Genomic DNA, 121,896 nt, shown 5'->3' with positions numbered 1-121,896 from the left:
TGAGAAAGTAAAGGTACATTTATAATGGGAATAGTAACTGTTTTGGCAAATAGATAGAGCACACAGTGGGCCATAATGATGTTCAAGATATTTTCTATATTATAAATGAACTTTGTTTCGATTAATAAATTATATATTGGGATTTGATAAATCACAGCACTCGTTTATGTTTCTTTTTGCTCTTTTTTTTTATGTGTGAATAATTTGGAAAGCACCTTCCAGACAAATCAAGGAAAGGCCAGAAAATGCAAATGTATTTATATCACGCCATACAGACACAAGGCAATTCACAGTGCTTTACAAGGACAATAAGAAAACCCATTAAAACAAGGTAATTATGAAAGGTACAAAAAGCAGACCAAATAAAGTAAAAAGTTAATTTGGATACAGGTAATAAAATGGTAAATGGGTTTCACTTATATAGTGTTTTTCCATCACTTTAGCATTCTTCAAAGCACTTTACACTCTTAATCACATTTTCACATTCCCATACTGATGGAGCTGCTTCACCTTGTTTGCTCCTACCTATAAAACAGTAAACCTCTTCCTGATAGACCGGTTTTGGAGGTTTCTTTTTTTATGAGCAAATCAAAGGTATATTTATGACCAAGACCATTCATATTTTTTGGCAAGAAGCAATATTTTTTAAGTGAAACCATTGACACACAGGCACCTAGAACAAAGATTTTAGCTTGGGTGTGATGTGCTCCAGCCTAGTTGTGTTGGTAAGGGACTCTGGCTGCAGTGCTCTGGATGAGCTGCAGCTGTCTGATGGATTTTTTTCACTAGCACCTGTGAGCACACTGTTACAATATCCAGCCAGCTAAAAATAAATGCAAATCTCTCTGAATCTTATTCTGTCAGACATCTTTAATTAGTTACATTTTTCAGATGGTAGTAAGCTTATTTTGTTATTGTCACAATGTGGTTTTTGAAATTCACGTTTAAGTCCATAATTTTGCTCAGTTTTCTGGCTTGAGTTGTTATCTTGAGTGACATGGGCTCAAGATAGGTCCTGACCTTTAACCTTCCCTCTTTGCAGCAAAAACAATTGCCTGCGTTTTTTTTTTCTGAGTTAAGGTGTAAAAAGTTCCGACATATCCACTAATTTATTTCATTTTATGCATTTACTCAGTAGGTATCAGGGGCTTTGGCCATTCACTAACACTGTTTTATAAAGACGTGTGTCATCTGTATGATGATAGATAGAAGATGTTGTAGTCAGCAAGATTTAAACTAAAATAACACCGAAATATATATAGATAGAAGAAGGGATGTCAGCTGGACCCCAAATGATTGCATTAGTCGATTTAGCCGGTGCGAAATAAAATAAAATAAAATAAAATAATATAAAACAAAATAAATACAGGCCTATGAGGAAGATGAATGCTTTAGTTTTCAAAATAAGAGTTACAAGTCAAATATAGTATTACTTGTGATTAAATTACCATATGAACGCAATTACACTTGCATTATTTTTTTCCAAAATGATAATTAGAAGCATACATGGTGCTTTAATAACAATTCACCTCTCGTCAGTGAGTAAAAAGTGTGTCGAAGTGAAAACTTAGCTTCTCGTACTTTTAAGGTGAAATTCAGCTGTAGACCTTGTTTTTTTACTTCCGGTTCGGAGTCGGTTTCTGTTGCTGTCGTCTTTCTGCTGTCCACTCCCCGCAGCTGCTCAATTATATTTGTACAAAGTTCGTGTTTCTCCCCGGCGCCCTGGCAGCCGACATGGCGTTTAAAGTGAGTGTCAGCGGCGCGTGGAGGGTGACGCGGACCGTGTGGCTGCTGCTGCTGGTCAGCCTGTCCGTGAGCATCAGCGTGTGCCGAGCCGAGTATCCCCTGGAGGAGCAGGACAGTGCCATGGAGAACATCGTCACGGAGAAGAAGGCTGAGGAGAGCCACCGGCAGGACAGCGCCGACCTGCTCATCTTCATCATGCTCCTCACCCTCACCATCCTCACCATCTGGCTCTTCAAACACCGGCGCTTCAGGTTCCTGCACGAGACCGGGCTGGCCATGATTTATGGTGAGAGGAGGCGTCATCACAGCCATCACTGTCATTTTCCTCTGTTCATCAAACGTGACACGGCTGCACGGCTGCACCGGGCCTCGCATCTGACACCCGGTAGCAACACCCGGCAGCCCCACTGTTGCACAGGAGGTCGATTATACTCAGCAGGTTGTTCCTCTGCCTGACCGTGCAAGGCAGAAGTCAGCTTAATGTTTAACTTCTCTGCTCTTTAGTGTCTGTTAAATTGATGTAATTCTGCACGCTGAATGACTATTTCTTCTTTCACTTAAACAGCACACATGCAGATTCAAAGCCTCTAAACCCAGTGGGATCCGATAGTGCAAGTCATATAAAATCTACTTGAGGAAAAGGGCTCTGTTGCACCAAAACTGATTCATTTTTACCAGCAGTTTGATTCTGCTTTTGCTATTTGTGTAGTAAACTTTAACTGTATGCAGTTTATTTGTTGCACTAACTCATTGAAAAGTAAGAAAGCATGCAAAGACTGTCATCAGCTTCAGGATGCAGCTATTAGAAAAACAAAAGGCTTCCACATGACTCATCCATCCATCCTGTATACAGTTGTTCCCTGTTGCGGGTCACAGGGTGCTGGAGCCAGTCCCAGCCGTCTGTGGGTGAGGGTATGATGCACCCTGGTACAGATTGCCAGTCCATCACAGGAGGCAGACAACCACACACACTTACAGCTTACACTTGAGGCAATTTAGGGTCACCAGTCAAACTGATATGCATGTTTTTGGGCAGTCGAAGGAAACCCCCACACACACATAGGGCGAACATGCAAACTTCACACAGAAAGGCTGGTATTTGAACTGAGTCCTTTCTGCTGCGAGGCGGGAGTGCTAACCACGGTTACGCCATGTGGCCTCCAGTCACATAAAAGCTGTCTTAAGAGAAGAGCTCTGTTGCACCAGTGTGGATTAATTTCACCACCAGTTAGACTGGTTTAGCTATTAATTGTATTGTAAACTTGAAAGTAGTAGTATGCAGGTTATTTATTGCACTAAATCATAGCATTCCCATTATCTGTCACTGAGAAGTAAGAAAGCATGCTAAGACAAAACCGTGGCTTTGAGGACTGATGAAAACAGAAGGGTTCCACATGACTGATTCATACAATATTTTCCAAACCTAGACAGTGGTAGATAACTGACCAAAGTTTTAAAACGCCAAGTCTTCACAGAAAGAAGATCCGGGTTTGAATCCAGGCCAGCCTTTCTGTGTGAATCTTGCATGTTCTTGGTTTTCCTCCAGGTCCCCTGGCTTCATTCTGCACTTGAAAGAGGTGCACGCTAAATTTATTTAGTGATTCTACATCAGCTGCAAGAGTGAGTGTGCGACTGTATGAGTCTGCATTAGCTTTGTGAAGGACATGCAACCTGTTCAGGGTCTATATCCGTCATTTCACCTCATGTATGATATATCTTCTCACCACACTGCAACTCATTCCTCAATAAAACAGGTAAAGAAGGTAGATTCCTCACAGTGTGTTCTGTATCAGACTGGAATAACAAAGTGAAGTCGTCTGACTTCAGCTTGTTGGTTCGTTCACTGTGGTAATTTTGTCCATGTTGGCGTCAGTTAAGGGATCAGCTGATGCCGCTTATTTTCTTATTTAGGGCGTCAGGGTGATTATAATGTAAGAGAAAAAGAAAAGAGCTGCTTCTGCTGACAAGAGGAAGCGTCATATGCTAAAGGAGGAATTTGATACTAGCAGCAGATGCTCTCGCATTACAGAGCTGAAGTGGAGGAGCTTTGCTTCATTGTGAGCTGCAGTGATATGTGTATCGAAAAAACTAATCTATGAAAACACAAATGAACAGTTTCCGTTTGTCTTTGATATCATATGCAGTGTTTGTTTGCATCTGTGGGCATTCACAATACATTAAATTCAGCATCTAGTATAAAGTTCAAAGTCAAAAACGTTTCTAAAGGGGCCAGATGTTATTGAGTTACCCTGATCAGTTATATTTCTTTTATTGGTTCATTTATCTTCTACCCTTCAGCTATGTTTGCTTGAAGGTCTTTTGCTTTTATCTGGTAGCTTTTTTTGTGCTTGTTGTGTTAAAGCCTTGTCAGATGGTCCTCTCGTGGAGGACAAAGCAAAGAAAGCATTTTGAGTGCTGTGCCTACACTGAGCCTACTGGTTTTCTCCGGATGTCTATAAAGTGCACAAACCAGCAGACCAGCGTTCCTGCTTGATAATTGAGACGGTCTGAGATGGAAGCGTAATTCCACCAGCTTTCATGTGGTCCGTTCATATGTTGGGTGATGTTAATGTAACCTCAGGCATATTGGCAGGAGTCTTCATCATCTCAGCAGAGTCAGTAAAAACATCTGTGCTTCTGAACAAGACACTAAACTTGTATTTAATACAATTCTGGCAGAATAATTCCTGCTCAAGTTAGGGGGTTTTTCCCAGACTTCTCATGATGGAAGATAAGCTTATGTGAGACTTTATGGATGAATAGTACTTTTCACCAAAAGGCCCCAGAATCCAGTTCTCTCCTCCTCCTCTTCTTTAGTGACGTCTCCTCTTATAATTTTTCTTCTTTCTGCCCCACCTTTGTTTTTGTTTTTTTTTTCCCTCTGATTTCAGGTTTGATTGTTGGCGTTATCCTGCGGTACGGCATTCACGTCCCTCGGGACATTAGCAACGTCACGATGAGCTGCCGGGTCAACGCCAGCCCCGCTACTCTGCTGGTTAACGTCAGCGGCAAATTCTACGAGTACACTCTGAAAGGGGAGATCCGGGGAGACGACGTGCAAGATAATGAGATGCTGCGCAAAGTAGAGTCAACTTCATTTACCTGTCTGAAAACCCGCAGTTGTTTTTTTTATACATATAATAAATCTCACTATATACTTTGATGTTCCTTTGGTGTGACTAAATAATTTGTTGATAAACTTGAAAGTGATTTGCAATACTTGGCACATTCTGATCTCAGGAAATGTCTTAGTTGATGTTTCTTTTAAAATGTTAAGATCTGCAGCTGGAAGCAAAGTAGGAAGTCCATTGCGGGAGTTCAGACTCCTCCCTTCTTATAACCTTGAAATGTATGATTATTGGCTCCTAGCTGACTGTGTGTTTTAAGATCGTAAACGCAATGAAATGTCACGGAGTAAACATGTTTTACTTCCTCATAGAAGTGCTCCAAGTAACTTGTCGGGCTGTTTTTTGCCTGAATGTTCTCCTGTCTTTTTAAAGACGCTGCATCTCCTCCATCCTGTCACTGACTTTAATAGTAACCTCTTGTTGATCATCTCAGAGGCAAATTTAGAATATCCAGGATGTGTCACTGCAGCTGTATTATTTTGGGAAGTGTTCATTATAGCAGCTTTGTGATTTCTAGTTTTCTAGTTTGATTTCTGAATCCTGTGTTGTTGTTGTTTTTTTTAATGTGAGCTCAGGTGACCTTTGACCCTGAAGTGTTCTTCAATATCCTCCTTCCACCCATCATCTTTCATGCTGGATACAGCTTGAAAAGGGTAAGCTGGAGTTTTGAGCATTTTTTTTAACTCATCAGTCCTTCAGTCTGAAAGCTAGTGGTTATTAGTTGATGCTGTGGCTCCTGAAAGTCCCGGCTGTTCAGGATTGTGTCAGGAAGGGCATCCGGCGTACGTTTGTGTCATATGAAACTCTGCCAAATAATCTAAAGTTCAATTTACTGCATCATTGTAAGATGTTCATTTGCCGGAACCGTGTTAGCCGATGCATGTGATAAAGACCAATGTCTTTGATTCTGTGAGGAACGAAGATGGTTATTCAGTTTGTGATTGGTTTTGATTTTTCAGAGACATTTCTTCCGTAACATGGGATCCATCCTGGCGTATGCCTTTCTGGGAACGGTCATCTCCTGTTTTGTCATTGGGTAAAAAAAAAAAAAAAACACCTTTTCACAGAAAATCCCACAGCAGGCCTGATTATGCTTTCGCATGCTCAAAAGTAGTTGGACGTCAGAGTGTTATTTATATGTTCCTCATGCCTTTAACGTGTCTCGTCTGTGACAACTGATGAAAGCGCCGGCCGTTCCTCCTCAGGTTGCTGATGTACGGATGTGTGACGCTCATGAAGCAGGTGGAGCAGCTGGACGGAGACTTCTTCTTCACCGACTGTCTGTTCTTCGGAGCCATCGTTTCTGCCACAGACCCTGGTACGCATGTCCAGATGAAACCAGAGATTTACTTGGGTTGAAAATTGGCTTTATCTTCTCACTTTTATTTCTTGACCAGACAAATGACAATCTGTGGTCATTTTTCGGGGGTTTTTAACCAAAAAAGGCAAACTGAATGAAATATTACAATATTTGGGAAAGGGTTGTGTTGAAAACTGCAATAGGTGTGAAATTTGTTGTAATAATTAGTGCATCAATCGAATGCTCTAGTTAGTGCATTTGATTGGTGCATTTGTCTTCAAAATGTGGAAGAAGTGACAAACCACTTTGTAACGAAGGATACTAGTATTCAGTTATTCCTAGAACATCTTTCAGGAAAGCTAAAGCCCTTTTAGCAAAGCATTTAACAAAAACGTGGTTTAAATATGTGGTTTTAGTCGGTTTTACACCATTTTGCTTGAGATTTGACTGTATTAACTGACATTGCATCCTTGCATTTCTAAAGTATACTTACATGCATATTACAATTTTTATGCAATGAAAAAAAAAACATTAAATTGAGGTGAAAAACTTTTTTTTTTTTGCAAATTTCAATACATATGTAATAATCAGATTTGAACTTAAAATGTTATGTATTTTTTAATTTCATTTTCACCTTATATACACACTAATCAGTGACGGTAAGAGAAACAGTCCCATAGATTTACATCTATCAACGTGGATCTTCTGTGATTTTTATCTTCATAGTGAAAAATTCAAAGTGGTAAATTCTTGTTAAACAGATGAATCACTGATTTTTCATGATAATAGTTACTAAGCTCTTTTCATGCATATTTTTTTCTGTCACATGCATGTAGTCCTGGTTTCAATATATTGATTCATCTGGGAATGTGATTGTGTTTTTGTTTGACAGTGACGGTTTTGGCCATCTTCAATGAGCTGCAGGTGGACGTGGATCTGTACGCCTTGCTGTTCGGAGAGAGCGTCCTGAACGACGCCGTGGCCGTGGTTCTGTCCTCGTGAGTCGCCCGTGATCTCACCCGCTCTGTCCCCCGCTGCACATTAAAGTTTGCACGTGTGAATCAGTTGACCGGTGACCTTTATCTAACCTAATACCGGCTTCTCATTAGCGGCTTGCAGAAGGGGAAGTGGCCTCTAAGCTAACGCTCGGCTGCAATTTCCACAGAATTATAAATGATGGTAGAAGGCGGAGCGGAGGGGCCGGGCCCTGCGGAGAGCCCCTGACCAGCCCGCTGAACGGGTCTACGAAGTAGAGCATGGCTTTGTGTGCCTCTGCGGTGCCTTGGGACAAACATGACAAATCACCGGCCTCTCGTTTTTAGACGCTGGCTTATTCGACCAGAAATGCAGAACATTGCATTATTTATTCATTTATTTTTTCGGAGGGGGCAAGCCTCCTTTTTTTTTTTTTTTTTTACCCCCTTGTCTTATGAGTCAGCTAAGAACACATTCCTATTATCTTTGAAGGCAGTGTGGGAGCCGACGGGGAGAAGGACGCATGCCAGGAATACTTATAGACAGAACGCCCGGTGATTTGTTCTTTGACTGCCGAGACCAGGTTTGTTCACCGTCTTCATTGACGGTGGACAAACCTGATTTGAAGGTCAAATAGCTTTACGGTTTACAACAATTTACTTCACTAAAATATTTCTAACATTTGTATGATTGCTTCTGTGACAGTTTTCATTGTGACTGTTCAGTAATCCGACTTAAAATGTCGAAGCTAAACTATTTTCACATGCTATTTGGTCTTCTTAAATGTTGGGATTGTGCAGTGTTGACACTTGATCTTTCAGCTTTCTTTTTGAATTTGCTTTTATTTTATTTGCATGTAATCTTTAACTCTGGATGGAAACAGGATCACTTTTTTTTTTTTATTGTCGTGTTGTTGTATGTCAGACTACATAAGCTGTATAGTTTTGGTTCCTGCGGTTAAACATTCATCGGCCCTGTGCAGAGTTCACAGGCAGCATGTGACAGCGTAACCTCAGTAAAAACCTGCCTGTAAATCCAGCCACAACATTAAAACCACTGACAGGTGCAGCAAGCAACACTGGCTCTGGCTTTTCATGGCACCTGAGAGTAGTTGGTATGAATGAAACGGCAAATGAATATTTTGTCCTCAGAGTGGACATCTTTAAGGCTTTGAACATGTCTGAAAAGGACCAAAATGTGATGTTTATTTGACTGAATCAGAACATTTTTGAATCTGCCGCTCTTGTGGGCATTACTGCAGTGGTCTGTACTGATCGCAAGAGTTCCAGGAAGTGAAAAGCTATAAAAAATCTATAAAAAAATATCCAGCAGTTGGTGGTCATAATGTTGTGGCCTATAAGACTACAAAAAACGTTGATGTCTAATATTCGTACTGAACTTTATAAATAATCTCAGTTTTTGTTGTGAGCCTATCAATCAGCAGATTTACTGGCTGTTCATTCATGATCTGAACCTACCGCTGGTTGGAGGTATCCATCTTTCGTAGCACTACTTATTGGGACTCGTCAGTCCGGGAACAGGATTTTTATTTCTGCTTTGAGCTTCATTTGTTTTGAGTCCAGAGGAAGTGTCTCTCTTCTTCTTAGCTGTAGCTTCAGCAGCGTAGCTCCGTCCAGAGAACTCGGTGTTCGGCAGTTTTCACTGGAAATAATGCAGATGGCTGTTTTTGGATCAGATAGGCTGTTTAGTGAATTCTCTCTTAACTCTGCGTTCCATGTTGGGTCAGGTCCATCGTGGCGTACCAGCCAGAGGGGGACAACAGCCACACCTTTGAGGTCATGGCCATGCTGAAGTCTTTCGGGATTTTCCTGGGAGTTTTCAGCGGCTCCTTCGCTCTCGGGGTGGCCACCGGAGTCGTCACAGCTCTCATATCTTTCCCGCTGTTCTGCTTATCTGTTTTGGCATGAAAATTAATTTCTTAAAGCCCGTTAATTAGATTTTTCCACAGACTGTAGCATGTCTGCAAGGCAGAAACGTGTTGCATGAATTATTTACTCCGGTATTAATAATATCCCAGTTTTAAGGCTTGACAAAAAGGGGAGTTTGTGTGAAGTATCTGGGTGCAAAATATTAAATGGTGTTAAGTACCTATCCAGTTTAATTAAAATTTACTGGCACAATTTTTTCGGTTTGTAAAACATTATGACAAAATGAAAACAAAATTGAATTGACAACTAGATTGAATTATCTAATTATTTACTTATGAAGCAGCTGTCACTCCAGACTTCACTTTGGGGATGGTTGTGGTTACATTTCATTCGTTTATTGTAGCAGTTGTTTTCTTCTTGTGTATTACGACTGAATCATTTGTAAAGTGTGTCGCAGTGTTTTGTTGAGTTCTTTGACTGTTCGTCTGTACGTGACCAAGTTCACCAAGCTGAGGGATTTCCAGCTGCTGGAGACGGCTTTGTTCTTCCTCATGTCGTGGAGCACCTTCCTGCTGGCTGAAGCTTGTGGTTTTACAGGTAACACACACTTTTTTTGGTGTAACATAACAGTAGGATTACTATTTTCCTATAATTGTGAATTCCTTGTGACATCCACCACCTGCTGTCGAAATCTTCCTCAGAAGGTTTTTTTGAATGGATCAGATGACGAGTGCGGCTGCTTCGCTGTTTGGAGTGAACATGATTTATTGACCTGTCCTGAGTCCCGTCTCTCCTCGCTGTGCTGCAGGTGTGGTGGCCGTGCTCTTCTGTGGAATCACTCAGGCTCACTACACCTTCAACAACCTGTCCCCTGAATCCCAGGACAGGACCAAGCAGGTCAGACCAGGACTAAAGTCACACTTCTGCACCTATTTTTTTTTTTATTGTCACAGCAGATTTTGTTCTGTCTGTACTTTTATTTTTAGAAAATGAAAACGAAATGTGTTTATTCAACTGAATATCAGGGGCCACTGGAGCTCTTCCTAGACAGTCCATCCTGCATTTGTGAAAGAAAACCTTTCACTTGAACAGTTAAAATTTCCCTCATCACACATGAAGTTTTTAGGGCACAATTTTTTTTTTCATCACTTCCTCCAAACTGAATGAGATTTCTGTAGGCAAGAAATAAAAAAAGAGAATAATGTGGGGGGGAATCAAACACAACTCATTTGAATGAAAAGACACTCCAGAAGTTACCAAGAGCATTTTCTCCTTCCTGATAAAACAACCGAAGGAAATTAATTCATATCCCTGGTTTGATTGCTGCCATTGTTTTTGCAGTGGAATACATCAAAGTAATAATGCTCATTTCCCTTTCTGCGCAATCACTGCAGTCGCTGAGGCTGATCGAAGAGGATGTAAAACATTTTATGTTGTTTCTTGTGTTTTGCAGCTGTTTGAACTCCTGAATTTCCTGGCAGAAAACTTCATTTTCTCCTACATGGGTCTCACACTGTTCACCTTCCAGAGCCACGTCTTCAACCCCATGTTCATTGTTGGAGCTTTCGTATCTTTTCTGCATAAGGCTTTTTTTTTTAACCAGCTGTTATATAATATAAATGTCTGGTAGTTTCCTTCTCTGGCTTTTAGTTGTTGTTGTTCTCCTTAACCTCCTTCACCTCCAGATCGCCGTGTTCCTGGGAAGAGCTGCAAACATCTACCCTCTGTCATTCCTTCTCAATCTGGGACGACGAAACAAAATCGGATCCAACTTCCAGCACATGATGATGTTTGCGGGTCAGTGGTGCAGAGGCGGCGTTTATCCTTCCCTGCATGTTGAAGCAGCGAACACAGCGTTTTCATTTTGGAGCATTTTCCTTATTTATTTATTTATTTATTTTCCTAGCTTATAAGGAGATGAAAACACTTCCACACAGAGGTGTTCCTGTTCGTCTTCTGTCGGGTTTTGCCTGCTTGTTGAACTTCCCCGTGTGTTTGTCAGGCCTGCGAGGCGCGATGACGTTCGCCCTGTCCATCAGAGACACGGCCACGTACGCCCGGCAGATGATGTTCTCCACCACGCTGCTCATCGTCTTCTTCACCGTGTGGGTCTGCGGCGGCGGCACCACTCAGATGCTGTCCTGCCAGCGCATTCGGTACGCCCCTCTCTTCCTAGCCGCATCCTTTTCCTCATGTCTGAATTTCACTTTGGCATTTGGCCTTTACTGAATTACTAAGTGCATTTTAAGGTAAGAAATATCAGATGGATGCACGTTGATTTATTGAACCTGATTATGAGCCATAAAGTTAATTATCTTCATCCTGGTTTAATCTTTTGGTACAAATGCTCGGTCGTAATTTTTGCCCCACAGTCATGAGGATAACTTTTTTTTGTGACTGTCACAATGATCTAATTTCCCCTTTTCTAGTCTAGACTTACGGTCGAATTAACTTATTTTGTGAAGTAAATGTACAATAAATTTTCAATATTAATGTTTGCCCATGCTCTGGTTTATGCCTGAAACTTTTTATTCAGTTTGTGAAACTTTTCTGCAGAGGAACTTTCAAACCTCTGACAGGTTATAACTGATTTACATTTCCTCTTTTTTTTTTTTTTTTTTTTTTTTTTTTAATTGTATCATAGGGTGGGAGTGGACTCTGACCAGGATAACTCTGTAAGTAAAAGACGTCAGAAGCGTCCGTCCTGCAGTAGGCGGGCAGATTTCACTGACGTCCTGCGTCTTTGCTCAGATAAGCATCACCGACGGCTCGGAGAGAAGAAGCACCAAACAGGAAAGTGCCTGGCTTTTCAGAATCTGGTACAACTTCGATCACAAGTATCCTTTCCTAACAGACTGTTTTAAGCACTGGAGTGGAACACAGTTCAGTGCAGCGATCACTTTAGTTTATTTTCGCAGGCAGCAGAGGGAGCCCCACTGAAAGGAAAGTTCATGGAGCTGAGCAGAGGAGGTCACACACACACTCACATTCACTGTCACCAGTTCCCTTCAGTTGCAGATTTTCTGACTATGAGAGCAAAACGGAGCACAGGGAGACTGTGCAACACACTTAATGCAATAGGTTTTATTTTGCATCATTTTCCATTTACAGGAACGTTGCATTCCTGTCATTGAGCGCGCTGTGTCGAATGAGCCTCATGCTATTATTTTCCGTGCAGTGTATCCTTGACTGGAGTTTGCTCTTCAGCTACCTGAAGCCCATCCTGACTCACAGCGGCCCGCCGCTCACGGCCACGCTGCCGCCCTGCTGCGGCCCCCTCGCCCGCTTCCTCACCAGCCCTCAGGCCTACGAGGTCCGACACTGACACGCAAGAGCTATTTTCATTGCTCGCTTTTAATAAAAAATGGGGGTTGAAATGATATTTTGAAAAAGTATGACGTATTGGAGCTCAATTCAAAGTTAAAATATGGTTCTGCTGAGGAGAAAATGAAATAATTATACCAACAAACCATATTTACAGTTTTCAAATGGATCTCTGTGGTGATTATGGGATATTATTGTCTGCAGAATGAGTGCCAGCTGAAGGACGACGACTCCGACCTCATCCTAACGGACGGCGACATCAACCTGACCTACGGCGACATCACGGTCAGCACGGACGCCACGGGCGCCCACACCAGCGGCGGCCCCGCGGCCCCCGACGACCTGGACAGGGAGCTGGCGTACGGGGACCACGAGCTGGTGATGAGGGGGACGCGCCTGGTGCTGCCCATGGACGACTCGGAGCCGCCGTTCACAGACCGCCGCATGAGGATGTGATGATCGCTCCGAGCCAGAACCGCCGTCCGACTCCAACTGACCCGAGCCAACGAGCAGAAGGCCCCACTCTTCTCCTCTCCCTCTCCATCCACTCTTCTTCCGCTCTTTTTCTTTTGCTCCTGCCGTCCTCTGTCCCCCCCCCCCCCCTCCACACACACACACCCACATCTTCCCGCTTCCTCTACAGACAAATCACTTTCTCTACCTCATTGTCTTTCTGCTCATTTCCACACCTTTCTGCCATCACTGTAAAATAGACATATTTATTTGCAGGGTTCTTTGGTACTAAACTGAAGGTCAGTTTTACTTCGTTATGCTTAAATTTGTGCGTCAGTCACCTTACTGTAGCATTGCACAGAGGCCTAGCAGCATGTGTTAGTGTGTAAATGCAAGTACCAACCAATAGATAATTCGTTGATGTACAGTATATCCCAAGAGTACTATAACTTTGATATGCATGCTGAGGATGCTTGTCGTTTTCTTCGTGTTGGAGATGAGAGGAGTTTGTGTTTCTTTTTTTGTTTTTGTTTTTTGGGGGGGTCTGACCTTGAATGTTGCTGCCTTCTCTCTGTGCACCAGAGGCAAGCTGACCCAGTGGACAACTTCACTGTACATTCGGTTACAATCAAGTGCCTGGGAATTGTAGTTTTAAGCATGGCGGCCCAATACTGGTTCACCTCTGGCAAGCAGAGCCATCGCAGTTTGGGCAGTCATTCCGTTTTTTTCCTTTGTAAAAAAGAAAAAAAAAAAATCTCCTAAAAACAAAGCAGACACCTCTGTCCGTACAGTAGCAATATACTCGGTGGGTGTTTGAGCTGTCAGTTTGTGCTCTCTGCTTGTAAATAGTGTGTAACGACGTGACGCCACTGATGCGGTGCAGCCTGGCAGTGAAAGTCGTGGATCTCTCCCCAATGACCTTTTTGACTGTGACACAGAGAGAGAGACTTCACACCCTATTCTAGAAGCTGGTGTCGCTCACAGCAGAACGAAGGGCTGTTGTTTCCAAAACGAGATCCTAACCAGTCAAACTTACAGTGCCATTTCTCTCCTGCATTTTTGCCATTTTCTGAAAGCGGAATGCAGACGACCTTAAAGTGTTTTGTATTGTTTTTGCAACAGAGCTGAGATACTTTTAGCCGAGTCACGTATTTCATATCCATTTAGTTTTGTGTACACATTTTCTATTGACGACTGTGGCGTTGACTACGAATCATATTTTTTTCCATTTCATTAACTTTTTAAAAAGTAGAGATACCCAGATTTGAAAGTAAAAGATCCTTCCTGTCACGTCAGCAGTAAGTACACATGATTTTATTCAAATATTTTGGGGAATTAGAGACTGATTGTGGGCATAACAGTTTTTTTTTTAGGGCTTTTTGCTAATTAATCTGTTTTTTAAAATGTAGAAATTCTGACTGTAAGCTAAGACAATTTTTCTTGTCTTGCTTTGTCAGATTGACAGATGAAAGTCAAGAAGTCCAGTTAGCCACATAGCATGAAGTCATATTTTAAAAAAGAAAAAAAAAACACTCAAGAGTTGAGCAGATATCACATCTGGCTAAAATATGACTAAAGCTTATATGCTGTGAGACTATATTACCTTTACATTTACACAAAAATACAACAAATTATTAATCATCGTCAGAATTGTTATTAAGTGAATACCTGCTGCAGCCCGGCCTTTCTATTTAAAGACTTGTGACTTTTCTAGCGAGTAGAAGCCCCACTTGATTATTGCTCTGATGACTACATCCCTGACCTGAGCAGATTCTTACGGTTTAAATGTGAAATAAGAACAAGAGTCATCTTAATGCTGGAGGTGTGTCTCTGCTGTGAATGAGACGTAGTCGCCGGTCAGCGGTTGGACGGTGAAGCTGGGCCGTAACGGCGTAAATCCACCGAAAGCCGTGGAGAGAAACTATTTTAAGGGCACTCGTGGTGAGACGCGTCACATTTGACTTGCAGTCATATCTCCGTGCATCTCTGCCGAAGTTATTTCGGTACGAGAACGGAAGGCTTTGTGCCGGGTGCAGCGCAGCAGCTGTTAACGCGGGTTTAACAGGAAGTGTTGATAGGACGTCGCCGTGGCAACACTGTGTTAATGTAGACCGAAGCCAGAAAATGTTTGGTGATTTAGCTGAACACAACAGCTTTGTTTAGTTTTAGTTTTTTGTTTTTTTTTGGCCTTTCGGTGAGCCAAAGAAAGGGGGGAAAAAACTAGAGGTGTGCTAAATGGATGCAAGACAACAATATGGATGATGATGATGATGATGATGAAGCTCTGGTAACGTGAGGGAGGTGAGCCCTGTGTGTGTATGTGTGTGTGTTTTAGGGATAATATAAAGGTGGAAGGAGGAGCCGGCGTTTGGACATCCGCTTTGCCTTCCACAGTTATCTTCTGCTGTGCAGGAACATTTATTTTAAACTTTTTTTCTCTCTCTCTTTTTTTTTTTTTTTTTTAATATTCAGGCATTCCTCCTGTCACCACATGATCCACCACATGACATGCTTTGTGTAGCTGAATATTTTTTGAAAGAAGGGAAACAGTTCAGTAAAAAAAGAAGAGAAATGCTGAGAACATTGCACTCCAATAGTAAGAATGTTGTGACGTTTTATTGTTTTATGTTTCATTAACAGCTGCTTTGTTATTATTCTGTTTGAGTTTTGCGGGGTTGCTGGAAAATTAGCACATGTATGTAAGTTACTGTCATGGGAAAGTGTTGAGTAAAAAAAAAAAAAAAAAAAGATCTATTGTGTTACTTCAAAAGAGAGCCTCACGGTGCGGCGGCGACGGTCCGGATGGTTCCGGCCGCCGGCTCAGAGCGTCACCATTCAGGTACTTTATGTTTGTGACGAGCTGCTGTTTGAATGCTGGCTGCGACGACTTCTGCAGAGCCTCAATCATTCGTCCTCCACCGATCCTGGACTCTCTGGTGGGGGTGTTTAAACTGACACATGAAATAATCTGACATCAGCAAGAAGAACAAATCGCCGTTGGTGTTTTGGCGTCTGCTCTGCCGGCCCGTGTTCCGTCTCTGTTCTCTGAATGGTGACTCGTGATAAGCTTTGATCGTTGGAAATCTCGTCTGAAGTAGCTGACCAAAGAGGCCTGCTGTGCTTTTGTGTTTTTCAGACAGTCCCTTCAATCTTTATACTGCAAATTCTCCGTGTGGATGGACGTGTGAGTTTAATGCCTGCAGAGTGCACGTGGTTGCACATACGTGTGTTTTTGCGCGAGTGAGAAAAGAGACGCCGTGTCCTCTCTTCTGTATTGCAGGACTGTTTACATCTGTGTAAATATACTATCACCTGTTTGTGTGCGTGCAACAGTCAATAAACAGAAGCCTGTGCTTTTGATTAAAGCCGCTCACTGTAATGCTCTCCTCATTTCTTCTTTTTTATTGGCTGCCCGAGTTTCGTAGGAATGATGATTCCATCCCAAGAAACACAACACAAGCTTAGTGCCAGAGGTGATTTCATTCGAGTTGCATGAATCTGAGAAGGGATTTTCTTATAATGCTAAGAATAGGATTATATTCCTAATACCCCTGCAAGTAAATCAGGTAGCCTCAAGCTGACAAGCGATAAATTTTACGTTTTAGTGCGTAGCTGCCTGACCCAGCTGGAAAGTGGGAGACGACTCTCAAAATAAAAGCTGAGGTGGTTTCCATTTCCTCCCATACAGCCAGTGGATTCATCAAAGGGTCGCAGGCCGGTAAACACAAAAGGAATTAAAAATAATCTACAGCCCCTCCGCTTCATAGGAAAGGTTTTCCCACACCTCGTTTCTTTATTGATCTTTCTAGTGCTGTGCTGGATAGTTTCATTTTCTCACACCTTTCAAAGGCTCCAGTGCTCAGAGAGACAAAAAGATCATGTTATCTGAATAAAATCCAATAATATAAGAGTATATAAAAACAATTGTTTTCACCCTGTAAAGAACAAACTTGTTTGGCATCAGAGTGCTTTGGTTCCCTTCTCACTTCTCTTCCTCTGCTCAGTGACTGTCATGAAATCCTCGAGGTAAACTCTGTCTCCAGTTTCTGTACGTCAGAAAAAAAAAAAGGGTGTTGTGAATGAGAAATCTGGATCCCACCCTGTTTGAGACTGATGGCATTCAAGTCTCCCGGCCCCGATTTGTGTCAGATATCAGGTAACGTGCTCCTAATATGGACACAAACTGCACAAGAATGTCTGCAGAGTGGAGTCACAGTACGGGGAGGAAATGGTAATTTCACAAGACCATTTAGCTCCGGCTTGAGTAGAGCTCGCTCTCTGTCTCTGTCTCTGTCTCTCTCTCTGTCTCTCTCTCTCTCTCTCTCTCTCTCTCTCTCTCTCTCTGGCAACTAAACATGTTTTTCATTCCTCTGATATTCTTCTGAAAAATCAAAATTCTAATAATTCAACCTTTTGATAACATAAAATTGAAGCGTACATGTAGAGCAGTGATATGAAGCATGTGTTCAGGCCTGATTTATTTGTTAAAATCAGATTCTATTACCTCGATAACTTTCCAGGACATTAACCAGCACACGGAACTGAACCGTGCCGCTGCTACCAGCACTGATCTCTACAGACAAAACATTTTTGCTGGTGTCTATTAATCACAGTAATAATGCAGCTGACTGTGTACACTCCGGTGATGAGTTTGACATTAACGTTTTACTCATGAGTAGAAGAGGAAGGATGAGTTGTGCGGCTGGGGTTGTACTACAGAGAAACAAGGCACCATGAATGAAGGTATACAGTGAAACCCTGAATGCCACACATCACCTCCTGAGTCTGAAATCCTCCCCTCCTGTCTTCAGAGCCAGCTGGACACAGAAATAGATCATCACTCACACCTGAATGATGCACTTAGTTCAAGCTCTGATGGAAATAGCTCCGATATCTCAAGGTTACTGCAACACCTGGCATCTGTGTTTTGTGCCAGAGCACCTTTTTCTGCGGTTGATCAAGGATTTGTAAATGTAGTGGATTAACTTTGAGAGTGAGGCTCCACTTTGGGTGAAGAATGACTCATCTTGGGGTAATTCTCTTATTCATTACCAAAGAAGGAGACGAGTGAGTCCAGCTGAGGAGGACAGAAACGTGTCAAGTTAACATCGTCTGTCAAACTTTAGTAAACAGCTGGAACGCTCAACAGGAGAAGAGATTTCATAACGTGAGGTTCCTGCAGAGCAGACACAAGCTGTGCGCGTCCATGCAGAGAAAAATGACTTCTTTTTTGTTTTTTTGTTTTTTTTCTTTTTACAATTTTATAAAGAGAGCTTTTAAATTCCAGTCTGAGGTCATTGTTTATGAGAGTTTACAGAGGTTTGGCTCACGTCCTGCATATTCCCCCCTCCTTGATGCTCCCTCCTCTCTTTTAAAGCTGCGGCGCTCCCGCACATTTCACCTCTCAGCCACATCCAGAGTTGAAGGACGCTCATCTGTCCGCTTCCCAGAGGTGAGTCCAAACCACAGCTGTGTCTCTCTCTGGAGACCAGCAGGCTCCTCGGGACGCTCTCCTCCACCAGGACACATAGGAAATGCTTCTTTTCCAATTACGCTCTCAGGATCATTTAAGCGCAACTTTGCAAATTGCGGAATTACTTTGATGACCTTATCAGATGGGCATGCACTGCATAGTTTTGGGCCAATTAAAAGGACTTAAGAGGTTATTTCCGACATTACATCAGAATGTCTTGGTTTTCTCTGATCAGGCTTGGCTGCAGTGGTTTAAGTGCGCAACAGGTGATGCGCCTCCATTGCGCGCCTGTGCGCAGCTCAACATTTCAGTCCGATATGTTTTAATGTTCAGGTGTTTCTGGGAGTAAGAGTTTCCAGTTTCAGCAATTTTTAAATTCAAAACTAACTGACAAACTAACTAACTTAAGAATCAAGAATCATCATCAAAAATAAAACAACAAAGTTCCACAATGAGTTTATTTCTATATTCTGACATGAAATTGTGAATGTTTTGAATTTTTTTATTTTTTATTCACTACAGATTTTTGTGATACAAGTTTAACTTTTTTTTTTTTTTTTTTTTTTACCACAGTGAATTTATTTTTCTTTTAAAATATATACACACCATGCACCTAGTAGCCCTTCTTATAGGATGTGCATTGCAGCCACCTTCATTGGTGTGAAAACCCTGATCCACATATTGGTTTTCCTCTGTGTGATGATCAAATGATTTCTGACCACTTGGTTGTGGTGGTGTTTTAAGAACTTTTTTTTCTCACAGGGAGGCAATTTTTGGAACAAATTCTTAAAGAAACTAATCTTGAAAATTGATACATTACAGTGCAAAAGTTGAAAAAACCTGATGGATTTTCAATAATTTCACTCTTCTGTTGATTTTTTTCCCCAAAACTTTATTTAACTTTATAAATATTGATTTACTTTTTAAGAACAGATTTTTGCAGTTTACATCAAACACATGCCTGGAAGAAACAGTCTGAGAACCAGGAAACTAGGAACTCTCCAGATTACTGCTGCTGCTGCATCTTAACACCAGTCTTGTCAAAACTTGGTGATCTGATGTAAAGTGTCATGTTCTGATGTAAAGTGTCTTTACATGTTCTGTGACTTGAAACAACTGAAGAGGGCAGAGATTTTTGTCGATTGTTTTTATATCAAATTATTACTGCGTTTTTAGAGGGTAGACAAAAATGTTCAAAAGAAATGATATTTTGTTCATTTCTTATTCTTTTAGATGACTTAAACTCTACACAGAAAGCCCCCCATCACTTGAACAGAGTGCCTTCAAGATCAGCAGAGATGCACAGAGTGTGACTTTGGCCGCATTTGTTTTCTTGAAAAAAAAAAAAAAAGACTTAGGTCACTATTTTATCTAGGTGACTCGTGGATTGTTTCCATATTTTTCCATCTCCTCATTCACATGTTGTGCTCTAATGTGCTGCAGAGATGCTTTTGTCTGGTTCATAACCTGCTCAGCCCAAATGTTCCCTTGTGTGGCGTGTAGCTCACGCCTCCTCTCTGCTCGTCTGGACTCCTGCCAAAGCAAATGCATGACGCCATTAAAGAGAGCCGGAGATTACGGCCTTCTCTCCGGCACACTGGGTCTTTTTTTGTGGCTCCGGCATGACTTCACCATCCTTCAGAAAACATCTAAATGTTCTATTTCCCACAGTGATAAACCAACCGACTTTCTACCTGGAAGGTTTTTCTTTTATATAGAAGCCATTTGTAGTAATTCATACAAAAGAAGGATGAACGCAGTGCACAAATCCAAAGCATGTTGTAGAATTTATCCCCCTCTGCGAGTGTGAGGTCTCCGTGGGGTCATCAGCAGGAAAAAGGTTTGGGTCATGATTTGTTTTGTTCGAGCAAACCGGGCAGGGCGAGGAGAGAATCTGTGGCTGAATGGGAGATGACCGAGCTGAGGAAAAGCTCTCAGCACACCCGGCCGGCGAGACTCCTAAATAGGCAATGCTCCTTGTTTGTCTGTGTGGGCTAGGCGCAGGCGGTATCCTCTCTGTGGATGTCCTCAGAAAAACCGAATCTCCACGCAAAATAAGTGAATGACGGAGGAAGAAAGCACGGGAGAGCAACAGCGAGGGTTTTATTCTGTGGCTCGCTCCACTTGTGTAATCTTTAACTTAAAGGAAATGATGGAATGTAATAAGGTAACAGCCCCGCGTCACTCGCCATGAAAGAAGGCCCCGTTTAGAGTCATTACCAATGCAATAATGTGCAGTCAGCGTTTTACTGCTCTGACTGGTCGAGGCGGAGCTCATTGAGACTGTTTTATATACTCCTAGAAGATGACAATTAAAACCATTTAGTCAGATAAATGCAGCTGAGTTTAAAATACGCCCCATCAGCTGTGGAGTATGATTCATCTTTTATTTCCAAACTGTGCAATAAATTGCATGGAATGATTCTAAAGACTGAAGGTCACACAACAAAAGCTTTTTGTGGAGGAAGGCCATCTGACATAAAGAAACCAGCAGTGAATCGTCTGCGATTCACTGAGGTTAAGAATAACGTCACATAAAGAAATTAACAAGCACTTTTTTTTTTTATGATGGTTTAGTAGGTTACTCATGTATTTTTATTTTATTTTTTTCATATCCATGGTCAAACATTTAACTGGGTTCCTTCTCCTCCGCGAACACGTCAGCAGACATTTTCTGAGTTTGGAGGACTGACTCATACGAGACCAATGCGCGGCGGAGAACGCTCTGCCCTCCAGTGAAGGGCTTTATCCGAGAGTTCCTGAGTGCGTGTGTTAGCGACGCTCGCACCGGAGCCAGGGCGGCCTCGTGTCTGTGTTGATGGAGCTTCCCCCGTGGCCTGTTGTTCACACGTATTTGACCTCGCCGCGTCTGGCTCTGGCGGCGTTGACTCGACCTCATGTCCGGGGTTTGGAACGCAGCGCCGTGTGCATAAACGAGCGGCGTACCTTGTCACCGTTTCTGTGTGTGCACGGTGAGTCACTGCTCCCCTCCTGGCAGAGAGAGCGAGCGACCGTCTGTCACCGCTCCGTCTGCCCACTGACCAGATTTGGAGGGTGACTGAGACGCGAGAGAGGTCAGGGTGATAAACGAGCTCTCAGACACCACTTTAGTCGCTGCTGGTTGCAGCAGAACCAGGGCGGCTGTTGTTTCCAATCACGTTGAGGGATTCATTCAGGAAGCCGCCATGGGCTCGATTTCCTGTTTTTCCACTGCTGCCAAGCCTCAAACCCACGACTCACAGAGGTGAAAGGCGATGGGCACACGGCCAAGTGGCAAACAGTTCCAAAAAATGATTGATGGAAAGTATAATACCTCATGATAGCGTGACTTTCTAAAGAATTTATCTCATTGGCGAGTGCAAAGGATTTTGAGTGTCATTGGCCTTCTTTTCTTTTTTTTTTTACTTCAGTCATTTGTACTTGTTATGTTCTCCAAGTATGAAAAGTTTGAATCAGTTTCAGTCGCATCACAAGTTGTGTGTTTATCAGGGCTGTCTCGCGTGGAGGGATGTATTTATAGTTCTGTTTGTTGTTCCAGATGAGCGGGAGTTATGCTCCGTGGAAAGTGGGGCTTTGCAGACAGCAGGTGGGGCGGAGGGCTCGGTATTCCCGCTTTATTGTCTTCCAGGACAGCGGTCCCTGGGCAGAGGCAACACGATCGGTGCAGATGAGCCTGTTAACATGCTGCACACAGCGAGGAACCAGATGTACTCCGCGCTGGCGCCGCCACGGAAGTCGAAGCAGGGAGATCAACAGTAAACAAACATGGCGTGTCTCTTGAGAAGCCGGGGCGTCATGTTTTATTTAAATTGACTCTTAGCTTCGGCTCATCATCCAGCAAGCGTGACTAATCTTGTGCGAAATGTGATTTGATGAATGAAGAGTGGGAAAAAGCCGTGATTTGTGTCATTTGCTCCCATCAGAGAATGCTTGGTAGATTAATAAACTTTACTTCTTGATGAATTCTACAACAAGATGCTTGCAAAATCAAAATGGTCTTTTTTGTGATCAACTTTTGTCTTTAAACGTCAATATTTATCCTCAACATAAACAACAGTTTAAGCTATTATTGAGAAAAGTAAAATGATAATTTGAGTTTTGGTTTTGCTTAGATTCTGAATGGAAAAAGATCCATCATTACTGTTTGTATTTTGCATCTTAAAAAAAATCGTCAATCACGTGGAATTTTGCTAATGAAACTGAATAAAGGTGAAATGTATCACGGTGAGGATGAAGAGTTGTGAAATTACAGGAGACATGATATGAGATTGAAATTTATAAATTCCATCAAGAAATAAATTGAAGTCATTGTAAGGAAAGCTGAGAGGAGAGAAGATTTCATGATCTGATGTGGAGCCGATCCTCTGCTCAGGAGGTTTTTGAAGGCTGGGAGTCAGGATGGCGCCTCGCTCTACATTAATTAGCCTTTGTGGGTTTAGAATAATTGGCTGAGAGATGATAGAAGGGGACATATGTAATCTAATGTACCGTGGTGATGGACCAAATCAGATCTGTAATTACAACCAGATGCACTTTAAACAACCGAGTGCACACACACATGCATGCACACATGCATGCAAAACCTGCTGTTTGATTGTTTTTTTGTGTCTAATACATAAAGAAGGTTGTCTAATATAGGAAAGAAGTAGGGTTTTTCCTGGTTGAATGTAAAGCGATGTGCCCCCTGTGAAGACCACTGGGTTTGTAACGAGTCTAAATTTGCTGAGTCTGTTTGTTTCTTTAAGCAACGACTCGCCTCTCGTTTTCATTACCTTCCTGTATTTATTTATCTGATCGTGTTTGGGTGTAAAAGCCTGATCCAGTGGAGTATCAGAAGCTCTTTGTGACGCTGCGGCACTGAAGATAATGAACATAATTGTCGTAGTCGTGCAGATTATCATCAGAGTAGCTTCGTAATACTAAATCGTCCGTAACTGTTATTTTTGACCGTGACAACAGAGGAAATGACGGCCTGACACTTCCTCGATCTCTGTAGCTTCTTTGCACTAGTTGTTCACTCTATAGCATTATTATAGGCCGCAACAAGTGTTTGTGACAAACTATCTCGCACAAAACATGGAATTGATGAACGAAATATCTATTACAGGGGATAAAGAGTCAGCGATTAAACTCAGGATCCATTCTAGACAAAACCAGAGCTCAAAATTCATCATTAGGGACCAAGCGGCTCATTCTGTAACTCTGCATGAGGGATAATGCAGCTCAGTGTCAAAGGTCATGATGTGCTCACGGCACAAAAAAAGCACAAAAAGCAGGTTCTCATCATCACTTATTATAAGACCATTTAAACCTACCGTAATACTGTACCTGAAGAAAAATTCTAATCCCAGCTGATAGCTTGATTCAATGTACATACTGAACGAGGGTTTTTTTTTTTCCACATTTGGAGAATTTTCTCCCTCTTCACTGACTCACTTGTTGTCAGCATGAACCAGTTTTGAGCTGGAAAGTCTTACGTACGCTTGCGGACATACCATGTCTGTGAGGATATAGGAGGGGATCCTTACATAACCCTCCACCACACGTTGCTTTACATCTTTCCTCAGCTCGCAGTATCAACTTTCTCCTTCTCTGAGTCATCATTTTGACTTATGATGTTTGTTAATCCAACATGTTCTCCATACATGTTCTGAACGGTGAAACAGAACGTTGCTGCGGGTGCTGGGGGAGTGTCTGTTGTCCCCCCGTGGCCATCACTCGCAACCTCCAGACGGCCTTTTCTTTTTTTTTTTTTTTTTTAAACTTGGTGATGTTACAGCAGTGGAATCCAATCTGGATCACTTTAATCTATCCTCCCCGCATCAAACTCCCCTCATCCGCCCTTTTCTTTAATCCATACCCTAAAAAGGCCTGGCGGGGGTTGAAGGGTGGATTTGGATGGGGGGTGCCGGGGGTGTGTTGGGGGTCACAGAGGGGTATATACAGTCGTCCATATCCTAACCAGGTGCACGGTCTCTGGGTCTGACCCTCTGTGGATGCTACCGTCCTCCTGTTGTTTCCTCCTTCCTCTTTTCTGCCTGACTAGACGCTAACATGGCTTTCTACAAGCACTCAGGTAAAATCGGAAAAGCTGTTCACAGCACTGGACCTTTAAAGAACTTTTAAGTGTTTTCAATTTTGTGATGAGGCACAAAACGTTAACCTATTGGGGGGGCTGGCTTCCCACGTCAGAGCTGGAAAATACAGGCCTGGTTTCAGTTTTGCATCAGGGTTATGTGTCCTGATAATCTGGCATATTTAAGATCTTTGTCAATTAAATAATCTTGAGTCTTTCAGATTTAAACATCACCAGCAAGGATTCACTTTGTCCAGACAAGCTTGACTGGAAAGTACATTTGAACTTTTTTTTGTAATGTGGCTTTTTTCACGTCTAAAATCTTATTTTGTAGAAAGACAAAAATATATTTTTATTTCAATACTTCAGAATTTCTTCAAATTTGTACTTTTTGTACTAAATGGACACTATTTTTTTTTGTTTAATGCTTTTTTGGTCAGACAAAATTCTCTGTCGTGAGATTTCAAGGATATTTTTGTCCTTTTTGCTGATCAACACCTCAGTAACAATGCCACCTTCTCACAAACTGAGAGAGTTTGATTAAATTTACTGTTTACTTTTGCAAACTTTTTTTTTTTCAAAGTGATATCGCTGTAAATCTTAAATCTTTCTCCGCTCTGCTCGGGAATAACTGTCATAGTAAATTTTATTGTTATTGCTGCTTTACTCGGTGGACTTTCCTCATTAAAAAAAATGAAAAGAATGATTCCTATTGTTTCAGGAAAGTAACTTCTGGCACAGGTAAAATGTATTGAATTTCAGGTACATTTTTCTGGTATTTCACCTACTTTCATTGTTATATAGCAAAGAAATAGGAAAACTAATTCACCAGCTCTAAATTTTTTTATTGGTTTTAATTATTTCTACCATCTGCCTTGGCAATCTGCGCCTCCGAACAGAGCTCTGGGACAAATTTACTAAACCAAAACAAGCAAAATATCACATTTTAAAGTTTTAGTTTCTTGCATGATGAAAATCTTAATACAAGGAGCCTAATAGCTCAGTAAAGCTTCATTTAAAATATGTGATGCAGAAAGAAATCACCATTTAACTGAACACAGATCAATTTTCCACAAGGAATCATCATGAAAAGAGCATCCTGATGCAAAACTCTGAGGGTTACTATATGAACTTCCCTTTTTTAATTTAAATCTTTAACACTTGTTGTGATATTCCAGATCAGCGTGTTCCATATTTATCACTGCAGAAGTGATGTGATGATATGAAAAAGAGGATTCAGATCTCCCAGTGGCGTCTTTATCTCTGGGAGGCGGCGCTGAGGAAGATTTGGAAAAGCCGCTGTTGATTTGGCTGCGATGTCTCTGATCCACTGTTTTCAGCCTTTGACTCACCTCTCAATCTGGTGTGTGTGACCTTTATCAGTGGAGAGACCCCTCCCCAGACGGACCGCAGTGGCATCCTCCTGAGCGCCGGCGCATACCGCGCCTGTTTGACAGGAGGCAGCTGCCACTCTGTTTGCGACAAAAGATTAAAGTGCTGGCCGGTGCCACAATAGCTGCATAGTCCCGGGAGTCGTCACTCCTCATCCCACTACATTTGTTCCCTTCTGGAAGGTCAATGCACTTTAAATAGAGAGTCTGAAATAGACCTGCAGGCCCAATGGGGACATTATTAAGTCCTGCATGTGTGATTTTGTAGTATTGACTACGCTGAGGGACACTCGGGGTCGTGACTTTTAATGTGTGGAGAAAATTACACCCATACTACTAAAGCCCGGTTCCTTCAGCTCTAATCTGGACCGAGGATCAATAACGGCTTTGTCTCAGCACTTACAAATGTCATAAATGATGCGAGAAACGCCTGCATTATTATCTTTTAACCATAAGTAGTGATTCCCAGCATTTTTAGATACTTCCCAACAGAGACATGTTTACTCCTAATATGAGGATTTCTCTTTGATAATTCTTGCCAGACGTGGTTCAACACAGTAGCTTTCAGATAAAATAGGTATTAAGTTTCCTGTATTAAATACGTTTTCTGCTATTTCCAATCAATTTCAAATCACAGTTTGAGATATGGATCAATGATCTTCATCATCTCTGACTCTCAGGGAGGAATCAGTGGTGAAAGTGAAAACCATTAGCGCTACTCTAATCACCGAGCTGGGGCCGTTTGAGTATGACCCCTGAACCCTGAATGTTTCTGCTCACCTCTCCTCCGGGACAACTTATTAACAAGTTTCTTCTTCCTCTTATTTGCTCACGTTATACTGTTTCTCTCTAAACTTCTGAATTGTTTCCTTCACTTTCTAAAGCTAAACTTTTTTCCTTTGTTTTTACATCCTAACACCTTCCAAAACTTTTATTGATTGTGTTTTATCTCGGTCTTTCTCCTGTGTTTTTATCGCCGGCTCAGTTGTCACATCGTTGACTTTATTCCCGCCTTGAGCTTTGGGACTGGCTGGAAACTTAATTTACAGAGCAGCGACCCGGCCTAACCTGTCCTGACAGCACTGGCTGGATCGTGGGGGTGTGTGCCAGTGGAGGCGGGGCTCTCGATCCTCAGTTATGTCTTCATCACAGCTGCTGATAGCTCCCAGTCCTGTCCCGTCCATCCATCCGCTCACACCACTCATCTCCCTCACATGGTTGTTTACCACAGCTCACTCAAACAGCCAGAGTCTCCTTTCGTAAATATTTCCTCGTTCCTATGGCTACTGGGTCAATCGCCGTTCCTCCCATTGTTTCTTCAATTGCTCCAGCTCCACCGGCCGGATTAGAATGATATCAGTCAATGTTACGCTGAAGTTCAGAGTGCGCCCGGCTGCCCTGAGGGGCATCCATGTACCTGGGAGAGAAGCTTTAAAGCGACGCAGGTATTCCAGGAAACTGATCCCACTGCGATGGGAAAGCAGGAATGCTGATGAATGGAAAAGCAAATCAGCTTTCACAGTTCACACTTCAACGTCTAATAAAATGACTGCAGCAAAAAAATGCAGATAAAACGAGGAGCGAGCGGCGTGTGGGCCGGGCTCAGGAGGGAGATTTAAGGTGGGGTGTAAAGGGAGTGAGTCAAGCGGTCTAAAAATATGAGCTAAGCTTTCCTGGGAGAGCTTGATAAAAAGTAGGCAGGACAGAAAGCACGCCGACAACAAGCAGACATCTCTCACCTCTCTGGTATGCTACTACTGAGAGCCGTATCTCTGCTTATTAATGGCATCAGAGGAAACACATGAATCTCTCTCAATTTTTGTATATATTTTTAGTCTTTAGAGGTCAGACAAACATTAACTCTTGAACATTATTATTTCTGAGGATTTATTGCCACTTATAAAACATCAAATTTCATTCCCATCTTTGGTACTTAACTTTCCCCTCTGAGGCACAGAATATAGTGTTTAAAGTTTTATCAGTAAAATGTATCTGTTATGGCTGAACGGGGCCTTCAGCTTCGGCCTGCACTGCTGACGGAATCTGAGCCGCAGTAGAAAAAGCAACACTGTCCCCATCTGGCGTTCAGAGGAAACGTCTCAGAGTGTGTGTGGATAACAAACACTGTGTGTGTGTGTGTGTGTGTGTGTGTGTGTGTGTCATCACAGGTCCCAGGAGTTATCTGACCTCCACCATGACCGACCGCTTCGACTGCTACTACTGCCGTGACAACCTGCACGGGAAGAAGTACGTGAAGAAGGACGACAAGCACGTCTGCACCAAGTGCTTCAATAAGCTCTGCGCCAACACCTGCGCCGAGTGCAAACGCCCCATCGGCGCCGACTCCAAGGTGAACACACAGAGTGTGTGTGAGAGAGAGAGTGTGACAGAGGAAGAGGAGGATCTCAAAAATATCCATAGAGTTAATGTCCATCATTTAGGTTGTCATAGATATTTTTCTAATATCTGCTCTTGTCCAGAGTGAACCCCGAGTCAAACCAAGATGAATAAGTTTTCCACACACACAACTATGCTGTGAAGCACTGGTTTCCACACTGTTTGTTCAGAAACAACAGTTTATTGTTTAAAGCTGATTTCAGCATTTTTTTTTTAATATGGAGGTATACATTTCTTTTGGAAAAAGAAAAAAAAAGACATTTCACTTTGCAGGTTGAGTAAAAATGCTCGAACACCTCAGCTTCACAAATTCAACAAAGCAAAAGGTAGGATTTCAGCGGCACACTTTAAGGTTTTAATCAACATTTAATAAATTCAGTTCTAAAAATGTGGCTGTGAAACAGTGATTTATAGCTTCTAATAATTTTCAGAAATCATTGTTGTGATCAGTGTCAGACAGCTCTCAGGATTTTATATCAGACTTCTACTGTAGGGTCAAAACTACAGACATATTCCCCCTCTAGAGATCACAGCAGCATCACTGTTCTCTCTGTTCTCACAGGACCATGAATGGAATAGAGCTATAGTTAGCTTTATTATCTGCACCTTTGTTTTTATGTCTTCCAATGAAAAGGCCAAGCTGTCATGAATCATAAGACTGTGATGTAACTGTGATAATGCAAAAACAGAAATAATGAGGGTCACTACAGGAGAGCCTGCTCTCCGGTTCAGCTGGAGGTCTGTCCGTCAGACGGCGCTGAACTCCGGAATGCTCTCAGCGCTCAGTCACAGACTGTTAAACGTGTGAGGAGAAGTGTCACCGCTGATGACGATCAGATAGCGGCGTTGTCTCATCTCCGCTCGGCTCTGTATCCCGGCCCGAACGCCACGGGGATGAGTAAACAAACGCCACTTTGACGGGGCCTTCGACTCTGCGAGGCCCTCTCCGCTCACGCCTCCTCTTTCCGCTCAGGAGCTGCACCACAAGAACCGCTACTGGCATGAGGACTGTTTCCGCTGTGCCAAGTGCTACAAGCCGCTGGCCAGCGAGCCGTTCAGCGCCCGAGATGACGGCAAGATAATGTGCGGAAAGTGTGGCTCCCGGGAGGACGGAAACCGCTGCCAGGGCTGCTACAAGGTGGTGATGCCAGGTGGGGTTGATATTATCTGTCTGAGACCCTGATGACCTCTATTCTTCGCAGACACTGCACTATAAAAGTAATCCATCTCCGGAACAGCTTTATTTAACTCAGATCAACAACTAGAAGCGAACAAATTTGATAGAAATCCTAAAGCTACCTCTAAACTCAATAAGGTCGCTTTGGGAGTCTTTTCAATCATAAATGTTTGTTTTGTCTGGGTTCAGGAACCCAGAATGTGGAGTACAAAAACAAAGTGTGGCACGAGGAATGCTTCACCTGCTTCGACTGCAAGCAGCCGATCCGTACGCAGAGCTTCATGACCAAGGGCGACGACATCTACTGCACCGCCTGCCACGACAAGAAGTTCGCCAAGAAATGCTTCCACTGCAAGCAGGTACGGGCCGTCCGCGCCATCCTCAGAAACATAAGATCGGGCTCACGGTGTTTCGCGTAGTAATCAGCGTGTCCCTCTGCCTCTCCCAAGGCCATCACCTCCGGAGGGATCAGCTACCAGGACAACCCCTGGCACTCCGAGTGCTTCGTGTGCAAAACCTGCCGCAAGTCTCTGGCAGGAACTCGCTTCACTTCTCACGAGCAGGACGTCTACTGCGTCGACTGTTACAAGACCGACGTGGCCAAGAAGTGCAACGGCTGCAAGAATCCCATCACAGGTCGGGACGGAACCTCGTTTCTTTTATGAACTGAGACCGTGTGGCGTGTTGGGATCAGCGGAAAACAGTAAAAGAAGGAGAGATAACAAGTTTCCATCCCCTCGCGGATGAATCGGTGGATTATATTGCAATGAGGTCACAAAACAGTGTGTGGTGGGGAAAGGGTATAAACACAGCTTCAGATATAAAGAGGCACTTTTAGTGCCTGAAGGCAAAAAAAAAAAGTGGATCATATGGCAGTGTGCTCTTGTAAAGTTCTGAATTACTGTCAAGGAACATCGAATAAAGACTGCACAGCACCAAGACAGACTTCAGTAAAGATGATCTCAAAAATGTAATCATGAGAAGATATGCATATTATCACAGAACTGCATGCACATTTAGAGAGCATGTTGTGTTGAGGTGCTGATCAAGTAGTTTCACTGACAGAAATAATCTTCCGCCTGTTCAATCTGACCTTTTTGGAAACATCTGAAGAGAGAAAATACAGTATATATGTGGTGTCTTGGAAGAGGATCAGTGGTTTATATAGTAACCAGAACCAAAGATCTCAGAGGGATAATAATTTTTGGAAAGATATCTTTGATGCTCTTTCAGCTGCTTTCTGGTCTCGATCATGAAGAATATTTCAACATGTGTTTGATGCAAAAAAAAAAAAAACTTCAATAAGTACAGATACGATTCAGTTTTATTCATCCCATGATTAAGTTCAAGCTGTGAAACTTCTGCAAGATTAAAATTAGTTTTTTGTTATTTTTAATTTTCCTCAAACTCATACATTTCAAAACATAAGAATATTTTATAGAATCAGATGTTTTTCCTATTTCTTAATCAGATGCCAAAATTATCCCAATATGCAATTTAAAAATGTTTAGAACTTTTGATTACATGTTTTAAGAATAAGCTATGCACAAAAAAACAAAAAAACAAAAACTTTTTACAGATATTAAAAGTGCTTGGGATATTCCTATATTTAGGATCATGACAAAAGGGCACCAATACATTTGATTCTTGAAAATTTATAGAAACAAGACATTTACCATTTATACTCCATTAAGAATGTACAATCTGGAACCTAAAACTTTAATTCACGAGTAATAAGTATATGAATGTGTTCAATCTGATAATTTCTTCTAAAAATCATGTTACAATACATGCAAGATCCTGAGGAATTAAGATGTCAGAAAAGAAAAAAAGTGAAGACATTGTGTTGGTCATAAAAAGATGTCTCCTCTCTTGCAGGGTTTGGTCACGGCACCAACGTGGTGAACTACGAGGGCTACGCCTGGCACGAGTACTGCTTCAACTGCAAGAGGTGCTCCCTCTCTCTGGCCAACAAGCGCTTCGTGATCAACATAGATCACATTTACTGCCCCGACTGCGCCAAGAAGCTGTAATGGGCATGATCACATGTGCACAGGAGTCTCACCAAAACTGATGAAACGATCATCTTTTAAGGATTTTTGGTAGTAAAAAAAGTTCTAATTTGAAACCAGTCTGTTTCAAAGAGACTCCTTGATTTCCTTCAGTAGGAGTGTGATGATGTGCACCATTAGTCTAATCTAATCCAGGATTCTGGACTGCTTTACTGGAATCTTTTTGAGAATGAAATGCTTTCTACAAGCCTGCTGCTGCTCACACATACCAGCTTTTATCAATAATCTGTTAGATCTCCGAATGTTTGAACGGATTAGGAGGGTTTCTGAAATGCTGAAATATACACTGCTCATGTATTCTGAGTTTTGAGTGGATTTCAATGCAGATCAAGAATAAAAGGAAGTGATGCGGAGAAAAGAAAAGAATGAATCTTGGTTTTGTTTTTTTCTCAAGACTTTATTGTTTTGAACAGTCTGTATCAACTCAGTACACTTTAGATATATTTACAGTACAAATCGTATTTGTGAACAGGGCGGTGTTAGTAAATCTTCCAGAGAATTCTTCATATTCACAGAGTCGCCCTGGTTGAGCGGGCTGATTGTCGAGGCCGAGGCAAGTATGAGCGTTCTTAGTCGACCGATGCAGCAAACGCACTAAATCCTCAATCTAAGGCACCGTTCTAGCCTATTGTTATAGACGACGCTGAGGACCGGGCGGCCCTCGAAGACGCAGCGGGACCGGGAATACACACGTCATCGGTTCAAGCAGCAACTACAAACAGCCGCCCCAAAACACACACTACCTCGGCGTGGAAAGAGGAGTCGCAAAAGATCTGGGGGAACGCCACGAAACTACAAAGGATGTAAATATCACAGCGACTCTCCCGCCAGTCTGTACAGTAAAGCTTCTCCCTCAGCAACCGTTCCTCAAACACAGCAATTAGTTTGTGACCGTGCAAAGAGTCTCATGTTTCCTACATGAATAATGTATGAAAGCTAAAAGCCAGCAGCTCGGAGGGACATGGTAAATAATGCAGGACGGTTCATGGAGTCTGTTACATTCTTTGAGCTTATTAATCAAAGTTAGGATCTAAAAAGCTCAGAGTCTTTATGTACAGAGATTTTAGTTAGCCAGCAGAGAACAAGGCAAAAAAAAAAAAGAAAAAAAAAAGACAAAACAAGGTCCCAAAACCTCCTGCTTTGAAGATTCAAGCAAAGGAATTTTCTCGATTTCACACACAAAACACTTGTTCAGTTGGGTGAATGTGTTCTCCTCGGGCTACATGAACAGTGGAAACCTGAGCCGATACGCCACCCATCAAAGATAACGTGTTTCTGATGACAGTAAAAACAAAGTGAGGCACCGCCATGATCCCCGATGTGGGTCAGGCACGTCGACGCCGCCGTCCCAGTGTCAACGTTTGATTTGGGGCTTTTCGATGGGGCTGAAATCAACAAACGCTGTTGTAAGAAGAACATGTATTCGTGGTTCCCCGGTTGGCCCCTTCATTTATTTAAATATTGTATTTCCAGGACACCAGCCCAACTGCATCCTAACCAACAGTCACAAACAGAGACTTCGAGCCGGAGCCACTTCACCCTAAAACATGGCTCCCTTGGCCTAATACTGATCATATACATAATATATAGTAACGCTTAAATATATTTATGTAGAAATGTATTTTCAGATATAAACAAACAGCCCAATTCCAAACCATACAAAATATTTGAAATGCTTTTTTTCTCTGTCAGAAGTAGCAGCTAGTGTGAAGTGTGTCAGAGGAATTAAAGAGGAAGTCACACCAGCAAACCAACGGTTGGATATTCACGCTAAAACCAGATCACACAACATTTCCACAGCTAGACAGCCTAACATTCAAGTTCAGTAACAAACGCCTGTCCCCTTAAGAAGCAGCGATGAGAGTGTTAGAGTTCAGCTTTAAGTGTGTGTGTTACCTGAACAGCTGAGCGGAGCAGACGCTCTCAGTGAAGTTATGGGAATGAAACTCAGTCCAACTCAAGACTCATGGAAATCACAACCATGTTAGTAAACACAAGCCCTATGTACAGACGTCGAGACCTAACTTGACCAGAGTCACACCACTGAATGAGCGAATTCACAACAGATTCAGCCTCCGAGTATTGTGAGCCCTCTTGTGGCCAAAGAAGGAAACACAAGCTGAGGCGCAGTGAGTGAGAGGAGCAGAGAACTCCCAGAGAAAGCACGTGGCTGGAAGTTAAAACTGTGCGTTTATGAGCCTCAGCACGACCAATTTAGAAGATTTGCACTTGATGTTTAGAAGCTGGGAGAGAGAAAAATGGTAAGGCCATATTACTGGATGCTGCAAAAAGCAGCTAGTCAAGTAATTTTCCATGAATCATGCAAACGACGCTCTGCCCACTGGGGGGAAAAAAAAAATCCTGACAAAGCAGAATGTTTCCTCCATTAGTTCACAAGATGTATAATTCACACATTCTAATGTGCACCTGTCCTGGAATATTCTCGTACAGGAGAAGGAAAAATACTAAACGTATGATAATAATTACATTAACAAAGAAGCCACAATTAATAAATTACAACAATGCACTCCGGACAACGAAAAAACTCTTAAAAAACATCATCAAAACTCGACACGAAATTGGAAGAAGGAAGTTAACAGAAGAGAAAGAGGAAAGAGGCCGAGAGTGAGCAAACGCACGGAAGGAACACGCTGAATTTCCCTGAAGTATAACATTGTTTCATTTTATAGCTTTAATATAGTCGTTTCCTCGCGGCGTGGCGTGCACTCAGGGTTGTCTTTCCACTTCACCTCATGAGGAAGAGGAGGAGGAGGAGGAGGAGGAGGAGGAGGAGGAGGAGGAAGCTGTCTGGAACTGACAGAGGATTTAAGGAGCTCAGCTGGACAGGAACTTCAGGAGTGCAACAGTAGAAGGCTACTCAGCGGCGGCCACGGCATCAAATCTCTGCGATGGCAAAAACAGAAAGCTGTTAGTGTTTAACGTACATGATCTCAGCTGGGAGGCCGTGCGGCTCCCGCCTCACCTGACATGGCTTCTAAAGGTTGATTGGAGGGATGCAGTGCGTTGATGGGGGATTCCTTGTCTTCGAAGGCTACTTTGGTCCCGTCGGAGTTTCCGTCACAGTTGATCAAGACTTGATTACAGTCCTCGGCCTCGATGAGGGGCCGGGTCTTCGGGTGGGCGTTGACGTCGATGAGCTCCTCGAAGCTCCACTGGGTGGATTTCCCGTTGAGGCTCGAGACCAAACCCACCTTGGAGGAATCGTGCTCGTTCACGAACTCGGAACCCTCCACGAGACGCTCTTTGGGAGTTGGACTAGAGACAGAGAAGAGAAACACTGAAAATGTTATTAAAGTGTTTTTTTTAAATTGGTAAAATAATTCTTCTAACGGCACAAAAAAAAGTGATGGAAAAAAATTCTCAAGGTGGATTTGAATCACACGTCAATGAACAATCAAAAGGTCAAAACTAAAAGTAATTTGCTTCTATTCCATAATCCGAGACAAAGTAACTCAAAGAAAACATAGAAAATCACAACACAAATATATCATTTCATTTCTTGAAGACTTCTGATCCTCGGGGCATTGTTTTCTACACAAACACATTTGCCTTTGAGAAAAAGACAAAGTTGTGTTAATCTTCTATTTGTGTTGTCAGTGGAATTTTAAACACGACCCAACAGAAGTGGGTTATCCGAGGTTAATGGTTTCACTCCTGATTTATATTCTGAGCTAGCTTCCTGTCAGCAGTGATCAGCAGGCTGTGTGTGGGTTTCATTTGTCTTCATACTCGTACCTTCCTGCCTGACTGTCGTCTGGACTCGTGCCGTTGTTATTCTCCTTGTCGTCCGTCTCTGATTTGCCGTTCACGCTGCCCAAAGACTCCTCCTGTGCCACCGCGGGGTCGCCGGAGGACAGATCACATTCCTCTCTGTATGCCACCATGTCTGCTTCGTCACAATTGTCTATGGAAAAACAGCCCAAGGTCACAGGTCACGGAGAGACTTATTCAAATTTACACAAACCAACCACTCATGTAAAGCGGATGTAAACAGTGAAAAGCTGGACAACACTGACCTGCAGCTTCACAGTTTATCGGGTCCTCTCCATCATCCTCAATGTCCTGCTTATCGTCGTCTCTCTGCATGGAGAGAAAGACCAGCATGACGACAACAACAAAACAAAAACAAAAACAAAAACAAGCATCATCACGCATGAATGCTAATTCTCACCTTTAAGTCGCCTTGATCCCCTTTTCTGGTTCTCTTCATTATCTCTTCAATTCTCTGAAGAAGAGGGAAAATAATTTCAATACTCATTTGTAACGCTAAAATTCAATCACATAAAAATTGTGAACTTGGATTTCTGTGACTAAATCTTGATGCAGCCACTCTGCAAAAAAACAAAGTTCAACTTCTTTCCTCCAGTCTGACAAACCTATTTAGCCCACAGGTCACATACAGCACTGTTTTATCTCACTGGGCCACGATCATAAAATGACACCAGAGAGGAGAGAAACAACATCCTGAATGTTCTTAATAAAACCTCCTGGGAAGAACCTGAAACTTCTGAATCACTGTGATCTGAAACCCTCTCTTTTAAAGTATCTTCAGACTAATGTTCTGCCAAATTTCTCATGGACTTCTAAAGTCTTTTCATCAACTCTAAGGACTGAATGTTAAAGTAGTTAATTTTCAATGTAACATCTGAATTCAGACACTGGATGGGGGGCTCTGTCTAGAGAGAGAAGGGGAAGTGGCAGTGCTTACAGGTGGATCTCAGATTTCCTGAATATTTAATCTTAAAAACCTGCAAACTACAGAGAGTGAGAGAAAACAGAAGAAGAAAAGGAGCCATCTGGCCGTCATACCTTCTTTCTCTGCATTCGCTCCTCCTGGTTCTGCTGCATTATGCGATCTCTCTCCTGGCGGACTCTCTCCGCCTCCTCCTGGGCCTTGGCCTCAGCCTCCTCCCGCTCCTTCTGGAGTTCGGCTTGTTTCAGCGCTTCCACTTCTGCCAGCCTCACCTTCTCCTCCTCTGCCAAACGAGCGTCTTCCTCTTCTTTCATTTTCCTTTCCTCCGCGAGCTTCTTCTCTTCCTCCAGACGTTTCAGTCGGGCCTCCTCGGCTAAACGCTTCTCTTCTTCTTTCCTCAACCTGAAATAAAGACAAATTAGAAACTAAGAAAACATGATGTGCAATCAATTACATGAAGAAGTTTAGCGATCACATCAAACATTCCCATTTAGAATAGAATAAAATATCCTTATCAGTGGAAAAAGTACAATAGAGACAAATGCAATCTTAAATGTGTACTGATGGCACATAAATCTAAGAACCTATTATAAAAGCATGGCCAAGTGTCTCCACACTGACAAACATAGTATCACAATGTCAATAATTTTTTACTTTGTGTGCGTCTTTATATAGGTGCGTATGGCCATTGCCAATAACATCTGAAAGGTTTAGGATTCCATCAATAATGCATCATAACAATAAACATTCCTTTTATCTTTGTACATTTCAGAACTGGAACTTTCACTGCCTGTAAAAGTACTTCAACCAAAGAAGCACAACTGTGCTTCCATCAAATAAACAATGTGAGTGCTTTTTTTGCTAACTGTGACTCAACCAACAAGGAAAAAGAAACGGTGCTCATTTTTCAGTGCCAGTGATCGTACTTCTCCTCCTCCTCCTTCTGCACCCTCAGCTGCTCCTCTTTCTCCTTCTGCTCTCGCATCAGTCTTCGGTTTTCCGCCAGGATCTTGGCAGCCTCGGCAGCTGAGTTAGTGCCCGCCGTGGCCTTTGCGTCTGACAGGCAGAAAGACAAATAGAGGAGATAAGTTTAGCACTCTCGGCTCGGTGTCACACATTTATCAAAGCGGCGCTGACCCGAGGGCTCGGCATCAGGCCCTTCATGGGAAACTCGAGCATGAGTAAACTCAGGGGAGAGAGGTCGCGATTGGTGGAGGAGGATAGCCGTGACGGAGGAAGACAAAAGCATAATAGAAAAGAAAATGGTCTGATACAGTGTTGTGTAACTTTCACATGATCTCGCCTTTGAAAAGTCATTGACACCATTCTCCTGGAGAATCCACATGGAGCCCAGTACATTACTCCCTGCACTCTAAAGTCTCATTACACTTCAATAAAAATTGCTAATATTTGTTGTCAGAACAATCATAATATCATAATAAAAGTCTAATCTGTATGTTCAAACACTGACACAATTTTATGGCAGCTCTAAAGCCACCAATTTGCCATGCAGACAAGATAACGGCCTTGTGTGTTCTATATGTGTTCTTGCAGAACACTAGTTTCTCCAGCAGGTGGCAGAAGCAGCAAAACTCCAGATCCGTGACAGGATGCGAGGCCAGCTGGGACTTCTTAATAGGTCTGCTGCTCTACTGAGATTTATAGCAACCAAAGCCGCTGCCATGCCAGTTTACAACGTTCAGACGAGCACCGTTCTGTTTGCTGTTGGGCTGTAAAAACTGATATTACGTGTTATCTTCAAATCAAACTGACTGCTTGCAAAAGTAGAGCTAAACCATGAACACAAGGGATGTATTTTAATCTCACTCGAGGTAAATTGATGCAAAAAAGTCATGGGATTCATAAGGCACAGGTATTACAGGGAATATGATTTGCTGAAAGTGGCTGCATGTCTACACGCTGCGGTAAAAACAAATCAGTTCTGAAAAACATTGATACTTTGATCATCTGCGTTTGTTTGCACTGTGATTTCTGCTCACCCTCTTTCTCTTTGGTCTTGGTGGGCTCGGAGGACTGTGGAGTGGTAGCTTGGACAGGAAACATGTCCTTAGACTTGGAGTCTCTTTTCCGTAACATGGGCGGCCCAGTCGGAGTGAGAGACGGTTTCTGGATGGGCGGGGGCTTGTTAGATGTGGACTGTGGAGATGGGGGGCGCTGTTTCATTCCACCTGGTGATGGTGGGCGCATCTTGGAACTGGACCTGTCAAGAGGGAAGTGTGAGCTTATTTCTGATTATGGTAAATTGAAATACGCCTTTTTGTATTGAATGAAGCAGTGCGGTGTTTTACTTGGCTGCTCCAGGCGAAGGGGTCCTCTTTGGAGATGGATTGGGGGCCGGGGACGGAGAGCGGTTGCGCACCAGCGTAGAGGAAGGGGAGGCGGGACGTTGCCCACCCGGTGATGATAACCGTTTCTCTTTCTGCAGGACCACACAGACAGGGAAGTAATGCAGAACCACTGACTTAAAACAGTTGGCAAATCACTAAAATAAGTCTTTGTCATGAATATGACCATGTCATAAACTTGCATAGCTGATGCATTCAATTAGAAAATCGAGGAAAAAGAAAAACTAAGCCTAAAATCAAATGTAATCCAAATCTACAGTATCTAGTAGGAGAAAAAAATGTACTCACTCAAAATTATTTTGTATATAAAATACTGTCTCGTCTTGCACATGTGATCACGCCCTCTAATGCTCTCTTTTGTAACAACAAAAGAGCAGGTATTCTTCAAAAGCTCCGCGAGTAGAAACATATATTTTATCTGGATGTTTTCAATTTGCTTCATCTCTTTTTGCACACATAAGCTTGCCGTCCCAATTCTACAAGGACTCTTATCAAAACAAGTACAACTCCGATCACATCTGTCTTTCTCTGCATCTTTTAGTTTGAATGGCACATGACGGTGATAAAAGGTTTCGATTGATCTCTCTCTAAGGTTGATGAGCTAAGTTTAGTACGGTAAACAGGACAGATCACACCAAGGTCAACGGCTCAGACACAAATATCCACTGTACTGCACACCTGAAACTATGTGAACGGATTACTGAGGGAAACAAAAAGAAGGGAAAACTATTTCCTATCAATGAAAGAAACTGTTCTTGTTTTTGGTGCTGGTTCTGTGAAGAGTAAATAAAAATAGCAATTTTCTGTTTATAGGAGTATATGATTTTAACAAGAAAAGAATATTGAGAGTCAGTGTTTGGACTGGAGTTTTGCAAAGACACACAAGCAGACTTAAGATGCCTCAATACGAAGCAGGAATAGGTAAAAAACTGAAAAAACAGTTCCTATGACATTAAATCTATACAAAATGACATGGACTGATAAAGCTGCCCGACTCATTGAGCATTGCAGATGAATTTAACCTACAGGCCACAAAACCTCTGATTCAGGATCATGAAGTCTTGAATTTCAATCATCTCTAAACCAGAGTGCGCTTTAGATATCGGGCGTATGAGTCTGGGTGGGGTCTGCTTTACATGGCCTGATCTGGGCAGAGTCGGCCCACTATGGATTTCTTTGTTTCATGCAATGACAATAAAGCCTTTCATAGTCAGAGAGGAGGACAGTCAGGTTATGAGAGAGAGCTCAGCTCTATACGCCACCGAGCGAGAGCAGAGATGTGACTGATAATCAGGTGCACAATAAAAGATTAAATTAAGTTATATTCAACTTACAAAGGTCAGAGAACAGCTGCAGGAACTATATTTCCCTATGGTTACCATCCTGCAGAGATACTTTGACAGGCAAATGCAGCAGGATACTTGGGTGTAAATCAGTCTTAGTTGGCCTCTGAGCCATTTGAAACACTTTCAACGTTTTCAAGTCGACCTTTTTTATCCAGGACCCTCTCAAAAAGTCTCGCCCACCAACTATGTTTATGTTTTCAAAAGATGTAGCAAGTTCCCATTTAAAATGGAATAAAACGATACCACTGCGAGCTCATAAAAGTGGTTTTAAAAACTCTGCCTTGTAGTGTCTGCATGATTAAATTTTGTCATCTTAAAATGTGCATTTTCAAGAATTATTGATAAATTTAAATCATTTATGCTCACAGATCAGCACACAACAGCTCCATGGTCTCACGCCCGCTCTGTCATCTCTTTGTATTTTGAATACAGACACAATCAGATGTACCATCACATCCAGGCTGCTCTTATCAGCTGGGCCGACCTAACTCACAGCAATGTAAACTAATCCTGCATGATCTTATTACATTCAGACTGAGATCAACAGTTCAAGTTACTCAAACATACTTTATTAATTTTATTGAAGTCCATTTCGAACAGTTTCCTTTTGTGGGCCGCAGGAGTTAGTCGCAACAACGCGAAGAGGGTTTTCTCACCAGTGAAGGGTCGAGGGCTCCGTCGGCCGACACGGACGTGGTCATGCCGCTCTTTTGTCGGTCGATGCTGCGGCTGCGCACCGGACCACGCGGTGGGTGCAGGGGGCTGGCCGAGGCTGAGCGAGGACACAGGTGACACTCTGGTAAAGGACACAGTCATCGCAGGAGCAGGGGGGCACAACCAATGGGAGGAGTGAGAAGCAACCGAGTTGGGCAGCAAAGCAGCGAAGAGCCAGAAGAGAGAATAACAAGGGGGGGGGGGGGGGGGGAAGAGATCGGGGAGGGTAGTGGAGGGGATGGTGGCAGATGATTGTTGAAAGAGAGGAGAGTGGTTATGTAAGGGGACAAGAGCACAAAAAAAGCCAGTTGTTAGACATAGCACTTTATGTCAGCAATAGCTTGACTTCATAAGCTTTGGCTTGGCTGCAATCACTGCGGATATGACAAGCAAAGAAAATAAACAAACAATATCACACCCCAAAAAAGTAAAAACACTCCACAAGTACCAAGCTTCTGCAGGCAACACACCCAAACACTTAGCACCACATTACATAAAAACTACCACCAACAACAGAAACACAGCACACACACACACACGTCACACAGACTTATTAGTACAATCAACACAGTGAATGCTCATATTGTGATCTCTTGCACTCTGTACTGATTAGTCATTAAATCCGTCGTACTGCAGCATCCAGATTAAACAGGAAACCTGGTGTCATTTAAAGATTATCAGAGTATATAAACAGGAGCAACTTCTCTGAAATGCTGTCTTAAAGTAACTGTAATGTATGATGGCCTGAAAGCACTGTCTTTAGCAGCGAGTTTAAATTTAGCCTGAAGAGGAAATAGTGCCCTTCCCCTGGCTTGCTGTGTCAGATTGAGAGATTAACCGTCGTAATCCCAAGACGTGGACAACTCTCCCTGCAACAGCCTGGCCGCAGAAGTCTTCTGTAATTCATTCTGACTGCGTGCCGAGCAGCGGCCGCCACAATGAAATTCAACCAGTCATGAGCCGTCACTGCTTCCACTAATGGGGATGAGTCATGTTTCTACTGGGGCTATACTGAGCAGGAGATCTATAGCCGCTAATGGCTTTGTAATGGCTGTTCAATAAACAACATAACCCAAAACTGATGCCGGGTGTACGGTGTCAGCTTTGAGATGTGCTTCCATTTGGTTATATGTACTGTAGGTCATTAATGTCACAGAGGGTCCAATAAAGAAACTGTTCATATAACATGCGAAGCACTGAAGTGAGCCAATGAGAGCAAAGGAAAAAAAAAAAAGAACCAGTTTCAGAAGAGAATTTCACAAAAAGCCATCACAAAATTTGACTTGTGTGACTTTGAGAGCCTATAGAGTCCCCGGCACTCGCTGCCAGAACACACGGGACAGCACAACAGTCTCATTCTGACGTAACCAGAACCAATAGGTAAGCAGCTTAAGCGTAAATCTCCCAGCATGGACTCTGAGGCTCCTCAGATGCTGAAAAAAATGCTCCTGGCCAGGACTGCCCTGCTCAGCTCGGCTCAGCGCACAACAGCCAATTGTGTTTAGATGCGAGGGCGCATGTGAACCGAAACCCGTGTGTGTGTGCATCAATATTCCACTGAGTAACTGTGTTCTCTCACATGAGTGTACTTTGCAGCAAAATCATTACAGCACATACATAAACAGCTGATCGCGACAACAGAGGCTTTTAAAACGAGAGGAGCCGAGAACAGGCTTCTGCAAATCCACCACCAAGACGCCACCGCTCCTTTCCACAAGCAAAGCAGTCTGCAGCACGGCACTGGGATTAACTCATCTAATGAAGTGACACTGAGGGTAACTGGATGGACTTTCTAGCGGTGAAATCAGGGCTGCAGAATGGAGGACCGGGGTCCGTGTTGAGCCATCCCTCCTCCCTTGTCAGGGTCTCCTAAGTGGAGGTTACCTGGAGCAATTGTTCCTTCAGCGGACAGGGCGGCGGCGCTCTTGCTCCTAGCTAGTGAGGCCTGGGTGGGGGTGAGCAGGCGACTAAGGATCTCTCCTTCCACAGTACTGACCGGTGGCCTGCGAGCTACACGGCCGAAAAATCACCGGAGAACAGCAGAGGAGGACAAAAAGGCCAAGAAGGAAAGAGGAGTGGATGAAAATGGGAAATGGAGGCAAAAGAAAGGTCACCATGTGATTTTACAGGACAGAATTAACATACAGAACCAAAGGTCATGTCTCCATAATCTTACATGGGTCCTTTTTAACAGTGATTACCCTTTTAATTTCAAACAGTATTCAATATGAGGAATACAATAAAAAAAAACAGCAAGTCAAGGGCACCATGGAAAACTACTGAGACAGATAAAAGACCCGATTGTCTGGGAATTGAAGATCAGGTAAAACAGATATCCAAGTAGACAATAAGGTCTAATCAATGGTTCCTTGAGGAAGGTGCGCTGACGGGGAAATAAGCCATTAATGAATTTCAAGGACAGCAAAGAAATACTATTGGGGGTGAAGATGACAAGTGAAACAGACGGGATTAAAATGATGGGTCAAGTGATGGTGAGGCAGAAGCCGTCTTCAGCTTCCGCTGTGAAATGCTGCCAACTGACAAGATATAAAACTGATCAAATTTCACATCTTATAAAAGACGAGGCTGACAGAGGCTCCTCGTGTAATTTGGTAGTCAGTGCTGACCAAATGCATTTTCCACAGCAGAAACAAACACGGCTTACCCCCAGGAAATGAAGAATTCAAAATTCCCCATTCAGACTACAAAGGAGATATTGTACCACAGGAGGAGTTTAAGAGCTCATTGACTGATTCGGCCACATGTCCCTCAACACTCGCTCCTCATAAGGACATGTCGACTCATTCCCTTTAAAACCCCTCACTGAGATGACATCTGCTGCCGACAGACTTGGTTTCAGTTCACTGTTGAGTGCCAGCCTACGGTGAATGGCAGAGCGGCTTGCTGCTATGCATCTAGAAAGGAAAAGTACGTTTCTCAGATCTGTGGTTACGGAGTTAACTTTGCGTATATTAACTGAGGTTAAATAATGGTTTAATTTTGTAGGCATGAAATGCTTCTTTGTGAATGTGTTACATTATTACAGGGGTTAACGACACACAACATACAAGTTTACATGACAGGAACAGGGTTACAGTTGCTGCTGCACGATGTAGCTAAAAGACAAACAAAAGCATTTGTGGTTAATGGCACAAGAGTGAGGTGCTGGGGTCACGCCTGCGCTCTGGGGCCGCGGTGGCAGGATGGCACTGACACACACCACACTGAAGCACGAGTGACTGAAATCCAACAGAGACGTCATCTTCCAGGGAATAAACAATCAACGCTTTGTGACAGGAAAACAATACACTGTGTTAATGCTGTCAGGCCACAGAACAAAACCTGTGTTGACATATAAAAAGAAAACAAATAAGGTTAATACAGAATCAGCAGTCAGTGAGAAACATGGCACGGTTCAGGGTGTAGTGGGATCTGCAAGATTCAGACAGCACAAAGGTTAAAGCGCTCATTGAAGGAGCTGCGTTCCAATAAATCACAAAGAAGAAATTTGCAGCTGAAGGGCGAATGGAACAAATGGAGAACGTGCTTGTTGGAGAGCATTAATGAATAGAGAATAAATGCAGTAAGATTAGATGGCCAGCTAGTGAACATCCTTAAGCTCCCCGACACTGAATCGAGATGAATGAAGATTTTAGGCCAGATAATTCTCAGCAAAAAGACAGTGAAACAAGTGCATTGAGAATGAGGAAGCCTTTTCAACATCAGAGCCACATGCTTGTTATTCACAGAGGAAGGCCTCGGCAACGCATGCTGATTGTTCATGCTAGCCACCTTGATCATCCGTTGTCCCCTTATCAGGCTTGGCAGGGGTTTGTCCTCTGCCCACACTTACTCGCGTGAGGGAGGAACTTCTCGTCTTGACGGAGCTGCCTACAAATACGAAAGTGCAGTTATAGATCAGGAGGCAGGCACAGGGGGGAGTGGGAGTCATGTGCGCTCCATTTGGCTTGATGCGAGTCACCAGGTTAGCGCTGAATGGGCTCACCCCACTTCCAAAGATGATTTTTGCAGAACAGGAGAAGCGTTTTAATTGCAAGCTACCCGATTTCCTCTAAAACAGAGTCGATTTAACAAGCAGCAGCAGTAGCTTGTCGTGTGAAAGCCTTGAGAGGGACAGCAGCGAATGTATAACGTGACAGATCACATACTGCACACCATCTTTGTTATGAAAGCGTCATGTGGGATGGAGAGGGGATCTTTTGCACCTGTCGGTTGCTTTTTGCCGTCTTCCTTACTGGCCTGAGCAGCGTTGCCATTGCTAGGCAACCGGTTACAAGAGGAACTCCTCGGCTTAACACCTGAGAGACAATGATGAAACACTCATTGATAATATTACATCACACTCTCGCACAAGGATATGAGGATAAATCTGTAATTATATTAAAAATGACAACGTGCTCATGCTGTCAGAGGGGAAAATTGATATGACAGTGCATAAAATCTGTAAAAAAACTCATTCAGCCCACTGAATTTGATTTTATATTTTTTGAACAATGCTCAAAATATTGTTTAAAGAATAGAACTCATTATTTATAAGAGTAGAAAAGAAACAGGATATATACATGTGGCAATTAAAGGACCATGACATTTTGAAACTTCGTTATGCACTGAACGCATTTAAGTGTGTCCTCTTGAACCAGAGACATGCTTTTACCAACACCACAGTGGTCCTGTGAACTTGTGTTACAATCTAAACAGAGGTTAGTTTTCAGTTTATGTTAAAAGATTTTAATTGGGAAAGGCTCGTTTCAGCTCATCTGGAAAGCTTACATATACCCACATTATCACATAAACACAGTCACGTGGTTAATGACATAATATCATCTTAAACATTCGGTTGGGAAACACAGCAGGGAAGTGCAGGAGGGGTAGGAGGAGGAGGAGGAGGAGGAGGAGGAGGAGGAGGAGGAGGAGGAGGGTGGGGACTGAGGGAAGCGAGGAGGGAGGGGAGGGGAGGAGACTTACGTTTGTCAGGTGATTTGATGAGGGTGGCAGAGGAGGAGGAAAGGCGTTTGCTGATACCAGCCTCAGACGGCTGTTTCAGGTTCATGGTGGATGTGGAACGCTTGTCCACTAGGAGGGAGGAGGAGAGACAGACAAGGGAGGCGGGATTTACACAGGAGGCTAAGCAGCGAAGGAGGGAAACTGGGTGCACACCAGGGAGTACAAAGTCCTGCTAAAATGATCCAATTTATTCATTATGTGCTTTGTTGTTTCCAAAAATTAACAACTGAGTGATAACTGAATACCTAACCTGACATAGTCAGTGTACTTTTAAAGCCAGAAAATGTGGTTAGTAAACAGATGCTGATGATGTGCCTCTCCGAAGAGGAGAGCATCAACAACATCACACTGTCCGTGCCAGATAAATATGAGCTCTCTATTCAATACCATTCAAGTCAGCTTCCATGCAGAGTAACCCATGTGACTTGAAAGTGCATGACAATAGGGCTGGGCAATATCCACTCGAAACCTGGATTGTGTTCAAAACGCTCTTGCTTTTGCTATTAAAACAAGATAAACGAAACCTATAACAGTTTTAAATCATTCATCGAATTGCGAATTCATTTTTCAATATCATCGCTTTACAGAAAGGGGGGGGAAAAAAAAAAAAACGTACAGGCTTCAACATTTCAATAAATGTTTCCAAAAATTGTACAGGGAGTCATGTTTGCTAACAAAATGAGATCACTTGACTGAAACTAATTCCATGTCCCTTCACGCTTTCACAAACGTTGCTGCTTTTCTGTTAGGTTGTGTATTTGCTGAGCCTTCAACAGCTTCATTTCGGTACACCAGCGCTTCCTAGAGTGCATCTCTGTCTACTTGTTTTTCCCAACACAGGGATGTTTTCCACTGTCCTCGTGGTCTCGAGCAGATCATGTGCTGTTGGTGCACATGTGAACATTAACAAAGGCTGCAAGCTCACACTGACAATTCCTGGTTGTTCAGGATAGTGAGTTCTGATTATTTGCTCAATTTGAAAGGCAAAATGAAGGCATCACTAAGGTAGTCTAAATAAAACAACTTTTTGGCAGAACATATCCACGTGTACAGAGGTAATGTTAAATCCATTCATTGGATTCTGGTGCCCAGCCCCATGAAACTGTGCGGTGAAAAAGCCCAATTCTAGATAATGGCCCAAAGCACTTCAGAACAAAGGCTCCCGTGCAACAATGGTTAGTGAAACGCTGCCAGTTAGAGTGGTAGAGGGGAAGGTGGGAGATGCTGGGAGTGCCGATGGAGGGAAAGAAGGTAACCAGCTATCTGTAGTGCCAGTGCCAGTCCATGCTGGGTTGCTGTATTGGTGAGCAAAATATCAACAGATGAAAAAAACCTTGTCGATTCCTTGGTGGCTTTTCTGGCGAGGCAGGAGAGATAACTATAGTTACTGGAGATGAAGCCCTGGCATCAGAATCTCCTGTGGGAAAAGACAGCTCTCAGGGAGGAGCACTAAAACACAAGCAGGTGAGGGAGGTTTCGTCTCCATGCAAGGAAAGACGACACGAAGCGGTGAAACCTGGCGGGAAGCCATCATCCTCTGCCTGACACCGTCTGCCTCGAGTCACAACACACAGGCGAGCAAGAGTCTGTGGTGACCAGCGAAATGACAGACTGCTCTTTGTATTTCTGTCTCGATAACCATGATCTGGGTGTAAAGCATGTATCGCAGTTTCAGAGAGAAGAGGAAAAACAAATTAACTCCTCAGTAGATTCTGAGTGAGACTAGCCTTTAACTCCCAACCATGGTAAGATAAGTTAATGTTGTGAACTTATCTGCATGTCGTCTTGACGAAAAGCAATATACTTATGAAATAACCATAAAACAGATCTGCTTTTTTCTCCCTGCTACAGCAAGCACACTATCAAAAGATGAGGACGAGCCTTTTTACCTCGCTGAGTGTCTGAATCTGGGGACTGTCCTCCCCAAGACCATCTTTTCTGCCTTTGCTCCACTCGCTGGCTCCGTTCCAAAGTTCTCCTCATCACTGCCTCATAGTGCTCCTGGAGCAAATAACAGAGAAATGCAAGTCATTTAGGGAACTCGCATTTACCACAGTCTCAATTGCACTACATACTCAATTAAACATTGAAAATTAGCATTTCAAAACATGTGGTTTAATGCAAATGACATTTCTTTCAGAAAAATTGTGCCTCCCTCAGAGTTGCAGCTACCTTTTCCTCTTCCTGCTTCTGCTTCCTCTTTTCCTCCACAGCCAGTCGTTTCTGCTCCTCCTTCTTTCGCTGTTCTTCGACCTTTTTCTGACGCTCCTCCATCTGACGCTCCACCTGAAGCTTGGCTTTGCGCTCCCGCTCCATGATCTGAGATTCTCGCAACGCTAAATCAACAGGAACGCCGTGCAGAGATAAAAGGAGGAAAAGTTAGTTCAACTTCTTTCTACATGTGGAATTATGTCTTCAAGTGAAGCCTATAAATAGTGGGAAATAAGAACTTCAATTAATAATAAATCTATATTACTCATCAATTAGTCATGTTTTTTTCTTAAATTTTGAAAAAAGAGCAAAAATACAATAACAATTTTGAAAATTTAATTTATGATGTGACAAACTGACATCACATGTCATTTCTAAACAGATAAACATTTATCTTTATGACAAAAATCAAGAAATGTTTGAGCAATTATTCAGCAGACAATTATTCAACAATCAGAATTCCCTTCAACTTATCACATCTCTTCATTGGCCAAAGTAGTTTGATGGACTTTAGGATCACCATCTCACCCTGCTGTTTCTCTGCTTCCTCTCGCCTCTCCTTCGCCACTCTCAGTCGGTCGTCTATTCGAAGCGAAGCTCCGTCAATGACTGCAAGCATCAGTGTGTATAATATAAACATGTGCAGCATAAACAGAGAACACGAAGGGCATTATAGAGAGAGCACTGACACAAAGGCTTTGCAGGAGGCAGGCAGATGTGTGCATGTGACTGCCATTAATGAGCTTTGTCATCTGTTACAGTGATAAGATGATGACCGGGGCTAGGCCGCAGTAAGCCACACTGAGCGGGTGGAAGTGTATCGCATTGCATCTAATAGCTCAGATTATGCGACACAATGACGGGGTTGACAGGGCAATATCTGTGAGAACCAAGTGGTTTCTGTGTCAAGGTGTGGTGTCATTTACCTGGCCTACACCCCTGAGGTTTAGCTGCTGTGTTGGCTGTAGGTCCTGGGCTGTTCCCTGACAAGCTGCGCCGCTCCTCTGCTTGTGCCTGTGCAGCAGCAGCTGTATGGAAGAGAAAATTCAAGACACCGCTTACACACAGTATCAAACACTGACTGCGTCATGTTTGCCACAGCAGGAATGTCAAATAATATTAGGGGAAACTTAAAGTTGGTTAAGTTTTTTTTTTTCCCCTCTGTGCTTTGCTCACTCCCCATCGAAATGCCAGCTCCAGAGAGATCCAACGGTTTTGAAGCTACTCAACAATCCAGCTATTCAGCTATCAGACATGACCGCCCGCTCATGGTCAGTCCTACAGCCAGTCATACACTGCTCTTTGTGACAGGCTAGGAAGGCGCTGACTGCTGCCAGAGACACTAGATTCCGACCACTGCAAGCCTCCTAGTACGCAGCCAGAATGAACATGGTGTGTTATATTTCAGGCTTTCAAAATTCAATCAAACGCACAGGACAATTTTCCACTCAGACACAATCACTGCTACACTGTCAGGAGTGCATGAAGTTCATACACACACACTACTGCAGTGACACAAATAATCTGTAATGGCAGCAAGCAAATCATCGTTTTCCATTGTACAAAACACTACAGACATTTTCTTCAAACACAGGCGCGTCAAAATTGTGGTCGAGAGATACAAGGTCAGGAAGGAAGGAAGCATTGAGGAAATGATCAAGCTTTATTTGCCTTGAAACCAGTCCTTTCTCCGGTTTCTTTCCTTCTCGTTAGTGTCTATTCAGCATTACAGATCTGCTGACAAGGAGCAAAACGATCGGCAGTCCTGTGATAGTCACACTATTGATTAATTCTTCTAAATGTGCTCTGGAAGTCTCTCACCCACTCCACTACTGCCATTTGGAATCAAACATTCAATTTTATTTAGAAGAATATTTTGAGCACATTTATACAACATTTATGAGGAGGATGAGTCACATGTGACAGTACGTATCGAATCCTGAACCATCATAGCAGATGATGCATAACTGTGCTGAGACGTTTTGGTCCTGCATGGAAATAAACCAAATCAACACCACTGCATTACAACCAGAGAGCAAAGTAACACTGAAAAGCTGTTAGTGAAACACATGACACCAACAGGATCTTTGTCTTTCAGGTCCTTATAGAAGAATAGTTGCTAGTACTTTAAATACTCCTGAATGCCAGTTATTATATCTTTATATTTCTGTTTTTTGTGTCTTTAATATTGTTGCCATTTGCTGGCATAGTAACAAAACACTTTGCACGGTAACTGTACAGGAAATCAGTCATACTGAGCCCTTCATAAAAGCAAACTACAGTTCTCATGGCCTGCTCTCTGTATGGAATTCAATGCTACAATCCACTACCTTGTTACTGAAAACCAGAAAATGTAATGGGTGGTTGTGTCAATGGCAGACTGAGTGGTAAGCTTTGTTTACTAAGGCAGATTACTAAGTACGCTGTGTTCACATCACATGTCTGAACCAAAGTGAAATGTACTTTATGGCAGATGAGACGAAGACATGTTAAAGCCAACAGGCAATCATGTTGACATATTGGGATTACCAGAGCCTGGACATAGATGACAGGGTGAGCAGCCATGAACCGATTCTCAGTCATATACTGCAGCACTGATGCTCTACAGCCAAAGGAGCTTATAAAAGGTCAAAGTCTGCAGATATTTCACAGGTCATTTCACTATCGCTGACTTTTTCAGGTCCACTGTAAAAATGTGAGCCGAGTCCAAACAAATACATACGTAAACAAGACAGAAACATCTTGAAACAGTCACCAGACCCATCAATCAATAGCTATTTCCAATTAAATGTACACACACTGACCATTTAATCAATTATCACCATAAAAATTGCCACAAAGTCAACAAGGATGCAAGGATTAGCTCACTGGCTTCACATGGTTTGTTGTGTTTTGTCAACAGTATTCTATAGTGCACAATATATCACACCATCAGCACACAGTACAGACTCAGAGATATAGACATTTTGGTGTGGTGACGCACTGACAACACATTCACCTTTGCATCTGGGAAAACAGACGGAGCTACTTCGTTGCTAATGAGCCAAGCTTATATCAAACAAACAGTGGACTCGATAAAAGAGCTGATTCATCAATGAAGACAGAGAAAAATTCTTCTTTGTGAGAGTGTAGATTTAAAGATAACCTGTGGTTGGATGGATGCATGTATATATAATGTGTTTTCAACATCAGAATCACAATTTTGGTTCAAAGTGAAAAGCATCTGTGTCAGAAGCTTCTTAAAATGCAGGATTTTCATGAAATCACAACAATATTTACAGTGAGAGATTGCTGTGACATTCATAAGCTCAGGACAGGTTTTACACGTCGTGCTATCTGATGTTAGAAAACCACATATTTAGCCTTTTAGTTGGATGTAAAACCAGACCAAAAAAAAAGCAAACAGGTTGAGTAGGTTGCAGCTGTTGAGCTTAACAATTCAGACTACTTATGCAAATCATGCCTCGCTGAAGTATTTTGTTTAATACACCTCCCTATTGCCATCAAGAGTTCAGTAAATTTCAGGGTTTCACGGTCATCTTGGTCCTGGAGTGATAAGAGAAAGTATGAAAATAACAATCAGAAACAACATGGACATTTTATAAAACTCCTATGTAAGACACATCGGTGTGTAGATAGATTTGAGCACTTTTGAAGCAGTGGAAAAGATAGGGTTTTCTCACAAGATCTCAAGAGGGCCAGGTGTCCTCCTGCAAAGAAAAGAGCCAATCAGAGGAGCCGTTTCACATCACTTCATCACTATGGAGATCTGCACACATTAACATACATCACCACAGCCAGATGAATCAATCTGGCCTCATCTTGAAGATATAAGAAGAACAAAACACCTGGCAATTAACTCAGTGGGCAATAATACATCAGACTGATTAACAGCTTTCTGATGGGCAGAAATGTTGCCTTACAGACGGCAGTGGGAAACCAGTTCCCTATAATCATCATGTTGTTATCAATTTATCAGTCATATGAAAAGCAAACTGCAGCAACCCGCAAAAAAGGTGCTCAGAAAATAAAGTTCAAGTTAAAGCTTAATCAGACACATTTTTATGTTTATTGAGCATTACGTTGTATTCTATCCTGTTGGTAATACTTCGAGTCTGACATGTATAAACAGTACTGTTACTGCTATGTGTTTCAGTACACTGGCTACCTGTTCAGGTTAGAGCAGACTTTAAGGTGCTGCTGACATACAAAATTGTAAATAGAACTGCTCCATCATAACGGGTGATCCAATATGCCCCCACTCGTGTACTGTGCTCCCAGGGGACTGGGCTTCAGTAGGTCACAAAGATCCTTAAAAAGATGGACGGGGAACAGGCTTTTTCTTTCTGTGTGCCGACATTATGGAGCAGGATACCCGTCTTTTTATTGTTTTAGCATGTTTGTTTTTATACGTTTAATTGTTGATGCTTTTAGTGCCTGTTTTTTAATCCTGATGTAACAGCACTTTGATTGAAAGCGCTTTATAAATAAAACGATTATTATTACAGTGCTGTATTATTAGAATGAATGCTAAAACGAAAGAAATAGAAAAACATCCTGAGTGTATCAGATATACTGATTGGCTGAAAACGGCTCGGCCTCGAGGCTGCAGGGTTATTATGGCTGCAGTAAAGACCACCGGGGGGGCGGGTAGTGATGACCCAGCTGTGCAGGCCAGACCAAACACAAAACAGGAAGCAGACCAGTCTAGATCACATCGCAACATTAGATCCTAGCAAAAGGCATTCCTCTATTAAACAAGAAAGACTGGGACATGTTTGACAACATTGGTGACGTGCACTGGTGGCATTGAGGGCAAATTGTAAAATGTGAGGAGGAGTTATTCAGTGGGCCAGTACTCTTTCATATGGTTCGTTCCTTATTGTGCCCTGCAGGATGGTACAATTAAGCAGCTTGTTGCACAGGAAATGTCTGCTCTGCTAAATATAAATTGGACAACCACTGGCACCGACTACTGAGACTATTCAAGGATGTTTACCTCAAACTAAACACCATCAAAGGTCAACACATCAAGAAAAACTTCAACCGCCAACTAGTTCAGTTTCATTTAGTGAGTAGCGATAGTGATGTTATGAGTAATATCATGAGCTGAGGGCACTGCCGATGCACACTCACAAACGTGCACACACATGCATGTACACACACTAAATCTTCTGTGGGATTATCAAGACTTGCTCATGCAAAGGTAAGCCTTGGCTATTTGTAGTGCTTGCAGGATAATGATGACACATCCCAGTTTGCCGAGTTGTTTCTGTGTTGACGTGTACCAATTTCTTGAAAGAAATTAACATAATTTCAAAATCAATGATATTCTACTTTCCATGCAAAAAAAAAAAAAAAAAAAAAATTTTTTACATGTCTTAATATTAGTTATTGACTCCAAAAACAATTGTAGATTTATACTGGGAATGATGAAAAGCAAAGAAATATGGAGTACATGTAAACACTGAATTTGGATGTATTCATTAACTGATTTGTACATGTAGTTGCAATCTTTGCTTGGAGTTCAGGTCTAATCATCCAATCCATACAGTGAAAATGCATCGCAGTATATCACTTGCATTCTGTTCGGCACAACTGAACACTGATGCATTCTGCGGTTTGAATAATAAGCAAATTAACACGGAAATCCAAGGACACACCTGGCCCTCTGTACACGCTGGAATTTAGATTAAATTTAGATTAGATTATTATTTTTTTTTTTAATTCTTCTTGTTTTTATGACAGTTTTTACTGTTCAGCACTTTTCGTTGTTATTATTAATACGAAAAGTGCTATATAAACAAAATTTGATTTGATTTGATTTAAATGGGAATTTAAAACTCAACTATCACATATTTCCGGTCACAACTGATGTATGGATTACATCCATCTGTAACAGGTACATCTGTAACTTTGAAATGATGTAAAATAAAAGAACAAAATAATTATTATACATGACGACACAGAGATGTGTCTGTGTGGTTCTCTGTCTGCTCTGTGATGGACAGGCGGTCTGTCCAAAGTTTACCCTGCCTTTGTTAGGAGGGACTGGCCCCAGCACTCCACGGCCCCAAACTAAATGAAGGGATGTTTAAGATGAATGGATGAAACACACATAATGTTTGAGGAAAAAAGTCACTCAGATGACTACAGCCACTCTCTATGCAAATTTGCATATTTTGCAAACCAAATTTTACATGTATGTGTGCACGGATATACACACACAATCATGCGAACACCGGCAGCAAAGAAAAGTTAACAGATTCAGGAAACTTTATAATTGTACTCCTTCTCTTGATACTCCTCCCGCTTTTAATTTTGCAGCAGTATTTTTTGAAGCAGAATAATCCAGATAGTGTTGCAGCACAACTTGCAGTGGTGTGATCTCCCCTCATAATAGCAGGGTTCATTTTCTCCTTTCTTACATTCTTGTGGAAATGAGTGTGCACTTGTGCAAAATTCCTAACATGATTTTATTATTGTGCTCTAACTGAAGGCTGAGCAGACCCAGAACATCATTCTCACAAAGCCAGGGTTCCTACACATCATTCTGAACTTGGTGAATATTTTCATACGACCACAGAATTGGGTGGATGTAAATTCCAGATTGAAACTCCTGAATGGAAAGTTCAGGGAAACAGGAAGAAGATCTGTGCAAAATATGGTCCAGTTGTTGCCAGGAGTAACAGATGCCTACACCCAAACGGGGTATGCAGAGAACTCCCTCTTACCCTAAAACACTTAAAAAAAAAAACAAAAAAAAAAACAGTCCAACTGCTGCTCCAGCCATAACAAACCATTCATTCATTCATGCCCGCAGATGCAAACACAGTAAACATCCATGTCTAAGTGTAGAAGGGGCCAACTGAGGCGTGGATGAAAAGCACTGATAGAAACTTTGCTGCTTCAGTTGGCCTGTATGGCACCATTTCCAAAAAGTCCCTTCAGCCTGACAAAACAGTTTGTAACACAGAACCAAATCCTTGTTATCGCAGCATCTAGACGTTTCATGAAAGGCAACTATCAGGGCTGTGTGTGTGACAGAGTCTGACCCTCCAGCTTTATCACAAATTCAGGTCAGACATTGTTATAGTTGCCCTCCCTGGAGAGTGCAGGGGGGTAATGCCATATGTCAACAAATAAGCATAACTGCCGACCAGCGTTGAATAGTGAAGGGAAGCTCACACTGTGGAAGACACATTCTGTGAAAATATGCTGCTAAAAGCAAAAGTCACTGAAGGGTGACAACACACACGCAGTGGATAAAGAGGCAGAAAATCTGTTTAGTTTCTGTTTTATGTCTAATTCCATCGAGTTGTGCTGCTATTGAGAGACAGTGTGGTTGACCGTTTTTTAAAGTAGATTTATTAACCATTCCAATATAATTTTGACTTAGAATTTAAATATTGTACTCGCTTATATATTAATATGGTCACATATGACACTTCAAATTTTGTTTTCAACAATGACAATAAAGACTATTCTGAATGTCACAAAATAATGTGATTAATTTTTGATCATATAAATACATAATCTACTTTCAACTACGGAGTTAGAGCCATTACCAGTACATTACGTTTACTTCTGTTATCAAAGCCTTGACGTATGTATTTAATGGTTAATGTACTTCATAATCTGAATCGACAAAGATTAGATTCTTATTTGCCTTGTTTTAAAATGTATTTGCTTGAATTCCTTGTAAAGTATTGGGAATTGCCTTGTGTCTGAATGAAACTACGAAAAAAATGGCCGGGCCTACATATACTGCCATAATATTAAAAATGTCTGGGTTTTTTTTAAAAAAATATTAGTTGGTTCCTGAATATAAATACCAGGAGAAAACGAGAAGACACTTTTAGATATTACTAATTGTGTGTAGCATCTTGTTTATTCCAACCAGGGCGAACAAGCTGCTTGTTGATGTGTGCTGTGAGCTCCAATCAGATCTCTGTCATCTTTAATTCAACAGACATGACAGCAGCGCCTTCCTGAACCTCCAGCTACAAAGCAGCTTCACTTACCAAAGCTTACAGAGTCAACCTGGCTACTGCAACACAATCACGCTGTGACATGTTGACATGAAACGAGTGAATACTTTGGTAAAGGAAAGCAAAGAGTGTCGACAGCGGTAAAAAAAAAAAAAGAAGCTGTCAGCCAAGCACGAAACAACTTCAGCTAAAGGCTAGCTCTTCACTTTGAGTGCACGTCAATTCCACTTTTCGTAAAAAGTTACCGGAGTAACTAAAAGTGTGACCTAATTTTGTTGAACTTTTAAAAGGAGAAAAGAAGTTGCAATTTTTCTAGGCTTATTGTCAGAATAAAAGCGGACAGTGTGCTAACGCTACTTTAGCCGGAGAAGCTGGCCGCGGTACACTCCGTTCAACCGGCCCGGCTCGCGGCGGGCTGCAGCCCCGCAAACATCACGAAGTGACACGGTCAGACACGATAGAACTCGCAAAAACACGGCCGCTAAAGTTTCCCTTACCCATCTGGGCTCGCAAGCCTTTGAGAGTCGTGGCTCCCTCCGCCATTTCTATGAAGTTTCTCTTCTGTTTTCTAACGCAGAGGCGCGCAACTCATCGCAGCCGGTGAGGACTAGGACGGCGCGCGGACGTGGACAACAGAGACAGGCTTAAAAAAAGTGAGATGGTTCACTCCGACTGACTCCCCGCGGCACAACAACCGAACCCTGCGCGGCTTCTTCTGCGTTCCCCTTGAGGCTGCTGTCAAACACTGGTTTGGTGCACTACCGCCACCAACCGGTAGATAAGAGATGGCGTTCTGGATCAGAGCTGTCAGTTCAGATCCGGATTTCATTTGGAGGACCGAACCAGTAGAAATCCATAATAATAACACGTCCTCAGAGAGCTTTCTGGGTTTTTTCCTTCTTTTTTCTAAGAAGAATAGATGGCAGGAGTTTGGTTCGTTTTCAGGCATCTCTCATGTGGAACCAGCTCCCAGTGAACAGTAGATAGGTTGGTACAGTCTCCACATTTAAGGTTAAACTTAAGAGTTTTCTGTTTTCTTTTCTGCTGGCAGCTAGAACTGCTTCAGGTCACCCTGATCCATTTTCAAGTGAAGCTGCAACAGGTTTGGACTGCTGGGAGACCTACTCTGAGCTTCTTTCCTTTCTCCCTCTGTTTTGCTATACATGTCAGTGTCACTACATTTCTCTCTCTTGTGATCTGAACCTCCTGCGTATGTCTGTTTGCTTGTTGTGCTCTGTCTCTGTCCTCTCCTCTCTCCTGCTATCCTTTAACCCCAACCAGAGAAGCACAAAGCCACCATTTTCAACCCTGGCTCTGAAGGTTTCTTCATCTTAAAGAGGAGACACTTAAGCTTGCTCAAGTGGAATTATTGGGTTTTAGTCTGTGAAAGTGCCTTGAAATGATTGTTTTATTTAGCACTACATGTAAAATTGAATAGAATTGTCTTCGAATTCAACAACTGCAAATGGTTCCCTTTGATTAATTGATTATCTTTTCACAAAAACCTTGCAATGAAACATAGTTTTTTAATTATTTTTTCCATAAGTGAAAATGGAGCAAAGTGAAAATAATCTCTTCCATTTGTGGCTTTTATTTTTTTTCCCTTTGAATTCTGTTGCTTTTAAAATGGCAAAAAATAACTTTCCTTTGAAGGCAGCACAGCATGGCTATCGAGCCTATCTAAAATGCAAGAAAGTGAAGGGTTTTCATGCTCTGCATAATGTGATTTCCTCCCACTATCCAAACCATGCATGTGAGGTTAGTTTGTGACCCTAACCTGTCTATAGGCTGCAATGTGAGTGAATGTGGTTGTTTGTCTCTCTGTTTGCCCTGTGTTGAATTAGTGACCTGTCCAGCATGGCTCTGCACTTTCTGCAACTTTCATCATGTATGTTTATACAAAATTCCAGTATGTCGCTTTGATACTATACTTTTTTCATGTCTCTGTAATTTTTCATTTCTCATTTGAACACATAAAACCAAAATCAAATCTGTTTTGTTTTTTTTTTGTTTGTTTGTTTGTTTTATTCAGATGCTGACATCAACTTGAAATCCACTGGCTTTACTGCTTCAACATAGGATATATAGCCAGGAGGATATCTGCATTAGGACACTCTCTGACAGTTCAGGTTTGGACTTGTTCTTTGTGAAGTTTATTTGTTCTCTGTGTGGAAGGGTTCAGTCTGGATATTATACACTCAGATGAGGTAAACTGTTGACTTGAAATTGCCTGGAGGATCGACTGTCTCTCTCTCTCTCTCTCTCTCTCTCTGTGCTTCCCATGTGATGGATCAGTGACCTGTCCAGGGCGCACACTGCCTTCCTCTATAGTCAGCTGGAGTCAGCCCCAGCCCTCCTGTGACTCTGAGTTGCATAAAGAGCTATAGAAGATTTATGCCTTTATAAAATGGGCAAAGTCACCACATGACCTATAACTTATCAACTAAAGGATCTGGGAACCTCACTTATTTGTTGCCATATATGGATTGCGTTGGTTATAGTCAATTTAATTGAAATGATCTTCCAAAATCAGCTTTTCCCCTTTTGTATAGTGATAATGTGATACCACAGTGTATATCATATAGCAGATTGCATACAGACAGGACGAACCATTGTGAAGGCTCTTGTTTTTATCATTTCAGTACAGCTTAATATTGTTATTCAGTGTTTCTTCTCTCTGATGTGATGGTAAGAACAGTTTATATTTCTGAGTTGAATCAATTTTGACGATCATGTGTGAGCGATCCTTCAGTGTGCATATAAACCAGAAGCATGCATATTCATAGAGGTTATGGGTGCTTATTAAGACAAAAACTAAAATCTGAAAATCTGTAGCTCTGCCATCTTCTTTATATTTACAAAATCAAACTGTTTTTTTTTTCTTAAGATGTCCTCTGTATATATTTAACAGGCTGTCTTTCCACTGTATATAAAATGATCCATTTCCATTGCCCAGTGTATTCTTCTCTCTTTTAAACTTCAATTTTTCACCTTATTAGAAAAAACGCACACGGATAAACATTTATTTCCCAAAGAAGTGGGTGCCAGACCTCCCTGCACCCTTGAATCATTCAGCCCATGAGTGAGTAGTGGCTCCTCTGCTTCATAGACGATAGAGGTGTTAGAAGAAAACCATGCATTGCATTTCCACTGACGACCATCTGCGCCCCCTAGTGTCCACAAGGTCTGTACTGCATGGTAATAAAGGTAAAGCTTCTTCACTTCACATAATGTCCAAAACAGTTATTTCAGTTTGATGTCAACACATAAAAGTTTAATCATGAATTCATAAGTTATATATAGAGTATATTTGTAAAGGTTTCTAACTTACTTAAAGTTATCAGTCGAATTAAAAAAAGAAAAGAAAAGAAAAGAAAAGAAAAGAAAAGAAAAGAAAAAACAAACCTGACACAGATTTTGTTTTCTGATAGATTTTAAAAGCATGTGTAGAGTAAAAATGAAGCTTACCAGATTCAATGTGCTGAAGTTTCTTCAGAGCAGGAGATAAAGGAAAATGATCAGCTGGCTCCCGATGAGAGAATAACACACTTTCTCAGGGCTCAAGGTTCCTTCTCTTACCATGAACACTGCATCCTCTGTCCTGGTGTGTCTCACATGCTTCAGCCAGAGGGCCCGCTCATCTATTTTACATGGTAAACAGGAAATAACACCGCACGTCGGGCTCAGTTACAGTGACCTGGATATTGTATTATTTAACACTCCGAGCATAAATAATGACTTTTCACACTGTATTGTCACATCAGAAAATGAACTGGACGTGTATTTATTTAAAAGAAAACTGAGCAGCTTGGGAAATGTGGGAAAATACAGAAAGAAGTGTAAATTGTTGGACTTCTGGCATCACTAAATGATGTTTGTCAAAATTTTCTGTCTTATATGATCAAATCACAGATCAAAATAATTTCGACATGAAATATTTGTAAATAAAATATTTGTACAGCAGCAGAGTTTCTCAGTCGCTCCAAATCTCTGGAATTCTCTCTGTATCCAGAAAAGGATTACACTCCGCACGTCTTCAAACAACATCTAGGAAATTACTATGTCCTCACAGCGAGAACGTCTGGGCTTGAATCCAGGCTGTGATCTTCTAATGTGGAGTCATTTGTGTCATCTTGGAACAGTGAGATTATTCAAAACATAAAAAAAAAAAAAATATTAATAATCAAACTCCACCCAGCAGCACATCTTGCTTCAGTGTTCACTTCTTCACCACCGCTCTGTGTATTCTTGCAACAACTTCAGCACTGGGTAAGAGTGCAGCAGCCTGGGCCAGCTGGGGCAGCAGAGTGTAGGTGGAGGTGCGCAGGTACTGAAACAGATCCAGGAATCCTTGGAGATGAGCAACAACCTGAGGTGGTACACCCAAAGACTGCCCCAGCCTCCTCAACATGTTGCTTCCAGCAGAGTCCAGCAGCAGGGACAAGTCCTGGACCGAGTCGTAATCCAGCATCTCAATACTCTGATCTGAACAGAGCAATACACGTATAAACATTGATTTGCAGTTTTCAAATCAAAAGAATGAGGCCTATCAGAAGAATGACGACGATGGCTTCACACCAACCTTGAGCAATCTCCCATATTTTCTGCAGCTTTTGTTCCATCTGTGACAGATGACAAGTGAAAATAAATAAAAGACACTGTTATACTTCAGCAAGCACAGCTTTTCACAGATTTATTATGACTTAACTCAAAACTTGTTCACATCATTATTTGTATTGTTTTCCAGATAATTATTACTTTTTCTGAAAATGCAGCAATATCATAATCCAAAGACACACAAAATGAAGTGATGATAACGATACATGCCAGACTGTAAATGCATTTTTCTTGTCATCTTTTGTGTTTGTCTGAATTTCTCTCGAACATTAAATATGATTCTCAAAATCATGATTATAGTTGTGATATTTCTGACAGTTTTTAAATGAAACTCAGGCTTTACTAAAATATTAAAATTCATGTGGTATAAAGTGATGAGACATTTTTTTTTTTAAAGATCACTAGTTCACTGTTATTTGGAATATACGTAGAAAGAACCAAAATAAGACTGAAGGAGGACATGTAAAATAGAAAGCCTCCAACCAGATTCAATCCCTGAAAACATTTTTTCTTTTTTTTTTAAATAGAAAATGATATTGTTCAGGAACAATTTAGTTCAGGTCAAAGATAACGTTGTGCTTTATATTGTGGAGATGAAATACTATACCTCCTCTGTATTGAAGCATTGCTCTTCCTTATGCATTGTGTCGTCTTTAAGCTGACTGGGATGCTTGATGTTGGTCGTTACATTAATCACAATCGAAGGAGGAGGGACTTCATTTTCAGTACTCATTGAGTTTTGGCCTCTGAGAAGGAAGAAAATAATAATGTACATGATTATTTATGGAAAAATAAAGAGCATAGAGGGAAGGATGAACTTGTTTCTCAGGTATTTTAATTGCACCTTGCAGCATCGTCAGCTGAATCAGTCTGTGAGGCCACCTCTGATGCTGCTTCTGTTCTCTCTGTGTTACTGAACAGGGGTGTGCACTGGAGGTCCGCTGTCTGTCCTTCAGACGCAGGGCAGCTCCCAGCACTCTGCTCTATGTGGGGGGGGATGTTATTGCAATTTAAATAAGCAAGCAGAAGGCACAAGTAATGACAGCAATATGGATCAATGTTTAACTCACTGAATCTCTCAGCAGTCAGAAGGAAAACCCAAAGCAGCAGACAAATGAGGAAAATCAAAGAAGCTGCTGCAGAACCAATCAGAACCACTGAAAACGTTTCTGCTTTTACTCCTTGAAAGAACAGAAAGTTTGATTGAAGCAAAAGTTTTACAAGAGAAAAGTTGTTCATCAAGATCCACTACAGTTACTCACTCCTCTCTTCAGGCTGTTTGAAACTTCCCAGAGGTAACAGGATGGCGCCCTCTGCCAGAGAGTTCAGATTTTACATTCATGGCACATACTCTTTTAAGCTTGATGGCAGGCTGTGCATTCAATAGTTCATCTGTGGTTCTCACCTGCTTTAGAGAGCAAACACTCCTTATGAACTGTATCATGGATGTAACACGGCACACAGAGCAGCTCTGCTTCACCCGTCATGCTCCTGAGTTCATAAAACCTGAGCACAGAGCCACCGTCACAAGCTTAACACCAAACCAGCTGTGACCATTATCTACTACGCTGACATTGTGGCTGTAGCTCACCGTGGAAGGCATTGTCCACAAACGGTGTCACTGGTGGGTGAGCACGCTGTGTCCACCCTGCGATTCAGCACACGGCACTGTGTGCACCTCCTGCAGGGAGCCACTCCTGCCTCCGTGCTGAATCTGCCGTCTTCACACGAGACACAGACACCTTCACCTCCGTCTCCAAAGCCGCAGTCCTGGAGATGACAGCAAAAAGAAAGTTTACTGTGAAAGGCAGAGCTGAAGATGTTACTCCTCACTGTAACAGGAGGGGGGGGGGGGGGGCGTTACCTCAGAAAGCTGCTCTCCAGGCAGACACACAGGACAGGCAACACAAGTGCCATTAGGATGTAAAAACTCAGTTTGATCACAGCTTGGCTCAGCCTGCACCAGCACACACCAGACCTGAAGAAACCGACACGATTTCAAGTCAGAAAAACAACAAAGAGAACACACAGTGTGAATGAAGTCCTGTACTTTCAGTGAAGGAGAAGGGGATGATTATAATGTACCAAAACCAGCACAGCATTTGTTCAGTTAGTCATGAGAAGTACATTTACAACATATCATATTTAATGATTCTCATAATCAACAATAAAATTAACGCAATTTAACGTGATTAGTTTTAGATATCCTGCTTGTAAAAGTGTGCAAATAATGTTAAAACATTAAAAGTGACATTATTCATAATTACCTTTCAGCAGTGTTGAACAGAGATTGTCAGTCTTCATTTCAGTAGTAGCATAGACACTTACTTATTTAACACATATTCAGAACTGTACTCAATTGCAAAAGCAAGAACCAAAAATTTGTCTTAAATTTTATACACACACACTGTTTGTAACTCTGTCAGTGTCTCTCCTGTGTTGATGCACCTTGATCACTTGCATCGCACTGATTTTATATCATCTGACCCAAAAAACCCCAACAAAATACAAAATCATTTAACTTGTGACAACAGCAAATAATATAGCAATATGTACATACGTATAAGCTTCAAAGAGGGAGACAATTAAAGATAAAGCGATCATTATGTTTCCATTAATTATACAAAGTGATTAAAGGTCGGACATACCCACAGCAGAACAGCTCTGAGACAGGCATCCGCTGGTAAAGCGTCCATGGTTTTTCTCTAAGATGGGATGAGATCGAATTTTCTCACAAGAAGTGCAGAAATGCACTTTCTTATGAAAGTTATACGACAGATGCCGAAACTAATCAGGTCAAAGATACAAAAAGCATGTGAAACAAAACACAACACGTTCAAAAAGAATGAGTTAAAATCCTTAGCTTACATTGAGAGATTCAGATGATCTATTTCTGGCTAATCACTGATTTCCAGCGTTGAAGAACCGAGGTGAGGCAGGCAGTGGTGGGAAAGGTCTTTGGGAATCCCCTCCATCCTGCATCACTCATGACGCAGGAGAGGTTCCCAGCTAGAATATCAGCCACGGACCAATGAATACAAAACCCCCACCTGGGCACCTCACGTCACAGCTTCCCTTCTCACATTCCCTCTGGGGAGCCCGCTCTGGCCTTGGCTATGGCCTCTAAAACGCAGGGCGAAGGCGGAGGAAGGGAATTTGAATTCTGAATGAGACCCTTTGTTAACAAACCTGTTGGAAACAGAGACACTCTGTGTGTGTGAATGTGCGTGCAGACTGCAGTAAAATCTTAAGCACCGCCAGCCAACTCTATTACCCTGCTGCAGGTCAGGTTCAGGTTGAAAATAGCAGCGGTGTCTTCAGCTGAGTGAGATTAGACAGACTGCAGTGCAGAGTTTGACCATCTGGTGGTAGTACACAGCAAAAAGTGACAAAGAATAGTCTCCTTGAAACCTGTTTACCACCATTGTAGGATATTGTGAACATGAAAATTCAAACACTATTCACACACAGAGGCTGTTTGGATTGTTTGGGCACACAGGAAGGCTGTATATTTGACCACTTGACTCATTTTAACATCAGGCCTGTGCGATTTCGAATGAGACACAGGAAGAATTAGTTTTGTTTGAAGGACGGCTGAGAAGGATGTCCAGCATTACTGGAACTCATAACCTGACATATAGAGAACCAATACATGCGCGCGCACACACACACACACACACACACACACACACACACACACACACACACACACACACACACACACACACACACACACACACACACACACACACACACACACACACACCCTGAACAGCTCACCAGGGAGGAGCAGTCACGGAGCAGTCACGTTTCACATGCATGGGAAATTCAGTACTGATAAAATGCATGTTTTTGTTTTGTTTTTTTTTTTTGTTTTTTTTTGTTTGTTTTTTGTGCACTGTAGGAGTACAGTATACGTGGGGAAAACACACGTATACACAGGGAGAACATCCAAACTCTGCTCAGTGGTCTGAAAGCCGCAACTTGAACTGAAGACTGTCTCGTTATGAGGCAACAATACTCACCTCACCCCCGAAATGTTAACTCTAACTGAAATAAGAACCATAAATCTAATAAAACCCATAAATTTAACAATTAAAATCAGATGCAATCTAAAGTCAGAAGACAATGGGTTAAAACAGTCTTGTTTGTTAGTGATGTTTATGACATGTGATTAATAAGTAACTCAAGAGGAAATTACAAGGAGAGGGTGTGGAGATCTTATAGAGCTCTAAAGTGACGCCCAGTACCATTATTCCGTCACTGCTGAACTGATATTGATTCTTCAAATCCATTTCTCTTCAGATCTGACCTTTTCAGCTGAATAACTATGGTGAGTCTTCATCACTCGCAAACTAATTCACACTAATATGAGTTAATCATTGTTGTGTTATGTCTTCAAAGCGAATGTGTTTGATCAAAATGTGTTTTGTCTTTCAGATGATGAGCACTTGAGCGGAGCTGATAGTTCTTCATTTGTGTTTGCTATCATGACTTCAGTCAGGCGCCTGTGCTGTTTGACCATCGTCCTGTTCATACTGTCAGTGTGTCCTCTATGTTCAAGTAAGACTCAATAATTCATCATTTCTAGAATAGCCCAACATATATTGTGTTAGTAATGTAAAATTTGTAGAGGATCTGAAAGTTTGATGCTTTTAATTGCTTTTATTCTTCTTTTTAACCAGTGAAATCTGACCTTAATTAGATTAAACAGTTTTTATTTCCTGTGTATATTTCCTCTAGCCTCAGCCACAAAAAGCTTGTGGGGACAGAAGCTCCAGTTTAAAGGGACTCCATGTCTGTGGCAGCTACGCCCAGAGACTGTGATTCCAGCCCTCGAGGAGCTGAGTACATGCGTACTTGTGCAACACCTTGTTCCAGCAAAATGGACAGGATTTGTTTACAAAGTTCCAAGAAAGAGAGAGATCGAGTTTGGACTTGGGGGTTCGAGTGAACATCTGACCGTATGGCTCTTCGGAAAAGAGTGGAATTTCCCTTTTCGCATGACACTGAAGGAATGGCACTATATCTGCATCACCTGGTCGGGCCACACTCAACAGCTCAAGATCTACATCAATGGAGATGCTCTGAATGAGGTGAAACTATCTTCCATCCCCTCAGAGCAGCTTGCTGCAAGTGGGACTCTCACTTTGGGGGTGTCACACTTCTCAGTGGATGGTGAAGTCGAGCTAGAGAGTGGCACTGACCTGCTGGGTGAGATCAGTCTATTCAGGGTGTGGGACAGAGCGTACGATGCTGAGGAGTTGACCATGCTGAGCTGTTCGGACGGGGACGTGGTGAGCTGGGCCAGAGACATCCAGCAGACGAAATACGACTGTCCTCCTGAGCCCGACAGCAATCTACAGTGTGGTAAATCAAATTTTCTCAATAGTCGGTGGAGGATATCTTTCACAGACTGAGGTTGTTGGTTCAGTCAGTCATCCGTGTCCATATTTTAAAATGTACCTGGTCAAAAACTATCCAACAAGATGCATATAGCATCTGCTATATAAGTTCAGTCATACATTTCCACAAAGAAGAGGAGTAGGTGGGTGTTAAATCGATGTGCAGATAAATGTGCAGTTTTTTCAGGACTTTACTCGTGAGACAAGTTAGTTTTACCCTACTGATGATGTGTTGTTGCAATAGTAATCCTAAGGCATTTACTTAAAACAACAACGAAAACATTGTGCCTCTGTTTATAATCTGTTTCTTCTTTTGTTTTTTCTTTCTTTATGTTCGAAGCATGGTCACAGTACAAAATCCAAATGCAGATGTTTATAGTTCAGTCGCCTTACGGTTCAGATTGTTCAGGATCACTGGAGGAAATCACAGACACCTGGGTATGTAGAACTTGAACAAATGTAACCAGACAAATTAATGTAGTGATTTAAAAAGGTATTTATCTTCTTCTTGTCTCCCTCGCTCTCTCCTTTTTTTTAAATTTAGCTTAAGCAGACACTCCCTTCCAACATTGCAATCCAGGATATCTCAGTATCATTCCCAAGGTAACGAACGCATTTTTGTCTCTTTTGAACAGTCTCACTACAGGGCTCAGAGAATATAGAAGTAAAAAAAAAAAGTTTTTACTTCGAAGCTGTGATAATTTGTAGTAATAATAAACATCAAGAACGCTGATACTAATGAAAAAAGCAGTGATACTGCATCAGAAATGCTTTCTGTCAGGTGAAAATACTCCATTGTTTAGCAATTTAGAGCGATGGGGGGAGCTAACTAACTTTCAATTGGTTAATGTGAAATTACACCCAAATTTCTACATTATACTATGCACATATATATATATGCACATTTACATAGTGATAGTCTGACAAATGTGAGATTCAGGAGGTACAGAATGGTCAAAAGGTAAAATAGTCTCACGTGAAATGTTTGTTAAGTAAAACAATCAAAGGTAGAATCCACTTACGTAAATGCTGTTGTTACCTTTCTTTATTGCAGCTGACTAGGAGGTGCTAGAGATGTCCTCTGTGCCATAAACATAAAGTTATATCAATCGCAATAGCTGTTGTGAAATGAAATCCTGTTATCTTTGTTATCTGTTTTTCCATGCAGCCATTCCTGTCATATGGTTAATAATTCCAAGCCTCCACAGGTGCAGCAGCCACAGGTATGCTACTGTTAGCAGTCTATCGTTTGATTTTCCAATGAAATGAGCAACAGTGTCCAGAAAGAATGATATACTGTTCTAAAAACAAACAGCATACATGAATCAATGGCATACATGAGCATCGTCGGCTCCAGGACAATGTGGGCATGAATGCGCAATTTCAGTCCAATCTACCAAATGTCAGCCATTGGTGGAATCATAAAAAAAAATTCTAATAGAATGAAAAATATATTTTTTCAGGTCTTGGAGGCACAATCAAAGTCTTCCTGTAACAAGTGGTAAGATCAAACCAAAACTCACAAAATAGAGAATTAATAATTGCACTTGTTCAGGATGCATGACCGAAAGCAAATTTTTAACATATAACTTAAATACAATGCCTCTATTTTAAGTCACTGTATGTTCTTGTGGTTTGTTCACAGTTTTAGCTGTGAAGTCTTTGTAGATGTGCATCCTGCTGCGAAAGTAGACAGCGTTCAGGCAGAAATCAGCAAATCGTTGAATTTCAACTCCTCGCCCAAGTTTCTGAGCCTGACAGTTGATCCTGACACTGTCAGCGTGCTTCCTGTGGGTGAGTTTTCCATATGTAGAATGCACTCTATACTACACACTGTGTTGAAGGATCAGTTAAAGGGGAGCCAGTGATTAGAACGAATTATTACTATTATGAAAACTGATGCCTGAGTCAGCTTTTTATCTGAATTTGTGTGAATATACAATGATTGATGAGTTTCTGTATTTCAACGGACCAAACCATGAAGAAAGTGGGATGTCAATAGCTTTAAATTTTCATGTACTTTTCCTGAGATTCTTGAGTGCTTATAATAAATATGTGGCTTCATTACCTGAATGAAAACATGACAGAAAATATCTTACACGTACTTGCAGAAGCACATTAAGAACTGAAGAGTGCATTACTGAACTTTTAAAATTATCAAATAAATATTGTATGACTACTTCTGCAATTTCCATAATTTGATTTTAATTTTTTTTATTCATTAAAAATGTTCTATTTTAATGTTCCTTCTTTGAAGTTATTTATAATTTCCTTTCAGGGTTATCATTGAGAACTGGTGTTCCACAAAATGAGACCCCTGATCCAATTGTAGCAGGTGATTATTTTGCATAAAGTACAACATACAACATACTTCATGTGATTGTTCCCATCCATAATCTGATCTCTGTTTAATTTCCCCATGTGGTTTTCATGTGGGTACGCTGGCTTTCTCCCACGGTCCAAAAACATGCATTCTGAGTTAATTGATGCCCCTGGGTGTGAAAGTGTGTGTCATTGTCTGTCTGTGTGTCTGACCTGTGATTGACTGGAAATCTGTCCAGAGTGTATCCTGCCTTCACCCAGAATTAGCTGGGGTTTGCGCCAGCGCCCCCTGAACGGCAAAAGCAGTACAGTAGATGAATAACTGAACATTTGAAATGTAAATCCTACAATACTGTACCAGCTAGATGAAAAGTAATTCAAATTCACTTCAATTCAGCTTTATTTATAAAGTTCCAATTACAACATAGTCATTTCCAGACACTTTTACAGAGAAAACCCAACAGAACCACTTGAGCAAGCATAAGCGACCGCGGAAAGGAAAAACTCCCTTTTAGAAGGAAGAAACCTTTGCAGAACCAGGCTCAGAGGTGGCGGCTTTCTGCTATTCCGGTTGGGATGAAGGGACAGAAAGAAAAAGAAACAAGACAGACAAAAATAATAACATTAATTCAGCTATTAAGAAAAAATGAATTCATTCAGCAAGATTAGAGCATGTTGATCCAGCAATGCTGGATTATTTGTTATATTGACATGTTTAACCAGTGTAGAGTAAACTATATCATATTGAATTAGTTTAACAAAAAAGACAACATTTAGATTACATAAGAGACAAATCTGTTGAACATGAATATCTGAATGAAGTCATACCTACAAATATGGATGTTGTACAGATCATGCATTTAAGAGAGATTCAATCTACCTAATCTGAATAAAAGGAAATGTGTAGCATGATTAAATTACATTAATTCAACAAGCTATTTTTGATTGCATGCAGTGCATACTATTTCAATGTTCCATCTCTGAAGCTTTGAATGAATTTTTGTTTTTGATTGTTCTGATCCATTGCCAGCTACAAAATCTGCAAGACAAACTTTACTGTTCTCATTTTTGTTTCTAAACACATCGCTTTATTATCTCGATGTAAGCACAACTCTAAATCTCTCACCTCATCTAACTAATGCAACTCGCTGACAATAGAAGAGCCAGCTAGTCAGACATATTTTTGTATCTTCTTTAGGGTTTTTTTTTTTTTCACATGTTGGTATTGCTACCAAGCCATGCAATACAGACTGTTGTAATGTTCCTTCTCTGATGCTTTTCTGAATTTCCTTTCAGGATCATCATCAACTGATGTTCCAAGAATGGCCAGCAGTGCTCCAACAGCATCAGGTGAGTCTTCTGCTTACATTAAGACATTGTGGTGTCCATTGTGGAGGTGGTTCTCACATTAGAAAGGGTGGGGTTTGATGATGTGGGGAGGTGTGGTGCACTGACGGTGAATGTTATAAAGGCGGAAGTGATCTGTCAATGTGGTACTTCCTGTGATGACACCTGTCACTCCCAGTGCTGTCACAGATGACTTGAAAAGGTAATCCAATTACTGATTACTCATCAAAAAGGTAATCTAGTTACTTTACTGATTACTTCAATATCAAAGTAACTAAGTTACTTTACAAGTAACTTAGGTACTTTTTACCGATTTCCTCCCTTTGCTGCCTCAACAGAAGAATGACAACTGGTTGTTTAAATAATACTTTACTGAAAGTGCACGAACTTGAAACATGAACATGTTTTTTTGTTTCTGTTTCACTGGCTTTACAATACAGAAATTGGACGAGCTGCTTTCGTCAAGCCGTTGTGTGCTTGCTCCCAATCAGGTTCTACGTATTGCGCATGCGCATTCAGAGTGTTTATGTAGCCGGCGAGCTTCCATTTCAGCTAGTACTTACCGATGGCGATTCTGACGCATGCGCATTTTTCAAGACGTGAGTAACAGACGTTGGGCTTCGTCTTTTCGAGAAAATCCTGTATTACACCCTAACCCCAGTGTTTTGTCCTCCCCTGGGAAAACGTGACATGCAACGTCACTCCCAAATGCAAGAGAAACATTTTCTCTTAGAAAATCACTAATATATATATTATGAGGCAATAACAAAATAGCAACGCACAGTCACTTAGGAAACTAACTTTAATCAGATTACTGGTTTGGAAAAATGAACGCATTAGATTGCTCGTTACTGAAAGAAAGTAATCAGATTAAGATAACGGGTTAATTAGTAGCATGTTAGTGACAACACAGGTCACTCCTGTACTTGGGAAATAAACAACCCTTGACTCTACTCCCTCATCTGTCTCGTCTTTCATTACCCCGACAACATTCACAACACTTTTTGTGACTGTTCTGGGCAATCGGGAGTAGCCAAATGTGTAAGATGTAAACTTTGCTGTTACTTTTTTGTTGCAAACCTCATCACGTCTTCCAAATGAAAGTACAACTCTAAATCTGGTATCTTAGCCAACTAATGCAACAAACATGAAGAGCCATTAGACAATCAGTGATTGTTATGCATCTACTTCAACATTTTGAATGCCCCCGCCCCGTCATGTATCATGCATTTGTGTTAGTACCAAGCCATCATCGGAGGCTCAGGTGCCGCAGCAGCACCTCCTTGGCCCTGACCGGTGGAAGGACAAGACTTCCTGCTGAGGGCGTCCCATTGGGGGTGGCCCCAGCTCACCAAGAGACTGTCACCACGGTTGCCATTCTCTTCACATGGGGTACCTTCTGGCATCACAGGGCAGTTTGGGGACAGTAGTCTGTGTGGGGCGATGCAGATCACGTCAATGCACTGGAGCTGTGAGAAGTACACCTGGCCTTTAAATGCTTCTTGGCTTACTTGAGGAGAAGGCCCATACTCAATATGGTCAGACAACACCTTGGCCATCTCCCACATCAACCATCAGGGCGGCACTCGGTGCGCCCAGTTGTTGCAGGTCTCCAAGCAACTTCTCAGGTGGATCTCAACCTGTCTGGCCAGCCTGTGAATCATGTATCTGCCAGGGGCCTGAACCCTCAAAGGGGCTCCTTCTCCCATTGGAGTCGCCTACCAGGAAAGTGGTGCCTCCACCCGTGGGTGGTGCACAACACTTGGGGTCTTTTCAGCAGGGCGGAGGTCACCTCATTGGAACCAGCCTCTGGGCCGAGACTCGCTGTCACACCATTGGCCAGGGGGCCTCCATTTCACCTCTTTGTCCCTCCCTCTTATCTGACAAACACCCTAGAGCAGGGTCCTCAAACTCAATTTACCTGCGGGCCGCTGTAAGCAGAGTCTGGGTGAGACTGGGCCGCATCAGGTTTTCCACAAGAAAAGCTTAATTAAAAAAAATTCCAATCTTCTTAAATGTTTTTATTTTTTCAACACAAAATAGTAAGAAAAAAAAAATCAACAAGTTAAGAACTACTAAGAAAATCAAACAGTAATGAATAAATAAAATAACAATACTAATGAAAACACTTAACCTTCTTCTTAATATAAACTGTCCTGAACATGAATTGAACATTAAAGGAGTCATATTGTGCAAAATTCACTTTAAAAGGGTGTCTTTACAGTCATATCACCTCCCACAGCCTCTGTATGATCCCCCAGAAGTGAAAAATTCTATGGTGCCCCCACGTGTGAGAGAGAATGGGCAAGGCCAGATGCGTTCAAGTGCATCCCGAAAAGTAGGCTGTGAAAAAACGGGCTGTTCTGAGGAGGGCTCCTTAGAGCCACTTTTTGGACCGCTCAAACTACGAACATAGGATCAATTTCAGGCGAACAAACTTATATACTATGTTTTTGGGCTTCTGTGACCTATATGATGTGACTGAAAAATAGCATAATAGGTCCGCTTTAAAGAACATGAACTGTTCTAAACATGGCTTCTCTTGCCTACTCTTTGCTGCTACACTCTTGACAGTGCTTCCTTTCGCATTGCCGAGCCACATTTGGCTTGAAGGAGGAAGCAGTTGAGACTCTCAGTATTGCTTGAAGGTGATCATCAGTAAGTCTGGACCTGTGCTTGGACTTACAAGTTCAAGTAGGAGAAGAGCTTTTTGCACAGGTATGTGCTGCCAAAAAGACACATGGTCTGCTTGAACATTCGAGAAAGCTCAGGGAAGCTGGGGGTCAGTTCTCTCAAAAATTGCCCAAGCTTGTCTGCTTTTCCACTCACCTCCCTGAACTTCGCTTTGAGTTCAGAGTTACACTGCAAGTCAATGAGCTCCATTTGAAACACAGGAGGCGCATCTTGCACATCAAAGGAGAAGGGGTATGAAAAAATTTTAAATGTGACTCTGTGGGTCTCGAAGTCTGCAAATCGGTGATCAAATTCCTCCTGTAGCTTCAAAATGACATCAACATGCTTCTCACTACTGAATGGTGTGCCTGCATCCACGAGTGCCTTGCATGTTGGGAAATGGCAAAGGTTTGTCTGAGAGAGCTGGGCTTTCCATAACACAAGTTTGTAGAGAATGCTCTCACATTGTCATAGGCATTACTGACAAGTTGCCCCTGGCCTTGTAACTTCCTGTTCAGTACAATAAGCTAATGTGTGATATCAACAAGAAAAGTTAAGTCCAAGAGCCATTTGGGATCACTTAGTACAGGAACAGCCACTCCTTCCTTCTCCATGAAGGCTTTCACTTCTGCTCTTAACTCAAAAAATGTGTTCCATACATTTCCCCTGCTGCGCCACCAACGTACCTCGGTGAAGTACAGCACATCCCCATATTCTGACCGTATTTTCTCTAAAAAAGCACAGAACCTTCGGTGCTTTAACCGTCTGGATCTGATTTGGTTGATGCATTTCAGAACGACAGACATCACATTGACAAACTTCAGGCATTTGCTGCAAAGGGCCTGCTGATGGATAATGCAGTGCAGAGCAATGGCCTCCTATGGCAATGGTGCAATGGAGCAATGGTGTAGAAGGAGGCCGCCGAGTATCGCCGAAAATTGTCGAGCGGGGGGGCGGGGCGGGGGGGGGGGGGGGGGGGGGGGGGGTTAGTCGGCAATATATATCGAGGGGCGCGAGCAAGCGAACCAAGCAGTGCGCTGCTCAAACAGCCGTCACACCAGCGCAACTTGGGCAGTGCGCCTCACGGCCACATCAAGCACCCCCCCTATGGCTCGGCGCCCTGGGCAAGTGCCCCGGATGCCCAGCCTAATCGCCGGCCCTGATGGCATCACTCAGCTGGTGAAAGATCTCCTGAGCGGTGGTCTGGCCATGCATTGGAATTACTGTGAGCAACTCCTCCATCACTTCAGAATTGTCATCTACAGCGCGGACATATATTGCGAACTGCGTAGTGTTGTTTATGTCTGTGGTCTCATCAAGAGCGACTGAATATAAAGCATTTGGCTTTCTCACACAGTTGGTCATAAAGGTCATTTGACATGTCAGAAATGCCCTCTGCCACAGTGTTGGCAGAAAGGCTGATGTTGCTAAACTGACCTTTCTTTTCTGGACAGACTATACTTGCAGCCTGTAACATATACTTTTTTTTGACAAATTCACCTTCTGTGAATGGCTATCCTGCTTTAGCAATCATCTCACTAATCATGTAGCTGGCTTCAACTGCTGTATTATTCTCTTTGGATGCTTTCTTGAAGAAATCTTGTTGCCTCTGAAGATATGTTTTAAGATTGGAACCCTGTTGACTCTCTCATCTCCTTGGTATTTTTCATACTCCTTAGCATTTGTAGTTGTGTAATGATGTTTCAAATTGTATTCCTTGTGCATTGCAACTTTCTCTGTGCAAATAAGACACGTTGGTGTGTCCCTGTGCTCAACAAATATTACAGTTCCCACTTTTCCTGAAATTGTCTGTGCTCATCACCAACCTTTCTCTTCACTGCAGGCTTTGAAAAAGACATGTTTGGGGCTGGGTAATATATTTCATTCCATTTGGTGTCACTGTTGCAATGAAGTGCCCATCAAGTGTTTACCTGGGAAAAAAAAGTGTTTACCCGGCGCATGGAGAACGTCCTGTTTCTTTTTCTCTTAACTGTAGCACAGCGGTCGGCGGATAACACCCCAGTAGTAGTCTCCTTTGTTTTTATGCTTGATTTTCATGTCTTTCATGCTGAAATGAACAGCATGGCACTTTTAGATGAGAGAAAGTTCTAGGACCGTGAACATGGCGGAACCAACCCACAAATGATGGTGCAACCCTATGGTCCAGGTTACCGGGGACTGTTATTGCCGCTCGATAGCTGTCTGCAGACTACATTAGGCTGTTCCTTTCAGTTCCTTTGAATTCCACTGCGCACGCATCACTTTGATTTATTTTGTCAGAGAGAGACCTCATAATAACTCTCTAAGTACCATTAATGTGTCTGTATCATATATATCATGACGACTGGGGGTTTTGTTCTGTTGACTATTTTACAAGTTTCCTGTTTTATCCTGCCTTTCTGGTGAGTGTTTTGCGGTGAAGAGTTTTGGAGTGACGACTGTTGGGAGATTGCTAGTTTTGTTGCACCATGACTCAGATTGAGTGTTATTCTGTATGTGTTGATTACTGTTTTCGCATCAACATAGAGTCACGTTGAGTGACATCAGACATCACGCCCCCTGCTGGAACAAGGAAGTGGAGTGCACATGCGCCAATTTGGCACATTTGTCAAGCACATTGTTATTTCTAGTACCACATTTAACATACTAGTGAAATCCAGTTAATACAGAAATCCAGGCAACACAGGCTCGAGCCTACAGTGGTTAAAATCACCAAGTACAAAGGTGGGAGTGCCAGGAGCACGTTGCATTTGAGAATGAGTACAGTCAGCTAGCCTGCTAGCTGCTCTTGCTGCATTAGCACTCGGTGGTACATATGCATATACACATAATAATGTTCCCGAATTCCCTTGTGAAATAAAATGGTCTCAAGGAGATTCAATGCAGTTCAAGGTCCAGGTCACAGTGCCTATCTCTGATCGTGTATCGACTGCACCAGCGTATACTCATGTAGAGACATAATCCACCTCCTCTTGACTTACCAGATGTTTCTTCCCAATCTGCACTAAGTGATGAGAAACCCTCAAGATCAAGGGTTGAGTTTGGTATATCCTTGCGTAGCCAAGTTTCCATAAGCACCATGATGTTAGCCTCCCTGTACTCATGGCTGAATCTTGACAACAGCCGTAGTTCATCCATTTTACTACGGAGGGACCTCACATTGCTGAGGATGATAGAAAGCAGAGGAGGCTTGTTACCCCTCTGGCGAACGCGTTGCCTGACACCACCTTTCCGCCTTCTTTTCCTCAGTCTCGTTTCCCCAGGCTGGGGAATTCCATACTCACTGAGTGTAAGATTTTCAGCTGTAGTGATGGCTCTTATGGGCCCAGGATGGCCAGCACGTCCAAGAACAAGAAATGAACAGCCCGGAGTCTTGCAGAGCGCTCCCATTTATTCTTTACACCAGGACACAGTGGCAGCATCTCCCCTCCACAAACAACAGGCGACCTCGGTGTGTGTGTGCAAACCCCTTAAATACCCCGGGACTAAACCACCCCACCAAAATGCAGAGGGCTGTGCCCAATTACATCAGTTACTGGATTCGTGGTATTTACAATTAAGTATTCTATTTACATCATTCAACATTCACTCTCTACAACAACAAATAGTCCTATCTTCTCCATCTTAAGTAATACATTTAAGTTCCCTTAAAATCATACATTGCAGATCCCCCAAGTAAAACCTCCCCTCTCTTGGGCTCCACTTGGGTCAGTCCAATCAGGGTGATGTGCAGCTGGCCTGCACTCACATGGGCGCGCCTCCATGCCAGTGCCCCAGCCAATCACCTCAAAGAAAAAGAACTGGTGAGAAGTCAACACAAACAAATGGATGTGAAAACTAAATAAGGATCCAATCTTCAGTTAACACAAAACCATCTGTAAAAGAAATGCAATGTATAAACCCAAATGAACAACTAAATAAATGTGTGAAGACAGAAACTAAATGAAAATGGACATAACAGAATGTGGGTGGCAGAATATACCTGATTAGTGAGAGAAGGCTTCCAGCTTCCTCACACTGAGACACAGGAGCTCTCCAATAAGCAGGGACAGCACAACAAAACACTCAGTGCCACCATAGCTCCAAATATACAGCTTGAAGTTCCTCAGAATTAGCCTCGAGCCCGAGACTGACCGGTTAGGCTCGCTCCCTAGCACGCCACAGTCAGTGGCGGATTTAACAAATTTGGGGCCCAAGGCAAAGGCAGGAATGGGGCCCTCTGAAATGAGAAGACAACACACACGCCATTTTGATACTCACTAGTTGCTCATCTCCACACGTTGACAACTGACCCTCCCAAACAGGTGTCGATGTCGCCGTTACACTTGCTGGTTGTTGTGAATATTGTATTTTATTTTGATTCATACTATGTTTGAACATGATAAATACCATGACAGTAAAGCCTCAGTTGCAACATCTGTCTCATTAAAACCATCTGCACATAGGCGTCAGTTTAGGGGGGACGTGCCACAGAGCAGTGCCACCGGATGTTTACACCGGAAGTGTTCCAAGTGTTTGGCGCCATGTTCCTCAGAGGACGTGGACATGTGTGGCATTCGACATGCACACATAAGCACTGCGTGGGGGGGAGGTCCTTTCCAACACTGCTTGCAGCTTTAATTCTTATTGTGTCAGGTCATTGCGAGCAACAAAATCTGCAAGATAAACTTTGCTCTTACCTTTTTTGTTCCTGACAACATCACTTTATTTATTCAGATGAAACCAAACCTCAACCAACTACCAATTTCATAACAGAAGAGCCTTCGCATGGTCAGTGATATTTTCATCATCCCGCTTTTCAACATGTTATCATAGATTAGTGTTGTTACCAAGACAGGCAGTGCAGACTATTGTAATGTTCCTTCTCCAAAGCTTTTCTCTAATTTCCTTTTAGATCCATCAACTGACGTTCCAAGCACTGTCAGCAGTAGGGCTGAACGATATGGGCAAAATTTCATATCTTGATATCCATGCCAGATATCTCTATATTGATACAATATATTACAATGGATTCAATGAAAGTTAAGCATTTTTCAGAAAAATAAAAACATCATAATACAAAACGATGTAAAAAAATGCTTTTTTTTTTTTATTATGAGAACTCAATGCCACTACCACCAAACTCGTATGTACAGATTCTGTAACCGCCCTCTCTTCAGCTCTCATGTTGTTGTTTTGCTTACTCTCCGCTGCTTGTAGCACATGTGAGTGTGCGTCTCCGTCTCCCTCCTGCCCCTCCCTCTGATGTTTCTCATTGGCTGCCATCAGCTGTCAACCAGTAAATGAGGCTTGTGGTTGGCTGGCCTTACCTGTGCATGGGCAAGCTTACTTGCAGGGCAAGCAGGGGAAATCTTGATATCGTTGATTTTGAGAAACTAATGTCCTGAATGTTCATATCGCGATATCGATATGATAACGATATATTGTTCAGCCCTTGTCAGCAGTGCTGTGATTGCATCAAGTGAGTATTCTGCTCATAGTAACAACATAGACATCAATTTTTGTGATTGTTTCGGGCCATTGCGACCAGGAAAATCTGCAAGATCAATTTCTGCTCTTACCTTTTTTGTTACTAACCACATCACTTTATTATTCAGATGAAACCACACCTCAACCAACTACCAATTTCACAACAGTAGAGCCTCCACATGGTCAGTGATATTTTCATCCTCCCTTTTTTCAACACTTTATCACGGATTAGTGTTGCCACCAAGTCATATCAACTCAAATCAAATCAAATTGTATTTGTAAAGCACTTTTCATATTCACAAAAACAACGCAAAGTGCTGAACAGTAAAAACAGTCATAAAACAAAAAAGAATAAAATCGCACCATCAATCGGTATGCACCACATCACACACACACACACACACACATACACACACACACACACACACGCACACACACACACACACACACACACACACACACACACACACACACTCACTCACACACACACACACACACACACTCACTCACACACACACACACACACACACACACACACACACACACACACACACACACACACACACACACACACACACAGATACACTGCCATTTCGTTGCACACAACAGAGGAGACATGGCATGACACTGAGCATCATGGGAAAACACCACCAGTCGGACCGCCCACACCAGGAGAAGTTGAAGGTCATTAACACTAGGGCCCCAGCGCCTGTCCCCCAACCCCGTCAGACCAAGGGAACCCGCACACCAAGGTGTGGAGCCCCCCAGGCCAGCCCGGGTCCAGAGGACCCGAGCGTAGTAACCCCAGCAGAGGACCAGAACCAACTCCCGGTGTGAAGGACCCCCTCCCACCAGGAAACACTGGAATTAAACAGCTAAAAACTTAAGAAGATATGATATAAAATTAATATAAAATAGTAAGATAAGATTATAAAATAAAAAAGTTAAAGGTACATAATAAAATACAATAAAATTACACAAATAATGATGGAAATAAGAGGACTATAAAATGTCAGTTTAAAGCCTGATTAAAACAGTGTGTTTTAACCTGTCTTTAAAAATATCAACAGTCTCTGTGGTCCTGAGGTTCTCCGGCAGGCTGTTCCACAGCCGGGGGCCGTAGTGGCTAAAAGCCGTCTCACCATGGGTCTTTGTTCTAGCTTTTAGAACACACAATAAGGCACTACCAGAGGACCTCAGGGCCCACAAGGGTCGATAGGGTAAAAACAAATCAGTTAAATACAAAGGCGCAAGGTTGTTAAGACATTTAAAAACTAATAAGAGAACTTTAAAATCGATCCTGAAGCAGACAGGGAGCCAATGCAGCGACTGTAATACCGGTGTAATGTGGGCCCGCCCCCTGGTCCTCGTCAGCATTCGTGCAGCTGAGTTTTGTAACAGTTGTAGGATTGAAATATTTTTTATGGGAAGACCAGAGAGCAAGGCATTACAGTAATCTAATCAACAGGTGATAAGAGCATGCATTAGCACCTCTGTACTGGTCTGAGAGAGAAACGGGCGGACTCTGGCTATATTCTTAAGATGATAAAATCCAATCTTAGTTATGTTTTTAATGTGTGGAATAAAATTTAGCTCAGAGTCAAAAATCACACCCAGGTTTTTAACTGATTGTGCTGGTTTAAAATCTAGCAATTTTCGTAAAAGTTTCTCTCTCTGACCTCCGGGACCGATAACTAAAACTGCAGTTTTGTCCTTGTTGAGCTGCAGGAAATTCACTGCCATACATGACTTGATGTCTGAAATACAGTTAAAGGTGCTGTAGGCAGGATTCTGCATCTCCGCCATCTTGCTTGATGGCGATTTGACCCATCTAAAATGGCAATTTGAAACCCAGCACAGCCAATCCTGTCCTGGTTTCTCTGACATCACGCACTTACGCAAGTTAAGCCCCTCCCACAAGAACGTGCGACGAACGCCCCTCAACCAATCACGGTTAGAGCCTCAGGGGCTCTTCTGATTAGTCAAAGATACCTGGAGCTGTCGAGATTCCTTTTCAGCTCAGAACAGAGACAGATGGAAACGCTGCGCCCTCGCGGTAGTGCAATTATGCTACACTCCTAAAGGATTATCAATGGATACTCTAGCGTTTAATCCAAAGGAAACACAGAAAAATTAGCATTGACTAGCAAAATCCTGCCTACAGCACCTTTAAAAACAGTTTCTTTCGGCCCTGAGTCATCAGGAGACACGGCGATGTACAGCTGAGTTTCATCAGCGTAACTATGGAAACTGATACGTGTCTCCCGATGACGTCCCCGAGTGGAAGCATGTAGAGATTAAAAAGTATGGGTCCTAAAATTGAACCTTGGGGAACTCCACACCTAATTTCATGGGTTCCTAAGGAACATGTATCCATACTTAGATGAAAAAAATCGATCTGTGAAATAAGAACTGAACCAGTTAAGAACAGTACTGGAGAGGCCCACCAGGTGACTCAGTTTATCTATTAAAATGTGATGGTCTACTGTGTCGAAAGCGACACTCAGGTCCAGCAGAACCAACACTGTGAGCTTTTTGTTATCTAAATTCCACCTGATATCATTTAAACTCTTTAAAAGAGCTGTCTCGGTACTGTGGTTCACTCTAAAACCAGATTGATGTCTTTCTAAAATGTTATTTATCATGAAAAAGTCATTGACTTGGTTAAAAACCAGTTGTTCTAAAACTTTACTTAAAAAAGGTAAGTTGGATACAAGTCTGTAGTTGTTAATAACATTAGGGTCTAAATTGCTCTTCTTCAGAAGGGGCTTCACCACCGCCGTTTTAAAGGCAGTGGGGAAGACACCCGTCTGAAGAGAGCAATTCATGATATTTAAAATCTGTTCCTCAAGGAATCCATAAAATGATTTTAAAAGTGGTGTGGGGATGGGATCTAAAAGGCAGGTTGTAGATTTTACTTGGGAGAAAACTCGACCAAGAGTCCTCGCATCAACCACATCAAAACTGTCCAGTGTTTCCTAAGGCATGGACAACGGTTCAGCTGTGTTCACCAATACAACTTGTTGGGACTGGACCTGATGTCCATGATTTTCGTTCTGAAGTAGTCTGCAAAGTTCTCACAGAGAGTCTGTCGGCACCTTAAAAGCTTTATTAAAATTAGTGCCTGTTATAATAAGGAATGTGGAGAAGAGGAACCGGAGGTTGTCTTTATTTTCTGAAATAAGTTGAGAGAAGTGGGAAGTTCGGGCTTGTTCATTATTGTAGATTTTCAGTTGTTGACGTAGAATCTGGTAATGTACAGTCAACTTGGATTTCATCCACCTTCTTTCAGCAGTTTCTTTCGGGTTTGTTGATTTTATCATTTTTCCTCCACGGGGATTTGGGTTGTCCTTTGATTGTTTTAGTTAAAAGTGGAGCTACTGAGTCCAGGCTGGACTTCAGTTTACTGTTAAAATCGTCAACGATAAAATCACAGGGTGCAGATAAAATCACAGCAGGAGTGCGCTGTAAAATCTCTATAAAATCTGCAGCCACCTCAGAAGTAAGGTATAGCGTCTCCTCACTGTTCTCACTGGGGCTTCCTGCTGTTTAAAACTGGTGATGTTAAAAAATACACAGTAGAGGTCAGACACAGCCAGGTCAACAACAGAGGACACACTGATGGACAGACTGTGTGTTATAACCAGGTCCAGGGTGTGTCCTCTTTTATGAGTTGGCTGTGTGACATGCTGTTTAAAATCTAAACAGTTTAAAAGATTTTAAAACTCTATGGACATAGAGTCCCAGATGTTATCAACATGTAAGTTAAAATCACCAGTTATTAAAATTCTACTATATTTAGAAAGAATTATTCATAAAAGTTCTAAAAATTCACTAATAATAAGACTAGAGTAATGAGAGGGTCTGTACACTGTTAAACACAGGATCGGGGGACTGCTAAAAACAAAGGTGGGATGCTCAAAAGAATTAAAATTATTAAAAGTCACTGCGCACGCACTCAATGAGTTTTTTTTGAAAAATGAAAGCAGTCCCTCCAACCCCTCTTACCCTGTCTAGTTGAAAAAAAAAAGTTAAAACTCTGTGGGGAAGCCTCAGTGAGGATAACAGATGCATCAGTGCCAAGCCATGTCTCAGTTAAAAGCAGATTGTCTAAGTTATTGTCTAAAATAAAATCATTTATCATAAAAGGTTTGTTTAAGAGGGAGCGCACATTCAGCAGCGCCACATTAATAGTGGTGGGCGGGCTGGATTTGCGCTCTCTGTGGAGTTTTACTGTTAAAGAAGTCCTTTTTCATTTAAAAACAGTCCTGGGGATGTGGTGTCTGAAGGAGGTGATGACTGGGATGCTGTGGATAGTGTGTGGTGTGTCCATGAGCGGTGAAGTTGTGTGAGGGGTGTGTGTGGCGTGTGGTGGATGGGGGGGGGCTTCCAGGTAGTCAGTCAGCGCGGGATGTGTAAACTGCGTGCCGAACGTTACCTTCTGAGATGGAGCTGCCCAGCGTGCTCGGGTGAAATTCATCCTGATGATATAAAGCTGGGCGGCTCCAGAAAAGATCAAAATTGTCAATGACATAAAAGTTGGAGGCTGTGCAGGAATGCTGAAGCCAGGTGTTAAGGCTGAGCAGTCTGTACAAGTGCTCAGCATCCCTTGAGAAAGTCAGAAAAGGTCCAGAGATAAAAAACCGACCTCCCACAGCTCTCCAACAGGTTAAAAAGGTCTATAAAAACCTGCTTGGTGACCTGCGACTGCTGCCGGGCTGTGTTGTTAGTGCTGACTTGCACGATCACCCAGCGGACAGTGGAGGGGACAGACTGCAGGAGCTCCGGTAGTCCGTGGAGGATCGTGGGGACAGTAGCACCAGGAATAGCCATTCAGTGCAGACTATTGTAATGTTCCTTCTCCAAATCTTTTCTCTAATTTCCTATCAGAGCCATCAAGTGACGTCCCAAGCACTGTCACCAGTGCTGTGACTGCATCAAGTGAGTATTGTAGTCACAGTAACAACATAGACATCAATTGTTGTGATTGTTTCAGGTCATTGCAAGCAACAAAATCGGCAAAATCAATTTTTGCTCTTACCTTTTTTGTTACTGACAACATCACTTCATTATTCAGATGAAATCACACCTCAACCAAATACCAATTTCAAAACAGTAGGGCCTTCACATGGTCAGTGATATTTTCATCATCCCTTTTTTCAACACGTGATCACGGATTAGTGTTGCTACCACGCCAAGCAGTACAGACTATTGTAATGGTCCTTCTTTAAAGGAATACTCCAAAGATTTTGAACCCACTCCCTATCCCGATCATTTACACAGTGAAATAAGCTCATAAATACCTTTATTGTGTCCGTTAGTCCAGTGGCTGGCTCCCAGCTGTTAGCATCGTAGTTAGCTTAGCTCAACTGCAGGAGGTGAAGAGGAAACAGAGCGGGACTGACGAAAGTGGACAAAATCCTCCTTTCAGTGGTCGAGGGGACGGCGTATTAGCACGTGGAGTAAATCCGAATGTTATAAAACATTTTAAAAAACGTTTTTTTTCCTTTTCAATCCGTTAAAATAACGTTTTGACACACACAAACCTGTGCATGCGCAGTGCTCCGCGGAAGGATAAACCGGACCACAGCAGTAGAAGCATAGACTCAGCCGCTGTGCGGCGGTGTATCCTTCACGGGAGCACTATGCTTGTGCAGATCTGTGTGCATCAACACGTTGTTTTAACGGATTGAAAAGGAAAACACGTCTTTTAAAATGTTTTATAACCATTCGGACTTACTTAACGTGCTAATACGCCATCCGCTGGACCACTGGAAGGAGTATTTTGTCCACTTTCGTCAGTCCGGCTCTGTTTCCTCTTCACCTCCAGCAGCTGAGCTAAGCTAACTACAATGCTAACAGCTGGGATCCAACAGCTGGAAGCACAGACAGAAATAAATTATTGATGAGCTTATCTCACTTTGCAAATGATAGGGATAGGGCGTAAGTCCAAAATCTTCAGCGTATTCCTTTAAAGCTTTTCTATAATTTCCTTTTAGATCCATCAAATGACGTTCCAAGCACTGTCAGCAGTGCTGTGACTGTGTCAAGTGAGTATTCTCGTCACAGTAAAAACATGGACATCAATTTTTGTTATTGTTTCAGGCCATTGTGTGCAACAACATGTTGTAACAGATTAATGTTGCTGCCAAGACAGGCATTGCGGACTATTGTAATGTTACTTTTCTAAAGCTTTTCTCTTATTTCCTATCAGAGCCATCAAGTGACGTCCCAAGCACTGTCACCAGTGCTGTGACTGCATCAAGTGAGTATTGTAGTCACAGTAACAACATAGACATCAATTGTTGTGATTGTTTCAGGTCATTGCAAGCAACAAAATCGGCAAAATCAATTTTTGCTCTTACCTTTTTTGTTACTGACAACATCACTTCATTATTCAGATGAAATCACACCTCAACCAAATACCAATTTCAAAACAGTAGGGCCTTCACATGGTCAGTGATATTTTCATCATCCCTTTTTTCAACACGTGATCACGGATTAGTGTTGCTACCACGCCAAGCAGTGCAGACTATTGTAATGGTCCTTCTTTAAAGGAATACTCCAAAGATTTTGAACCCACTCCCTATCCCGATCATTTACACAGTGAAATAAGCTCATAAATACCTTTATTGTGTCCGTTAGTCCAGTGGCTGGCTCCCAGCTGTTAGTATCGTAGTTAGCTTAGCTCAACTGCAGGAGGTGAAGAGGAAACAGAGCGGGACTGACGAAAGTGGACAAAATCCTCCTTTCAGTGGTCGAGGGGACGGCGTATTAGCACGTGAAGTAAATCCGAATGTTATAAAACATTTTAAAAAACGTTTTTTTCCTTTTCAATCCGTTAAAATAACGTTTTGACACACACAAACCTGCGCATGCGCAGTGCTCCGCGGAAGGATAAACCGGACCACAGCAGTAGAAGCATAGACTCAGCCGCTGTGCGCCGGTGTATCCTTCACGGGAGCACTATGCTTGTGCAGATCTGTGTGCATCAACACGTTGTTTTAACAGATTGAAAAGGAAAACACGTCTTTTAAAATGTTTTATAACCATTCGGACTTACTTAACGTGCTAATACGCCATCCGCTGGACCACTGGAAGGAGTATTTTGTCCACTTTCGTCAGTCCGGCTCTGTTTCCTCTTCACCTCCAGCAGCTGAGCTAAGCTAACTACAATGCTAACAGCTGGGATCCAACAGCTGGAAGCACAGACAGAAATAAGTTATTGATGAGCTTATCTCAATTTGCAAATGATAGGGATAGGGCGTAAGTCCAAAATCTTCAGCGTATTCCTTTAAAGCTTTTCTATAATTTCCTTTTAGATCCATCAAATGACGTTCCAAGCACTGTCAGCAGTGCTGTGACTGTGTCAAGTGAGTATTCTCGTCACAGTAAAAACATGGACATCAATTTTTGTTATTGTTTCAGGCCATTGTGAGCAACAACATGTTGTAACAGATTAATGTTGCTGCCAAGACAGGCATTGCGGACTATTGTAATGTTACTTTTCTAAAGCTTTTCTCTAATTTCCTATCAGAGCCATCAAGTGACGTCCCAAGCACTGTCACCAGTGCTGTGACTGCATCAAGTGAGTATTGTAGTCACAGTAACAACATAGACATCAATTGTTGTGATTGTTTCAGGTCATTGCAAGCAACAAAATCGGCAAAATCCATTTTTGCTCTTACCTTTTTTGTTACTGACATCACTTCATTATTCAGATGAAATCACACCTCAACCAAATACCAATTTCAAAACAGTAGGGCCTTCACATGGTCAGTGATATTTTCATCATCCCTTTTTTCAACACGTGATCACGGATTAGTGTTGCTACCACGCCAAGCAGTGCAGACTATTGTAATGGTCCTTCTTTAAAGGAATACTCCAAAGATTTTGAACCCACTCCCTATCCCGATCATTTACACAGTGAAATAAGCTCATAAATACCTTTATTGTGTCCGTTAGTCCAGTGGCTGGCTCCCAGCTGTTAGCATCGTAGTTAGCTTAGCTCAACTGCAGGAGGTGAAGAGGAAACAGAGCGGGACTGACGAAAGTGGACAAAATCCTCCTTTCAGTGGTCGAGGGGACGGCGTATTAGCACGTGGAGTAAATCCGAATGTTATAAAACATTTTAAAAAACGTTTTTTTCCTTTTCAATCCGTTAAAATAACGTTTTGACACACACAAACCTGTGCATGCGCAGTGCTCCGCGGAAGGATAAACCGGACCACAGCAGTAGAAGCATAGACTCAGCCGCTGTGCGGCGGTGTATCCTTCACGGGAGCACTATGCTTGTGCAGATCTGTGTGCATCAACACGTTGTTTTAACGGATTGAAAAGGAAAACACGTCTTTTAAAATGTTTTATAACCATTCGGACTTACTTAACGTGCTAATACGCCATCCGCTGGACCACTGGAAGGAGTATTTTGTCCACTTTCGTCAGTCCGGCTCTGTTTCCTCTTCACCTCCAGCAGCTGAGCTAAGCTAACTACAATGCTAACAGCTGGGATCCAACAGCTGGAAGCACAGACAGAAATAAGGTATTGATGAGCTTATCTCACTTTGCAAATGATAGGGATAGGGCGTAAGTCCAAAATCTTCAGCGTATTCCTTTAAAGCTTTTCTATAATTTCCTTTTAGATCCATCAAATGACGTTCCAAGCACTGTCAGCAGTGCTGTGACTGTGTCAAGTGAGTATTCTCGTCACAGTAAAAACATGGACATCAATTTTTGTTATTGTTTCAGGCCATTGTGAGCAACAACATGTTGTAACAGATTAATGTTGCTGCCAAGACAGGCATTGCGGACTATTGTAATGTTACTTTTCTAAAGCTTTTCTCTAATTTCCTATAAGATCCACCAAGTGACGTCCCAAGCACTGTCACCAGTGCTGTGACTGCATCAAGTGAGTATTGTAGTCGCAGTAACAACATAGACATCAATTGTTGTGATTGTTTCAGGTCATTGCAAGCAACAAAATCGGCAAAATCAATTTTTGCTCTTACCTTTTTTGTTACTGACAACATCACTTCATTATTCAGATGAAATCACACCTCAACCAAATACCAATTTCAAAACAGTAGGGCCTTCACATGGTCAGTGATATTTTCATCATCCCTTTTTTCAACACGTGATCACGGATTAGTGTTGCTACCACGCCAAGCAGTACAGACTATTGTAATGGTCCTTCTTTAAAGGAATACTCCAAAGATTTTGAACCCACTCCCTATCCCGATCATTTACACAGTGAAATAAGCTCATAAATACCTTTATTGTGTCCGTTAGTCCAGTGGCTGGCTCCCAGCTGTTAGCATCGTAGTTAGCTTAGCTCAACTGCAGGAGGTGAAGAGGAAACAGAGCGGGACTGACGAAAGTGGACAAAATCCTCCTTTCAGTGGTCGAGGGGACGGCGTATTAGCACGTGAAGTAAATCCGAATGTTATAAAACATTTTAAAAAACGTTTTTTTTCCTTTTCAATCCGTTAAAATAACGTTTTGACACACACAAACCTGCGCATGCGCAGTGCTCCGCGGAAGGATAAACCGGACCACAGCAGTAGAAGCATAGACTCAGCCGCTGTGCGGCGGTGTATCCTTCACGGGAGCACTATGCTTGTGCAGATCTGTGTGCATCAACACGTTGTTTTAACGGATTGAAAAGGAAAACACGTCTTTTAAAATGTTTTATAACCATTCGGACTTACTTAACGTGCTAATACGCCATCCGCTGGACCACTGGAAGGAGTATTTTGTCCACTTTCGTCAGTCCGGCTCTGTTTCCTCTTCACCTCCAGCAGCTGAGCTAAGCTAACTACAATGCTAACAGCTGGGATCCAACAGCTGGAAGCACAGACAGAAATAAGGTATTGATGAGCTTATCTCACTTTGCAAATGATAGGGATAGGGCGTAAGTCCAAAATCTTCAGCGTATTCCTTTAAAGCTTTTCTATAATTTCCTTTTAGATCCATCAAATGACGTTCCAAGCACTGTCAGCAGTGCTGTGACTGTGTCAAGTGAGTATTCTCGTCACAGTAACAACATGGACATCAATTTTTGTTATTGTTTCAGGCCATTGTGAGCAACAACATGTTGTAACAGATTAATGTTGCTGCCAAGACAGGCATTGCGGACTATTGTAATGTTACTTTTCTAAAGCTTTTCTCTAATTTCCTATCAGATCCACCAAGTGACGTCCCAAGCACTGTCACCAGTGCTGTGACTGCATCAAGTGAGTATTGTAGTCGCAGTAACAACATAGACATCAATTGTTGTGATTGTTTCAGGTCATTGCAAGCAACAAAATCGGCAAAATCCATTTTTGCTCTTACCTTTTTTGTTACTGACATCACTTCATTATTCAGATGAAATCACACCTCAACCAAATACCAATTTCAAAACAGTAGGGCCTTCACATGGTCAGTGATATTTTCATCATCCCTTTTTTCAACACGTGATCACGGATTAGTGTTGCTACCACGCCAAGCAGTGCAGACTATTGTAATGGTCCTTCTTTAAAGGAATACTCCAAAGATTTTGAACCCACTCCCTATCCCGATCATTTACACAGTGAAATAAGCTCATAAATACCTTTATTGTGTCCGTTAGTCCAGTGGCTGGCTCCCAGCTGTTAGCATCGTAGTTAGCTTAGCTCAACTGCAGGAGGTGAAGAGGAAACAGAGCGGGACTGACGAAAGTGGACAAAATCCTCCTTTCAGTGGTCGAGGGGACGGCGTATTAGCACGTGGAGTAAATCCGAATGTTATAAAACATTTTAAAAAACGTTTTTTTTCCTTTTCAATCCGTTAAAATAACGTTTTGACACACACAAACCTGTGCATGCGCAGTGCTCCGCGGAAGGATAAACCGGACCACAGCAGTAGAAGCATAGACTCAGCCGCTGTGCGGCGGTGTATCCTTCACGGGAGCACTATGCTTGTGCAGATCTGTGTGCATCAACACGTTGTTTTAACGGATTGAAAAGGAAAACACGTCTTTTAAAATGTTTTATAACCATTCGGACTTACTTAACGTGCTAATACGCCATCCGCTGGACCACTGGAAGGAGTATTTTGTCCACTTTCGTCAGTCCGGCTCTGTTTCCTCTTCACCTCCAGCAGCTGAGCTAAGCTAACTACAATGCTAACAGCTGGGATCCAACAGCTGGAAGCACAGACAGAAATAAGGTATTGATGAGCTTATCTCACTTTGCAAATGATAGGGATAGGGCGTAAGTCCAAAATCTTCAGCGTATTCCTTTAAAGCTTTTCTATAATTTCCTTTTAGATCCATCAAATGACGTTCCAAGCACTGTCAGCAGTGCTGTGACTGTGTCAAGTGAGTATTCTCGTCACAGTAAAAACATGGACATCAATTTTTGTTATTGTTTCAGGCCATTGTGAGCAACAACATGTTGTAACAGATTAATGTTGCTGCCAAGACAGGCATTGCGGACTATTGTAATGTTACTTTTCTAAAGCTTTTCTCTAATTTCCTATAAGATCCACCAAGTGACGTCCCAAGCACTGTCACCAGTGCTGTGACTGCATCAAGTGAGTATTGTAGTCGCAGTAACAACATAGACATCAATTGTTGTGATTGTTTCAGGTCATTGCAAGCAACAAAATCGGCAAAATCAATTTTTGCTCTTACCTTTTTTGTTACTGACAACATCACTTCATTATTCAGATGAAATCACACCTCAACCAAATACCAATTTCAAAACAGTAGGGCCTTCACATGGTCAGTGATATTTTCATCATCCCTTTTTTCAACACGTGATCACGGATTAGTGTTGCTACCACGCCAAGCAGTACAGACTATTGTAATGGTCCTTCTTTAAAGGAATACTCCAAAGATTTTGAACCCACTCCCTATCCCGATCATTTACACAGTGAAATAAGCTCATAAATACCTTTATTGTGTCCGTTAGTCCAGTGGCTGGCTCCCAGCTGTTAGCATCGTAGTTAGCTTAGCTCAACTGCAGGAGGTGAAGAGGAAACAGAGCGGGACTGACGAAAGTGGACAAAATCCTCCTTTCAGTGGTCGAGGGGACGGCGTATTAGCACGTGAAGTAAATCCGAATGTTATAAAACATTTTAAAAAACGTTTTTTTTCCTTTTCAATCCGTTAAAATAACGTTTTGACACACACAAACCTGCGCATGCGCAGTGCTCCGCGGAAGGATAAACCGGACCACAGCAGTAGAAGCATAGACTCAGCCGCTGTGCGGCGGTGTATCCTTCACGGGAGCACTATGCTTGTGCAGATCTGTGTGCATCAACACGTTGTTTTAACGGATTGAAAAGGAAAACACGTCTTTTAAAATGTTTTATAACCATTCGGACTTACTTAACGTGCTAATACGCCATCCGCTGGACCACTGGAAGGAGTATTTTGTCCACTTTCGTCAGTCCGGCTCTGTTTCCTCTTCACCTCCAGCAGCTGAGCTAAGCTAACTACAATGCTAACAGCTGGGATCCAACAGCTGGAAGCACAGACAGAAATAAGGTATTGATGAGCTTATCTCACTTTGCAAATGATAGGGATAGGGCGTAAGTCCAAAATCTTCAGCGTATTCCTTTAAAGCTTTTCTATAATTTCCTTTTAGATCCATCAAATGACGTTCCAAGCACTGTCAGCAGTGCTGTGACTGTGTCAAGTGAGTATTCTCGTCACAGTAAAAACATGGACATCAATTTTTGTTATTGTTTCAGGCCATTGTGAGCAACAACATGTTGTAACAGATTAATGTTGCTGCCAAGACAGGCATTGCGGACTATTGTAATGTTACTTTTCTAAAGCTTTTCTCTAATTTCCTATCAGATCCACCAAGTGACGTCCCAAGCACTGTCACCAGTGCTGTGACTGCATCAAGTGAGTATTGTAGTCGCAGTAACAACATAGACATCAATTGTTGTGATTGTTTCAGGTCATTGCAAGCAACAAAATCGGCAAAATCAATTTTTGCTCTTACCTTTTTTGTTACTGACAACATCACTTCATTATTCAGATGAAATCACACCTCAACCAAATACCAATTTCAAAACAGTAGGGCCTTCACATGGTCAGTGATATTTTCATCATCCCTTTTTTCAACACGTGATCACGGATTAGTGTTGCTACCACGCCAAGCAGTACAGACTATTGTAATGGTCCTTCTTTAAAGGAATACTCCAAAGATTTTGAACCCACTCCCTATCCCGATCATTTACACAGTGAAATAAGCTCATAAATACCTTTATTGTGTCCGTTAGTCCAGTGGCTGGCTCCCAGCTGTTAGCATCGTAGTTAGCTTAGCTCAACTGCAGGAGGTGAAGAGGAAACAGAGCGGAACTGACGAAAGTGGACAAAATCCTCCTTTCAGTGGTCGAGGGGACGGCGTATTAGCACGTGAAGTAAATCCGAATGTTATAAAACATTTTAAAAAACGTTTTTTTCCTTTTCAATCCGTTAAAATAACGTTTTGACACACACAAACCTGCGCATGCGCAGTGCTCCGCGGAAGGATAAACCGGACCACAGCAGTAGAAGCATAGACTCAGCCGCTGTGCGGCGGTGTATCCTTCACGGGAGCACTATGCTTGTGCAGATCTGTGTGCATCAACACGTTGTTTTAACGGATTGAAAAGGAAAACACGTCTTTTAAAATGTTTTATAACCATTCGGACTTACTTAACGTGCTAATACGCCATCCGCTGGACCACTGGAAGGAGTATTTTGTCCACTTTCGTCAGTCCGGCTCTGTTTCCTCTTCACCTCCAGCAGCTGAGCTAAGCTAACTACAATGCTAACAGCTGGGATCCAACAGCTGGAAGCACAGACAGAAATAAGTTATTGATGAGCTTATCTCACTTTGCAAATGATAGGGATAGGGCGTAAGTCCAAAATCTTCAGCGTATTCCTTTAAAGCTTTTCTATAATTTCCTTTTAGATCCATCAAATGACGTTCCAAGCACTGTCAGCAGTGCTGTGACTGTGTCAAGTGAGTATTCTCGTCACAGTAAAAACATGGACATCAATTTTTGTTATTGTTTCAGGCCATTGTGAGCAACAACATGTTGTAACAGATTAATGTTGCTGCCAAGACAGGCATTGCGGACTATTGTAATGTTACTTTTCTAAAGCTTTTCTCTAATTTCCTATCAGATCCACCAAGTGACGTCCCAAGCACTGTCACCAGTGCTGTGACTGCATCAAGTGAGTATTGTAGTCACAGTAACAACATAGACATCAATTGTTGTGATTGTTTCAGGTCATTGCAAGCAACAAAATCGGCAAAATCCATTTTTGCTCTTACCTTTTTTGTTACTGACAACATCACTTCATTATTCAGATGAAATCACACCTCAACCAAATACCAATTTCAAAACAGTAGGGCCTTCACATGGTCAGTGATATTTTCATCATCCCTTTTTTCAACACGTGATCACGGATTAGTGTTGCTACCACGCCAAGCAGTGCAGACTATTGTAATGGTCCTTCTTTAAAGGAATACTCCAAAGATTTTGAACCCACTCCCTATCCCGATCATTTACACAGTGAAATAAGCTCATAAATACCTTTATTGTGTCCGTTAGTCCAGTGGCTGGCTCCCAGCTGTTAGCATCGTAGTTAGCTTAGCTCAACTGCAGGAGGTGAAGAGGAAACAGAGCGGGACTGACGAAAGTGGACAAAATCCTCCTTTCAGTGGTCGAGGGGACGGCGTATTAGCACGTGGAGTAAATCCGAATGTTATAAAACATTTTAAAAAACGTTTTTTTCCTTTTCAATCCGTTAAAATAACGTTTTGACACACACAAACCTGTGCATGCGCAGTGCTCCGCGGAAGGATAAACCGGACCACAGCAGTAGAAGCATAGACTCAGCCGCTGTGCGGCGGTGTATCCTTCACGGGAGCACTATGCTTGTGCAGATCTGTGTGCATCAACACGTTGTTTTAACGGATTGAAAAGGAAAACACGTCTTTTAAAATGTTTTATAACCATTCGGACTTACTTAACGTGCTAATACGCCATCCGCTGGACCACTGGAAGGAGTATTTTGTCCACTTTCGTCAGTCCGGCTCTGTTTCCTCTTCACCTCCAGCAGCTGAGCTAAGCTAACTACAATGCTAACAGCTGGGATCCAACAGCTGGAAGCACAGACAGAAATAAGGTATTGATGAGCTTATCTCACTTTGCAAATGATAGGGATAGGGCGTAAGTCCAAAATCTTCAGCGTATTCCTTTAAAGCTTTTCTATAATTTCCTTTTAGATCCATCAAATGACGTTCCAAGCACTGTCAGCAGTGCTGTGACTGTGTCAAGTGAGTATTCTCGTCACAGTAAAAACATGGACATCAATTTTTGTTATTGTTTCAGGCCATTGTGAGCAACAACATGTTGTAACAGATTAATGTTGCTGCCAAGACAGGCATTGCGGACTATTGTAATGTTACTTTTCTAAAGCTTTTCTCTAATTTCCTATAAGATCCACCAAGTGACGTCCCAAGCACTGTCACCAGTGCTGTGACTGCATCAAGTGAGTATTGTAGTCGCAGTAACAACATAGACATCAATTGTTGTGATTGTTTCAGGTCATTGCAAGCAACAAAATCGGCAAAATCAATTTTTGCTCTTACCTTTTTTGTTACTGACAACATCACTTCATTATTCAGATGAAATCACACCTCAACCAAATACCAATTTCAAAACAGTAGGGCCTTCACATGGTCAGTGATATTTTCATCATCCCTTTTTTCAACACGTGATCACGGATTAGTGTTGCTACCACGCCAAGCAGTACAGACTATTGTAATGGTCCTTCTTTAAAGGAATACTCCAAAGATTTTGAACCCACTCCCTATCCCGATCATTTACACAGTGAAATAAGCTCATAAATACCTTTATTGTGTCCGTTAGTCCAGTGGCTGGCTCCCAGCTGTTAGCATCGTAGTTAGCTTAGCTCAACTGCAGGAGGTGAAGAGGAAACAGAGCGGGACTGACGAAAGTGGACAAAATCCTCCTTTCAGTGGTCGAGGGGACGGCGTATTAGCACGTGAAGTAAATCCGAATGTTATAAAACATTTTAAAAAACGTTTTTTTTCCTTTTCAATCCGTTAAAATAACGTTTTGACACACACAAACCTGCGCATGCGCAGTGCTCCGCGGAAGGATAAACCGGACCACAGCAGTAGAAGCATAGACTCAGCCGCTGTGCGCCGGTGTATCCTTCAGGGGAGCACTATGCTTGTGCAGATCTGTGTGCATCAACACGTTGTTTTAACGGATTGAAAAGGAAAACACGTCTTTTAAAATGTTTTATAACCATTCGGACTTACTTAACGTGCTAATACGCCATCCGCTGGACCACTGGAAGGAGTATTTTGTCCACTTTCGTCAGTCCGGCTCTGTTTCCTCTTCACCTCCAGCAGCTGAGCTAAGCTAACTACAATGCTAACAGCTGGGATCCAACAGCTGGAAGCACAGACAGAAATAAGTTATTGATGAGCTTATCTCACTTTGCAAATGATAGGGATAGGGCGTAAGTCCAAAATCTTCAGCGTATTCCTTTAAAGCTTTTCTATAATTTCCTTTTAGATCCATCAAATGACGTTCCAAGCACTGTCAGCAGTGCTGTGACTGTGTCAAGTGAGTATTCTCGTCACAGTAAAAACATGGACATCAATTTTTGTTATTGTTTCAGGCCATTGTGAGCAACAACATGTTGTAACAGATTAATGTTGCTGCCAAGACAGGCATTGCGGACTATTGTAATGTTACTTTTCTAAAGCTTTTCTCTAATTTCCTATCAGATCCACCAAGTGACGTCCCAAGCACTGTCACCAGTGCTGTGACTGCATCAAGTGAGTATTGTAGTCACAGTAACAACATAGACATCAATTGTTGTGATTGTTTCAGGTCATTGCAAGCAACAAAATCGGCAAAATCAATTTTTGCTCTTACCTTTTTTGTTACTGACAACATCACTTCATTATTCAGATGAAATCACACCTCAACCAAATACCAATTTCAAAACAGTAGGGCCTTCACATGGTCAGTGATATTTTCATCATCCCTTTTTTCAACACGTGATCACGGATTAGTGTTGCTACCACGCCAAGCAGTACAGACTATTGTAATGGTCCTTCTTTAAAGGAATACTCCAAAGATTTTGAACCCACTCCCTATCCCGATCATTTACACAGTGAAATAAGCTCATAAATACCTTTATTGTGTCCGTTAGTCCAGTGGCTGGCTCCCAGCTGTTAGCATCGTAGTTAGCTTAGCTCAACTGCAGGAGGTGAAGAGGAAACAGAGCGGGACTGACGAAAGTGGACAAAATCCTCCTTTCAGTGGTCGAGGGGACGGCGTATTAGCACGTGAAGTAAATCCGAATGTTATAAAACATTTTAAAAAACGTTTTTTTTCCTTTTCAATCCGTTAAAATAACGTTTTGACACACACAAACCTGCGCATGCGCAGTGCTCCGCGGAAGGATAAACCGGACCACAGCAGTAGAAGCATAGACTCAGCCGCTGTGCGCCGGTGTATCCTTCACGGGAGCACTATGCTTGTGCAGATCTGTGTGCATCAACACGTTGTTTTAACGGATTGAAAAGGAAAACACGTCTTTTAAAATGTTTTATAACCATTCGGACTTACTTAACGTGCTAATACGCCATCCGCTGGACCACTGGAAGGAGTATTTTGTCCACTTTCGTCAGTCCGGCTCTGTTTCCTCTTCACCTCCAGCAGCTGAGCTAAGCTAACTACAATGCTAACAGCTGGGATCCAACAGCTGGAAGCACAGACAGAAATAAGTTATTGATGAGCTTATCTCACTTTGCAAATGATAGGGATAGGGCGTAAGTCCAAAATCTTCAGCGTATTCCTTTAAAGCTTTTCTATAATTTCCTTTTAGATCCATCAAATGACGTTCCAAGCACTGTCAGCAGTGCTGTGACTGTGTCAAGTGAGTATTCTCGTCACAGTAAAAACATGGACATCAATTTTTGTTATTGTTTCAGGCCATTGTGAGCAACAACATGTTGTAACAGATTAATGTTGCTGCCAAGACAGGCATTGCGGACTATTGTAATGTTACTTTTCTAAAGCTTTTCTCTAATTTCCTATCAGATCCACCAAGTGACGTCCCAAGCACTGTCACCAGTGCTGTGACTGCATCAAGTGAGTATTGTAGTCGCAGTAACAACATAGACATCAATTGTTGTGATTGTTTCAGGTCATTGCAAGCAACAAAATCGGCAAAATCAATTTTTGCTCTTACCTTTTTTGTTACTGACAACATCACTTCATTATTCAGATGAAATCACACCTCAACCAAATACCAATTTCAAAACAGTAGGGCCTTCACATGGTCAGTGATATTTTCATCATCCCTTTTTTCAACACGTGATCACGGATTAGTGTTGCTACCACGCCAAGCAGTACAGACTATTGTAATGGTCCTTCTTTAAAGGAATACTCCAAAGATTTTGAACCCACTCCCTATCCCGATCATTTACACAGTGAAATAAGCTCATAAATACCTTTATTGTGTCCGTTAGTCCAGTGGCTGGCTCCCAGCTGTTAGCATCGTAGTTAGCTTAGCTCAACTGCAGGAGGTGAAGAGGAAACAGAGCGGGACTGACGAAAGTGGACAAAATCCTCCTTTCAGTGGTCGAGGGGACGGCGTATTAGCACGTGAAGTAAATCCGAATGTTATAAAACATTTTAAAAAACGTTTTTTTCCTTTTCAATCCGTTAAAATAACGTTTTGACACACACAAACCTGCGCATGCGCAGTGCTCCGCGGAAGGATAAACCGGACCACAGCAGTAGAAGCATAGACTCAGCCGCTGTGCGCCGGTGTATCCTTCAGGGGAGCACTATGCTTGTGCAGATCTGTGTGCATCAACACGTTGTTTTAACGGATTGAAAAGGAAAACACGTCTTTTAAAATGTTTTATAACCATTCGGACTTACTTAACGTGCTAATACGCCATCCGCTGGACCACTGGAAGGAGTATTTTGTCCACTTTCATCAGTCCGGCTCTGTTTCCTCTTCACCTCCAGCAGCTGAGCTAAGCTAACTACAATGCTAACAGCTGGGATCCAACAGCTGGAAGCACAGACAGAAATAAGTTATTGATGAGCTTATCTCACTTTGCAAATGATAGGGATAGGGCGTAAGTCCAAAATCTTCAGCGTATTCCTTTAAAGCTTTTCTATAATTTCCTTTTAGATCCATCAAATGACGTTCCAAGCACTGTCAGCAGTGCTGTGACTGTGTCAAGTGAGTATTCTCGTCACAGTAAAAACATGGACATCAATTTTTGTTATTGTTTCAGGCCATTGTGAGCAACAACATGTTGTAACAGATTAATGTTGCTGCCAAGACAGGCATTGCGGACTATTGTAATGTTACTTTTCTAAAGCTTTTCTATAATTTCCTATCAGATCCACCAAGTGACGTCCCAAGCACTGTCACCAGTGCTGTGACTGCATCAAGTGAGTATTGTAGTCGCAGTAACAACATAGACATCAATTGTTGTGATTGTTTCAGGTCATTGCAAGCAACAAAATCGGCAAAATCAATTTTTGCTCTTACCTTTTTTGTTACTGACAACATCACTTCATTATTCAGATGAAATCACACCTCAACCAAATACCAATTTCAAAACAGTAGGGCCTTCACATGGTCAGTGATATTTTCATCATCCCTTTTTTCAACACGTGATCACGGATTAGTGTTGCTACCACGCCAAGCAGTACAGACTATTGTAATGGTCCTTCTTTAAAGGAATACTCCAAAGATTTTGAACCCACTCCCTATCCCGATCATTTACACAGTGAAATAAGCTCATAAATACCTTTATTGTGTCCGTTAGTCCAGTGGCTGGCTCCCAGCTGTTAGCATCGTAGTTAGCTTAGCTCAACTGCAGGAGGTGAAGAGGAAACAGAGCGGGACTGACGAAAGTGGACAAAATTCTCCTTTCAGTGGTCGAGGGGACGGCGTATTAGCACGTGAAGTAAATCCGAATGTTATAAAACATTTTAAAAAACGTTTTTTTCCTTTTCAATCCGTTAAAATAACGTTTTGACACACACAAACCTGCGCATGCGCAGTGCTCCGCGGAAGGATAAACCGGACCACAGCAGTAGAAGCATAGACTCAGCCGCTGTGCGGCGGTGTATCCTTCACGGGAGCACTATGCTTGTGCAGATCTGTGTGCATCAACACGTTGTTTTAACGGATTGAAAAGGAAAACACGTCTTTTAAAATGTTTTATAACCATTCGGACTTACTTAACGTGCTAATACGCCATCCGCTGGACCACTGGAAGGAGTATTTTGTCCACTTTCGTCAGTCCGGCTCTGTTTCCTCTTCACCTCCAGCAGCTGAGCTAAGCTAACTACAATGCTAACAGCTGGGATCCAACAGCTGGAAGCACAGACAGAAATAAGTTATTGATGAGCTTATCTCACTTTGCAAATGATAGGGATAGGGCGTAAGTCCAAAATCTTCAGCGTATTCCTTTAAAGCTTTTCTATAATTTCCTTTTAGATCCATCAAATGACGTTCCAAGCACTGTCAGCAGTGCTGTGACTGTGTCAAGTGAGTATTCTCGTCACAGTAAAAACATGGACATCAATTTTTGTTATTGTTTCAGGCCATTGTGAGCAACAACATGTTGTAACAGATTAATGTTGCTGCCAAGACAGGCATTGCGGACTATTGTAATGTTACTTTTCTAAAGCTTTTCTCTAATTTCCTATCAGATCCACCAAGTGACGTCCCAAGCACTGTCACCAGTGCTGTGACTGCATCAAGTGAGTATTGTAGTCGCAGTAACAACATAGACATCAATTGTTGTGATTGTTTCAGGTCATTGCAAGCAACAAAATCGGCAAAATCAATTTTTGCTCTTACCTTTTTTGTTACTGACAACATCACTTCATTATTCAGATGAAATCACACCTCAACCAAATACCAATTTCAAAACAGTAGGGCCTTCACATGGTCAGTGATATTTTCATCATCCCTTTTTTCAACACGTGATCACGGATTAGTGTTGCTACCACGCCAAGCAGTACAGACTATTGTAATGGTCCTTCTTTAAAGGAATACTCCAAAGATTTTGAACCCACTCCCTATCCCGATCATTTACACAGTGAAATAAGCTCATAAATACCTTTATTGTGTCCGTTAGTCCAGTGGCTGGCTCCCAGCTGTTAGCATCGTAGTTAGCTTAGCTCAACTGCAGGAGGTGAAGAGGAAACAGAGCGGGACTGACGAAAGTGGACAAAATCCTCCTTTCAGTGGTCGAGGGGACGGCGTATTAGCACGTGAAGTAAATCCGAATGTTATAAAACATTTTAAAAAACGTTTTTTTCCTTTTCAATCCGTTAAAATAACGTTTTGACACACACAAACCTGCGCATGCGCAGTGCTCCGCGGAAGGATAAACCGGACCACAGCAGTAGAAGCATAGACTCAGCCGCTGTGCGCCGGTGTATCCTTCACGGGAGCACTATGCTTGTGCAGATCTGTGTGCATCAACACGTTGTTTTAACGGATTGAAAAGGAAAACACGTCTTTTAAAATGTTTTATAACCATTCGGACTTACTTAACGTGCTAATACGCCATCCGCTGGACCACTGGAAGGAGTATTTTGTCCACTTTCGTCAGTCCGGCTCTGTTTCCTCTTCACCTCCAGCAGCTGAGCTAAGCTAACTACAATGCTAACAGCTGGGATCCAACAGCTGGAAGCACAGACAGAAATAAGTTATTGATGAGCTTATCTCACTTTGCAAATGATAGGGATAGGGCGTAAGTCCAAAATCTTCAGCGTATTCCTTTAAAGCTTTTCTATAATTTCCTTTTAGATCCATCAAATGACGTTCCAAGCACTGTCAGCAGTGCTGTGACTGTGTCAAGTGAGTATTCTCGTCACAGTAAAAACATGGACATCAATTTTTGTTATTGTTTCAGGCCATTGTGAGCAACAACATGTTGTAACAGATTAATGTTGCTGCCAAGACAGGCATTGCGGACTATTGTAATGTTACTTTTCTAAAGCTTTTCTCTAATTTCCTATCAGATCCACCAAGTGACGTCCCAAGCACTGTCACCAGTGCTGTGACTGCATCAAGTGAGTATTGTAGTCGCAGTAACAACATAGACATCAATTGTTGTGATTGTTTCAGGTCATTGCAAGCAACAAAATCGGCAAAATCAATTTTTGCTCTTACCTTTTTTGTTACTGACAACATCACTTCATTATTCAGATGAAATCACACCTCAACCAAATACCAATTTCAAAACAGTAGGGCCTTCACATGGTCAGTGATATTTTCATCATCCCTTTTTTCAACACGTGATCACGGATTAGTGTTGCTACCACGCCAAGCAGTGCAGACTATTGTAATGGTCCTTCTTTAAAGGAATACTCCAAAGATTTTGAACCCACTCCCTATCCCGATCATTTACACAGTGAAATAAGCTCATAAATACCTTTATTGTGTCCGTTAGTCCAGTGGCTGGCTCCCAGCTGTTAGCATCGTAGTTAGCTTAGCTCAACTGCAGGAGGTGAAGAGGAAACAGAGCGGGACTGACGAAAGTGGACAAAATCCTCCTTTCAGTGGTCGAGGGGACGGCGTATTAGCACGTGAAGTAAATCCGAATGTTATAAAACATTTTAAAAAACGTTTTTTTTCCTTTTCAATCCGTTAAAATAACGTTTTGACACACACAAACCTGCGCATGCGCAGTGCTCCGCGGAAGGATAAACCGGACCACAGCAGTAGAAGCATAGACTCAGCCGCTGTGCGGCGGTGTATCCTTCACGGGAGCACTATGCTTGTGCAGATCTGTGTGCATCAACACGTTGTTTTAACGGATTGAAAAGGAAAACACGTCTTTTAAAATGTTTTATAACCATTCGGACTTACTTAACGTGCTAATACGCCATCCGCTGGACCACTGGAAGGAGTATTTTGTCCACTTTCGTCAGTCCGGCTCTGTTTCCTCTTCACCTCCAGCAGCTGAGCTAAGCTAACTACAATGCTAACAGCTGGGATCCAACAGCTGGAAGCACAGACAGAAATAAGTTATTGATGAGCTTATCTCACTTTGCAAATGATAGGGATAGGGCGTAAGTCCAAAATCTTCAGCGTATTCCTTTAAAGCTTTTCTATAATTTCCTTTTAGATCCATCAAATGACGTTCCAAGCACTGTCAGCAGTGCTGTGACTGTGTCAAGTGAGTATTCTCGTCACAGTAAAAACATGGACATCAATTTTTGTTATTGTTTCAGGCCATTGTGAGCAACAACATGTTGTAACAGATTAATGTTGCTGCCAAGACAGGCATTGCGGACTATTGTAATGTTACTTTTCTAAAGCTTTTCTCTAATTTCCTATCAGATCCACCAAGTGACGTCCCAAGCACTGTCACCAGTGCTGTGACTGCATCAAGTGAGTATTGTAGTCACAGTAACAACATAGACATCAATTGTTGTGATTGTTTCAGGTCATTGCAAGCAACAAAATCGGCAAAATCAATTTTTGCTCTTACCTTGTTTGTTACTGACAACATCACTTCATTATTCAGATGAAATCACACCTCAACCAAATACCAATTTCAAAACAGTAGGACCTTCACATGGTCAGTGATATTTTCATCATCCCTTTTTTCAACACGTGATCACAGATTAGTGTTGCTACCACGCCAAGCAGTGCAGACTATTGTAATGGTCCTTCTTTAAAGGAATACTCCAAAGATTTTGAACCCACTCCCTATCCCGATCATTTACACAGTGAAATAAGCTCATAAATACCTTTATTGTGTCCGTTAGTCCAGTGGCTGGCTCCCAGCTGTTAGCATCGTAGTTAGCTTAGCTCAACTGCAGGAGGTGAAGAGGAAACAGAGCGGGACTGACGAAAGTGGACAAAATCCTCCTTTCAGTGGTCGAGGGGACGGCGTATTAGCACGTGAAGTAAATCCGAATGTTATAAAACATTTTAAAAAACGTTTTTTTCCTTTTCAATCCGTTAAAATAACGTTTTGACACACACAAACCTGCGCATGCGCAGTGCTCCGCGGAAGGATAAACCGGACCACAGCAGTAGAAGCATAGACTCAGCCGCTGTGCGCCGGTGTATCCTTCACGGGAGCACTATGCTTGTGCAGATCTGTGTGCATCAACACGTTGTTTTAACGGATTGAAAAGGAAAACACGTCTTTTAAAATGTTTTATAACCATTCGGACTTACTTAACGTGCTAATACGCCATCCGCTGGACCACTGGAAGGAGTATTTTGTCCACTTTCGTCAGTCCGGCTCTGTTTCCTCTTCACCTCCAGCAGCTGAGCTAAGCTAACTACAATGCTAACAGCTGGGATCCAACAGCTGGAAGCACAGACAGAAATAAGTTATTGATGAGCTTATCTCACTTTGCAAATGATAGGGATAGGGCGTAAGTCCAAAATCTTCAGCGTATTCCTTTAAAGCTTTTCTATAATTTCCTTTTAGATCCATCAAATGACGTTCCAAGCACTGTCAGCAGTGCTGTGACTGTGTCAAGTGAGTATTCTCGTCACAGTAAAAACATGGACATCAATTTTTGTTATTGTTTCAGGCCATTGTGAGCAACAACATGTTGTAACAGATTAATGTTGCTGCCAAGACAGGCATTGCGGACTATTGTAATGTTACTTTTCTAAAGCTTTTCTCTAATTTCCTATCAGATCCACCAAGTGACGTCCCAAGCACTGTCACCAGTGCTGTGACTGCATCAAGTGAGTATTGTAGTCACAGTAACAACATAGACATCAATTGTTGTGATTGTTTCAGGTCATTGCAAGCAACAAAATCGGCAAAATCAATTTTTGCTCTTACCTTTTTTGTTACTGACAACATCACTTCATTATTCAGATGAAATCACACCTCAACCAAATACCAATTTCAAAACAGTAGGACCTTCACATGGTCAGTGATATTTTCATCATCCCTTTTTTCAACACGTGATCACAGATTAGTGTTGCTACCACGCCAAGCAGTGCAGACTATTGTAATGGTCCTTCTTTAAAGGAATACTCCAAAGATTTTGAACCCACTCCCTATCCCGATCATTTACACAGTGAAATAAGCTCATAAATACCTTTATTGTGTCCGTTAGTCCAGTGGCTGGCTCCCAGCTGTTAGCATCGTAGTTAGCTTAGCTCAACTGCAGGAGGTGAAGAGGAAACAGAGCGGGACTGACGAAAGTGGACAAAATCCTCCTTTCAGTGGTCGAGGGGACGGCGAATTAGCACGTGAAGTAAATCCGAATGTTATAAAACATTTTAAAAAACGTTTTTTTGCCTTTTCAATCCGTTAAAATAACGTTTTGACACACACAAACCTGCGCATGCGCAGTGCTCCGCGGAAGGATAAACCGGACCACAGCAGTAGAAGCATAGACTCAGCCGCTGTGCGCCGGTGTATCCTTCACGGGAGCACTATGCTTGTGCAGATCTGTGTGCATCAACACGTTGTTTTAACGGATTGAAAAGGAAAACACGTCTTTTAAAATGTTTTATAACCATTCGGACTTACTTAACGTGCTAATACGCCATCCGCTGGACCACTGGAAGGAGTATTTTGTCCACTTTCGTCAGTCCGGCTCTGTTTCCTCTTCACCTCCAGCAGCTGAGCTAAGCTAACTACAATGCTAACAGCTGGGATCCAACAGCTGGAAGCACAGACAGAAATAAGTTATTGATGAGCTTATCTCACTTTGCAAATGATAGGGATAGGGCGTAAGTCCAAAATCTTCAGCGTATTCCTTTAAAGCTTTTCTATAATTTCCTTTTAGATCCATCAAATGACGTTCCAAGCACTGTCAGCAGTGCTGTGACTGTGTCAAGTGAGTATTCTCGTCACAGTAAAAACATGGACATCAATTTTTGTTATTGTTTCAGGCCATTGTGAGCAACAACATGTTGTAACAGATTAATGTTGCTGCCAAGACAGGCATTGCGGACTATTGTAATGTTACTTTTCTAAAGCTTTTCTCTAATTTCCTATCAGATCCACCAAGTGACGTCCCAAGCACTGTCACCAGTGCTGTGACTGCATCAAGTGAGTATTGTAGTCACAGTAACAACATAGACATCAATTGTTGTGATTGTTTCAGGTCATTGCAAGCAACAAAATCGGCAAAATCAATTTTTGCTCTTACCTTTTTTGTTACTGACAACATCACTTCATTATTCAGATGAAATCACACCTCAACCAAATACCAATTTCAAAACAGTAGGACCTTCACATGGTCAGTGATATTTTCATCATCCCTTTTTTCAACACGTGATCACAGATTAGTGTTGCTACCACGCCAAGCAGTGCAGACTATTGTAATGGTCCTTCTTTAAAGGAATACTCCAAAGATTTTGAACCCACTCCCTATCCCGATCATTTACACAGTGAAATAAGCTCATAAATACCTTTATTGTGTCCGTTAGTCCAGTGGCTGGCTCCCAGCTGTTAGCATCGTAGTTAGCTTAGCTCAACTGCAGGAGGTGAAGAGGAAACAGAGCGGGACTGACGAAAGTGGACAAAATCCTCCTTTCAGTGGTCGAGGGGACGGCGAATTAGCACGTGAAGTAAATCCGAATGTTATAAAACATTTTAAAAAACGTTTTTTTGCCTTTTCAATCCGTTAAAATAACGTTTTGACACACACAAACCTGCGCATGCGCAGTGCTCCGCGGAAGGATAAACCGGACCACAGCAGTAGAAGCATAGACTCAGCCGCTGTGCGCCGGTGTATCCTTCACGGGAGCACTATGCTTGTGCAGATCTGTGTGCATCAACACGTTGTTTTAACGGATTGAAAAGGAAAACACGTCTTTTAAAATGTTTTATAACCATTCGGACTTACTTAACGTGCTAATACGCCATCCGCTGGACCACTGGAAGGAGTATTTTGTCCACTTTCGTCAGTCCGGCTCTGTTTCCTCTTCACCTCCAGCAGCTGAGCTAAGCTAACTACAATGCTAACAGCTGGGATCCAACAGCTGGAAGCACAGACAGAAAAAAGGTATTGATGAGCTTATCTCACTTTGCAAATGATAGGGATAGGGTGTAAGTCCAAAATCTTCAGCGTATTCCTTTAAAGCTTTTCTATAATTTCCTTTTAGATCCATCAAATGACGTTCCAAGCACTGTCAGCAGTGCTGTGACTGTGTCAAGTGAGTATTCTCGTCACAGTAAAAACATGGACATCAATTTTTGTTATTGTTTCAGGCCATTGTGAGCAACAACATGTTGTAACAGATTAATGTTGCTGCCAAGACAGGCATTGCGGACTATTGTAATGTTACTTTTCTAAAGCTTTTCTCTAATTTCCTATCAGATCCACCAAGTGACGTCCCAAGCACTGTCACCAGTGCTGTGACTGCATCAAGTGAGTATTGTAGTCACAGTAACAACATAGACATCAATTGTTGTGATTGTTTCAGGTCATTGCAAGCAACAAAATCGGAAAAATCAATTTTTGCTCTTACCTTTTTTGTTACTGACAACATCACTTCATTATTCAGATGAAATCACACCTCAACCAAATACCAATTTCAAAACAGTAGGGCCTTCACATGGTCAGTGATATTTTCATCATCCCTTTTTTCAACACGTGATCACGGATTAGTGTTGCTACCACGCCAAGCAGTGCAGACTATTGTAATGGTCCTTCTTTAAAGGAATAATCCAAAGATTTTGAACCCACTCCCTATCCCGATCATTTACACAGTGAAATAAGCTCATAAATACCTTTATTGTGTCCGTTAGTCCAGTGGCTGGCTCCCAGCTGTTAGCATCGTAGTTAGCTTAGCTCAACTGCAGGAGGTGAAGAGGAAACAGAGCGGGACTGACGAAAGTGGACAAAATCCTCCTTTCAGTGGTCGAAGGGACGGCGTATTAGCACGTGGAGTAAATCCGAATGTTATAAAACATTTTAAAAAACGTTTTTTTCCTTTTCAATCCGTTAAAATAACGTTTTGACACACACAAACCTGTGCATGCGCAGTGCTCCGCGGAAGGATAAACCGGACCACAGCAGTAGAAGCATAGACTCAGCCGCTGTGCGGCGGTGTATCCTTCACGGGAGCACTATGCTTGTGCAGATCTGTGTGCATCAACACGTTGTTTTAACGGATTGAAAAGGAAAACACGTTTTTTAAAATGTTTTATAACCATTCGGACTTACTTATCGTGCTAATACGCCATCCGCTGGACCACTGGAAGGAGTATTTTGTCCACTTTCGTCAGTCCGGCTCTGTTTCCTCTTCACCTCCAGCAGCTGAGCTAAGCTAACTACAATGCTAACAGCTGGGATCCAACAGCTGGAAGCACAGACAGAAATAAGTTATTGATGAGCTTATCTCACTTTGCAAATGATAGGGATAGGGCGTAAGTCCAAAATCTTCAGCGTATTCCTTTAAAGCTTTTCTATAATTTCCTTTTAGATCCATCAAATGACGTTCCAAGCACTGTCAGCAGTGCTGTGACTGTGTCAAGTGAGTATTCTCGTCACAGTAAAAACATGGACATCAATTTTTGTTATTGTTTCAGGCCATTGTGAGCAACAACATGTTGTAACAGATTAATGTTGCTGCCAAGACAGGCATTGCGGACTATTGTAATGTTACTTTTCTAAAGCTTTTCTCTAATTTCCTATCAGAGCCATCAAGTGACATCCCAAGCACTGTCACCAGTGCTGTGACTGCATCAAGTGAGTATTGTAGTCACAGTAACAACATAGACATCAATTGTTGTGATTGTTTCAGGTCATTGCAAGCAACAAAATCGGCAAAATCACTTTTTGCTCTTACCTTTTTTGTTACTGACAACATCACTTCATTATTCAGATGAAATCACACCTCAACCAAATACCAATTTCAAAACAGTAGGGCCTTCACATGGTCAGTGATATTTTCATCATCCCTTTTTTCAACACGTGATCACAGATTAGTGTTGCTACCACGCCAAGCAGTGCAGACTATTGTAATGGTCCTTCTTTAAAGGAATACTCCAAAGATTTTGAACCCACTCCCTATCCTGATCATTTACACAGTGAAATAAGCTCATAAATACCTTTATTGTGTCCGTTAGTCCAGTGGCTGGCTCCCAGCTGTTAGCATCGTAGTTAGCTTAGCTCAACTGCAGGAGGTGAAGAGGAAACAGAGCGGGACTGACGAAAGTGGACAAAATCCTCCTTTCAGTGGTCGAGGGGACGGCGTATTAGCACGTGAAGTAAATCCGAATGTTATAAAACATTTTAAAAAACGTTTTTTTCCTTTTCAATCCGTTAAAATAACGTTTTGACACACACAAACCTGCGCATGCGCAGTGCTCCGCGGAAGGATAAACCGGACCACAGCAGTAGAAGCATAGACTCAGCCGCTGTGCGGCGGTGTATCCTTCACGGGAGCACTATGCTTGTGCAGATCTGTGTGCATCAACACGTTGTTTTAACGGATTGAAAAGGAAAACACGTCTTTTAAAATGTTTTATAACCATTCGGACTTACTTAACGTGCTAATACGCCATCCGCTGGACCACTGGAAGGAGTATTTTGTCCACTTTCGTCAGTCCGGCTCTGTTTCCTCTTCACCTCCAGCAGCTGAGCTAAGCTAACTACAATGCTAACAGCTGGGATCCAACAGCTGGAAGCACAGACAGAAATAAGTTATTGATGAGCTTATCTCACTTTGCAAATGATAGGGATAGGGCGTAAGTCCAAAATCTTCAGCGTATTCCTTTAAAGCTTTTCTATAATTTCCTTTTAGATCCATCAAATGACGTTCCAAGCACTGTCAGCAGTGCTGTGACTGTGTCAAGTGAGTATTCTCGTCACAGTAAAAACATGGACATCAATTTTTGTTATTGTTTCAGGCCATTGTGTGCAACAACATGTTGTAACAGATTAATGTTGCTGCCAAGACAGGCATTGCGGACTATTGTAATGTTACTTTTCTAAAGCTTTTCTCTTATTTCCTATCAGAGCCATCAAGTGACGTCCCAAGCACTGTCATCAGTGCTGTGACTGCATCAAGTGAGTATTGTAGTCACAGTAACAACATAGACATCAATTGTTCATCAATTGACATCAACAAAATCTGCAAAATCAATTTTTGCTCTTACTTTTATTGTTACTGACCACATCACTTTATTATTCAGGTGAAACCACACCTCAACCAACTACCAATTTCATAACAGTAGAGCCTTCAAGTGGTCAGTGATATTTTCATCCTCCCTTTTTTCCAACATGTTGTCACAGATTAATGTTGCTACCAAGACAGGCATTGCGGACTATTGTAATGTTCCTTCTCTGAAGCTTTTCTCTAATTTCCTTTTAGATCCATCAACTGACATCCCAAGCACTGCCAGCAGTGCTGTGACTGTGTCAAGTGAGTATTCTGCTCACAGTGAAAACATAGACATCAATGATTGGGATTGTTTCAGGTCATTGCGAATTTGCGAGCAACAAAATCTGCAAGATGAACTTACTTACCTTTATTGTTACTGACCACATCACTTTACTATTCAGATGAAACCACACCTCAACCAACTACCAATTTCACAACAGTAGATCCTTCAATCCGTGTATCATTCGTTCAATTGATATTCAATTAAGAATCAAAAAACAAAATATTGAAAAATGAATCGTTTTTCCTTTGGTTGTTTTTAAAATAAAAACGAATAAATGAAAATGGGTTTGTTTTTCAATATCCCATTTGTTAAGACAGATCAAATAAAGGAAAGTTGAAATACGGCCACAGAGCAGACTTTAATGTGGTTTTTCAATTTCGTCGATCTCCGTGACCCAGAAGTTCTATCGTCTGTGTTTTGGTTTTTGCCAGCGGGAAACGTGGGCGGGTCATGTCAACCTGTAGGTCAGTTTAAGGCCAGCACACACTACTATACACTAATACAGAAGGATCAGGCTGAATTTTGCCCCGATCTTCTCCTCCCGACCGAAGCCGACAAGGTCCGACTGTCGGGAGTATGCAAATGAGTTCGGGACCGATCTTGTGGTGTGCACTGTGTTCCGAGAGATTTTCTCTGGTTGGAGCCTCTCAAGAGGCATCAGACTGGAAGATAGTAGATAATGAAAAAAAAAAAAAAAAAAAATCCCCTCTCAGCTGCCAGAGATCATTTTCTTAAAATTTACACTCCACATTTGATAATAATTCAGTTTATTAAAATGTGTGTGTGTTTTGTTTTGTTTTGTTTTGTTTTGTTTTTTTTGACTCCTTAGTGGAGCAGTCGAATAAAGTTAGTAGTAGCAGACTGCACAAATGAAAGCTACTGTCAAGTCATCCATGTTTGTGCGCTGCTCCGGACTTGACACGGAGCATTCCCCTCGAAAAGATGTTGTGCAGGGTTTCACTCAAGAACCAGTCCAGGTTTTCTTTCACACTCTTTTATTTCCAACAATTCTATGGTTTTTTCCAGATTCCTTTAGTTTCCTTTAACTCCTTAGCCCTTTAGATCCTTTAGATAACTCTTTAGCAGGTTCTTAATTGCTTTGGGCTTCTCTTTAGGATGTTAAATAACTTATAATTGATGGAAGGTCCTCAGGTGAAAAACCTGCAGTCCATCCAGTTTGAAGGGTTCTGTCGCGCTGGTTAAACCCAGGGAGGAACAACTTTTCTGATCATTTCCAGAGCTGTGTCCTCCCCTGGTCTGTCTCCTGCTGCAAGCAGGAAGGCTGTGAAGCAGGCCTTCCCTCCACCCACCTGGCCAGGAGCATCAATCAGGTGATAGGAATCACCTGGTCTTTGTTCTCCCTGATGGGGGATGGGATGGGAGGCAGAGCCGGCTCACTGCCACTTCTGACAGAACACCTCCCACTCGGCCTTTTCACAGGAACTGCTGGGAAGGCCACGCAGATCGGGAGCTGGATCTGCTAGTTAATGATCTTTGACTTCCTCGGTGCCTCGAACTTGTTCTTCAACTGGGAGAAGAACCACCAGTCGCCGGACATCTCTCCGCAGGATTGTGGAGGGGGTGCTTTTTTCCTTCTGGAGAGTTAGTTTGCGGGTTGTGGGAGGCTGGATCACCGGAATGCAAGGGTTGCGGACCACCTTGATGTTTACATCCCGGACGATGCCCTTGGAGTCAGGATTGACGCTTTCAACTCGTCCAAGCTTGAATTGACCTCTTATGGCATTTTGATCGCAGATCCAGACAACGTCACCAACAGCAACGTTTCTGTGAGTAGTATGCCACTTGCTTCTCACGAACAGATTTGGGCCAGCCAATTGGCTCCATGCCCTCCAGAACTTGTTGACTTGGTGCTGCACCTCTGCTAACCTTTTGTATGGATAGCCGGTGAAATCGAAGGCTTGAATGTCACCACATGATGAAGCACGTCCTAAGAGCAATGTGTTTGGAGTTACATACTGTACTGAGCCCTCCCGGCTTTGTACTCTGGCGTCAATAGGGCGTTCATTTGCCAGGTTGGCTGCAAGCTGCAAAGCAGTGTGAAATTCGCAGAATGTAAGCCCAGTCCCCTTGTCCAAGCTCAGAAGTGCCTTCTTGACAACACGGACAGCTGCTTCAGCTGCACCGTTTCGGTGAGGAGAGTCAGCTGGCTGTATCTGCCACTCCCAGATGGTACCATTTTTCGCAGACTCCTCTTCGAGAGCAGTTTTTTCCTGGTCTAGGAACTGGTACAGCTCTGTGAGAACAGGTTTGGCACCAATGAAGTTTGTTCCCGGGTCAGACCACACCTTCCTTGGGTGGCCTCTAATTGCTGTAAACCTCTGGTATGCCAATAGGAAGCTCTCTGTCGACATTGCGCTCACCAGCTCTGTGTGAATGGCTCTACTGGCCATACAACTGAAAATGACACCCCATACTTTCAGGGTGACCCGTTTCCTCACGTCGTCCTTGACCAAGTAAGGTCCGAAGAGATCGACAGTGGTGAACTCGAAAGGAGCTGCAGGTCTGGACCTTTCAATCGGCAAGTCAGCCATCACTTGTTGGCATCTCTTTGCTTTTGTCTTTCTGCAAATTATGCAGCCTTCAACAACTTTCTTGGCGATTCTTCTTCCTTGTACGACCCAAGCTACCTTTCGCATTCGCAGGAGGGTTGCAGCTATACCCTCATGACCTTGGCTATGAGCTTCACGAGCGAGTAATGTTGAAACCCAGGCACTCGATGGTAGGAGTGGGATCGTGATGCCATCTTCCTTGACGAACTGAATCCTTCCACCACAGGTCAGTAACCCAGTTGTTGGTTCTTTATAAACAACTAGGCGGTCAGTCGTAGTTGCTGGAAAGGTTACTCCATGTTGCGCAGCAAGGAAGATATCCCTTTGTGCATCCTGGCGTTCCATGGCAGTGATGACGCCTCCCTCTGGAATGGCCTCCCACTTTGGGGTCTTTAGGAGTTGGCTGGTGCCCAGAAACTTCTTGGCTGCTCTCCAGACCAAGGCAATGGTCAGAATAATACATGGTGTCGGTTACAGAGAACATACAAACATACTTTTTGCAAATTCTAAATTATTAAAATTTCAAGATATTGTTGATTTATTGACTGTACAAATTGTATTTAGGGCAAGTAAGGACAATCTTCCAAAAAACATCCAACTTTTATTTTCTAAAAGAGTAGGAGTAGGGTACAATTTACGTCATACACAGAATTTTAAAGTTAGATGGGCGAATAATAAACGGAAAAGACTTTGTCCTTCAGTTCAAGGGGTAAAATTGTGGAACAACCTGGGGAGGCAGCTCAAGGAATGTCCAAATATGAAGTTATTTAAAAAGAAACTGAAAGAAATTACTTTTGAAAATATATTAAGGGAAATGATTTTTGTTTATAAAAAAGGAAGTGTTATAAATTGTACTGTGAACACAACTGTGTAACAATGAAGGTTGTAATATCTTGAGCTAAAGAGTAAAAGTAAAGAGGGGTGGGAGATAATAAGTGTTACTTCATCCCACTCCTTTTCGAGCCAATATAAATGTGTTTTGTTATTGTATTATGCTGTATTGATTGTAATGATTTTTGTATATTGTAATGTAATTTTTGTTTACTGCCGAGCACTGTGAATGAAATTCAGCTCGAAACAAAATAAACAAACAAACAATGGTCTTCACGAGACGTGTCAAACTGCTGAATCGCTTTTCATCTAACAAGTTCCGCACTGCAGCCCCTGCGGGTGGTCATTGGAGGAAGCTGCTACCTGAGGGGGTTACTGATGCTCGCGCTTTAAGGACTGCCACAAATGACTTTTTCTGCATTTGAATTACTCCTTCTCTGGCGGCAACAGCTACGTCTTTTGCTGACATGACCGGCCAATCATCTTCAGGGAGACTCAGAAACTTGGGGCCATTCTGCCATTCTGAGTCGATGTCCAACTCCTTTGGTTCTGCTCCTCGTGTGAGGATATCAGCGATGTTGTTATGGCCAGGGATCCACCACCAATCCTGTAGTCTTGTGGTACTCTGGATTTCCCCAATTCTGTTGGCAAAGAATGTTTGGAATCCATAACTTTCTCGTTGAATAGCACCAAGGACAGTCTGGCTGTCCACTAAATGATACCACTTCTTAACTTTGATTTGAGAATGCTGCTGGAAGTATTTCTTCAGGCGGCTAGCGAAGACAGCACCGCACAACTCTGCCTTAACAGCATTTCCTTTGTGATTGAGAGGTGTCAATTTTGCCTTCGACTCAACCAGTCTGATTGTGATGCTTCCATTGAAGTCCCATCTGAGATACAGAACCGCACCATACGAGCTTTCACTCCCATCTGAGAAAGTCACTGCCATTGGTTCCGACGTAGCGTCAGGCGGTGTCAAAGCCCTGGTGAACTTTATCTGCCCCAAAAGAACATAGTCTTCAAACAGATCGATGGCATCTCTGCGGAGCTCATTCGATAGGGGGAGGTCCCAAGTGTCTTTGAAAAATCTGTCCTTGGGCTTCGCCTCTTGGAAAGCTCTTCTGACCATAATGGCCCCCTTTTGCTTGACAGGTGCCGTCAGTCCAATAGGGTCATAGAGACCAGCAACTTGACTTAATAGCTCGCGTCTGGTTAGCGGGTTTGGTGTCTGCTCTCTTACTTCCTCCAGCAGCAAATTTTGACCAAGTCTCATCTTCTGCTTGCGCTTTGAGAAGTTGATTTTCACCATGACATTTAACTTGTCTTCCCCCACTGTGTAGCCCAGACCAAGAGCTTTGTTGTCGTCATCCTTCAATTGATTTGGTAGGACAACGACATTTGGAGATGACTTTTGAGTTTCCCTTTTATTCTCTCCCGTGGTTTGGTTTGAGTAGACCCAGGGTTTTAGTGTGAAGCCTCCAGCTTTCAGAATCAGTTCAACATTGTGTGTGATGCTCTTGAGTTTTTCTAAACTGTTGTGTGATGTCAAGATATCATCTACATAGCTGTGTTCTTGTAGCACTGCACGTTCTTCTGGCAGATGGTTAAATTGGGGTAAGTTTGCCGTTTCCCTCATGGCGAGCTGAGCAATGCATCCAGCCGGCTTATCCCCAATGTTGACTCTGGTGATTGCAAACTCTTCCAACTCCTCACCCTCCGAATCACGCCACTAAAATCTGTGCAGATGGATCTCTCGTTCCTCAAGCCACACGGAGTTGTACATTTTCCTTACATCTCCTAGGGCTGCGTAGGAACCTTGGCGAAATTTTAGGAGGACTGCCCGGATCGGGATGAGAACATCTGGACCTTTTAGTAGAAGGTCATTTAGGCTCTGGCCTTGGTATTTTTGACTGCTATTCCAGACGAGTCTCACCGGAGTTGTGACTGAGTGAGGGTTGGGGGCAATGAGATGACTTATATACCACACAGGCCCAGTCCAGTTAACTAGGTCTTCTTTGGACAGCTTTTTTGCTGCATGGCGGCTAAGCATTTCATGGACCTGAGTGGCGTAGGCCATTTTCCATAAAGGTTCCTTGGCCAGCTTTCTTTCAGTTCTGAAGAAGGTTCCTTCCACCCCTTTCCTGTTGTTTGGAAGAGTGGATGGATCCTCCAGCCAAGGGTAACTTGCATGCCAATGGGGTTCTTCACTGTGCTTATCAGCTCCACTATAAGTCAGACCACTTTTCACTACTTCCAGTTGTCGTTCTTCTGCCAAGGTCATGTCCTTGCCGCCAGGTTGACAATTTCCACAGCCACAGCCTCCACATTTGGGATCACAGGCGGCACCAATGCTATCCCACTTCCACCAGTCCAGGAAGTCGCGAGCTGTCGCTGCCGTACAGGAGCGCTTGACACCAGATGAGTCGCATGTAATTTCCTGGTATTTTACGGCTGCTGTCCTCATTGACCTGGCGAAATGGGTTTGCGACGTATGTGCTGAGAAGCTGGCCTCCTCAAAGAGCTCGGGATGGCTTCCAGCAACCGTTTTCCCAAGTGGTCCATCCCACAGGACAAGGTCACCTACAGTACGCACTTTCTGAGGGGCTAGCCGACCTTCTTTGTGGCTTATCAGGAGGTGAATCTCCCTTGGTCTTTGCAATTCATCCAGTGGGATGTCTGGGAAGAGCCTTTGAAGTTGCGTGGCGGTGACAGGATGGTGAATGTCTGCAATACTATCCAGTCCATAGCAGACTAACTGATGTGAGTCATAGGTCCCTCGATCTGAGCGGACCCGGATTTTGAGGAAGTATCGCCGCGTTTTGACTGCTACTTCCATGCCTCCAATCCCATGGACGACCGGTGTTATTGCTTCACTCTTTAAATTCAGGTGCTTCGCCGCTTCATGCGTAATGTAGTTCGTGTCTGATGCAAGGTCAATTAAGGTGCCAATCTTCTGACCTGCATTCGCTGTTACTTTGAGGAGCATCATGATGACTGGCCGTTCAGATAATCCGTATTCCTCCAGCAGATTTTGTGAGGTAGAGGCCTGTGCATGCCTTGACACTGTATTTGAGAACACATGTCTACATTGTTGGGCAAGCTCGGGTGGGAGTTTTTTAACAAACTCTTCCTGGGCCTCCGTGTAGCTCCTGCGGTTGCTACCCCCTCCCACTGCTCCAACTTTGCCCTTGTCTCTATTTGGGCAAAGATACATGTGATGCACTGCACTTTCTTTGCAATTTGGATTTTTGCATAAGAACTCAGTTTTACAGTGGTTATTGGCATCTGAATGGACTTCGAGGCATTTCTTGCATGCTCCAATCTTCTCCACCGCGTCCTTCCTCTCAGGCAGCTTCAGTGTGTGGAATTTCTTGCAGTAGTAGAGCTTTCTTTGATGACCTCTCTCCCCACAGACAGCGCACCCAGGAGACTGGCTGTTCATTTGGCTTGAGGTTCTGGTCCGCGCTTGCCTCGAGTCAGGTTTTGGTTCGAGTCTGGTCTTTGGTGGATCAACACTTAGCTGATCCAACTGCTCGTAAATGGCTTCCTGGCCTTTGAGGAATGTGAGGAGATGGTCAAACCGTTGTGCCTGGGTCAAGGAGCCGCCTTTTCCTGCCAGATGGAGAAGCCACTCTTTCTTCACCACGTCAGGGAGTTTGCTCTCAATGGATTTCATGACCAACGGATTTTTTATTGCATCAACCTCATCAAGGTCGCTCAGGTCTGAGAGGGCCTTCTCAACCATTTGGATGAGCTCAATTATTTTCCTTGGTTGATGAGATCTAATTGCTGGGGTGTTTTGAAGCTCTTCCACGATCTCAATGGCGATGATTGTTTTATTCCCGAAACGATTTTCCAGCACACGGAAAATGTCGTCAGCTGTATTGTAGCTTGACAGGCGAAGATCTCTCTTGACTTTTTCATCAACGCTGTCGATGAGTTGGAACTTTTTGATTTCTCTTGATCCTGATGGTTCTCCTTGAGCTTGAAGAGCTTCCCAGTCCTTCCTCCAGCGATGGAATTCACGTCTGACTCCAGTGAACTTGGGTAGAGAGGCTGGCTTCAGTCTAATTGCTGGTGTTGGATAATTGCCCACAGACGTGTCCGTCGATCTCTCCGAGTCCTTTCTGGCTCTTGTTTGGATAAAGTCTGCTTTTCTGGAAGTCAGCTTGGGAAGGATTAACTGAAGCTCTGCCACCCGCCCATGAAATATCTTTTGCTCAGCAGGGGGCGCCCAGCGTTTCCACTTCATCAGGGTCTTTTTCGCCGTCCCCACCAAACTTTCGAGGTGCTCGATCATGAAGTCGAAAGCCTCTTTGTCTTCACTCAATTTGAAATCTGCTACCCGGTCTGCCTCCGTTTCTGCTGTTTGCACTGCGACTGTCAGCTCATCCTCTCCATAGTTTTCCCATAATGTGCTCTGGATGAGGTTCTTGAGCTCTCCCAGCTTCTTCTCACATTCACTCGCAGATTTTTCCAAGTCAGCTCTTTGCATTTCATTCAATGCTTCTTCATTCTGCTCGGATTGGTTTTCTGCAAGATATTGAGTCTCAACATCATCATTTGCTTCTATGACTTTGTTTATTTCAGTTGTGAGTTTTTTGAAGCTTTCCCTGAGCTCCTCCTCAGACATCATGGTGTGCGTTCTGGTTATTGTATTTGCCAGTCTGGAGAATTGGCGTTTTGCTGACGTTCTGTTGGTCTTTAGTTGCTGCAGGATTACAGAGTCAGAAATTTTGCGTCGCTTCCTGGACCAGGTTTCACTGATTTCACTGGCGGTTTTTCACTGTCAAGTCATCCGTGTTTGTGCGCTGCTCCGGACTTGACACGGAGCATTCCCCTCGAAAAGATGTTGTGCAGGGTTTCACTCAAGAACCAGTCCAGGTTTTCTTTCACACTCTTTTATTTCCAACAATTCTGTGGTTTTTTCCAGATTCCTTTAGTTTCCTTTAACTCCTTAGCCCTTTAGATCCTTTAGATAACTCTTTAGCAGGTTCTTAATTGCTTTGGGCTTCTCTCTAGGATGTTAAATAACTTATAATTGATGGAAGGTCCTCAGGTGAAAAACCGGCAGTCCATCCAGTTTGAAGGGTTCTGTCGCGCTGGTTAAACCCAGGGAGGAACAACTTTTCTGATCATTTCCAGAGCTGTGTCCTCCCCTGGTCTGTCTCCTGCTGCAAGCAGGAAGGCTGTGAAGCAGGCCTTCCCTCCACCCACCTGGCCAGGAGCATCAATCAGGTGATAGGAATCACCTGGTCTTTGTTCTCCCTGATGGGGGATGAGATGGGAGGCAGAGCCGGCTCACTGCCACTTCTGATAGAACAGCTACTTTTTAAATCCCCAAATATCTTAAATCATTCTTCTTGTCTCCAGATTGGATAGTTTACACCAGAATAAAAACTGGTTGAGCTTTGATTAGGTCAGTTTAATTATACGTCGCTTTGTCACTCTGAAGGCAGGGAAAGGTTTTTTTGTTTTTCCCCTATTCTTCCGTGATGGCTAATAGTGGTTAATAGTATTCAAACATTGGGATTATTGCAGGACTGGTGGAGACGCAAATGAATGGATCAGATCGGGGTTTGGGTCTGAATTTAGGAAATACAGCTCATCCAGGAAGGATTGAGGATTACCCTCTCACTTTCTGCACTGCTGAGTTTAGGAGTTCTGACTTTTCTCTTTCACTGTCTTAATATAGTTCACAAACATATGTCTCCATCTCTGACAGCTGGGAGGGGATTTTTTTTTTTTTTTTTTTTTTTTGAAGCAGCATCACCTTGGTGAGACGGAGCTGTTCAGCCAATCAGGGAGCTCTATTCCGGGGGTGTGGACAGCTCGGCTCTCAGCTGATCGGCGCCTCTCGGGGTGCACCACACACCACAGGATTTGCGATCAGAAATATTAAACATGTTCATTATCTACAATCTCCCCTTCTGACGCCTCCCGAGAGGCTCCGACTGGAAAAGATCTCTCTGAACACACCGCACACCAGAGGAGGATCGGACCAGAATTCATTTGTATACTCCCGACAGTCGGACCCTGTCGGCTTCTTTCAGGAGGAGAAGATCGGGGCAAAATTCGGCCTGATTCGGACTTAAACTGACCTACAGGTTGACGAGACCCGCCCACGTTTCCCGCTGCAAAAACCAAAACACAGACGATAGAACTTCTGGGTCACGGAGATCGACGAAATTGAAAAATCACATTAAAGTATACTCTGTGGCCGTATTTCAACTTTCCTTTATTTAATGTGTCTCAACAAATGGGATATTGAAAAGCAAAGCAATTTTAATTCATTTTTAATTTAAAAAAAAAAAAACAGGAAAAATGACTCATTTTTCAATATTTTGTTTTTCATTCTTAATTGAATATGAATTGAACGAATGATACACGGATTTCCTTCACATGGTCAGTCATATCTTTATCATGACTTTTTTCAACATGTTGTCCCAGATTAATGTTGCTACCAAGCCATACAGTGCAGACGATTGTAATGTTCCCTCTCTAAAGCTTTTCTCTAATTTCCTTTTAGATCCATCAAGTGACGTCCCAAGCACTGCCAGCGGTGCTGTGACTCTGTCAAGTGAGTATTCTGCTCACAGTGAAAACACAGAGATCAATATTTGGGATTGTTTCAGGTCATTGCGAGCAACAAAATCTGCAAAATCAGTTTTTGCTCTTACCTTTATTGTTACTGACCACATCACTTTATTATTCAGGTGAAACCACACCTCAACCAACTACCAATTTCACAACAGTAGAGCCTTCAAGTGGTCAGTGATATTTTCATCCTCCCTTTTTTACAACATGTCACAGATTAATGTTGCTACCAAGACAGGCATTGTGGACTATTGAAATATTCTCTCTTTCAAGCTTTTCTCTAATTTCCTTTTAGATCCATCAACTGACATCCCAAGCACTGCCAGCGGTGCTGTGACTCTGTCAAGTGAGTATTCTGCTCACAGTGAAAACACAGACCTCAATATTTGGGATTGTTTCAGGTCATTGCGAGCAACAAAATCTGGAAAATCAATTTTTGCTCTTACCTTTATTGTTACTGACCACATCACTTTATTATTCAGATGAAACCACACCTCAACCAACTACCAATTTCACAACAGTAGAGCCTTCAAGTGGTCAGTGATATTTTCATCCTCCCTTTTTTCCAACATGTCACAGATTAATGTTGCTACCAAGACAGGCATTGTGGACTATTGAAATGTTCCCTCTCTCAAGCTTTTCTCTAATTTCCTTTTAGATCCATCAACTGACGTCCCAAGCACTGCCAGCGGTGCTGTGACTGTGTCAAGTGAGTATTCTGTTCACAGTGAAAACACAGACATCAATGTTTGGGATTGTTTCAGGTCATTGCGAGCAACAAAATCTGCAAAATCAGTTTTTGCTCTTACCTTTATTGTTACTGACCACATCACTTTATTATTCAGATGAAACCACACCTCAACCACCTACAAATTTCACAACAGTAGAGCCTTCAAGTGGTCAGTGATATTTTCATCCTCCCTTTTTTCCAACATGTTGTCACAGATTAATGTTGCTACCAAGACAGGCATTGTGGACTATTGAAATGTTCCCTCTCTCAAGCTTTTCTCTATTTTCCTTTTAGATCCATCAACTGACGTCCCAAGCACTGCCAGCGGTGCTGTGACTCTGTCAAGTGAGTATTCTGCTCACAGTGAAAACACAGACATCAATGTTTGGGATTGTTTTCAGGTCATTGCGAGCAACAAAATCTGCAAAATCAGTTTTTGCTCTTACCTTTATTGTTACTGACCACATCACTTTATTATTCAGATGAAACCACACCTCAACCACCTACCAATTTCACAACAGTAGAGCCTTCAAGTGGTCAGTGATATTTTCATCCTCCCTTTTTTCCAACATGTCACAGATTAATGTTGCTACCAAGACAGGCATTGTGGACTATTGAAATATTCTCTCTTTCAAGCTTTTCTCTAATTTCCTTTTAGATCCATCAACTGACATCCCAAGCACTGCCAGCGGTGCTGTGACTGTGTCAAGTGAGTATTCTGCTCACAGTGAAAACACAGACATCAATGTTTGGGATTGTTTCAGGTCATTGCGAGCAACAAAATCTGCAAAATCAGTTTTTGCTCTTACCTTTATTGTTACTGACCACATCACTTAATTATTCAGATGAAACCACACCTCAACCACCTACAAATTTCACAACAGTAGAGCCTTCAAGTGGTCAGTGATATTTTCATCCTCCCTTTTTTCCAACATGTCACAGATTAATGTTGCTACCAAGACAGGCATTGTGGACTATTGAAATGTTCCCTCTCTCAAGCTTTTCTCTAATTTCCTTTTAGATCCATCAACTGACGTCCCAAGCACTGCCAGCGGTGCTGTGACTGTGTCAAGTGAGTATTCTGTTCACAGTGAAAACACAGACATCAATGTTTGGGATTGTTTCAGGTCATTGCGAGCAACAAAATCTGCAAAATCAGTTTTTGCTCTTACCTTTATTGTTACTGACCACATCACTTTATTATTCAGATGAAACCACACCTCAACCACCTACAAATTTCACAACAGTAGAGCCTTCAAGTGGTCAGTGATATTTTCATCCTCCCTTTTTTCCAACATGTTGTCACAGATTAATGTTGCTACCAAGACAGGCATTGTGGACTATTGAAATGTTCCCTCTCTCAAGCTTTTCTCTATTTTCCTTTTAGATCCATCAACTGACGTCCCAAGCACTGCCAGCGGTGCTGTGACTCTGTCAAGTGAGTATTCTGCTCACAGTGAAAACACAGACATCAATGTTTGGGATTGTTTTCAGGTCATTGCGAGCAACAAAATCTGCAAAATCAGTTTTTGCTCTTACCTTTATTGTTACTGACCACATCACTTTATTATTCAGATGAAACCACACCTCAACCACCTACCAATTTCACAACAGTAGAGCCTTCAAGTGGTCAGTGATATTTTCATCCTCCCTTTTTTCCAACATGTCACAGATTAATGTTGCTACCAAGACAGGCATTGTGGACTATTGAAATATTCTCTCTTTCAAGCTTTTCTCTAATTTCCTTTTAGATCCATCAACTGACATCCCAAGCACTGCCAGCGGTGCTGTGACTGTGTCAAGTGAGTATTCTGCTCACAGTGAAAACACAGACATCAATGTTTGGGATTGTTTCAGGTCATTGCGAGCAACAAAATCTGCAAAATCAGTTTTTGCTCTTACCTTTATTGTTACTGACCACATCACTTAATTATTCAGATGAAACCACACCTCAACCACCTACAAATTTCACAACAGTAGAGCCTTCAAGTGGTCAGTGATATTTTCATCCTCCCTTTTTTCCAACATGTCACAGATTAATGTTGCTACCAAGACAGGCATTGTGGACTATTGAAATGTTCCCTCTCTCAAGTTTTTCTCTATTTTCCTTTTAGATCCATCAACTGACGTCCCAAGCACTGCCAGCGGTGCTGTGACTGTGTCGAGTGAGTATTCTGCTCACAGTGAAAACACAGACATCAATGTTTGGGATTGTTTTCAGGTCATTGCGAGCAACAAAATCTGCAAAATCAGTTTTTGCTCTTACCTTTATTGTTACTGACCACATCACTTTATTATTCAGATGAAACCACACCTCAACCACCTACCAATTTCACAACAGTAGAGCCTTCAAGTGGTCAGTGATATTTTCATCCTCCCTTTTTTCCAACATGTCACAGATTAATGTTGCTACCAAGACAGGCATTGTGGACTATTGAAATATTCTCTCTTTCAAGCTTTTCTCTAATTTCCTTTTAGATCCATCAACTGACATCCCAAGTACTGCCAGCGGTGCTGTGACTCTGTCAAGTGAGTATTCTGCTCACAGTGAAAACACAGACATCAATATTTGGGATTGTTTTCAGGTCATTGCGAGCAACAAAATCTGCAAAATCAGTTTTTGCTCTTACCTTTATTGTTACTGACCACATCACTTTATTATTCAGATGAAACCACACCTCAACCACCTACCAATTTCACAACAGTAGAGCCTTCAAGTGGTCAGTGATATTTTCATCCTCCCTTTTTTCCAACATGTTGTCACAGATTAATGTTGCTACCAAGACAGGCATTGCGGACTATTGTAATGTTCCTTCTCTGAAGCTTTTCTCTAATTTCCTTTTAGATCCATCAACTGACATCCCAAGCACTGCCAGCGGTGCTGTGACTGTGTCAAGTGAGTATTCTGCTCACAGTGAAAACACAGACATCAATGTTTGGGATTGTTTCAGGTCATTGCGAGCAACAAAATCTGCAAAATCAGTTTTTGCTCTTACCTTTATTGTTACTGACCACATCACTTTATTATTCAGATGAAACCACACCTCAACCACCTACCAATTTCACAACAGTAGAGCCTTCAAGTGGTCAGTGATATTTTCATCCTCCC

The 121,896-nt window shown here is 42.4% G+C and overlaps 3 protein-coding genes across 14 annotated transcripts; 2 read left to right on the top strand and 1 right to left on the bottom strand.

Moving 5' to 3' along the window:
* Positions 1–1,734: 1,734 nt before the first annotated feature.
* slc9a6a (solute carrier family 9 member A6a) lies at positions 1,735–16,180 on the top strand. Of its 2 annotated transcripts, XR_003933515.1 has the most exons (17): positions 1,735–2,032; positions 4,638–4,828; positions 5,450–5,527; positions 5,834–5,910; positions 6,080–6,192; positions 7,067–7,172; positions 8,897–9,038; positions 9,530–9,635; positions 9,847–9,935; positions 10,492–10,605; positions 10,724–10,835; positions 11,041–11,194; positions 11,683–11,713; positions 11,790–11,875; positions 12,246–12,351; positions 12,567–15,116; positions 15,288–16,180. XR_003933515.1 is itself a non-coding variant. In XM_030116161.1 (16 exons), exons 1-16 carry the CDS (start codon positions 1,735–1,737, stop codon positions 12,816–12,818), a joined length of 2,055 nt encoding a protein of 684 aa, XP_029972021.1. In that variant the 3' UTR covers positions 12,819–16,180. The 2 variants fall into 2 exon arrangements, 1 of the variants encoding a protein (XP_029972021.1); XM_030116161.1 differs by having other exon boundaries at positions 12,567–16,180.
* Positions 16,181–18,156: 1,976 nt separating this feature from the next.
* On the top strand, positions 18,157–31,777 carry fhl1a (four and a half LIM domains 1a). Of its 2 annotated transcripts, none has more exons than XM_030116196.1 (6): positions 18,157–18,267; positions 27,924–28,105; positions 29,126–29,303; positions 29,519–29,688; positions 29,779–29,965; positions 31,208–31,776. In XM_030116196.1, the coding sequence occupies exons 2-6, from the start codon at positions 27,950–27,952 to the stop codon at positions 31,360–31,362; spliced, it is 846 nt and encodes a 281-aa protein (XP_029972056.1). In that variant the 5' UTR covers positions 18,157–18,267; positions 27,924–27,949; the 3' UTR covers positions 31,363–31,776. The 2 variants fall into 2 exon arrangements, with proteins under 2 accessions (XP_029972056.1, XP_029972048.1); XM_030116188.1 differs by lacking the exon at positions 18,157–18,267 and adding an exon at positions 24,228–24,364 and having other exon boundaries at positions 31,208–31,777.
* A 1,311-nt stretch (positions 31,778–33,088) lies between these two features.
* Positions 33,089–56,470, bottom strand: map7d3 (MAP7 domain containing 3). Of its 10 annotated transcripts, none has more exons than XM_030116107.1 (20): positions 56,266–56,470; positions 48,704–48,805; positions 48,306–48,386; positions 47,739–47,902; positions 47,456–47,567; positions 46,900–46,983; positions 45,528–45,635; positions 44,768–44,860; positions 44,334–44,432; positions 42,426–42,551; positions 40,484–40,623; positions 38,425–38,555; positions 38,116–38,336; positions 37,042–37,171; positions 36,232–36,517; positions 35,594–35,647; positions 35,439–35,502; positions 35,158–35,326; positions 34,385–34,677; positions 33,089–34,305 (listed from the first exon to the last, which is right to left on the bottom strand). In XM_030116107.1, exons 1-20 carry the CDS (start codon positions 56,309–56,311, stop codon positions 34,298–34,300), a joined length of 2,511 nt encoding a protein of 836 aa, XP_029971967.1. In that variant the 5' UTR covers positions 56,312–56,470; the 3' UTR covers positions 33,089–34,297. The 10 variants fall into 10 exon arrangements, with proteins under 10 accessions (XP_029971967.1, XP_029971968.1, XP_029971970.1 ...); XM_030116108.1 differs by having other exon boundaries at positions 40,484–40,599; XM_030116110.1 differs by lacking the exon at positions 44,334–44,432.
* Between the last annotated feature and the right edge of the window lie 65,426 nt (positions 56,471–121,896).

This window comes from Salarias fasciatus, chromosome 2 (assembly GCF_902148845.1).
Source record: "Salarias fasciatus chromosome 2, fSalaFa1.1, whole genome shotgun sequence".
Classification (NCBI taxonomy): Eukaryota; Metazoa; Chordata; class Actinopteri; order Blenniiformes; family Blenniidae; genus Salarias; species Salarias fasciatus.
The sequence above is the reverse complement of the archived record's forward strand: the minus strand, read 5'-3'. Positions and strand labels throughout refer to the sequence as shown.

Excerpts from the sequence above, each read along its gene's own strand:
- fhl1a (XM_030116188.1), top strand. The coding sequence starts at position 24,343 with ATGGCTTTCTACAAGCACTCAG. Across the intron at positions 24,365-27,923 it reads GGCTTTCTACAAGCACTCAG|GTCCCAGGAGTTATCTGACC; the intron begins GTAAAATCGGAA and ends GTGTCATCACAG. Across the intron at positions 29,689-29,778 it reads AATGCTTCCACTGCAAGCAG|GCCATCACCTCCGGAGGGAT; the intron begins GTACGGGCCGTC and ends GCCTCTCCCAAG.
- map7d3 (XM_030116107.1), bottom strand. The coding sequence starts at position 56,311 with ATGGCGGAGGGAGCCACGACTCTCAAAGGCTTGCGAGCCCAGATGG. Across the intron at positions 42,552-44,333 it reads GGGGACAACGGATGATCAAG|CTCGCAGGCCACCGGTCAGT; the intron begins GTGGCTAGCATG and ends TCGGCCGTGTAG. Across the intron at positions 35,648-36,231 it reads AGCGAATGCAGAGAAAGAAG|AGAATTGAAGAGATAATGAA; the intron begins GTATGACGGCCA and ends CCTCTTCTTCAG.
- slc9a6a (XM_030116161.1), top strand. The coding sequence starts at position 1,735 with ATGGCGTTTAAAGTGAGTGTCAGCGGCGCGTGGAGGGTGACGCGGACC. Across the intron at positions 2,033-4,637 it reads CGGGCTGGCCATGATTTATG|GTTTGATTGTTGGCGTTATC; the intron begins GTGAGAGGAGGC and ends CTCTGATTTCAG. Across the intron at positions 7,173-8,896 it reads GTGGCCGTGGTTCTGTCCTC|GTCCATCGTGGCGTACCAGC; the intron begins GTGAGTCGCCCG and ends ATGTTGGGTCAG.